Below are 144,179 nucleotides of genomic sequence, written 5' to 3'. Positions count from 1 at the left end.
TGCGCTCTTAGTGCAGTGCTCATATAATTTTTTCACCCTTTTTTTATTTCTACTCTTTTATTGCGCTCTTTAAATTTTAAATGAATTTCAATTTTCTCTTTAAATAAGTAGAAAGAAATTGTTGTATTTTGTACTTTTATTTATTTTATATAATAATTTTTTACATTACATTCAAAATTAAAAGTTTTAGAAGTAAATTATAAATTTTATTATAAATTATTATAAATTTTATTAAGATATTAAAAATAAACTAGTAAAAACTAGTAAACGTAATGAAAATTAATTTAAATAATTAACTTAATATAACTTAGCATATCTAAAATTAACTAAAACTAATATAAAATAATTTATAGCATTTCGCTATCATCAATTGTTGAAGTTTTATATGTTTTCAAAAGCGTTGAAGAGGATTTTGGTACAATTAAACCTTCTGATCTTAAGAGTTCTAAAATATCATTACCACAACGCCTGTTAATCCTGTGTTTTTTAAATATAACAGCTAATTTTTCACAAGTGTTTTTAGTTTTTTTATTTTCAACATCCTTTGTTTCGTTTCTTAAACAACTTTCACTGGAATTATTGTCTTCAATATTAATATCAATATATTTTCCAGGAACTAAGTCACTATTTAATTTGTTTTGATTTAATTTCTTTTTTTTTAATATTTCATAGTTTAATGATTTTGTTTCTTTATTCATTTTGATTTTTTTAATATTTATTTCACAATATGTTTATTTACTACACTTCAAAATTATTGCGTCACTTCATTTATAAAACATAGCGTCATCTGAGGCAAAATTCAAATACGTTGCTATGAACACTAAAAATGAGAGAGAAAGCAAAGAAAGAGTATTTACATTCATGTTTTGAGCAATTGTTTTGCAATTTGCTTGAAAATGCGGACGCGGTATCAAAGACCGTCTTGAAGACAATGTCTTCGAAGACCACTTTTTCTACTGGGTCCTTTATGCATATCATATGTCATGAAAAATCTATTCTGCATAATTAACTGTTGCAGTCACTTGAATTCATACACCAACATCATTATCATTATTTATTGTGGTTGTAGCTGTTGTTGTTGATGTTGTTGTTGTTGTTATTGTTTTTATTGTAATAATTAATATTCATTGGTTTGGCTTGAAAAATAATTATAAATTCATATTGCCGCTTTCTATGATTACTGAGGGAATGGTTAAAGAATTGCAACAGTGAGGTTAAGAGTCAAGGCAGTAGTGAAAATTACTCGCTATGTGCATCACGGCTTCAAGTAGAGAAGTGGAATGAGTACCAATTCATTTAGTGTAAAAAGTCATCCAAAATTCTAATCGGAAGGGATTAAATTCATTTAACACAGTTTTTAGTTAAGGTACCAACACATACTAAAACCGTAAGTAGTGCATATAGAAACAAATGGATTACTGATAATGTAATTCATACAGTGCCAACCATAAAGTAGTAAATAATACTTAAACTGTTTAATACTTTAAAATACTGCTATTCATATGGTACTTACGGTATAATTTCGAGATTAACAAAAAATTCGAATATTTTTTTTAATGAAAGAAACAGATTCTAAATAATAAAATAGGTAAACACTTAAGACTATGCCGTGGATCAATAAATAATGTATTTTCAAACATTTTACACAATACTATAGATTTAGTCGAAAAATAAATAGCAGATGAATTCATGAAAAATTCAACCTGTAAACTTTTTCTGTGAACTCCAAATAATTCCGTGTGTTATGTTCTTCAAGCCTCCGCAAATTCAAATCCAATTTAAATCAGTTCAGAGATACTTGCTACTTCATCTACATTTTTTTCTCCATCTTGTTATATGAATTTAGTGCAGTAATACAGCTGTAAGGTGTTACAATCTTGCACATTTTTAAAATGTGTTTATGACTTTATTATCTAAACTTCTCAGATATAATTAAAAATGTGTGGCCATCACGAAATCTGGTCTATTTTGGAGTTTTTGTTGTTGTATTAATTTTTTTCAATACAAAAACTTCATTCAAAACTGCTAAAGTCAAAACTAAAGTTATGGACTTAGCTAAAAAATGGAACTGAACTTGAAATAAAAGTTAAAACCGTTGGATGGCGGCACTCTTCTATAGGCTTATTTGCTAAAGGACTTGCAAAAAGCCATTTCTCAGGCATAAAATGAAAACACCTTGCTTGCAATGGGCTAAACTCCATCAGGATTAAAGCAGATTGGAGACAGATTACCTGGTGAGATGAAAGCAAATTTAACCTGTTCGATTCCGATGAGGGCAGTGGACCTCCGTCGAATAAGCAACGAACTTTTTAATTAGAATTACACAAAGAAAACTGTGTCAATTACATATGAGCCCTTTTCGTAAATAGGGCAGTTACATTTTGTAGATGGAATGGTTAAGCTTAAAAAATATAACATATCAACAAAAAAAAATTTTTTTTTATTAAAGGCAAATAATTTCATTTAAAAGAGGGAATTCGAGTGCTTCTGTGGTCAGGAAACAGCCCTGATTTAAATCCGATTGGAAATTTGTGCCACTAAGTTGTGAAAAAATAAAACAATGTACACCATTAAACTGCAGAATCAATGCGGGAATTAAGGTGAGAGGTGGTTCTACCAAATATTAATTCCTTTTACTTGTTGATTTTATGTTTTGTGAATATAGCTTTAAGTTGGAAAAAATTGTTTCCCTAGTTGTAATAGATTTTTCAGAAAGTGTTCAGAAAAATGGACATGGGTCATTTTTTTACAAATCGGCATCTTTTTGACCTAATCATCTTCGATTTGTCTGAAATTTTTTTATAATGAGCTTCTTTCAAGAAATAAGAGGATCCGTATCTCGGAACAAATTTTGAAATTTTTCTCCTAGGAGATATGAACCCATCGCGTTTTGAGCATTAGCATTGTAGACACATTTTTATAACACCATATCCCAAGATCTATAAATGATAGAAACTTTAATTTTATTATGTTTTACAGTTAATTGATTGAACTTTTAAGAAATAGTTTAAACAATTAAGATTATTTATATTAAAGTTGTGATTTTAACTGTGAAGCAAAAAAAAAATTTTTCTTTAAATGTATTCCGAGAATTTTCATTTTTTGTATTTTATTTATATTTAGTATTAAAACATTTATAGGTATTGAGATATGGCCGCTTAAAAATGAGTCTGCGATGCCAATTCTCAAAACTACATGAGTCCATATCTCCTTGAAAAAAATTTCAAAATTTTTCCCGGGTCTTCTTATTTTATGAAAGGAACTCGTAAAAAAATTATAGCCAAGTCGGAGGTGATAAAGTCGTTTTTTACCAAAATCTGTCCGAATGCATTAATTTACCTTATATTTTCAAAAAAATCTCAAGTCGAAGATCAGCATTTTATAAAGTTGTTGGAAATGCATACAAAAGTCAAATTAAAATATATTTCCCAAAAATAGTTCTTAATTTTTTGAAATATTTTACAAAAATGTGTTATTTGATAGGTGATGCGGATTCTATAACCGCTACGGCACTCGCAATAATTTCGGTTGTATTAAACAATCTAGTTTGGTTTGTCCATTATCTTAGAGATTTGAAAAACCAAATATAAAAATATTTCAAGTGTTAAATACTGACATTAGTTCATTACATTTTAAAACTTTTAATTCTCATTTCCTTAAAAACTTCAATGCTATATAAATTATTGAACATAATATTAAAGAATTGTCTTATGTTTAATATAGTTACATACTTTAGAGTTGTTTCCAGGATGGATATAGGTAATATGAAGGGCTTCTTATAAACTCTGCACTCTATTTTTGTTGGTGTCAGTGTGTTTAATATTGCAGTTGCATTTCTCTACCCTATATAATTCCTTACATATAGTTAGCTAAATTTAATAACTTTACATTTAAATTAGCCATAATGGCTTAAAGTGTTTCGATATGTAGAAGTGATTAAAGGTGATATCCCCTTAAGTAGGGATGGAATGCTACAATATTTTTATATCATCTTCATATAAATAATATAAAATTAGTTTCATAAATACTGAGAAATAAATAAATACTGAGAAAATTAGTTTCATAAAAAATTATTTGAGTAGAAACTCTTGTGCTGCGAATGTTTTTGATACAATAATTACACATATAATCTCTGATACTGCAGAGTTTATCAGTATTAATTGACTGACAAATGGACTTATCTATCAGTAGGGAACTAAAATCGCCAGCTATAAGCTATAACAATATCTCACAGAAATTTTGTGCCGTAATTAAGTTTATTCTACAAAATTCTTTTCAATAGCATTAATATGGAATACATGCTAGAAATTTCACAAAGCCTGGCTCTAAGAAGACTTTTCAAAGTTCCATGGTAAATTAGGACGAATGGCGTCCTCAGACACATAAAGATTGATCCCATCAAAAAATACCTAAAGCATAGAGCCCTAAAATTATTTGAGAAAACTGACAGACTTACCAACACCGCGTGATCAAATCTCAAAATGGTTACAGGCACGGTTGCCACTTGAAAATTTTTTTCTGTACCAAAATTGGTTTAAAAAGGTACCATTTCTGTAAAAAACCTTTTTGTTTTCTCGTTCTGTGTTTTTCATAGTGTTATAAATGAACAAAATATAAAATAGTGCAAAGTTGCATTTATAAAAAAAATTAATTGGAAATATCCACAATAAAGTTGGGTCGTCAAAAATGTACCATTTTTTGAACGTGAGTACCAAACGAAAAAAAAAAAAATACCAATTTTGGTACTAAAGTACCATAAGTGGCAACCGTGGTTACGGGTTCCTCAGGGAGGTATGCAGATCTGAGGTCAATTATTGTTTAGTCTGATGAAGTGATAAACAATAATCAGTCAAGGTGTAAAGGGGGGTTTTGAAAATACCTCGAGTTAAAAAAGAGTATAATTGCTTAAGTACACTAGCTCAAAACAGCTTCAACATAATAATGATTTACCTCAGTTTGGTTACAAGTAAACCGACGATTTATTTTAGTACTGTGCATTTTATTTGATGTTAATTTTCTTAATGAAAAATCTCAATATAAAATGTTATTTAATAAGTTCATAGAATGAAACTAAATAATTATAGTTTCCGCACTTACTCTAACGATCCTCCAATTTATAGATTTCATCTCTGTAATGGTTTTCGATAGGTTTGAAAAAAATATCCCTCTTGACAGCAATCACCTCTTCGGTGGCTAAAAATCGTTTTTCATGAATAAAACTTTTGAGATGTGCTCGAATTCTCTTGATGTCTTCAAACATCGATAAAGATCTATAATCTATGTATTGCTGAAAGCTAAGCATACCGATTTTCTTATTAAATTTATATTGCACGAGTATATAAACTTAAATTGAATTAAAATTGTCCTTCAACAGTTTCTGTAGCTCAACATTGGCTGCGAACTCGGAATCAATTAATATGAAATGAGCTCGTGGGCGTGTGCTGTGTTGCTTAGTTCGCATCATTATTTTCCCAATTGCCATTGATTGTGCCAGGTGAGACATGTACAGCCTTCAAAGTTAATTACTTAACTATCTTTAATTGAAACTCCTGTAAGTACATTAATTCCGTGTAATAAAATGACTCTTCGACATCCAAAACATATGCAAGCAAATGTCATCAGAAACACAACTTACATACACTCCCGCACACAAGTGTACATAGTATACGTTTATGCATATATATTGTTGTGGTATGTGCTTACCAGATGGAACATTTATAACCGCATTACCTATATATGAATTGATGACCATCGACATACGTTTAATTTACTAATTGGACATTGTGTTTTAAGTGAACGCACAAAGGTGTGCCATGACCACAGCGTTGCCACCTGTCTGCTCTTCCAAACGCACTTATTGTACGAACTTTCCGACTGGTTGATGGCTAATTACCGCGTTTCGTTTTAATTTTTTATAACAACTTCAGCTTCAATTCATTTTTATAATCAGTATTTTCCAACAGTTTTTAAAAGGATGACATATCATCAGTTCCTTTGTGAGGCTGTTGCGGTTTGTGATGTGCTGCACCTCGCTGCGGCCCAATGCCAAAAATCACACATTTCGTGACGCAAATGTGAAAATGTGGAAGAATCAAAAATGGTTTTGAGCTGCTTAAGTAGCATGAATTTTATTGGAATTTGTAGGACAACATCTGATATGGCTTTTGCCTAGCATCCTCCGTTGACACTGCGGCACATTCATGATGATGCATCGCCGCACACAATGACTTGTGCATTGCCCGTAATGATTAGATGTCCACGTACAAATATTTTACGAAATCGATTCCGAATGCAAATGGGAACACTGCATGATGTCACTTCGACATCATTCAAATGTCCATTGCATTCTGTGCTTATGTGATGTCACCATTATTGGAGGCAGTTTGTCATATTGGTTGCTACTTGGTTGGTATGCACTATCATTATTGCATTTTATTGCTGGCTTTGGAAAAATTTTTACTCAAATTTGAGCAAATTTGCTGGTTTGCTTTTGCGTTTTAAGTTCTTCTATTGGAATATCGAATTGGAATGCTTTCATTTTGAGGAAGAAAAAATCTACTATAAGAATAATAGGGAAGAGGATAAATTTAGTCAATGGATTAAACAGTGGATAGGCGCTGACAACATCAAAGTGTGTTATTTATGAGACTTATGTGTCGTGAGGGCTTAACACCACGTTGTTCTCAACATGTTTATTAAGACAATGCTCCGATAAATGCTCCATTGAATAGAATTTCGTAGGGATCAATTAAAATTATATGTTGGAATGCAACTTCCTACTAACTACAACACCCCACTATGAAGTCAACCCAGTGTTCAGAACAATCGAAGTTGTCAGCACCTGTACCCCGTGGTACTTAATTTCACCTCCAGTGAAGTAATAAACATATAATCAATTTGATAATATTCTGCTTTGTAGAACCTGACTGTTAAAAAGTTCAGCAAATGCTTGAAGACAGATTATAGTCATTTCTCTTGTTTGATTTATTAATATAGTAAAAATTTTAGCTTACAACTCTCACAAATATTATTGTATTTGTATTAATACAACAGGAGTCATATGAAATGACAATTGCCAGAGATAGCGAAGGCAGATTTATCAGATCTTCTTAATTTTATTTGGAAGCCCAAACGGCTTATCAAGGATAACACACTGTGTTATAATAGATACGCTGACTTTATTTAGCTAAATGTATGCTAATTGAATCTCTTTATATTTATATAAATGGTGAAATAGTTTATTAAAGATAGCAACCGAAGTGGCTATCTTTGCTAGAAACAAAGGTTATTCCAGCTCGATCCCCCTGGCAACATTAAAGGTATCACAATGAGGAATGATATCTCCGAGTAAAAGCGTTGATATTTATATTAACTTAAACTCTTTCAACGAAACTTAATCTAACCTAACTAAATTTATTGATGACATGAGGATTTATCAATAATTTCTTGATTATACGACATGTGTTACTCATTGACTGGTTCTTCATTGCTTATCTGTAAGGCTGCTCCAGATTCGTACTCCTGTTTTGTGTCGTAAAGTAAGTTTTTTTTTGCAATCATTTTATTTTTCTCAAGTCGTTTTAAAAATTCTTATTTAATTTTAGTGCGAAATAAATACTTGTCTAATTATGTTAAATTATAAATATTCGTCCTCCATTTGAAAATAGTTCTCTTCTTCAAGTTCACAATTTCAATGAAACAAGTATTTAAGTCAAGTTGTTGGAAGCTCAGAAGCTCAGCCGTCACTATTCTCAAATGAAACGACTAATCTGTGCCTAAAAGGTGCAAGGCATATGTGCTAAGAAAATCTTATGAAGATTACCACTTCAAATCAAAGCTGAAAGGACATTCATAGGATCAAACAACAAATTTCCACGACATTTACTGGCAATAATAGATAAGGACACTTAATCGTGCACTCATTAGGGTGATGCGACATATTACATGCCAAATTGGAATTTGTATATGTAGTGGTTGCTATGGCAGGTTATGTCAGGCGAACTATTGCGGTGCGGTGTGGTTGGGTGTCCTATGGTGTCCTTTGGTGTCTTATGGCGCGAAGTGCGAAGTGAGAAGTGGAAAGCGAAAGTTGAGAAGTGAATTTGTTGTGATGAGACGTGAGACGTGCAGGCCATTGTATGGCATTGGTATTATTGCTAAATGATATTGTTTTGTTGTCTGTCAAATTTTCTTATAAGAATTCTAGCAATCGAATGGAGCGTAGGAGTACGCAAAGAATTTCAATTCGGATTTCAATGAAATGCAATACATTTTATGTTACGTTGCTCACAAATCGAACAAGAAAGAAACCTAAGTCCAACAAGGATAATAACTAGAAATATGACAGCAATATTAAAGCAAACCAAATCATTCGATAAAATTACAATTTCGCACTGATTCGTTAACATAAATTTCATATTGGCCAAATAGTATCCTTGCTGTTGTGGAGAGCGCAAAAAAAGTATTAAGTAAAGGAATTCTAAATAAACAAAAACACATGCTCAAGTATGAGTGGAGCGTGCTTAAGTCCATGGCATAACATTTTATATCTTCTTATGGAGCTTAGGCGAGCCACGACATAAAAGCACTTCGCAGGATTTGGTGACCCAAGAGACTCATTGCATTAGACTTGAACAGTGCAAGTAAGCACTTTTCGACCAACTCAGCAGCGCCAGAAAACCAATCATCGCTGAATTTATTATGAATGAGGGTGAAGGAAGTTCATTCTGTCTCGGCTCCTTTGCAAATTTCAAATTGACGTCGTTCAGTTTGCCAAAATTGCCGCATTAGTTGGCTAAATACATGTAGTCCTGCTACGAGTAAAGGATAAGTTTGTTTTATTTGAAATGCTCAGAGGACGATGTCTTGGAACTGAAAGCAGAAGTATTTCGATAAAGATGGAAGTTCGTTGAGTTGGTTATGCACGTCTTCTGTTGTTGCTGGCGCAGCTTATGTTCCTGCAATGGATGAGCCCAGGAAGGAAAATACTGCCAATTATTTACAGGATTTTATGATGCAACAGTTTGCAAGAAATCACTTTTAATTGTTGCATAAATGGGTATGTGTCCAATTAATAAAAAACTGAAACAAATGAGATGATTTTGTTCTCGTGCCAAATGTCAATTTAGGATACATAAGCATGAGTACAGTGATTATTTAATGAGAATATATAGATTATTCGATTAAATCGCAAATATAATCTCAGACTGTGATAGCAGTTTTATACATAAATTTATTAAAGTAATAGAACTTTCAAATGAGTTGAGACGCTCTGTTTTAAAAGAGAACTGACCTGCTTCACTGCGGAGCATCAATCTAATTATGACAATAATAATAAAATAACTTCTTGACTACTATATTCAAGCTTTTTAATTATTTAAAACACTTGACGTTAAGAAGTTAAGAGAGAACTAAGAGAGAAACTGCACTCAGCATCCCGATAGGAGGGATCTTTATTCTTGATAAATTAACTTTTTTATTATCTTTTTATTCGTTTTCCTTTTACATAACTTAACACCCGCGTCTTCTAGAATCCAGCTCTCTGTTTCATTTCATTAACGGAGTAATCATACAATATTATTCGATCGCATGATTGCTGCCAAACGGGACATCAACTTGTTTGTTTCGAAAAGTCCCGTTTGGCTCCGGTAGTTCTCAAAACTGTGAGAACTAGTCGTTCGCGACTACTTGGGCTACTAATCGAACCATAAGTTCGTAATCAAAATTATTTGCAAATCCTTTGAATAAATAAAATGTGGTAGAAATATAGACACGAATATTAGTAAACTATACTAATAATGTAAGAAAATAATTTTGGATGCGGATTATGGATTTAAAAAACATATTTCGTTGAAATCAATATACTCAGATATTTCTGCTCCTCGTTTGACTACTTTGTCTGCAGTTGAATTTTCTTGTATTCCCTGGGAACACAGCTTAATGATATTTAGAACTACTTACTTACTGATATCATTTAAGCCTCGCACTGTTTTATTCGATGTAATCATAGACCGTAACAGTTATCATATAAAAAACAATCAATTAATAACTCGTATCATTTATATTTAAAAATTAAACCCAAAAAATAATAAATAAATTTGCTTTACATTATATTCTTGAAAAATAATTATTAATATCCATCTTTGACTTTTCCACGCACAAATAACTCATACATTCATGATCTCTGGCAGTACTTTTACTCTTTGTTTGGAAGACAGACGTTCACGGGCTCCATTACCGGAGAAGATATGCAGTCTTCTTAGTATTTTAAAGAAACCAAATCTATTTATTTGCGTGTACAAGGGTTACACAAGGATTTATAACCTGCTCTTTATATATATGTAATACTAAGCAATAAGTGCGGCAATACTAAGCAGCACTAAGAAGTGGCAACCCGGGTAAACCTCAGTAAGTTAAGAAGAGTCAGTGTGTTGCGAGGAGTCAGACTGGTTGCACTAAATTTTACTTGAGAAAACAACTTTTTCATCCTAATTCATAATATGCTTTATACTTTGGATGAAATAAACATATAATGGTATATCAATAGGCACCTTTATTCAATGTTAAGACCGCCTTGATGAACAAACCAATGTATTTTTATAGCTTATGGCATGAGTCAGAAAACCATACTCCTGTCACATATAATTTACCGCTATAATTTGCATTAAGAGCTCATGTGGTTTCAAATATATCGAGATTATATATATTGGAACACAGGTGAACATGAGACCCATTAGAAGCAAATGCACAAAAAGCATTTACTATGCATTACATGTCTGGGTAATGTGTCATTAATGAATATGAAATATGTTAAATATTTATAAATATATAGAGTTAACCAATTAGAATTAAAAAAAGATTGTGTTATTTAAGTAATTAATGTAGACAAGCCTTATATTGTATATTCTAGAAAACAATTATTTCAATAAAAATTAAAGAGTATGAGAAATACTCAAAAAATGTGTTACTAATTTTTCCAAGGATAATACAGATCCTATCACAACATACATAATCACATTAACAATCTGACATATATATAGCTTCTTTATGTATGATATGTTATGTCAACATTGGTGTTAAGTTTGTGTCTTCAGATACCCTCCATGGCACGATGGCAAGCCCGGAATTCTCACCGGTTTTGGGGTGGGTCTTAGCATCAGTATTACTCAGTCGACATCAACAGAAAAATCTCGTGCCATGTATTTGAATCTTATCGATTATATTGGCAACTGTGGCATCGCTACAAACAACAGCAGTCAGACACAACAGACATGCATGTTTTTATAAGTTTTTTTGTCAATATTGCAGATTCTTCATCTATGGATTGGTACTGCTCATAGCATGAACACCAGAAAGGTATGCTTCACTCATCAGTTTATTTGAGATTTTGGTCATAAATGACTTTTGATGTGACTTTTTTGTCAATACTTGTTTTTGTGTATTTATTAAACAATAAAAGCAACTTTTCCACGGCACTTTGTATGTACTCATTTGATCTGAAAATAAATCAGTGTACGCAAAGGAAATAAACGACGAAACACAATGAAAACGTGAATGCGAAAAGTATCTGTATCTGTGAAAATAAGACAAAAAATTGTAGTAAAAATGTTTCAAAAACAATTCACATAAAAGTTCAATATTTGAATTGCAGCTGAAGCAACAATTTGGCGAAAAACTCTCCTCGCATTCGTGCCACATGAACGGAATCACGTTGCATGACTTCCGGGTTTGCCAAAATCAATATGAAATGAAGTAGAATTCGACTGGAGTGGAGCTGCGTGGAGAGGAGTCGAGTCAAGTGGAGTAGAATGGAGGGGAGTGGAATGGAGTGGAGTGAAGCAGAGGCAATATAATACTGCAGTTGAGTTCGATGATTAAAAAAATTTAACTCAAATAAATATATTCAACTGATAAGCAGAATAAATAAAGTAATTTAACTTAACACAATCGTTTACATATAATTTGTTTTTGGCATATTGGCATAAATTTATGGGTCGCCAGTGTACGCCTCCAACACTGAACGCTAGAGGGCGTTCAGAATAATGCAGTTTTATCAATACCCCAGAGTATTCATTTGCTGTATTTTAAATATAAAATCTGTACGGATATACAAGTATAACAATAATCAAACTGAACGGATCAAAATTTATAGTTTGTGTCCTCTTACAAGTCGAAAGTTAAATATTTATTATCTCTACTAGTGTTATTGTGAAGTGATTAAAATGTAAATCTTCAGAAAACATTTTAATCTGCATGAGAAACTGCAGTAAATGAGAATGCAATTTAATTACTGCAATATCCTTGTAAATGTAAGCTCATACTTGAAATCCTTGGGAAGAGTGATTCAAATTTCTCAGTTTCAGTAATTACAAAAGACCTTCCACCGATACCTAATCCGTAGAAAATGTTCCGAACTCATCAGTTGCAATGCTGAACTGTGCAAGCACTTGCCTTGCCATTATCCTGGAATGTTTCACAAATGTAATTACAATATTACAAAACTGCTTGAAATACTCGTAGTTCTTTGCCTAGAAAAGCTGATTATAACGAACGATAAGTGCAATTGAAGGCGGCCAAAAATTAAAGCCACTCATGCCAACAATTCGAGCCGGTAACTAAGCTCCATGCCGTTGGAAACATGGGAGGAATAGGAGCAATGCTCAGCTGATTAATAACAAAATCCTAATTATTTTCGTTATTATTAATTTTTCCCACTCCTAACGTTGCACTTAAACGTTGATACATGATGCTCCTTATTCTCAATTATTTCAGTTCCTGAAGACTGTTCAAATTTTTTTCAAACTGTCGACGCCTAGTATATGGGAACGATGTGATGCGATGAGTGGAAAAATGCATGGAAACGTTGCAACGTTTGTTAGCTTTTCGATTCGTGCTCAACTAAGAAACTCATCTTAGTTTAAACGACGGTATGACAAGGCACAGATAGGTGAGATGGGCAGTAAGTGCAGTAATTACAAATTAATTGGAATTCGTTGCAAGCCATTGTACTCTCTGAGATGTTTCCATACAACCGTACACCGTACACCGTACTTACCCGCAAGGCATATACGAGTTAAAGTGCTTCGAGGAATAGAGGAAATATGCAGAAAATGAGGAAATTCGATTCAGTTTGTGCTGCATAAGTGAGTTTACCCATGGAGGATAACTTATGCATTTTCAAGGATTTGTTTTCGCTGCAAGAACTGATTCAAGTGCTGTGAGTGGCGTAGAATGGTGAAGAGTGCGGTTAAGTGCTCTGAAGTGGAGTAAAGTGAAGTTAAGATAAGTGAAGTGATAAACATACACAACATATTTGAAAACAATTCTAGTCACACAAGGGAAATGAAGGACTTGAGTTTATCATCAAAATGGTTTGTGCAGTTGAACAGTTTGCACTGTGAAATTCGTCATCCAAACAAATACGAGTAACTCGAGTAAGCGATGTGAAATGAAAAATAGGTTGATTTTTTCGATTAAATTTTTTTGCGAGTATTTTAAGTTTATTATTCGTTTTTAATTTCATGTAAATACTGCATATTCGTATATGCTGGATTGTTGAAAACTTAACGACAAGGTTGGAGCACCTCATGCAAACGCAAAACGAGTCCATAATTAAGTTCGACTTGTGATGCATTATGATGAACAACACATTGTTAGACAGATATTTGAGATTGATATGGAATGGGCCATAAAGTATTACACAAACCTGAAAAATAAACAAAAAAGCAAGGAACCCTTAGTTGTTTAATCAAGTAGTAGTAACGTCTTCAAGTTTTAGAATAAAGAAAACTAAATGGCTTGAATTAAACAATCAAAATCAGCTCTTTGAAAATGTACGAGTATATTTGTAGTTTTTTAGGCTCTGCGATATTCCAACATAAATCCTGTAATACTAGTTCGATAAAAGTTTTTCATCGCAGCGACATCTAGGAGTGAATAGTGGTAGATAAATAGATCACACTTCATACTTAGTTGGCCATTACAGAGGTGAATTGTCCTTAATTATCCATTTATTTATAGATGTATAATTGTACTTTATGTAATAAGCGGATTCTGTTGCATTTTAATAGAAGATTTGAATAAATAGAAAGTCTGTATGAATTTCGGGAAATACAGTCTGATAGATTACCAAAAAGACTGAAGTGGTCGCATTGCAAAAATCACGGAATTCATTAAGTATCTGAAATATAGCGGCTGATCATGAAACGTAGTGTTTCCAATGCTAGCCGAATATAAAATAAAATATCCAAATTAAGAATGGAAGTTATGAGAAGTCCCACTGAGTATAAAATTTCATTTTCAGAATAGCAAAGTCACGAAAGTGCTGATTCTTCTCTGTGATTCAAAAGAAATTCTTAGCAGTGGATTCGTCGCGGTAGATCAAATGGTAAAAGCCAAACTTTCTGTGTGTTTGCTATTATAGCACTTGAATTCTCTGTTAAAACTCACATCATTCTTATCGTTCAACTACTTTATTCACCTGATTTACTATTGTGTGATTTGTGACTATTTCTCAAATTGAAATTGATGAATACAAATCTTTTCGCTGCAACAGCAGTCATCTGAAAGCCTTCGACTGACATATGAAAAGCAAGTCCTACCAATAAATCTAAAAAATGTTTCGAAAAATTTATTGAGGGATTTCAGATCTGTGTCCACTTGCAAGAAGACTATTTTGTATAATCAAGAATTAATATTAAAATGTTCCATTGGTTTTTTTAGACTTGACTTATCTGGGATATGTTTATGTAGCTTAGTCTTCTCAGACTAAGATTACACTTTTTAACTAGAAATGTTTCAATTGAACAGAAAATAATAGAACCATTTAGCGACCTTTATAATAATACATACATTTTTTAATTGATTACACAAACAAACGCTAGAGGGTGTGGCTAATTTTTATTTGTATAATTAATGTAAACATTACGTACACTAATGTTAGCCGCTAGATGGTGTTATGACTTCTTGGGTATCCGATTATAAAAATGTGCAAATTTAAGTCTTAATACGGTAAAGATTTTCCGAGTATTAAGAATAACGTACTCTGTATTGTTCAGTTTAACAAAATCTATCGCCAAATAGGGGTACTTAAGAAAGTGAAATCATGTCGTTAAATATGTTCATTATACAACCCATTTGTTTGCACGCTATGTTCCGATTCAGAGGAGTACAGTAAATTATATTTTTATTATTCTGTACTAAGGTATATATAAACGAACTAATAATAACATTTATCGTTAATTTGTCATTTCTTATCATGGACATTGCCATTAAGTGGGACCAGTGACACTGTTGTATCAATATTTTAATGAAATAAAAGAAAAGTCTATTGAAATCAGGTTTTGGTTGCCGTCCCCACCGATGTGTCAGGTTTCGGGGGTGACGTTATCCTATGAACTCTTTCTCAATTATGAAATATCACTTTGAACACATTCTCTGTAGGCCACGTCCATTCTATTGGTATTATTTGTTTGTTTTTTTTTTTTTTGAATACTTCATTTTCATATACTTTACATATAATGGATTGACTATCTCAGTGGACTGTTGTTTGTGATTCACTTTTCTCGATGAAGTCATCATTGAACAAATTTGGAAGAAATTCCCTGTTTGTTTAAAATATATTTACTTTCTTATCAGCCTTGCAAATAATAAAGATTTTTAGTATTACATACATACTAAACTAACTTCTCTAGATGTGAGGATTTTGAGGATTTCAGAACACTTCTTTATTGTTTTTCGATTATTCCTCTTAGTTCTCAATTGCAGTTGCGATGTGGAACTCTTTTTTTGATTCGTAGTACTTTGTTTACGTTTGGATTTTATGTTCTTGGAATTGGTTCGAATCGAATTTCGCTTGCGGTGGTTTGCAGTATCAAGGAAAGAGCTGCGCTAGGCAGCGTTGAGCGGTGGTAAGAGTGGCTACATTACTTTCAAGTTGCAGCTTATTTGATTGATTGAGTGCAATGCCCGGCACTTCTTTGCAACAAAAGCATTTGTCGATGATTCCAGCTGTCTTCCTACATTTTTTGCGATTTGCGATTACGATTGCGATTTGCCATTGCGATTTGATTTTGATTTGAATTCCGATTTCGATTTGCTTTCCTTTGCATTGTGAATGTACAAAACGAAACGAAAAATGTTCACAATTGATTGACAGCTTACGGCGGTGCATTCACATTTCAAATTTGGGATATCACAAAAAACAAAAACAAAAGCAAAAACAAGAGAAAAAAATATGAAACAATTCGAAATTTTGTAGCGATTATATACCAATGTACCAGACTCGAGTGCCTGATTATAGGCTGCACAACAACTCCATTTCGCTGGCCCACTTAACAGTCGTTCTGGTACCTTCACCTGCGCCGGCAAATATGGAAATATGTTTTTATTGTTTAAATTTTTGTTTGCAATTTGTTTCGTTTGTTTTTCTTTCTGGTTTTTTTTTTGTTGAGTTTGGATTTTACTCATAAAAACGCTTTTATCGATGAGCTGCGAGTATTGAAAATAATTTTATTATCCGTTTCAATGGAACATAAAACGAAAATTACAGAACGAGCGAGTGCGCGGGCCTTTGGGCAAAATCCAGTTCAGTTCAGGCGACTTGTTCGCATTATTCCAACTGCACTGGATTCAGAAATTCTTGATTCTATGTTTCGAATTCTGCACTCTGCATTCTGCTTTCTGCTTTCTGCACTCTGGATTCTGGATTCTGCGAAGCGAACCTAGGCCATGTGAAGTAGCGCCGTAATTTTGGGAATTTAATAAAATTTTACTGCACCAACAGTAAAGTTCACTTTTGTTTTTCTGAAATGTTTGCGAAAATATGAGACTTAAATTTTTATTAAATAAAAATTGTTTGGGCCGAGATGGAGAATTTATTGCCCTGTTACGCTTTTATTAATAACAACTTCCGTGCACATCAAACTTATTTACAAGTTCTCATTCCGCCTGCAGAAATAGTGAAATATTTTTGTGCGCAAATGAAAGAAAATATTTGCTCCTTTTTGATGAATTAAGCACACGAATTCTGGTCAAAAATCAAACTTAACCCGAATCTGAGCAGAAGCGAACTCTTTCTGTTTTACTTGAAAATAGGCCGAAAGTTCAAATAAAGCTAGTAGTGATTAATATTTCATATATTAGTAATCAATTCAATCATTATACTCGTTTATATGGCAGCTGGACACAATAGTGGCCAATACCAGCTGAATATAATGACGTCCGATTGTCGCAATATGCGCTCTCAAGCCAGTGTGTTTGCAGTAGATTAAAATGAAATATTGAAGCTATTACGAATTATTTTAGATGCAAAAAATTTAATCTATAAAAACAGAACAGTTTCTTTAGCTATATTATAAAGCCATCAATATATGAACCACTTTTTATAGTTCTTTTCTGATTAGAATGTATCGTTCGGGACCTTGGTATTAGCAGGTCATAAAAAACAAATATTCACAGAGATAACCCCGTTCCTATTACCGAAGATTGGTATGTTCTTAATGAATTGCAGCAGTCTTTTAACTTCTTTTTGGAAATGCAATGCGAGATAATTGCTTTAATAGCGATTGTCCTTAAGTGTATACTAAGTAGACTTATTACTCCATTCGTGAGAACGTCAGTCTTCCATGTAATGGTGACCAGAGCCTTACTAATGCATGCAGATGAAACTATCTAATTTAGAACTCTTCTAAAGCTTTTAACCGCTGAGCCGTTTTTAAGGTTATGTTCCTGGTTGCTAAAATCAAAGACTGTAAAAAAGCACTTTATGCAACTGTTGATGTTATCCCCAAAGCTCCTGTAAAGTAAAAAAATGAATAAAATATATTTTGTTCTAACTGATTCTCTCTAACATTAGTACATCTTTAAAATGTTAATATGAAAACAACTTCGGCGAAGAGAATGTATGCTTTCAAAATAATTCAAGCAAACGGCTTTACCTCAGCATTAAATCAGATCTCCGTAGAGAACATATCGAACCAGTACAAGGAGTTGTGTTTTTTATGATTTGAGCATGTTTTACTTATCAACCAGTGAAGCTTATTTTAGTAAGCTAGATAGGTCTACACAGAAAACACACATAATCTGTTGAAAAAAACGCACTTCTTAAGACTATTAGCTCAAGAGCTATACTTCACAATCAGACAAGCAGTTTGAATTGAAAAAATTTCACCGAATTTTAGAATTTCATAAAAAATAAGACAAAAGAGGTGATATTAACCAAACAGAAAAAACAGGAGCACAGTCTAGAAGCAAAAGCTTGAGGATGGCTGAGGTGGCTGAACTTAGCACACATCTCTGTATTTATTACAGCGTAGCCCAATTTATCGGGAAAAAGGATTTATCAAAACAAAGGAGACAGATTTGCCAGATAGCTACAGAAGCCTATGAAATAGAACTTAAATATACCCTTAGATAAATTAATTAGTAGGTGCAACAGTTAATCACTTAACATATAGATATTAATATAAAGTTTGGTCCTTCATAATCTGAACCTGTTCCTTCATAATTGCTCTAATTAAAAGATGAATTGCTCTGTTTAGTACTTGAACATTATTCCATTATTCTAAAGAATATGAAAGCATAACAATCTTCTTATCTGAAAAACTTGGTTGTGACATATCATTCTTCGATTTGTATGTCGTAAAAGCATTCCAGAATCTAGCTTAGTGGTGATACTTAAACTCTGGAAGTGTTTAATTTGCGTAATATTTAGTTCAAGAAGTAATAAGTTTATATATAGAAAATCAGAAACCCAAATATTCAAAAGGACATGAGAATGAACAGTTTCAATTTGAATTAGTTTTAGATATCAATTTAATCCCAGTCCTGTTTAAACCCGTAATATGTGTTTTCGCTGATTTTTTAATAGTGCGACCTTTATACCGAATAACAAGGAAGAAAATAAAATTGTAATAAACATAGCGGATGTAGTCCTAATGAGCTAATGACGTTCATGCAAGAAACTACATGGACGTCATGGTTTTAAAATGTGAAGCAAACTATCGTTAAGCGATATGTGAATAGGTATATACATATATTAGTTTGAAATTGGTTGTAATTCAGTTGAAGCACCCAGTGTATAAATACATTAACTATGGGACTGCTTTATCGAAGAAATATTAATTTAAATTTGTTGGAAATTCTATTTGCTTTAATAGTATTTTATCTGTATTAAAATTTTTCAGAACTCTAGTACTCGTTTATATGTCGTTCTTATTATTTTTGACTATAAGGAATTGGTTTTTTTTTAATTAAAAGTGGAGTCAAGTCATATAATCGACATTTTCAATTCATATCATAAATTGTTGGTTGTAATTTTGTCCAATAAACAACAGCAATTCAATAAAATTGAACTATTCCTTTACATCGGTTTAATATTTCAGATTAAATTGCAATTATAAATCAAAAGAAATTTTTATTAAACTGTATCTCTCAGTTGACACCAGCTGCCCGGTGAAATGAAAAAAATCTATTTTATTTGTTGCCAATTAAAATAAAATTTCCATGATATTTGTAAACGATATCTACTCGTGCATTGTGTTCTGTGTAGCACACATGTTGAGGGAGGAGGAGGAGGAGGAGGACTGGCAGAATAGTGACAGTGAATTTAATATTTCGCTACCGGAAGATTTATTGGAACACGAAAGGTTAGGGTTGCACTGCAGTCACAGCGGTCGCAGCGCTTGCCTGTTTAGTGGCCGTGTCCATTGTAGGGATTGTCTTTAAGATACTGTTTGCGATGTTAATTGGGTCTGTCAGAGTAGACATTCCCTGTCACGTAATTCTCTTTTTAGTACAACACTAAAAATATTCAGCGTAGTATAGCAAAGCCAGTCGCACTATAACGAAACACGAAGTATAATATCATTGGTTTGTCTTAAAGGTCACACCAAGCCACGGCAACAACACTACTATTTGTCGCCTCTGTCCATATCTAGTTGTGCATCGAACTTGGCAGGACACACGCCAGCAAAGTCACGTTTGTGGCACAATTGTTGCATTAGTTAAGGTTTTTCTACCAGCAGGAAAAACGTAACATTACTATCTGTTGGGTCTGTTGGGTATTCAGCTTGAAATGGTGTGAGACTCACACACTTTCTTAAACGAAAAAGAATTTATGCATTTTTTCCAAATTCTCAGTTTGTGGTTGCTTTCCACATCATCATCAGATGCTGGCTAGGCAATATTTTTCTGCAACGATGTTCTATCTTAAAACATACTTTTTATTTTTTCTTTTGTTTTTTTTTGTTTTTTACGGCATTTAATTAAGTTAAAAAATATGTGAGAACTTCGTGGAAGTTTATTGGGCACATATGGTTATGTGAAATGTGAGGTTCCAGAAGCAAAGCATAGATAAGATGTTGTAAGTCTCGAGCATATTAAAGAGACAGCAATGAAAACTGTGCTATACGTTGTTGGTGGTAATGTAACTAGCTACAAATCTTCACATACAAGCAGGTTGGCTAATTCCATTTCCATCACAAACCCGCTACTGTTCCAATGGATTGCTCGCTCCAGTGGGTTGCTTAAGTGTTCTTCACACTTCTTGACAGGTACAACAAAAAAATATTAAAAAGAAATATTACTAATTTGTTTCAAGTTTCCAAGTGTCTCTCTCTCTCTATCTCGCTGTCCGTCTGTGTGTCTGTCTGTCTGTCTGTCTATCTGTCTGTCATAATGCCTTCACGCTCTACACCGTTTTCTTCGTCATATTTATGTATGACATCCCTAACGTGTTCGTATTTATGTTCGTGTAAATGTTCGTGTTCGTATTTGTGTTCGTGTGAATGTTAGTGTTCCTGTTCGTGTTCAGTTTCGTTTTCGCTTTCGCTCCACTTCATCAGAAACAACTTTGCCTTGTCATAAAAAATTTAATTGCATTAACGAAGTTCACACACAAGTAAAATTGTTAAATTTGCAATTTATGTCTTCTTGGCATTAAAATGAAAACGAAAACGAAAACGAAAATGTAACGAGCAAAAATATGGAAAGAGCAGAAATCATCCAAGGAGGAGCATAAAAAGTGCAAAAATGAAAATTCATAAAAATTATGTGAAAAAAGTGCATAAAATGCAAAAAACCAACAACACACAAAAAATTACGAAAAATAAAGACGATTTTTTTAACATAAAACGCCGTGCTCAAGCTGCAGCGTAAGTCATAATCATAAAGAACATGAAAGGTGATTCTTCAACAAGAAACACACCAACAACACCACAAAACACCAACAAAAACAACAACAAATGGCATTACCATCAGTATCAGCAACAGCAACAACAACAGCAATAAAAACACTAGCAACAGCGAAGTGTACATTTTTATAATAGTAATCATAATTTTGTCGGAATATAAAAATGGATATAGCGAGTCTGCAGCAGATTACTTGCAACTTTTTTCGCAGTGTAAACTGCAGCCCGAATAGAGTTTTCACAGTTTCACATTTGCACATTTGTTTTCCTTTTTCCTTTTTCTTTTTTTCTTTTTTGCTTGTTTTTTATTTTTTTATGTTCGCATTTTTAACGTCTTATTGGCCAAAAAAAAAAAATAATTAAAAAATAAAAAAGAAAAAAGAAAAAAGTGCGGAGAGGGTATCGCGTTTTATATTGGCGTTTGCAAGATAAGTTTTTACTGGCTTTTATGGTGTCTTGAGCAACAGTCAACATTGTGACTTTCCGTTAACGAATATTGCGAACAATGTTGCAGATGAACAAAGTCCTGCGGAAGTTGCATCATGTAAAAATTAACAAACACAATTAATACAAATATAACAGATCCTAATAGACGTATATGAAGTAATATACCATACTAGAGCCCTTCTGGAGATCCACCTATGAAATGGATTTTAAAATGTCTGAACACCATCTCTGTGAGTGCCCAGAATTGAGCAACATTAAACTTTTCTGCTTAGCGACAGACTAAGACTGCGGCGACATTGCATGCGAATTTTGTCTTGCGTGTTCGTACATATGTTCTCTCATGCGAACACATCGCATGATGCAAATGTATTGCTTGCAAATTGACAGATCTGCTTTGTTTGTTTGGAAAACAAAATGAATAGTAAAGATGAACTGTAATCACTCACATTGGATTACATACATTTGATATGTTCGTACGACATATCACTGCCATCGATTTCAGTTATTAAAATTAGTAATAATTATCTCTTATTATTATTGTTATTATTAGCATGTTCACTTCAATTAATATATAGATCTTCGCCTTTACATAATATTCACATAGTAACAAAGTTTTTTCAAAGTTGACGATTTCGTACCAAAAATCTCAGTTCACAATAATCGAACATAAACCAGTGGTCTTGCAAAATTAAAATTAAGCGTTTACACTACTACATTAAAAATACCGAAACAAAGAAATAAAACGAATAGTTAATAGCACATTTAACACAAACAATTGAAAATTAAAACTTCTATTCAATATAATCAACATATAAAAAGAAAAATTAAAAATTAATTAATATATAAAAAAGAATTAAATTCCACACCAGAGAGTCCATGCCTATCATTTCTGTTAAAAATTCTCGCACATTTGTTGTTTGGTTTTGTTTAAAATGATTCTTAATATCATTTTGCGTCGCAATCTCCTTTAGTCATATTAATACCAGATTGAAAATTTGAGTTAATATTCCCTCATAACATTAAAAAAAAAAAACAATTTTCGTTAATAACTCGCCGATTTTCGTATAGATCTTGTGTGGTTTTTGTGTTACAAAAATAAATAAATAATAAACCTGGAAAGCACCTAAAGGCACTATCGTGGTCTTTAAGAACGCCACTGCCGATGTTACACGCGAAATGTTGTAGAAAGCAATATCCTCATTCAATACTGGTAAATTTGAGGTTGCTTATATCAGCTTTTCAATGGGCGAAAAGGAAGGATATATAAGTTTCAAACAACAAAATGAAGCCTACTAATTCGTCTCACAACTCGTAAATAACCAGGTAAAGATTTAAAATAATCTTTTAGAAATAACTATACTAATAATATGTTATTATAATATTTAGTTGACCCTAAAAAATGGGAACAAGCTTTTGATAAAACTAGCCAGCGAGGAAGAGGAAACCCAATATGTGAAGAAAGTTATAAGTTTTTGAAGTGAACTAATTAATTATGATTTAATACAAAAAAAATTTATGTAATTATGTTTTGCAATGCTAAATGTATTTATTGAATTATAACTTTAACTTTTCTTTAATTATAAACAAAAGAAAATTTGTGATTCGAATGTTTTCAAAATAAATATATAAATATTTATGAATGTCTTTCAAATGTGTTATCACAATTCTACACATACAGCTATGCTTATGTATGTATGGTATATACATATGTATCATATATAAATGAATGCTTTTCGAACTTGCAGTTTTAAATGCATTTCTCTACAAATGCTTGAGTTATGCATTATTTTAAGAGATTTGTAAGACAGGGACACTTTAGATGTCTTACTTAAGACGGATTTCGGAAATACTTATATTTATGGCATCGAGAAAACTAAGTTCAACATTAATTTTAAGAAACTGTACAACCTGGATGGAAATCATTTGTAGGTCATCTTTAAAGTGTTTTCAGTCCAACAAATTAAACCTTACGCAAGTCTTTTATCATATTTTTTTGCAGATACAATTGTATTGAGAAACTGTTTCGAAGGAATCTATCAACAAGTTATCAACTCATCCGCTTGACTGCAGGAAACATATTCCGACTGCAGAAAACGAGTTTCGACAAAATATTCCCATTTCAATACAACAAAAACGCCAACAAATTCCAATTTGTTGAACTGCGAAATCTGAAAGCGAACAGAACGCAAAAGCAGACAGCAGAGAAGTGGAGAAGCGGAAAAGTGGGAAAATTGTACAACTGGGATTCGGAATTCTTGACTTTGGAGGGGAGGAGAGTAGAGAGTGAATGCAGCTCGCATGCGATTAATTGAAGATTTCGCTTTCTGCTTGCATTGAAGTATAATTACATGAACTTCTGAGAACTTTTTAATGCTTTAAAAGCATTTAAGACTGCAGAGTTTGAGCAAAGTTGCTTTAAGCCGATTAAATTAAATTTACGCATAAATCTGGCTTAAAAATTGTATCAGTTAAATAAGTTAGTGCTGGAGTGGGAGAAGGCGCAAGGACAAGATGCGACGCCTGCCAGCTGTGCTTACTCATATGTGGAATCCACTTTACAGGCTAATACAAATGGAAATCAAATTAAATATGAGTGATGTAGCAGAGTTTTAGGAATATTATTTGCAACAGTTTACAACAGTTTGTAACAGTTTATTTCTCTTAATTTTAGGAAGATTGTGGGTTTTTCTTAAATTCAAGAAGAACACTACAAACTACTACAAGAAAATCCGCAATCATCAGAGCAGAAATTATAAGTGCGCAATGGAAATGGAGTTCTGAAAAGTCCTTCGAAATTCTCTTCAATAATAATTGGATCCTATTGATGAGGAAACTTGTTGATGTAAATGTGATTAATGTACATATTGAGTTAATGAGCTTAAACAATGTAGAGGAATGCTGTGATCTATTGCAACTAACAATGCAATAACCTAATGCATGCCAAAAATCTTAGCTAAACGACCAATTGTTAATTACAGTTGTGCATTATCATTGGCTTGACTTGTCTGCACAGGGACATTTCAACTTTATATATAATGCTGTATTTAGATTATTGTACTCGACAAATGTAAAGGAATATTTAGCATTTTTCATACAAAGACTATACAAAATTTATATAAAAATATGCTAAAAAACTGAGAAAACTTTAAGTACAAATATTGTCTTACAACTAATTGTAAACCTTTTTTTCCTTACTCTATGCAGCAGTGAATACTGGCCCTACAGTAACACAGCAGAATTTTCTAGACTTCACTTTGATAATTTTTCGTAATTATAGCATTGAGTCTGATTCTTTTGTCTCGTATCTGCATACTGTGGATCAAGCCGTAAATTAAATCAAGAATTTATTATATAGATGTAAATGACATATATATTTTGTGGTGTAATTCATAACACTTAAGTATTTTTCGGTTTTTTTTAGTCCATGCTAGATATTATAGTATATACCTAGCATATGTACTACATACTATATATTCAAATAAGAAGAATAAGATACAATACAACATATACAAATTAATTTTATTTCTAACTATCAGCATTTAAACTGGTACGTAAACTATCTTTGAAATATATAACATCCATCTACTTGGTATCTAACAAGGGCTATTTATACTCCTCATGCAGTTCAGGTATCGTCAACTTTTCTTTATCTTTGATTTGCGTGTCATCAATGTTTTCATCAGTTCTGTTTGTCATACCACATAAGCAAAACTTCGCGACATGAACACTGGCTTCAGAGGCGAGAACAGTAGGAGCAACAACTGCAATGACAGCAACAGTAGCTACAATACTGGCAGCAACAAATGCCGCACAAGTTTCCAACTTTTGCGACATGAGGCATGTAACAGACGTACGCGCTTCCAGAACCGAAACCAAAATGTAAATTTCAAGATTTTTTCCACAACTTTTTGCCGTAATTTTGACTCATTTTCCAGTTTTGTCCTTTCCTTTTCCCATCTCATTTCTGTATTATTTAACATTTTCTGCTTTTTGGTTAAATTTTCTTTGGTGCGGTTTTTCTCAAGTGTTTCGAGTTTTTTTCACAAGCTGTTTTTTGTCGATTATGGAACCCAACCACCCGCTCGACCTCGTCGACCACCGTTATTAGTCTCTTGCGGTCTTATACAATTTCAACAACTCACCCAAAACCAAAAAGTTCAGACGGTGTTTTGCGCCATCCGCAATGACTTGATGATGTGCTGCTGCTACTGCAGTTGTTGGGGGAGTTCATATCGGCTCCGATGTTGACAATGTTGGTGGTAGTAGAGTTGGTGATGGTGATGGCGTTTGCGTTGGCGTTGGCGGTGTCAGTGTCGGCGGCGTTGGTGTTGGTTGACATGACCGTGGACAAGTAGCATTTTCGCTTTCACTAATGACTTTTGTTTGCTGCTTTGGTATTTATAGTTTCCTGCTCAACTTGCACATTGGCCGCGTCTCCTGTTTAGATTTCTTCAACAGCAGCTGCTCTAAGTGTTGTCTTTTGGTACTTCTGCACGCTGCACTGACTGCATCTGTTGTTGCTGTTGATCTAAGAAAAATTATGTTTAACATGACTGGCACTGACTCCACTGCGCAAAAAGTTTCCAACATAAAATTCATAAAATTCGCAGTTGTTACTTTTATTATTTTTCAAATTTGATTATTAATTCTGTTTGCGATACAAGGCTGTCAAGATAAAATTTCGTGGTAAATTGTAGTCAACGGAGAGAGGTGGAAAAGGCGAACCGCCTTCAATTCTAATTTAAAATAATATTTATAATTTTTTATGATGATCTTATAGGATATGGTATTGAATTCGAACACTTACTTTAAGTGGACTGTCGTGTCTTCCAACAGTCCGTTATCCGTACTTGAGTGCCTTCAGCTGGCTGTCACTAAATGAAAAAGTGATAAAAAATCAAACCCAAGGATATTATGATAGGATTCGGTGAATTATACAATAGCATACAATCCTTTTTCATGTACTAAAATTGTCTTTCTTTGGGGGATATGAACACATTTTAATATAAAAAAAAGCTCTTCTCTTCTATTCTATTACAAAACTTGTTAGGTCGATTCTGAAACAAAGCTTAAAGCAATTATATAAGTAGTAGGTTGCAAAACATCATTACATACATTTTTTTTTAATTAAATCACAATTAATTAGTTTACTTCAAAAACTTAATAAAAATGCCATTTGATTATTTCTTGTTCAGCTTTCTTCACATATTGGGTTTCCTCTTCCTCGCTGGCTAGTTTTATCAAAAGCTTGTTCCCATTTTTTAGGGTCAACTAAATATTATAATAACATATTATTAGTATAGTTATTTCTAAAAGATTGAAAATATATTTACCTGGTTATTTATGAGTTGTGAGACGAATTGGTAGGCTTCATTTTGTTGTCGGAAACGTATATATCCTTCCTTTTCGCCCATTGAAAAGCTGATATAAGCAACCTTAAATTTACCAGTAATGAATGAGGCTACTGCTTTCCACAACATTTCGCGTGTAACATCAGCAGTGGCACCTTTAGGTGCTTTCCAGGTCTTTCTTTTCAAATACTCAGACTCCCATAAACGCTTTAATACATTATTTTCATACAACACCTAAGGATATGATATGTATTTTACAAATGTAAATAGACTTACTTTTACTTTATATATTACCTTTTCTTCTTCAATAAATTTTTTAGCTTGTGAATACGTGTGGAAAGTTACAAAGCCATTCACCAAGGCATTTTGAAAACACTTTTTCTTGAAGATACGCACGACACCTTCGTAACGATCGAAAAACGTGATGAGATTTGATATTTTAGCGGTGGAAGGAAAGCCTTCAATGCATACCGTGCGCGCCGCGAGATCGTTGCGAGTTTTCGTCAAATTCTGGTATTGGATTATCTGGGTGACGTCGTATTTAAGTTTTACATAAACCTACTTCAATCAAATACTTCTCCATCTTCATTAGCGCATTAGCAATTATATTCGGATCCTTTGTTAAATTTGCTAAACCTTTATACTTAATAAGAACGGAGAATGGCACCCAGCCATACACATTTTTCTCTATTTCTTCAGAAAGGACTTTGTCACGATATATATTCTCATTTGAGAAAATAAATTCAACTTGGCGTATAATGTCTTCTTCTAGTTTTGATAATGAAGTGCCTGCTATTACAACCAAGCTATCAGCATTGACAGCTTTTTCAGGAAATCCAATAACTGCACCCACCAGAAGTTTTTCTACAAAAGAAGCTCGCTCGCGTATTTCAATCTGTTTATAAACCTATTTATAAGATAGATCATTTTCAAGTTATCAGATAAATAAAAGAACTGAAAATTAGGGTTAATATATTTTATTTTTGTAAGGTAACCGCCTTGCTTTTAACAGCAGTGTTGTTAAATTTTCATCCTTGCTACTTTAGCCAAATCAAATAAAGAAATGTATTAAAAATGTAACATGTATGACTAATTATTAAATTAAGATATATAAGAATTTGAAAAATTTGAAGTTCTGGCGAAAATGATAGTAGAGTATAGACTTTCGAAAACACTGGTTTATGGAAGAATTACTATAATACTAGAAAAGTCTGTTTTGAATGTAGTTTATTAAAATGTTTCGGTACCAAAATTACTTTTCATGGATTTTAATCGTTACTGATTATGGTCTGTATAACTGTCAAATAGCAAAAATAGTTCCAATCTGAAGCAGTGATTAGATATCCTACTTAGATAGTTTAATAGCATATATAATCGTTATTTATTATCGCTAAGGTGTTTAATATTAGTTTAGTAAATTAAATAAATAATTAAAAATTATATCAAAAGTTTTTTTTAGTATTATAATAATTCATGCTTAATTTACTTTACAATCCTCAAAAATGCAACTGTAATTAATCACTGTTAATTACTTTTCAGTGAATTTTTAATATTTTCTATTCCTTCCAATTTAAGTTCACACATCCTTCAAAATTAAACTGCTTTAGTATTTATTTAGTCCTTAATAATTGCCACATTCAGAAGAATATGAAATCATTTGATTAAGTTACTTAGCAACGCAAGTGCCGAGGAGCTCCGAACTGAATGTGAAAGTGATATGGTAAATGCTAAATGGTGAATGGTAAATGGTGAATGGTGAATGGCAGAAGTGCAAAACCGAAAACCCAGCAATGCTTGTTAAGCGAAAGTTTATTAAAAGTAGTTACATTCTATGCCACACAGGAGAGCAGTGCTTATGTCTATAAATATTTATGAAAATTTTAGTACATAAATGCGATTATGTTGACTTTAAGCAAAGACACAAAAAGAAAAAATCACACATATACACACACACACACACACATACGTACAGAACACAAAAAGCAAAAAACCATCACCAACTAAAACAACAACAACAGCAGCAGCAGGAATGTTGAGAGAACAACAGCAACAGCAACAGCAACTATTATATAGACTTAGTAGTGCACACATATATATATGTATTTATGTTTATGAGAAAAAACTTACTAACTTGTTCCTAAACCACTAATACCTCACACACACACACACACACATTCATACCCATATGAAAGCTCAAGCTGAAGCTCACAAACATGCAGTTGCACTTACAGGAGCAGAAGCAGAAGAACATGAATATTTGCACTCATCCCATTCTTGTGTGATTGCGTGTAAGTTAACACATTTAAATGCGCAATTTCAACAATGCACACACAATTCTGCTAACAAACACACACACACACCACACACACGTAAAGACACATTAAAAAATTAAAAACAAACAGTAATGCGAATAAGACTACCATAGTTACGAACTAGTAAGTGTGAACTGTTAACAGTAACTTTGAGGTGTACTACAGTACTACATACCTATTGGGTGACTTTGTGTTTAGTGTGACCCAACATTATTGGATTATAATGATATATAGGGAGGATCATAATAAATCAATTAAAAAGCTTTAAAGCGTTCCCTCAACTCTAAGTCATTGATTTTTTTTATTAAGTTACTAACCCAAATATCGATAACGAAAATGTGCACAACCAAAAGGAATTCAAAGTCCCAGGTAAAATGTTGGCTGCAAAGACTGAGGTCAATCATTCCTACTTTTTTATTTGCATATTTAAAAGGCCATAACAATCTCTCTCTGGGTCCTTGCCGGACACAGCATGTCCCCCGAAATACCTCTGGTACGTGTGTAACTTCTCTAATCTCGTACAACTAGGACGGTTAGTGCTTTATCAATTTGTTCACTCTATCGGGGACACGATTTACCTTCAACTAACATTTCAAATACCTTTTTCGCTGAAGCGAAAAACTTCTCTAGTATTATACATTAAGAGCGGTTAGTGTTCTCTCAGTTTGATCACTCCACCCAAGACAAGACATTTTAAACACCTTTTTCGCTGGAGCATTGCTATTCATTCTCTCCATATGACTAAGCCAGCGAAGCTAGTGGATATTAATTTGGTAAATTATATCAATATTGTGATACGAGTAAACCTCGAACAGTTCCTCTTTAATTCGGATGCGATAGTCATCGCTAACTCGTAGGGGATTAAAGTTATTAGCGCAGTGCTTAAGTAAGACTCTGATATGATTTTGAAATGTTGAAAATAATTAATTTATTTTTTCCATTTATTTCTTATTTTGCATTTCACAGCGAATATTTTTCTTTACTTGTCCTTTCTGGTTCTAGATTTATGATATTGAGCATATCAATATTTCAAGTTAGTTTGTGATCCAAATGTTGATTGGTCTTAACTTCTTTTGAGAATTGAAGAAGTAACTTTTGTCAGAGAGGAGTAGTCATTTTTTGGTGGTGTTAAAGTCACTTGAGCTGAATTGGATAAGTTCACTAAATGTCTTTCTTTTTGAAGCCCTTCATCCATTAAATTTTGCTAATCTTGAGCTTTTCTTCTTAGATTTCTATTGCAGACATAATTAATGTAAGGGTACAGACATCTGCAAATTTTGATTGAAAAGGTTTCTTCTTGTTATTGACAAAACTAATGTCTTGCACATTAGGATGTGAAAAAATTATAATATGAAACCAATGAGAATGTCTTGCGATATTCAGAAATAACAGATATATGATCGTTGATATCAAGAAATCTCTTAATTCTATTAATAATTATAATATTTTCTTTATTTAATGGGTTCTCAGTTTGCGTTTAGGTATCTATAGAAAGATATATTAAGAAATATTCGAAAAATATTGAAACATGAAAATAGTTCTAAATTATGGAGATGGTCTATGTCACAATATACATAAGTAAAAATATATATTGATAATAACAGGAAAAATACTGGAACTGAAAATTGTTTCTAAAAAATGGAGACATAGACCATACAATGTATATAGAAATATATATTTGTACTACTATAAAAGTACTGGAACTGAAAATTATTTCTAAAAAATAGAGACATAGATAATACAATGTATACATAAATAATTATTTATACTACTATAAGAGTACTGGAACTGAAAATTTTTTCTGAATAATGGAGACATAGACCATAAAATGTATACAGAAATATATATTTATACTATTATAAAAAGTACTGGAACTGAAAATTATTTCTAAAAAATGGAGACATAGACCATACAATGTATATAGAAATATATATTTATACTATTATAAAAAGTACTGGAATTAAAAATTTATTCTGAATAATGGAGACATATACTACAAATCGCAATTAAGTACTTCCAAGTGCCTCATCGAAGAGTGAATAAGCGAACATACAACAAAATTATTCTTTCCTATAGGATATAAGACACAAACAGGATGGAAAATAATAAATAAAAAAATCACACAAATAAAAGAATTGCAAAATCGTGTGGAATAAAAGTGAGCAGAGGGAGGAAGTCTAAACGTTATTTACATGCGTACGGATTTGCATAACTAATGATAAACACTAAGAAGTAAAGTACTTAAGCGCTACTGCATTTAAAACTACACAGCAACAAACACCGCGACAGTGGCACAAACAAAAACAAAAACAAAAACAAAAGCAAAAGCAAAAGCAACAACAACAACAGCAACAGTAATAGAAAAATAGCAACAATTCAAGTTAAGCAGCATTTATAAAAGCAGTACAAATATGTTGATGTGCGCTTGTGTGGTGCGGGTTTGTTCATAAGTGTGGATGAGAGTGCGGTTCTGAATGGGAATTGAGTGCAAGTGCGAAAGTGAACGAAAGTGCGATTGTGTGTGTTGTGTTAAGCTGTAGAAGGTAACCCAGTAGAAAAAGTGGTCTTCGAAGACATTGTCTTCAAGACGGTCTTTGATACCGCGTCCGCATTTTCAAGCAAATTTGTAAAACAATTGCTCAAAACATGAATGTAAATACTCTTTCTTTGCTTTCTCTCTCATTTTTAGTGTTCATAGCAACGTATTTGAATTTTGCCTCAGATGACGCTATGTTTTATAAATGAAGTGACGCAATAATTTTGAAGTGTAGTGAAATAAATATTAAAAAAATCAAAATAAATAAAGAAACAAAATCATTAAACTACGAAATATTAAAAAAAAAGAAATTAAATCAAAACAAATTAAATAGTGACTTAGTTCCTGGAAAATATATTGATATTAATATTGAAGACAATAATTCCAGTGAAAGTTGTTTTAGAAACGAAACAAAGGATGTTGAAAATAAAAAAACTGAAAACACTTGTGAAAAATTAGCTGTTATATTTAAAAGACACAGGATTAACAGGCGTTGTGGTAATGATATTTTAGAACTCTTAAGATCAGATGGTTTAATTGTACCAAAATCCTCTTCAACGCTTTTGAAAACATATAAAACTTCCACAATTGATGATAGCGAAATGCTATAAATTATTTTATATTAGTTTTAGTTAATTTTAGATATGTTAAGTTATATTAAGTTAATTATTTAAATTAATTTTCATTATGTTTACTAGTTTTTACTAGTTTATTTTTAATATCTTAATAAAATTTATAATAATTTATAATAAAATTTATAATTTACTTTTAAAACTTTTAATTTTGAATGTAATGTTAGAAATTATTATATAAAATAAATAAAAGTACAAAATACAACAATTTCTTTCTACTTATTTAAAGAGAAAATTGAAATTTATTTAAAATTTAAAGAGCGCAATAAAAGAGTAGAAATAAAAAAAAGGGTGAAAAAATTATATGAGCACTGCACTAAGAGCGCACAACTTTCTGTCGAATGCGTCCGTTATGCAAGACATGGTCTTCGAGACGGTCTTCGAGACATGTACGCAAAAATTCATTGAAGACATTTGGCTAATTTGTATGAAAGTGTCTTCGAAGACCGTCATACTTGGATCGATCGGTCTTCATGTATGTATCCATGTCTTGAAGACGTCTTCGATGACGGATCGATCCGTTTTCTACTGGGAAGAAAAGTGAAGCAAGTTATTGTGGTTATTACGAGTTTAAGTAAAAGTTGCATCTGTAAATTCGGTTGCTGTAAGCTGTGCGCTGTGCGCTGTGCACTGTGCATTGTGTCAATGTGGTGGGTGGTGAGTGGTGAGTGGTGAGTATGGGGGAGGCATATTTGTAGTATGAAAGTATTTGTGATTGTGATTGTAAGAGTGTGCAAATACAGAAAGCACTTGACACTTGAGTTAATTTTAAAATGTGTTACACCAGCTAACAACTCTTGCGCCCGACCGCAACTGCTGATGGTGCACTGCAGCTGCAGCTGACGTTGGAAGCGTTGCTCTTGTTCTAGGTAGTTTCAACTTCTGCTGTTTGCATTGTATTTGGATTTGTTCGAAAAGTTCAAAGATGCACTGCACATTGCACATTCGTTTTGGTGTTGTGTCGTTGTGTTGTGTTCCTGTTCGTTTCGGTAGCACTGCAGGTGGCTCCACGGCTTGTGTGGATGGTTGTTTCTCTGTACTCGCAATTTCGGAGAATCCACAGATTTCGATTCAAATTTAGCTCCTAAATCTAGTTGTGCTTGTATTTCATTTCACTTCATTTAGAAAAGAAACGAACTTTGCTTGTTTTCCCTTATTTCATTTCATTTCATTTCATTTTAATTTATTTTATTTCTTTTGTGCGAAAATTATTTGTACACGCAAAGTAATGCAATTTTCATTTACGAGTTTCTGGGTGAAAGATTACGATAACTGGCAGAAGTCAATGTTATCCCTATTCAGATGCTCAAAGACGGGAACGCAGCTCACATTCTCGGATTGCCGTAGTGCCGTATTGTCGAATTGTCGAAGTGTCGAAGTGTGTATTATGTGTAATTAACACAATATTTCACTTTAGTTGCTTGCACTTCACATTAGAATATTTGACTACAAATTTGTTAAAATTTATTTCCCTCACTTCACTTCAACTTCATTTTAAATCTCAAAGATGTGATAGTTAGCGTCGCTAATAGAGAGGGTGAAAGTAAGAAATATATTAATAATTATTATTAAATATAATAAAGAAAGAAAATACATATATATATAATATATAATAAAACCCTAGATAACATGAGAAAGTTAGTTTAGGTTAATCTTAGCAGAATAAAATAAACCTTCCTGTAAATATTTACTGAAGGGTTTTGTGATCAATGTTCATGAGAAGAAGCTATTAAGCATTTTTTCAATATTATTAAAAAGAGTTTTTACATCAAACTTTAGTGAGACTTGAACCCCAGACCAGACTAGACCAGCCCATGCACACAGTACCATCAGCATGACCCATGAAATAGTGAAAAGTAAATTTATTCTTTATTTGATTCTTAGACATATGTTGCTATATAGAGATATATATAGATCTTAGAGGGACTTAAGTTCATAAAAAAGTAGAAAGGATCATATTTTTTTAATTGAATCCAAGTAAGTTGGTTATTAATGAAAGTGTTTTCTTTTGGAGGTTGTTTTTTATAAAGGAATAAAGCATTGAGTCTAGGAAAAGGTGAGACTTAAACTAGCTAAAATTTCACGCCATGATGGTAATTCCGTTGGGACGGTTAGGAGTCGTGATTACTGAGATGTTGAGATATGTTAATAATATTGGCGTTTGTCATTCGAATTTATTGTGTACTCTTCGAGCACGTGTCTTTTTAGTTCTTTCTCTACTTTAGTTTATGTTATATGCGTTCCATTTTTTAAGCAAGTCACACATTTCTTGTATCCAACTTGAAACACCTATTAGCGGTCTAAAACTAAGCGTTATCTTCACTCTTTTCACCTAAGAGCTAGGGTTATAAAATTAGATATTTTTCGTGTTTTCCAGTTTTTTGTTCAGTGCGAGCAGAAAAGGTTGTTTTCTTACTAATATTTGAAAGGGTGCTCCTTGAAACATTTATATCCACTTAACAATGGAGAGCAATTATTAATATGAGTGTTAAGATATACAGATTTATATATATAATGGAGAAATATATTATCTAAATATATGTAACAATAAAAATACATACATACTATTTCTGTATTTCTAGGTGTGGTAGATAGTGGTGAAAGGAAGAATTTGAAAACCTTGTTGTTACTTCGGTAACTTTGTACTTCGGTACTTTTGTTTTGACTTCTACATGTGGTATAATACTTTAGTAAGTCGATATGAGGCCTAGGACTGAAGGTAAATTTAATTCAAAATGAAGAACAACCTAGATATTTTTAGAGTGTCATCTCATTTATGCGGTCACTTACTGAGTTTCATACATTCTTTCAAAGTGAGTTTACGGACTTTATTGATATTATGAGGAGTACTTTGCATATTCGGGTGTATAGAGCACTGAGCATTATCAATACCTGTATATTGCTACTTATACAATGAAGCTGATTTCAACAGTGCTTATACCATTATAAGACTAGTATGAGTTTTTCTTCTGTTATGAATCAATATTTTATCAATATATAAATTTTATATTTTTTCATAGCTTTGAAAATTACAAAAGTTGTCCCACTAAAAGAATTGTTATACCTTTATCAATTGCACGTCAGATTATCTAGAATTTTGATATATACCATTTCAAGGTTGTCATTTATTGTATAGGTTAGCACTATTAGTATGTCAACTTACGAGGTAATTCACTAGCTATATAGAAATAACTGCCAGTTTCTAAAAAAGAACATATTTAAAAAAAAAAACGAAGAAACGAAAGCATATCTTTAAAATAATGAATAGAATGCTTTCTTATTTAAAATTTCTATACAATCCAACATAATTGCAGAATAGCAGAAATACCTGCGAATGAAGCAGTAATAGTCACACTTCTTTCAAAAAGCACAATAATTAAAAGTTGACAGTACTTGGCCTTACTAAAAATATCATCCTTTTCTTTAGAATTTTTGCTTCTCTAAACGCGATGCCTTCCTAAGTGGAACTTACTTTATAAAGAATAGATAATTCGTCTGCTTATGTAAGGTTAAGTTTATGTTGTTGAATTCTTATCTTCTGGATAGCAGTTTGCAGCTAATTTTAAAGAGATTAACAGAACAGAGCGCAAAATTCACATTCATTTACTTTTCGGGAGTAAGCATCCAACATCGTCTTCTTTGTTTTATTAAGTTAAATTTAAATTTTATGGATTTCGCACTCTTTTCCGAGGAAAAATTAGGTCAGAGTGCAAATATTCAACCTGTAAATCCATGCTAAAAATATTTTATATCGCTAACTACTTGCTAAAGCAATTATGTACAGCTTACCTAATTTTCCACTAAAAATGAATCTGTTTGAGTTGACTCCAAAGAAATGTCATTGCTTCACATTTAAGTTATATTATTATATTACACCTTCAAGGAAAAAATGTTATGATTATTTTTTTAACCTTATTATTTCAGCTAATAACATAATCTAAGATTGAAATATTTTTCTATCCCAGAGAAAAGTTGATGGAACACCATTTTTTAAAATTGAAGTGCTTTTCACTAATTCACTAAAATACGGATTCTTAGGGTGACCATAAAGTATAATTCAATGCTCGTAGCATAAATAAATAAAATCCGGGTATATGAATGTCGTCGCAATATTTTTCTGATCATAAACAGTGATGCTTCCATTATTATTCTTATTCTTTTCTTTGCATCAGATACTCTTTCATCAAATTTACTCTTCAGAACTAATGGATGGTTTTTTCAAAGGCGTTGTTTTTAGAATGACTTCGTGAATTCTGGTGTGCCATAGTTCTGATATATATCGTTGAGAATTTAGTTGAGGTTAATCGATTATTAGTTGTACGAATTCCTGTTTTTGTTTAACACCAGCAGTAGAAATAAAACGGAAGATACGGTATACTGATGCGATACTGGACTTTAGAGTAGACATGCACTATTTGATTTCTGGTAGTACATGCTTATCGGTGCTCATAAATACGGAAACATTTGTTGTATTTATCTTCAGGCTTATCCAGAAGCAGGCTTAAGTTTTTAGACACCTCATGTTTTAATCAACTCTGCACTACTTTCAACATAGGTTTTGGTCAGATATTTGTATTTTTCAATACATGCAGCATGCATGAGTGTGAAAGAGAAAGAGAATCTTTAGTAGAAGAGGAAGTAAACAATGTGCTAAATGGGGGAAATGAACATGATTGGAAAAGTTTGATTAACTATATTGCTAGTACAGAAAACTAATTATAAACGAATTCGGTACTTTTCAATTGAATTTTAAAAGAAGCGATTAATTTGAACTCTTTATACTTTCATTTATGAATTGTGAATAGTTTTAAGCTAGAAGGCAAATGTAAATAAATCCAACACCTCCGACAGACGACTGTCAAGTCAGTGTCGTATTCTTAATTTTTTTCAATATATTTTTAAGTAAGTCCAACCGATGTTTTAGATTTAAGGCATAACACTTACTTATATTAAAATATTTTGAAATAAATATATCTATCTATCTATCATTATTCCAATTTTACGTTTTGAATTTTACAATTGACTTCTTTTGTTAAAACAGTAAGAATTAAAGATTTTAGTCTGCCATTAGAATGTTTCAAACATCTCTAAATCTATTCCAATCCCTGCATCTATTTGCTTCTATGACGGTTTAATGACACTTAATGTTGTTGAGCTGATGTTATTCCGTTATTATGGATTCTATAACTGGTTGGACTATATCTTACCGTTGGTAAATACTAGGTTTATAAGAGGAAGATAAGCGTCTTACTCTTTAGATATTTGTTTCAAATATTTCTTAGTTATAAATACTATTTTCGTCGTTGCAACCCTAAAATAGTTTGTATTTTTACAATACACTGTCAACCAGTTCTTTAATTTTTGGGCCGACCATGGACAAATAACTCACGAGTTTCTTACAATGATGAGTTTTCTTTTTTATGTAATGACACACTAATATCCTTTTTCTAATCCGGTGGTTTTTTTTTGGTCTGCAAAATTCTTCTGAAGCACCTCTTTTGGCTTGATACCTCTATTAAATTTGTCATATTTAGGTGCATTGTTATACCATGTTGCAGCTTTCCTAGCATTATTATTTAAATTATATAAAAATCAAAGATTTTGATTTTTTGTATGAAATCTTTACACAAAGAGCTGCAAAAACCTTATAAAAAACTGGAAGAACTGGAAAGGCAATCGCGACTTCGGTAATTATTAAGAATACAGATGTTAAGCTTCCTCAATACATATCACAGTACAGACATAATTTGCAGTAAAGCTTAAGACAATATATTTTCCTCTAAAATATGAGAGGAAAGAATATAATATTACAGAAATATGTAGATAGACTACCTTAGCATAGGTAGACTAATACAGTTTATATGGTAGCTTAAATCAAATCACTTCATAGAATATTATGTTCTGACTGTAGATTAAAGAATTTGTGAGTCTGTAGTTTAATGAAAAATTCAAAATTTATATTTATTTCTTTTACTCTATAGCACTCAGAGTCTCCACTCAGTTTATATATACAATTGAAATCTGTTGCATGAGATACTTAGCTTATCAAAGTTTTTTAAATTTCTTTGTGCGCACCTGCAATACAATATTCTACGAGTTCTGTTAAAGATATACTTCAAATAAATAAAATATTTTATTGCGAAAAATTTAATAAATTTTTAACTCAAACATTGAAAATAAATGAAAATAAAAAGCATCCTCCCGCTATCATGTTCCATGTTGAAAAGCATTGTTGCAGAAAATCTCTTTAAAGGAAATCGTTTGTTTGATTGAATACTCTTTACAAAGCGCAGTTGGTTCCAGAAATCCTTTGCTATTTAAAGTGAAAAGTGGAATCGCAAGTAAAACGATACTAAATTGTATTTTCCCTGCTCGCTTTTTGCTCCTTTTTGCTCCTTTTTGCTCCTTTTTCGTTTTAATTTTCATTTGAAGCGCAAAATGATTCCCACAGTTGCAGACGCTCCACTTTTATTATAAATATGATATCATTCCACGCAGTCACATACAAAATCTCATCAAATAATATAAACTGCATCATCAACAATAACAATAACAATAACAATAACAGGAGCAATAGCTGTAGCAGTAGCAGTAGTAGCAGCAGCAGCAGCAGCAACAGCAAGAGAAACATGAACAATAGTAGGATTCATTGGTGAATGCAGTTGCAGTGGCAATGGCAATAGGAGCAATTGTTGCTGCAAGTATAGGATAACTTCCGCTGTAAGTACCACACTATGCGTAGCATATTTCCGTTGGCAACTTGAGCGGAAACGCATATAAATTTCAATCTAAACATTGCACAATATCGCAGTCAGCCCACAGCAAAAGCAACAAATCATGACAACTACGTGCATTTCACTTTGCATTTGTGTACACAACAACACAATACAACAACAATACATTAATACAACAACATAACAACGGAACCTAAACGTGAAACGATGCAACAATGATGCCAACAACACCATCAACAACATCAACAACACCAACAACACCAACAATTCAAGCAATTGCAACAACAAATGCATTAACAACAAGTTACAAAATTGCAACAGTGATACTCTCACCTGCATTAGATCCATCATCAACATCGTATCAGATCCATCAATGAATATTAAAACATCAAAACATGAAAATGCCAGTTCATCAATATGTCAGACTCTGGTTGCAACAGTCTAGCAATGAGTCAATCTAGCGAATGTAATCTCAATAGCCCAGTGGCAAATTTTAAATCAAATAAATTTTGTGTCTAATCGCATGGTTTATAATCTAACGGATATAAAAAATATAACTATAGAAAGGACAGTAAAAAGACTTTTTCCATTTAACTTACAAACACTGGTGTAGTGATAAGAAAAAAAAGAACATTTCCTTAACACATCAGTACTGTTTGATGGTAACATATGTAGAGTTAAGTAGTCCATGGAGAATATTATGCTTCATGGAGTATAAAGTTATTTTCCTTATACGTTTTTACCACACATTAAAAAGGGCATTTTAAAATCGAATCATAAGACCAACATAAACTAGCGTCCAATGACACTTAAGAGAGTACCAAATGCAAATTTTCTCGAGTAAGGCGCCACTCGCTATGCAACGACAATCTTATATCTCTTAGAAATTAAGGAAATATTATTGAAAAAGCACGACAAATGCAACGATGAAAGAACAACGGAAGAAAGATGTAGAGGATATCATGGATTGTTCTTGTTAATATTCAAAAGCAATTGCTTACCTCGAACTTTAGCTGCTATAATGATGATGAAGGTAATAACCACCGCAGACAGATGTAGAAGACGACATATGGAAATTAAAAGCAGTGCCTGAATCGATCCAGAGAAGTTCGCCATTCATGAACGTCCATTCATGTTGGGCTATTGGTATGAGGATAGTGATTAATATTTATGATTACATAGAGTTTTTGAATCGAAATCAACATTTTTGTGAAATGTTAAATCAATGTATAGTAGGTTTGCTAGCTTGGATATATCGTGAGGATGTTAAAAGCTGTAGTGAACTTCGACAAGATTAGATCTATTATGTATAAGAATGTAAAAAAATTCTTTAGCAAAATAGGCATTCACAACGGTAATCAAAGAAATGGAATGTAGTGGAGAAGGAACTGAGTATCTAATATTATTAGAAGGTTAAGTCAGCATTAATGCACTATGTGTACAAACTGGAGAGGGTGTGAAGACAAAATAAGCATAAAGCGAAGTAACAAGTCAAAGCAAAAATTGGCAGTAAACTATTAATTCTATTATAATTCATAATACTTCTTGCAAACAATTGTATTGAAATGTGTAAAAACAATTATTTATAATGATTAAGTTAAGTCATATAGCTGTGGTTTATGCGTTAGTTGTTATTAATAACACAGAAAGTGCAATGATTATATATGAATAAATAAACAAAATGGTAAAAATTGTGGGTTAATACGAGAGTCAACGGTTCGAATTTGACAGGGATCAATTCCTAACATTTGCTGTCCAAAATACACATATGCAGAAACAAAGTGAAAGATTTTCGGAAACTCTAGTTTAGGTTTTCTGGCATTCTAATATGAGTTAATAACGAACTCTAGTTTAGGTTTTCTGGCATTCTAATATGAGCTAATAACGAGCTTGCTAAACTGGGCGCCTTTTCTACGGACACCTCAATTTTAATCTATTCCAAATGTAGAACCTCTGACTTGATGAAGTACAGAAGCAAATCAGAGGTATCTAGGTTAATATCTGTTTAAAAAGGGTGCTGGATAATAGGCTGGCATGGAGTTAGGCTTGGTCTACCCTGTGATATCTCCTGCAATGCGTTTCTACCAGCTCTCGAAGAAAGAACACCCGAACACCTGCTGTGTCTATCTCCAGCCTTGGTCAGAACTAGGCTTAAGTTTTTGGTGGCACCCTTCTTTCAGATACTTGGCGACATCTTTAGCATTGACATTGACCAGACTCTTGCCGTTATAAATAGTTCTAGCCAGTTCGAGTTTGATTTTTTCTTTTCTATCCATTATTACAAGAATTTGTAGTTTTAAAATGGATTTCTTAGCTAATTGAGGAGGATTCGTTCCTCCCTCTACCACAACCAACTAACTAACTATGTCCTCGAGACAAGTCTTAATATTTTTCAATTCAAAGTACACAAACTTGGATTTCCTGCTGGGTGCTTGAAATTTACATGCGAAATGAAAGCCAATTTACTGTAGATTGCTTGTGCATTTGAAATCTGGCAGCATAAATTGCAGTTGCCATTTGAAAAATTATAGAAACGCAGATTTACATTCACGTACTGATTAAGTACATGCTGAGACAAGCGAAGCTACACTCTCCCGCCCGAATGCCCACATTCTTCAGATAATTCAGGCGTTGAATCTCAATTGAATGCAACTTTAGCAAGGCTATTGTTTACACATGTATCGCAAATATTTAAATTAGAATAACTGCAATCCAGCACAGCAATTCCCATTCCGCCCAGCTTCAAACAAAGTAACAGTACTCGTGCATACGATGCAGGAGAGTTACACAAACAAAAACACAAACACAAACACAAACAAAAACAATAACAATTGCAATTAAACTGGTTGAAAAAACAATGCGTCTATTCCTCATGTCAGCTCATTCAAAACAAACTAATTTGCATACACACGCACAATTGCACACAATATACGCCAGGCCCAGGCACTTGTGGATGGATAATGCACGGTCGACACTTAACTCAGTTGCCTGAAAGGATTTGAAACAGGGTTGGACTCACCTGAAGCGGAGACGTATGCAAATAACTTTCTTCAAAGTTGGCATACAAATATAATAACTTGGCTCGAAGTGGGTGGGTACTAAGTACATATTCTTTATTCTCACCCAACGGATGATTTTTGAGGTGTTGATGAAGTACAGTCTCAATGTTGAGTTTACGTAAAAACCGCACTTGCAGTTAATGTCTGTAAGTGTGGAAAAGTAGATTAATAAAGGTTTTTTTGACATTCAAGACTCTCTTTTCACAGATACAGCTATTCAAAGAAACTTTTTTGCAATAATTGTCTCATTTAATAAGAACTCTTCTTCCCCATGGTTTTTGCAGCAATTAGATAAAAAATAGCATCTTAATAGATTCAGTTACATTTTTATTTATATTTTTTCAACCATATTTTCAATTGAATCGGATCAATATGTTATACTCACATTGTTTACCATTTAAATAGTTTCTGCTTTAAAAGCATTGGAAAAAAGTTTAGTATCATCGGATCCACATTTGTTTAGATTTCAAATTTTATCTGTTGTACTTTTCGGATGGACGCGTTTTCTACAAACTTTCCCTTCATCTAATACCACTAGTCTCAGACAGCAGTCGCTTGTCCCGAACACCATTTCCACAAACAAAATTGAAGGATGAAATAAAAACATACTAAATCACTGATTGCTCTGCTTGGGGTCAGAATATTTTGAGGACCAGATTGGAAGGGGTCGGAATAACAAAACAAATCACAACAAGAACAAAAACAACAATAAAAAACAAAAATAAAACAACTTTGGCCACATTAAAAAGTTATAAATTGATTTTATTGAAAAGTGATGAAGTGACGATTTCCTCACGCATAAGTGACGAACAAATTTTGCACTGTTTGGGCAAACTAATTTGCATAAAATGTACATTCATTTGACATTTGTGCTCCTTAATAGGGTTGCCACAGTCGCACGCAAAATATGTTTCGCATAAATATGTGCCCAGAGTCGGTTAGGTCATTAGTTCCAGCTTTTTCCCTTTTGCAATGAATTTGTATTTTAATACCTTCCCATTGAGTTTCGAACTATCTTAACTCTTATTTATATTTTTTTATATTTTCTATGCGCAATTTCTGAAATATATAATTTATATATTTTGGTTCTGTATTAAAATTAACGTAACTCTTGAAATCAAATCGAAAAAAAGAAACCAGAATTAAACTTTAATTTTTGAAACAAGAGCTGTAATGAAAGAGAACACCTAGTCAGTCTCCAAGCTCTCTTGTTGGACTTTTATAAATCTCTTTATCAAATGCAGTACTTTCTATTAAGTAAAATAGTCACTTCTGTCATAACAGACGTGAAATTACAACATATCAAAAAATATATAATCTCGTTTGTACGAATCTTGGAGTAACATTAACATGACTTTCTCTTATTAATATTAGAATTTTTCCTGATGACGACAAAGAGAATTTGCCGAAATGCATATAGAAATATAAAATTAAAAAAATAAAACCGATTTTAAAATAATTTCGACGTAACAACTTAAGAATATATTAGAACGAAATCATGGTTTATGATTTCACTGACTCTGAGCTTCAAATATGGCAGGGCACAGGTTCAACCCTTATAGTTTAAATAATTATTTACTAATAATTAAATATAAGAAATAATTCCAAGTCCACTGGTGATGGGTATTCGGATATATGCGAAACAGCTGTATGACCAGCCTAAAATTAAATGAATAAAAAAAATATAAAAGGAATTTTTGTTGTTGTAGTTCAAAACTTTTTCAAAACTCTTGAAAAAAGAAATTAATGTAATCAGGTTGAGTTAAATCAAATTTCATATTTAAACCTTGACTGTATTTACTTATGAAATCATGACAAGCCTTTAAATCATTCTATAGAAAAAAACCGCTATAGAAAATATTCGAAAAATCCCTGCCTTCGACTGTAAGAAGTAAAGTTTTCGAAACGATGCCAAGGTTAAAAATAATAATCAATTTTTTGTGTAAGTTTGTTGATAATACGAAATTCGTACCACTTACAAAAAATAAGTATTTTTTTAACCCTTTTCTGAATCTCAATTTCCGAAATTTAATCGATTATCGCCAAAGACGAGGATGTGTATGGGGCAAACGAGTTGGAATATTTACTGCTGCAGATTAAACTAAAACTGTTGTAAAACCAAAAAAGATAATTACGTATTATTAATTAAATACCCTACTGTCACTCTTGTTCTTAATGGTACGTTACGTACATAACCGATAATAGTTTTCAGCTGCTGCAATCATATGTGTTCGATTAGTATATTAACCGGTAATTATGCCAAAACTTTACTTATTCCTGCTAATACTGAAAGAAAAATTTCAAGAAACTCCATATGATTCATGTGATAACTCAATTAAGCTAAATATTTACGAAGAATATGCGTATCTATTATCGTGTCTATATCTCTATTACAGTATCTATTAAATACTTAAATAATTTAGAAGAAAGTAGTTGTTCACTGTTTTTATTTTATTTTATTCATATTTTATTCATATTTTATTCATATATAATTTATAATAACATTGTAAGAATTTATAATTCTCATGTAATTCGATTGCGCGTTCATATATAAATCGTTTACAAGCCTCCGCTTGGAATTATGACAGTTTAATATAATAAGGATTTTTGATAAATTGCAAGAAATTTTTATAAAATTATGAAAGCTTTTGAATAATGTATGCTGTTTTGCAGACGTAGTTATATAAAATATATTTATTTATTTTATTTAATTTTACTACATTTAAGTGTGGAAATGTGGAAAAATTAATTTTAATCAAATTTAATTAATTTTAAAAATTTAAAAGTAAATTTATTTTAAATAATACTATTTTAATTATAATTATAATTTTATTAATATATATATATTTAATCCATTAATTCCTAGGTGTAGCATAGGGCCACAATTTTATTAATAAAGAGTTTAATTTACCTTTTCATATTAAGATTAGATATTTTTTATTATAAATAAATTCAAAACCTTCTGTACTTCTGTAGAAAATCAAGCAAACAGCCTTATAGTCTTAAAGCAGTTTTTTAAAAAACGACTTAAGACTAAGATGAATGATATTATGTTGCACTAATTTTCTAAGGTAAACAAAAGGAAATAATTGAGGTTAGAATAAAATTAGTATTTTTACCAGTTAGAAATAAAACAGAACCGAGTCAGATATTCAGATTAGCAAATTATCTCTTATAGTATAAATAAATAAAAACCCTTTTCTTCTCGAACTGATAACATTTGTTCCGAAAATTGGTATAAATAACATGGGGCCATGTAAGTTGAGAATGGAATTTGCTTGTTGATCTCTTACACTACAATGGCTTCATGCCATCACAGAACACTTACTAGTATAATTGTAAAAACACAATTGATGTAAAATTAAATTATTAAAAATGACAATGACACACTACAAGAACTCCTTTGCAATCCCTGAACAGAATGTTTTAAGTACACTTGGATATTTTTAGGCTATTGACAAACGTAATAATGTTGCTTAGACTTAGAACCCAGACCTAGTTCAATGCAATGAAAGCCGAATAAAAGTATTAGACTCATTTCTCTGCAATCGTAGGACACGAACAGAAGAGACAGGTGGTAGTTTCACTCTGCATTTCATAGAATCTGCAGGTGTTCGTGTCCTGTGGTTCCAACTTTGAGAGTTGTTAATTAATAGTAGTAGTCTCAGATAATGAAATCAATGATTAATCTAAATTAAGATATTATAACATTAAGAAACCAGTTATCGTTATTCACTCGAATGAGCTGTTTAGACTGCTTTATGTCTTTATAGTCGCCCATTCATTTTCGAACAGTTTATATTCCACTTTGCTAAGTACTAATTCAATTTGATAAGAGGATATTCCGCAAAAGGGTTCTAGTCGTATAGAGAAAGTTTATGCGCCCACCGTTGCTAACTTGTCAGCTGTTCTGTTAGTATCTAATTATCTTATGTAAAGAGACTGGGTACCGGATTGCGAGTTCACTGACACTTCTGATAAGTTGCATTCTTTGCTCAATTTTTGTTTTCCGACTATAAATGCACAGTACTTGCTACAGTAATTGTGTTCTTGATTAAATCTCTAACTCTGCTCTGTTAAACTTAATAGATTAAAGGTGAATTATGTACTTTACAAGTATTATAAAATTGTCTTTATTGATGACATCAATCACTTTTTAAACTAATTATTTTAAGGAAAGTAATTTTGTCTTTCAAATGACAAGACATTAATTGGTGGTCTTATCTGTAAGGAATTTTTCAGCTACTTGACATTATATATCATACCCCAGTACTGTATATACGTGTAAGGCTTGCTCTTTATTATATGTAATAGTACGATACGATTTCGTTTAAAGTATGGTTTCCGGCTATTTACCTCACATAAAAGCCAGCAATATTTTTAATTGAAAATCGCATAATTCGCTGATTTGGACTCGAAGTAATAGGCAGTGGCAGCAATTTTAGCTGGCAATTTGCATTATTTTCTTGTTTTCGAATTTGTAAATCACAGTGAAATGCTGCTAACATAAATGTGTCTAATAGCAGTTGGCCAACATCAAAAGGTAAACGTCCAGTGTGGCCATTCCATTTTGATGGGCTTCATTGCAGCGCTTCCATTTCAATTTGTTTTGCGAACATGGCTTTTATTTGCTTTTCAGCTTCAGTGGCTCACACATTCATGGATTCATGAAATTGGAGTGAATGGTAGTCCATACGCTGCTGTAATCGAGTATTTGTTTGTCTGGCCATTTTGTATCTAAATTGGTTGCGAACTGGGAATTCGGCAAACAAATTCAGTAATCAACAATGGCTCTCAAATTCATAAAATTGCAAAATTAATACAATGAACGTGATATCTGAATTCAAAATTGTCAGTGTTTATGAAATTATTACGAAAAGATTGACCAAAGTAGGAATGAGCAATTATTGATGTCACATCACTGTCAGGCTCCAACACAGATTAACCTAATTTCTTTATGCAGTTGTGCTTAGGATATGGAAACATGTAATCTCGTTACTTCGATTTGCTACTGAAGTTTTATTTAGAATGCCTTTTGCTACTTTAAATCGTTAGATACTAAAGTTAAAGGCAGTGATTTTGATTAGGCATCAAAACTTTACAAACAAAATATTTTCAGGAACGAATTTCTCTCACAGTTGCATAAAATTTTGCCTGAATACAAAATCAGATTACCAGAAAAGTAAGTTAAAGACAGGAAGGGATAAATACGTTGAATGATGGGTTCTCTTTAAAGCTCCCGTGACATGTTTGGATTAGTAGAACTGTTCCTACTACTTAATCATATCAGATCTTTTAACATTGAAGAAGTGTTGAAAAAACTTCACATATGTATGCATATATAACGTCACACTGAGACCCTAAATATTATGATGAATACGATCTTAAAACGTCTAACATGGGTTATACAATACCGATTATTAGAAACTATTAGCATGTGCACACGGACATGTATTACCAAACCTAACACAATTCTTACAAAATTAATACAACGTCCTTAAAGTAACCATCAAGAAAAATTTTACTTTAATTGCATTACTTAAGAATGCAACAAATTATTACATTATTGTGTCAGCCTGGATGGTGTTGATGTGGTACTAGATGCCTAGCATGGCACGATGGCAGGACACATATGCTCGCCAGTTTTGGTGTGGTGTTATTGGCAGCTATTTTTCACAGCTGAGACCAAACAAAAAAAAAATTAAAAATCGTGTCATTAATTATTCATCTATATCCTATCCCTCCTAGGGGGAGGACTCGGTTTGAGCCTACCCTCCCTAAAACTATCTATGAATCGTGATGTGACTCAAGAACTTATTTTTATCACGACTCCCTACTGCATCCGATTCTGGTGTTGGGGCTGCTAACTGTTGCCTCCAGACCGACAGAAAATATTGTGACAATACTTCTTTTGAAGGTATAAGACCGCCGCCATTGACCACTCAAGGTTCCTCTATCACCATCTCTTTTACAGACTCTTGTCTAACTCTCTATCCGCAACCTACAACCTCAAAATATCTAAAAAATTGTTTCCCGACGATATTTTTAATTGTTTTTTTTTATTTTGGTTTCAATTATAACGAAATAATTTATACAATATACAAATATAAAAATGTTTCACGACGATATTTTGAATTGTTTAGCGATTCGCTAATAAAAAAGAAAAAAATCAATCACAGAAGTAAAAAACCAAGATATCTCCTTCTATATAAACTGCGAACTGCCTTCTTATATGTCTCATCTTCAAGCCGCTATTCCTTGTCCTGCAACAATTCTAAGAAACTTTGGCGGGCAGTCGAAATAAACAAACGAGAAACACGGAGGGCCTGTGGACACCGGACTAGGGTGACTATATGGAATCACATTACTTTTATTTTAATATTTATTGTTGTATTTTTTTAACATATAGGCCTACACAACACCTAGTAAGATATATAATCAGAAGAGGGAAAGAAATGCACAACATAATACGATTCCAAAATGTATAGAAAACTGAAGATTGAACTAACAATATCAATAACAGTAATGATAATCATAACCTTAACATTGGAAGCAACACCCTTTCGGATAGAAAAGACGTAATCCAAGCTACTTTAGTTTCTTTAAGCTGTGTCTCGGGATATTAGAAAATTGAGAGGAACAAAATATCGATGAAGTGGCAAGAAGGAGATATACCAGGTAGAAGTAATGCTAGCAGAGCCACTCTTTACGCCATTGAATACAGTTAAAAAAAATATTCACATCAGGTATTTTCGAACAGTGGATTGCATGTAGTGCTATGACATATCAGACTTGTAGCTGATTATGGCCAAGATACTATATATAGCAAATGCTATCGGTAAAATTCAAAAAGAGAATGATATCGCTAAACTGAAGGTAGTAATAACAGACTATGCAGAGCAGGCAGCCAAAATAGTGACATAATATTTCAAGTTCTATTTAATGAAAAATTGTCTTAGGCCCTGATCTGTAGAAGCAGATTTTGGGTAATCCGCAGTTTACTTATTTTAGAAGCCTATCAAACTATAGAGGTTCTAGAACCTATATAAGTTGAAATTAAAATTGAAATTAAAGTTTAAATAAATGGAAAGTAAACAGTACGAAGAAGACAATTGGGCTCAAAAATTGAGTCCAACTTGAATCAATCAACCAACAGAGGGTATATAATGGGTTGTCGCTGCATACTTAATGAAACTCTAGATTAGTGGAGGATTGTTTTGTTTACATAGTATTGATCTACTTCGTACTTCAGACTTACTTTTCGAAGTCACATACGAATCATTCCTATGCCCTATGTGTACCAACCCTTGCATGAGTTAATATTATGATTGAAGGAGTAATAGTATTTTTATTCAATTTAGTTTATCAATGTCGTCATTGCCGTCAGAGTAAAATCGTGAATTGATGCGGTGAGTGACATTCACGTACTACGTCGGCAAAACTACTCAGTACATCCTTCCCTACTCGCGACTCAAAGCGAAATGATTTTTGAATTGTGAGTAGTGTTTGTGGATATGTGTGTGTGGAAGTTCCGTTCCATTCGATTTTTTCCGTCAATATTTTTTGACTTTCAAAAGGATTTCCAAGTTTGATTTGAATGTAAATTGATTTTTGACAACTTCAGCTTTCAATATTAGATGACAATAACACTTCAGAACCAAAGTGGAAGGAGACATGTGTGATTTTTATATTTTCTTGGAATTTAATAAAGGAAAATTAGCACAGTGCATATTATTTGATTTTTTCTATCCGCTATTTTGATATTTTAAAGAGTTTGAATTAAGACTATTCTTCTCTTCAGCAGCAACGCTAACTCCACTTTAATGCATACGAAAACTCCTAAATGATTCGTTAAAGTCAAATTTGTGTCACGCTCCTTTAAATATGCAAGTGTCTTCATATGTGTGCTCAATTTTATTTATTCCAACTTACAATAATCGATTTGCATATGATTCCGCATATGAGTACTTCTTGTGTGTCTGTTTTTGCACAATTGAATACTATCACATCGTCACACCTGAGGACCCAAACTCAATAAAATTGGTACACTTCATGCTCCATTCACCATCACATACGTTATAATACACATTTCAGCTTCCTCTTCGCCCAACTCTCACTCCAATTACAATATTCCACAAATACTCGAATAGTCATGGCACTCGCACATATTCATTTAGAGATGCGAATGCTAGTATTGATGCTAAAATTGATAACATTTTTTGCTAAAAATTATTACCACACCCGATTGCGTTGCTGCTTTTTCCTGGAGCACCTGAAGGATGCAAAACAAGGCGAGACCTTATCATTGCGAACTCAAGCATGAAATATTCTTATTTAATACACTACAAGGACCTCTTCACCGCCGTGAATGAGCACTTACATACATGAAAAAACGAGACCAATACCGAATGGAATACAAAATGAGCTCAAATGTATCTACAAATTCCTATATTTGTATCTATTTTTTACGGAAAATTCGATTACGTGTGGAATAGAAGAAAAACTTGGAAAATATGTTGGCGTGAGGAAAACTTCAACGACATAAATATTTTTTATCTAAAAATTATGTCGAATTTATTTATGGTCAGTACAGATTATTTAGTTAACCTGTTATGATGCGATTGCCAAATGAATATTGGAAAAACGAGCTTACAAGTCAAGATTAGTGAATAATTGAGTTATATTATTTTCTTAATTATATGAAAATAAACTCAAGAGGAGAAATTCATCATTACAAGTTTTAAAATCATGCGTAAAAACTCATACTTTGCCATCAACAATTCCCATTAATAAATGGAAGATGCACGGTAACTACGAGTATTACAATTACAATTCATTCCAGTCATCAAAACATATTAAAGAGACCTATTCTTGTGGAGATCTATACTATATATGTTATTAATCTCATAAATTTTAGATGTTTAGTATCTCTTAAATATTATTCAGCAAAAATTAAATGAAATAATGAGTTAGAATCGAATTAATTGCAAACTAACAGGGTTCTAACGAATCAAAGCGTAGCGACTATGGTAGATATTTTGTGGTATCTTTCCGAACCTAATCGAAAAGAACGCACTCAGCTCTTCGAATGAAGATAAGAATATCTTTCGTTGAAAATTTCCTATTACTGGATAAAGGAAAGAAACTAATAACAATAGATTGTTATATTGCAAGGGCATAAATAACGTTTCTGCTTGCCATTCGACTATATCAGAGATGCAGTCGTTGCAAAATCTACCTATAATAAAACAATACTGTTTCCTACTGTTTACCTCTCTTAATACAATCTTACTAATAACTTAGTCTTAAAAGAATGTAATCGTACAGATAAATTTCTTTAGAATTTAAATCAAATTTTTAGGTATGTGGTTTTAAGATATATCATATCAGCTATTTGTCCTTAACAAATACTTTTTGTTATTTGAAAAGCAGTAAAAACTTTTCTCAATAGAATGGAACTACCAACAGTAAGAATTTGAATAGTTCAAGTGCCTTAAGTATTCTTTAACATAATTGTGTAATAATGCTTTCATTGGATTAAACTTTCATTAATGCATTCATGGATTTGCATGCAGATATACCTAAAGACAGGCAATTGGATATAGCTAAATAAGTTAATTCTGGTATGCTAATCAGAAATATATTTAGTTTAAATTGTCCTATTTATACTCTCTTCGTAACAAACATCATAAATAGTATAAAACCGATGTTGATCCTATATTAAATAGATGTACATATCATACGACATGAGAAGATAGGTATTGTACTATCGAATTAATTGTCATACCTTTCCTGATTAACGACCCTATTAAAATCAAAGTGAATACAAATATCACATAAGCCTTCTATACATAGTAAAAACAAATCAGCAGTAGGGTTTATTTATGGAATCTGTCACGAACTTGCTTTAAAACCAAACGTAATATATTTTTGACTGAGTTTCTCTTCAGAGCAGAACACAGCGGAGAGAATATTACTATTTTGACTGACTTTCTGTCTATGCACTGTAATCTGAAGTTCCATATTTCTGATCGAGCTTATCTTCAAAGCAGAACACAGCAGAGAGAATATCTCTATTTTGACTGACTTTCTGTCTGTGCACTGTAAGCTGCAGTTCCATTTTCACAAAGGCACCCCCTGCAGAGACCAGTGTTTGCCGCTGGATGTTTCAACGTCCAAACATATTTGTTGAGACCATCGTTAACTGAGTTCTCACGCAGCTGGAAAGAACACAACAGACCACATATAATGCGGTATATAGCTATAATTCTTTGATTAATAACATTAGTTTCTCCCGAAATGTTCCTTATTAACAGCAATGTTTTTCACACTCTCTCGTTAACTGCAATGTCGATCCATATTATTATCTCTTTTAATTGAGATATTGAGATCACTGAGTTTCTTTTTGTGACTTAGTTAATCCTGACTTATGTGAAAATTAACTCCACTGCAGTCTGTATTCATCACTTGGCAATTTCAGTGAACTTACCTAGTATGTGGCTCATTGAAAACTGAATTAAAACTTAATCTGAGACTTTGTTTTTTTTTTTTTTTTGGTTTGTTATTCAGTGACTTCAACTTCAATTTTGCGGATTGATGAACAATGAGTGCAGCAGATTCGGATTTAATTATTTCCATTTAATTTCGGTCGGTAAACTACACTTGTGCTGCTTTTATACGCTAATTTGACGATTTCTCAGTCGGGCGCATTCAAACCACTTTCACAAAAAGGAATCAGAATCTTGCATCGTCAGGACTTTTGGTAATGTTCCTCCTAATGACAATCCAATTAGATTCTTCTTTTGTTATCGCATCAACCGAAACCTCGGTGATGAATTCAATTTAATTTTTTCAAGACTTTTCCTCTCTTCCTGTTCCAAATTATGGTCGTTTGTTGTATGTGTGTGTGTGTATTTGTTGCCCACCAAAAAATAAAAAAAAAAACGAAGGGTGGCCCCAATTTTTGAGGTTGTTAGGATATTTTGACTTTCTTAAGATGTTTGCAAATTAGATACAAAATAAAAAATTTTATAAAACCTAATTAAATTACTTTGATTTGTATTTTTGTGGTTTTGTTCGGATTTTTCGGAAGGTAACTTTTGGTGCAAAATAAAAGTTGCCATACCATATATTTCATAAACTTCTACATGGTTCCATATTTTCCATATTTTGCAGTTCCTCTTTATTTTGTGTAATTTTTAAATTTTTGCTGGCCACACGGCACGGCCTTTGGGCCACAGTTCTGCTTTTGATTATTGCTGTGGTCATGGCTACTTTTGGGAATTGTTTTTTGTGTGCGCTTCCGTTATCATTTTTTATTTTCAGCTCTGCTAAAGCACCCCGCCACTCGGTTGCTCCTACCAACGTACCCAAGCCGCCATATTTGGTTAATTTGAAGTTCTACTGTTTCCGTTTCGTCGGTGCGAATGAATTAACTTTGTGGTCGGTTTGCTGTTTCGCTTTATTTTCATGCTCTCTATTAAGTTTTTCCCTCCCCACCACATACTTTACTTTCTATCAAATATTTATTTTCGTATGCAGTTTACAGCACCAGAAACAAAAATAGTAAAAAATAAAAAAAAATCCAAAAAAAAAAACAAAAAAAAAAACCAACATGAATAAGAAGAAAAATTAATTCAATTTTGTGTTTCAGCTCATATTTTACACGAACGGCCAACGACGAACGACGAACGACGAACAGCGAACAGCGAACAGCGAACGGCAATAGCAGACGGCAACGGTGAACGGTGAACGGCTATTGCCGCACATTTGTTGTAAAATTGTGTTACCCTTGGGAAATTTTCACAATATGTATTAAATTCCTGCCGTTGCTTACCGTTGTAGCCTCTTTTGTTACCATTTTCTACTTCCCACCTCTCAGAGCTCCAATAGTCCCGCTTGTTGTTGCTTTTGTTGTTGTAGTTTTTGCTGGTAGTGCGTGGTCGCTGTCGTGTGCTCGCAACTCTGTTTCTGTTGCTAGCTTAGCTAATTAAACCATAATTTTTTGTCTTAATTTTGGTCAACTAATTCCCTTAAGTCCATTAGAGCCCAAATATTTTTCCATTTTTTATTTGGGAAAAATGAAAATTTATGTTGCATTTAATGTGGCGCAATTAAGGCGAGAGCCTTCAGAAACTCGAAGTTAAAAGTTAAGTGAAGAACATTAAATTCAATGACGGAAGGAGAGCAGATCTAAGGATGTACACTCTTCACCTAAAATGCATAAAACTGCAGATTGATTGATGGTGAACTAAAAGGTTTTGACACAGAAAAAACTGAATGGGAATAATATTTTTTTGTATTTCATCAGTTCTCAGATTCTATCAGTCATAACATATAGACTCATTTTAATAGAATATTTTGATACTTTATAAGTAACATTTGATGAAATACTGCATTAACAGCTAGACTAGTCCATCAAATAACAATCCCCCATTAGCTAAACTTTATACTAAAACACCAATAGATGCGTCTCTATATTTAAACTTGGAAAAAATGTAAAGACAATCCATCTATTAACAATTTCAAAATTAAATGAGATCTTTAATCCCCAAAATTTTAATTAGTGTTATGAGATAAAATTTTTTGGTTTGTTTCAAACCCATATAATTTATACATATTTTACATATAAATATTTATGGTATACATTAGCGCTAGCTATAACTGAAGTAAATCCACGAAGCAGTAAGAGTGTGCTGAGTTGTCATAGAGTTTTGAAAATCTGCTAGTACTATTGCGGTGTAGTTATGAATCAAAAAAATCAAATTTAATGATCCTATCAGTTCAAATAGGATAACAGACACCTTCGGTTGCAACTCAATTGAATCAGTCACATATATATTTATTAACTTGACTTCTGGTCCAACTAATACTATACATCTCTGTCGAAAGAACTATTAAATTATTTTTTTTTTCACTATTTCTATTTTTTACAAATTTTTATCTACATTATATATTATATGTATATTTTATATATTATTTCACTTGACTTCTGTTGCAACACAGAGATATACCTTTGATGAAAAAACTATAAATTCATTTTATTGTCACCGTCTCTCTTTCCCAAAACTGATCTAAAGAATATCAAGCCGTTTACTAATAAATAAATTACTTTAAATTTTACTTTTATTTTCAAATTTAGTATTCTTTCTTTTTTATATATTTCCTCTGTCTTCTTCTTATTAAACCTATGTTCTATTTAGTATTCAATCGGAGTCAATATAAATTTATTTCCGGAAATTTTGAAGCACCGCTCAGCTTCTAAACAGAAAAAAAAATAAAAAAACTACATTGAAGAGGAATTAGTGAGAAAGGAAATATAAGTTAGCAAAAAAGAAGATGAAAACACTCTAAAACCTTGATTTGAATTAAAAATAAGCAAATCTTTCCTTTTTCTCTTGAAGCTTGTGATGACAAACTTAAAAACACGAATATAATGTCTTGTCCATTTCAAATTTAAATATTGTAGATTCTGTCGAGAAATGGTTTTCAAATATTTCATACAAAAATATTGTACTTTCTGTAATTAATCACAAAAACCACTTGTAACACAATAGATGTTGATATGTGAAGTATTTTGTGTGCTCTACAATTTGTGTCTTAACGCAATATGGACTAATGTGAACTAACTATAAGGTTATTTTACTTCCAATAATATTACGAAATGATCCAAACATATCAGAAAAAAGTTCTGAGATGTGCTCTCATTGTGCCTTTGTGTTCCCACAAAAACGATTTTAAACACAATCCTAAGACTCAGTTGCCACCTCAATAAAAAAAACTTGAAAACTCCTTCATGAAAGGGTTATCTATCCACATGTGTAGTGAGTCATCAGCTGTAACTGATTGAAGTGAAAGGAGGAGTGGCTTATATGCAATATGCCACACTTAATGATAAACCAATCCATTTTTCTGCAAATACTGTTCAAAATGCCAATAAATTTGAATCCACAATTCGGAATCTAACAAAAACTGATTGCTGGTTGTTAAACGTTATAGCTAGTGACATTGAAATATGAAAAGTATATCATCTGCCATTCAAAGTGGAAGATCCCAAAAAACTAATTAATCAAAAAATTATAAATCAAATATTTTTATTGTATTTTTATTTAGTGTGGTAACAAAATGGGAATTATGTACTGTTTGGAGGCAGAAAAAGATCGGCGATCATCAAAACTAATCAAAACTCAGTCTCAGGGATTCTAAGTTAAGAAATACTTTTATGGAAATCAAATAAAAAAAAAATTGTTTACTTATTACGTTATTAAGTACCATTCTCATTTCAGAAGTAGAAATTGCTTAACTTTGGGTTATACGTTTCCAGTGCCTTTCGCTTCAATATCAACACTTAACATCTGATATTGAATTTGGGACCATAAAGTGTAAGCACAGTTCCAGAAGCGCAAATAAACTGATCCAAGTTTTGTTGATTTTTTAAACCAAACATAAAATTCCAGCTCTGAGCAAATTTTATTCGTGGTACACAATTGGCAAGTTGGGTCAAATTCTTTACGAGCTCAAATATTCCATTTCTAATTTATGACGATGCCCACTGGACACATGTCATTGGCTTCAGATTAAAATTTAGATGGCGAATACGAGCACATAGTTGGATGAACATGAACGGTTTGAAGTGTAAGTCGCATTTATTGCCATTTGCCCAGGCAGAGAAATCCACGTCACATTCACTTGATCCTATTTGATGTCCCTGCGATGCCTTTCCTTCAACCCTTTCGCCCGGTACTTCAGCACTCTTTTTCATTGGTGTTGTTTATGCTAAGCCAGGCGAACATAAATTTTGTCATTGACACGATTTATTGGCGTGTTTCATAGTAAATATCTTTGATTTTACATTTTCACTTAGGGCCTCGGCTTTAGCTTCAGCTTCGACTTTGGTTTCTCGTTTTTGTTGTATTTGCATAAATATTTTGGCATTTGCCTACATCGGCCATTCGTAGTGAATGTGTGAGAGTGCATGTCCTTACATGCATGCACATGTTTGTGCTCGTTTATACATGTTTGTGCATGTTTGTTTGCTCTTTTTGTGTAAGTGTGTGCTACTCCAATTGCCGATTTTGAAACAAAATTAAAATGGGCATAAATTTTGTTACGATTTTGATTGTTGCGATACTAAATTTGTGCTTAAAATTTGTCACCAAATAGCAAAAAAGCACTCATTTTTTAGCTCATACTAAGAATTTTATGCAATGTATAAATTACCACATCAATTGGGTTATCGTCGACTAAACAAAAGGCATTTGTAGGGTGGAATTTGAAATCTCTGGAAGTTTGATATGATATTCTTCATTGCAAAATCTTGCAAAACTGAATGAAATTCCAAGAAGAATACACGTGGACAGACCATTCAGTGGCTCACAGATGAAAGTTATAAATTTAGTATCGGTAAGCAAACACTCTTATACACAGGTGCACTAATTTGTAGAAGAAAATGTGGGCTATGAATATAAATGTTAATACAGAAATCATCAGAGAACCGAATATGATGTGAATGGAAATCGCATCATCGAAAGTTGTTTTGATTTCACGTTTCTTGTGATTGTAGATAGAAAGTGGGGTAGGCACAACAGATATTGTGGTTCCTTTTTGGCGCGAAATATCAACTGGATCCATAAATGACCCAATGTGTTCTGTTTTGAGTTAAAAGTTTCATGGAGGTATGATTTCGCGTTTTAGGTATGCAGATTTGTCTCCAATCCAAGCGATTTGTGGGGTTATGCAAAGGATTCTTTACATTTTGATAACGAATATCTGACAAAATATAAACATTTGTCGACAACTCATCAAAAGTGATTTCAAAAAGGAGCAGTATAAGGTGTCTCGTCAATGACATTTAAATGACGCTGTATTTCAGACCTACTGTTAAAGTCAAAGATAAATAATTTTAATATTCGAATAGTATGAATAATATACCATTACAATGTAATATATAATAAAATATATTAAAGTATGATAAAATATATTTAAAAATAATATTTCAAAAAAAAAGTTTATTGGAGTCTCAATCCCGAATGCGTTTTATTCACATTTAAGAGACACTAAATATTAGACCCTGTATTATCAATGTAGTGGAAACTCAGTTACTTGCTTCGGACACAATAAAGTGTTAAAGGGGGTTTAAGTTTTTAAGAAGAGGAAATATTCAATTGACTTTAATACAGAATATTCTATGAAATCACGAAAGACAAGTAGTTTGTTATAATATGAGGATCTCATCAAATTTAAACAAAGAAATTGGGGCCATCGAAATTCAATTTCGGTTACTGCTAGAGTCATAAAGGAAGTAAAAATCACCTAAGATATTAACTAACATTTTCAATAACAAATGGCAATTACATATAATCCATGTTTATAAATAAGAGTCGGCACTCAAAGGACTCTTTCATGCAAATATTTTATAATGTACATAATATATTGTAACATTTTCCTTTAAATGACATTTATTATTAATCGTTAGTAAATGTTTTCCAAAACAGTGTCCATAAATTCATATTGCTGATCTCATCTACTGCTGTTGTCTTCTTAACATATGATTGGTATTCTGAATGTATAATCTCTGTAAGGCAATTGATTTAGAAAGGGGAGAGTAAAGCAAGCACATCAATCATAAAGGTATATAAATACCATCTGTATAATATAATAATGCTTTTAGTGGTTCAAATATGTTCTTCATAAATTAATAAATTAACCAATGCGAGGCCGAATACACCTTTCTCAGCAACTAGTCTCTGTATTCATATCGGCAATAGTGTCGAAGCCTTTGAGTCGACTTATTCACTAAAAGCCCACATTTACGTTTGTCTTTGCAAGCAATGAAGTCACGTCATATATGTGCTTATGTCTTATTTCTATTAAAATCAGAGTACAATAGAAGCTGCATTCGAACATACTCTCATCGGTGAAACAGCAGGTGTGTGGTAGTATCTAAAACGGTATCCATGCTGTTATTTACATAATCGTAAACATTAGATGTTGCAAACACCCGTACAAGTGGGAATATGTGTCATGTCGCTCATGGATTGCAGTGTTAATAAAGCACAACCAGAACACCTCCGTACATCACTGCACCCTGGCATACACCAGCGAGCAACCGTGAATGGCATAATAGAGCAGCATGTATATGGGAATGGTGGCGAACGTTGAGGCAATATTATTGTTACGCTGACAATGGCTCGTCGTAATCAGCATTTACGAGTATACCGCAAACAATAATTATCATTAGCACATATTCTCGTCCATATATAATATTAGAATAACGTCCGGACATGATTCCACTCGTCTCCTCATCTACTGAATTCGATTTTGATTCGACGTTGCACAATTCCACTGCTACATCTATTTCCATACTCCAATACACACCCATCACTTCCTTGGGATGATATCTGCTACACTGTCTGCTACTGCTGCTCGTCCATTATATTTTCAGTTTTGTTTAGAAGCTGCCAACCGAGCTTTATTGTGAATTTATTGCCTTTAAGAATATTTAATTCGAATAATAGTGCGAGCATCTGTATCCGAGCTGAGTAACTGAGTATCTATGTAGCAGTAGCTAAGCTATAATTGTAACAATGTTGGCTAATTTAAGGATCAAAATCGCGGCATTTGAGGCATTGTTCATGGCAGACGTGCAATGATAATGACAAATCGCATCGAGCTCGTGAAATGCAATAATATTTTCATTTCATTTCCGAGATTGGCATTTAAGACTTATGAGTTTGTCATTTCATTCCGGAAAATCCATAACAAATTATATGCATTCAAATCAAAATTTTTTTAAATAAAAATTTGAGCATTCTAGGATAACATATGCTAAGGATATGCTGAAGCATTATAATACACTTGTAGTTACGAATTTGTATAATAAGACTTACAATTTCACAATTTTAATACTGATACAAATATTGATCAAATTTAGCAGATAAAGGATTTGATAATATAGCTTAGGTTAACTTGCAAATATAAGCAAATGACAATAAACCGGTGCCATAATAGACTATAGCAATACTATAGTCTAGTATAGCAATACTACAATCGAATAAGCATACAGAACTGTTTTACTCCAGATAGAATAGGAAATCTTCATACAAACTTAACTATGTTTCTAGTTCTTAGTAGAAGTAAATTGACCGACTTTTGTTCTTTCATACAAGATTCCTTAAAGTGTGAAATCGGAAGACACATAGAAATGCCGCATTATCAGATTTGATTCGCGTATTTGCGGCATTAAACGCAATCAAAGTTAAGCAATTCCAAGTCAGCGGAGTGAGCGAAGTGAATCGCAAGTATACGAACGCTTGTAAGTCGTGCAGGCAATGGAAAAATCATTTGAAAATCCTTGCATGTAATTTATAACCATAAACAAGCCTTTAATTACTTTCAAGTCGGTTGTGTTGACAACAAAATGGCATCAAGATTTGTGCAAATCATATGCACATACCCGCACCACCCGCCGCACACATCCATGTGCATTTATGCACTCACATCCTAACGCATTCATACATACATGCCTGTCCTCCGAAACGATATGAGTAAGACGTCGCATAAAATTAGCATAAAATACTAAAATTCTCGCATTTCAAATTTACTGCAGCACAAAAACAGAGATGCTATATGCAAGCACATGCACGCATTCCTACACCCAACAACACTCACGCATATAGCACATAAGGAGTTGTGGAATCGGAGTGGCATGGATACGAAAGTGTTGACGTTGTCGCTCGCATTTATGCATTCCAGACTTTTACTCCATATAGTAAGTAGGAAGTCTTAGCTTTGGTTCACTTCTTGGTTTGAAAATTTCACGTCTTCCACTACTTCACGCAGATTGCAGTGCAGCTGTGAAACAGACACACACATTTAGGAGGCTATTAACTGATGATTTAGAGTTTATAGGAGTATAACTTAAGCAAAATAATTTTTTTTCATGTTGAATTAGAATACCTTTTTTATTCCCTGGTAATGAAAATGCAAATATGTTATTAATATAGTTAAGCGATTACCGAATTCTATTCTGATCTTAATATAATGTCATTTTTACCGTTTTAAATTTTTGACTTATTGATTTAATTTTCTTTTACAAGGTTTTCCTAAAGCTAGGATTACATGGTTTCAGATAATTCTTAACATATCTTGATATTTTCCTAAGAGTACTTATCTTTTTGTATTGTTAGTTTTTTATTTTCGATTACAATTTATAGCCGTGTACTACATCTTGTTTAATATTTTCCTCGAACAAATTTTTAGTAAAAAAACGGGAATTTCATCTTGTTGCTTACTTTACCTTAAGCACTACCATAATATATCTTAGCCTAACCTACAGCTACTATTTAGAATATTTACGTGGAGTAGCACCTACTGCTTCTACTAGAAATTGGTGTCTCTTACCACTGCAACATCCAAGCAACACGATTCCACACGAGTCAGAAGGCGATTCATTACCCCAGCCTGACGCTCCACCAACGATCTCGCTCACCTGTGAGACAACGAGCGTTGCAGTGAATCCATTACCTCGTTTGTTTGCCGGAGCACTCAATGGCACCAAAAGAGATTCTCTATATTGAAAATATTTGCTGGCTACCCCTGGCCAACATCGAATACTATTGCACCTTACGTACACAAATGCATGATCGACTAGGCATAAGCACAGGAGTCCACGCCCCGCACCCTGATCAACATATCCGCACTCGACGACGACTATGCTTATATAATTAAAACAGGTCATCACAGGTATGACCTTAGCTTACTAAAGCTAGTCATACCTTAGATTTACGATCCTCTATGCAAGTTTTTTGAGTTCTTTCCCTCATTTAATTACGAAAACTTTTAGAGTATCTCCATAAGAAGTAGTTAAGGTTAGTAGTTAGATTGGAATGAAAAACTACATCTGGCTGTATCAACTCTCAACCTTCTCCTTTTTCTTGCATCAGAAATGATAGTAAAAATCATTAGAACCAAATGTTTCTTTCTTCGCTATTATAGTTAAATAAAAACAACCTCGTAGCGCGATGGAAGAATTTTCGAAATCATCTTTTATAGGAAACTTTTCTGTTTTTAATGTTATTCGAAAAATAATATATGTAGTATCCATTTATAACAGTTAAAAAAACTTCAACTTTAACCTAACCCTAACTCTTTCCACTTGGGGCTATAGATTTGAAATCCTCATAGATATCTAGTATAAGTTACGTACAAATTTTTCTTAAAGAAAATTAAATTAGTCTTTTATTTATTTTAACCAAAAACTTTACTTTAGGATGTATTTTCTTGTATATTTAAGTTTAATTTTCTTCTTTGAAACACCAATCGAGGTCCAAAGTCAAAATAACTCGAACAAGTTGAGCATAAGAATTCTAGTTTGGCAGCGCATATCATCTTGCAAATGAGAATGTGAATTGAATGGGATTGCAAATATTACGTTTTGATATTATAACATGGACCATGAAGGATGTCCTTAGTTGCGAGGGGAATATACAAGGAAGCATATGTAAAGCTTTAGTGTCTTGGAAAGAAACATAGTTTAAATAAAATGCGTATTTTCGGATTTAAGAACCAAGATTGCGTTAGTTATAATATTCTATATGTCATGCAGCTTGCGTAGCGTACCCTGTATACTACGTACTTCGCAGAATGGAGTTTAACTTATACGGCAGAAGGCATATGTCAAAGGACAAAAGTTGAAATGGACTCACTTTCTCCTGCTTGGGTTTGACTTTGAGAATCTCACTTTCATTTTTCTACGATGTTGATTGCGTGCGGCAAAAAAGAAGAAGTAGGATGTCTTATGCGGATTATGAGCACATAATGGAATACTAGAGTAATTCAATTTTCCGTATTAGCTTATGAAATTCTAAGCAAAAAGTCTAATACATTACCGCCCCTTCTGCGGTTGAGAAATTGAAGCTTATACATTCTCAAAGCTTCATGCTTATAACTAGAATGCTCCTGGCTTTATCGAAATGTTTGCAAATCATTTTTTTTTCGTCATACAGATGAGCTCGCAAATAGAAAAAATGTAGGGAAATGAGATATAAAATAAATGGAACAAAAGTGAATATGAAGAAGGTTATTTTGTGTTATGATGTACGAGTACTCATGCAGTACACATTCGCTCCGGCACAAACAAAAAGAGATACATTCGAACAAACAGTCATTGGCATATTAATACTCACTGTTACTCCCACGCCACTAGTTCCCATTCCAATGCAACAATGCCGCATATGCCGAAAAATATATAAAATTGCTTTCTGAAAACATTTAAATTCAAATTTTAGGCATTTCCACTTACTTACACAAAGGATATGAACAACTTCCGGTTGCTTTCGGAAAAACACAGTCATAGTTGTCAGAATTATACCAACACATAAACATATGTATGGTCATAGGCATCGGCATAGGAATAGGAATAGGCATAGACATAGCCATAAGCATAGGCTTAGGTACACGAGCAGAGGAAAATGTGGGCGCAGTTGTTGGCATGGCGTCAGTAAGTTAGTACGTTTCCACTTGGCATGTGCACTTCATTTTGTATAAAACACATGGCTGGATACATCACATCCTATAAGCTTCAATATTTTTACGCTCCGTCACGCTTAACAATTGAATTGACCACAAAAGTCAAACGTTTGCGGGTTTATGGGAGGGACTGCGGGTTATATACAATAGACGGTGGGCTACTATCTGCAGGACTGCTTAAACCAAATTCCAATTAGACTTTCAGTTGGCTTATTTCCTCAAATGTTTATGTTTTCTTATTTTATTGGCAAAAATTCTGAATTGCAGTTTTTTTAAATTTTCCAGCCTTCGGATTAGCTGCCCAGACCATACACATACATATGTGAGTACACAGTATTCTGTTAGCCATGACAGGAATCTGTCTATGCAAAATACCATAGTGGTTACAGTTTTCACAATTTCCGTTGAACAGAAACCGCAGAACATTAAATGGGATTTCTGATAAGGTTAACCATTTACATTTGAGTAGCGACGTAATTGTGAAGTATGAAATAAATAATGGAAGGCAGAGAAGGATACTCAAAATGGGATTTTACTATGATAAATGAGTGTGAAGAAATATTTATACATCTTTGAATGCTACCAGAAAATGTGATTGTGTAATTAAAACAGGCTTTTTTCTTAACCATATGCTATGGTTTTGTGCATGTGGAGAACATTTGCTGTGGTGTTCATCATAAATAACCATTGCCCTATAGAACTTATCATAATGTAAAAAGCTAGCTTTTAAAGCACATCCTGCGGACTGAATGTGGGGATTCCTGCAGATATTTTAACTGTCTTTCGAGATCTTCAATATATTTGGAAACATCCACAAATCACATTGAGTTTATTGTGGGCAATATGGTTCTTATGGACAAAATTCTTCATATCATTAGAAGACTAAGAAGATGTACCAGTTTAGGATCAAATGACACATACATCATCAGTGTTTGGGCTGTATTTGGAATGAGCGAAAAGTGTTTAGCTTGAAATTATCGAAATCGCTTCGCGACGGTCAAATATAACGTTGAATGTGGATTCTCCATATCCTATTTGTTACTCATTAAATAGTTACACAGGCTTAAGGCAATCTGAAATCCATAATGAATGGTTAACTCTTGCAGCAATGGTGACGGAACTTATACAGACTCTGTCTTTAAGTTTGCATTTTCTTGTTAACATTTAGACTAGAACAAGTCAAAGATATAATTTGGATATAATGTACTTAAAATAAAATTCTTCTTTTTTTTCTTTTTTAGAATAATCTTTCGGAGAGCATTAGTGCTTTCTCAACCACATTTCTCCATCGCTCTCTTTCTTCTATCTTCTTTATCCGTTGGCTCTCTTTCTAGTTAGAATTAAAAGAAAAAAATAATTAAAATTAACGTACTCAGAGCAGAATATGGACATATTTGTATTTACTTTTGGTATCAAGCTGTGATGATTTATTTATGATATAAGGGTCATGACATATGTTAAGGGCAAGCCATACGTTTTGTTTATTTAAAGTAATTTGTAGTGATTTTTATAAATGCAACAACTCTCACAGCCACAAAGGCAATTTCTATATTATCTCTCTGATAATAACTCACATTTTATAGTGGTCACAGTAGCAACATTTGACATGGAATTTTTACCTTTAAAAGTGGTGCTTAATAATTTTATCCCATAGTTTGCATAATAAAATCGCAATAACTTCCTTTATACCAATTACTTCACATAATTCAAATAATGTATGGATTTTTAACTATACAAAAATATTTATAAAACCGATTGACTAAAATCAAAACGGGAAGGGGTTGTAGTTTGAAGGTTTAAGGGAGCTCATATGTTCCTCAACATTTCATTCGTCAAAGCTACATCGGTCGATATGCTGTTGTGAGCGCTTTCATTATTTCATTTCCGTTTTAGAGTTTTATATCCTTCGACTTCACTTACCCATTTTTGACTTCCTTTCTAAAGTGGGCTGCAACATTTTCCTTCACAAAATTTTCGTCAATTCCATTGACATTTTTAATGTGATTACTTGCTGTGCTTTGTATGGATTATGATTTCATTTCCATTGAAATTAAATGGCAGCTCAACAAATCCATAATAAAATCTGAAAAAGATTTTGCTTAATATCAAATTAATTTAAAAAAGCAAAGTAAATAGAAATGGATGTAAATAACTGAAAAAAGGAATAACGTAAGATTTGGATTTTCCCCCGGGGGATCAATATTAACAGTACTTGAAAGTACGTATATGATTTCAGATCAGAATAAAAACAGTTTTTTTGGTGTGATTATTGGACACTGCCTTTTGAATAAACATGAAGTACAGTTAAAACTATCAAAAAATGACAAATGCAAGCTATGTATGAAAGATAGCGAAGAAGTCCTAAGGAATGTTCATAAGTGTTTTAGAAGAGTATTCAGTAAAACTTCGATCAAAAGAGATTGAGAATATGTTGGACACAGCTAAAGTGAAAAAATCCTAGGAAGACAGAGAAGCAGGTTTGGAGAATGGTTAGGTCTTACACATTTCACACAATTATTTCACAATTGAACACAAAAATCAAACATAGATCTTTTCTGCATGCAAATGAAGTTAAAAAAATCCTGAAGTGACTGTAGAGAGTGCAAAATACAATAGCCCAATGATGGATGTAGTGTCACGGAGAGTTAATGTTTGAGCATTATTATGTTATTATTATAGTTATATGGCTAGAATAATAACATAATAATGCTAGCTACTGCAAATTGTTCAAAATTTATAGTAAATTCATCTTTTGTGCTTATATTTTGCTATTGCAAGAGTATGCATCGACTAATACCTTAAATAGGTTTTGAAATTTGAGCCAAAGACAGTGTTTAACAATAACATTAATTTCTGTTCGGCTTTGATTCAAAGAATATCTTCAGGTATAAGGAATATATTAATAAATTTTGTTATATTCAAAGGAATTAAAAACATTTATATTTCTTACCTTAGCTTCTAACTCATGTTGCTTTATTGGAGTATACACATTAGCACTTAAGTATAGAGATGTCCTTTTATAATGATTACAGAAATTATTATACAGAAAATGACAATGACTTAATCCCTTTTTGAGTAATACAGGCAGTAAAGCATTGTTGTTTCGTACATATTTCTCACTATTACTCATTACTAAATACGTTATGATATACAAATCACAGTAGCAGATATAATTAAGCTCTTATTATATTATACGGAACAGGATATGTCTGTTTTAGTAAGTAGAACATTATGTCGACTCTTCTTGTTATCTTTCCATTCATGAGCACAGATTTGCTGCACAGTTTTGCTTTTATCAAAAACTACTCTTAATCGAACATATCCTTTCATTAACCATCTTCATCAACTGGAAAATTAACAGCCATTTCGAAGCAAATCGCCCTATTATAACTTTAAACTACAATTTAAATTTTATTAATGGAATAATTTATTGAGTGACCAGTGATAGGATACTCTGTAGGAATATATGAAGCATTAAATTGCTTTAACAAATTCCATAATTCAAATTGCACAAAAATCAGTATAACACATTTCGATTTCATAATTTAATAATTTGTAAACACACATTGCAACCCCCGCCTCCGTGCGGAAATCAGGTGTAGCAGTTCGAATTAGGCTCTCATATGGGCTTCCACTCGTATTTGCACATTTATTAAACTCTTGATTGCTTGATAATGCAAATCTTTTGTACATATTCCTCTTTCCTGGCAGCGCACAGATTATATGCGACGGGACAGAAACAAAAATTCAGTTAATTGTGCTTTCATCCTGGCTTAAATGGACACAATTAAAGGAGGTGAAAAGCACACTCTCATTTTAAGTGAACAACAAAATTCATAAATAAACATATCAGAAGGTAAACTAAATTTACAGGGTGATTTTATTTGAAGACCTTTAGTTGATTTGCAGTCTTATGTCATCAAAAGAGTTCTTCCAAGGATATTAAGAACAACCATAGTTACAGTATGCACCACTACTACCAGTCGTTGCCATCATCAAGAAATAACTGGTGCAACAAACTTTTAGTTCCATAGTGGCGGGAATACCTCAAGAAAGATGTGTTCATGCAATTCAAAGTGCCCTTAAAACGATATATGTATAAGAAACTAGTGATGAATAATCGATTATCGACGTATCTGCAAATAAACATTAATGGAAGATCTGGCCCACTTAATGTTGTTATGATGAAGATATATTTAAATGAGTGTACTTACTTTCTAATACATAAAATAGTGTTTATCTCATTCCTTTTAGATTTCCCGCTTAAGTGTACTCTTTTATCTATTTGAATTTTTTGCTTTTTTCGTATGAACGATCCGCTTTCCCCTTTTTCTCATCGACTATTTTTTATTGTTGTTTCATTTTTATTGATTCCTCTATATACATATATCTTTTAATAAATCTCTCCTATTTTCTCGCACTCTTCTAGTACTTTTGTTATACTATACTTCCTTTCTCTACTTGCCTTCACTTTTTCTTCTATTGATATCAGTCAATTAATTGAGAAAACTATGTAACGAGTTGTCAATCTGGAATCAGATCTCTCTTTTACTTGTAGAAAGGTTCGTAGAGAAATGATTGTTAATAAACTTGATATAGGTATGTGGAATTAAAACTAATTTCTTACTAATTAAAAAAGATTTAGCCTCTTTTCACTTCAACTATCTGCTATATATATAGGAATGGAAAATCTCCAATTTAAGTTAGGATAAAAGTGCCTTCTAAGGTACTGTGCTACTGCATTTTTGTTTTAATGGTAGATATTCCGAAGAGCGAAGTGTTCAGGAGTTGTTGTGATTAAAAACATAAAATTCATCAATCAATTTCTGTGTTTTTGTCTAATACTAGAGACAAAGTGTTTACAACATAGACATATCATTTCTTCACTAAATTGGCGTCGATAACGTCGATATCTGGGAATCAGTGTCATCTGGGAATCGAAATAGTTTAGTAGGGAGAGCAATCAAAGTAAGGTGGGCTTAGAGAACCTCATGTAGAGACTCAAATAGGTTAGTAGGGAGAGCAAACTAAAACGGTGGACTTAGAGATCCTTCTAAACTTCATGTAGAAACTCAAATGGTTTAGTGGGAATAGCAAACAGAGCAAAAATTTAAGCAATGATCTAAGTATGCCGTGACCCCATTGCTATTTGAAGCGTATCTTAATAAACAATAAACATCACCTAATAGAAGTCTAGCTGTACGTTTTACTGTACATATTCGCAACCAAACTCAACGTAAAGTGTCTTTTAAGAGAATATTTGTGATCTCTGAGTTAAAGTTGTTTATTGAAAATTCTTATAGTGAACTATGTTTGATGTTCTAAAGATTTATTAAAATTGTTTAATTTACTTTTTCAAGACATCTCATACAAGACATCTCAAATGACCTTGCAGGTATGACAAGTGAATGTTATAGATGCTTGGATCACAATACTCGAGCTTAACAATCACTAAACTATAGATATGTAATATAATACAAGTAGTGGAACCCGTTACAGTGAAAATCAATTTTAATTTTTTATGTAAAGTACAACATCATAGGCCTGGAGTGCATATGTCTATGTCCGGAGACAACAGCTTGAAGTTGGTAAACATTCAGTTAGGCTAAAATAATCGAATAATTAAAGATTTTCCAAAAGTTTTCCCAAATGGAAGAGGAAGTGTGCGTGTGACAGTGTGTACAAAATATTTGTGATGCTTTGAAATATTTATGTGCCAGGCACGAAGTGCTAGTGCCAGTGTGCCGGTGCATGCACTTTTGTGCAATTGTGCTGCGCTAAGTGTGTGCGTGTGCTCCATGTAATGTGTGTGTAAATGCAAAATGTACTTGACCAGGGCACTCCTTCTGCATAAATGGCAATTAATCAAATCTTATTGTCACCAAAGTGTACAAAATCATTTCGGCTATTTAATTTTCGATATTCCAAATATTCGAAACGTCTGTGATTGGCTTATTTACTCGTACCTTTTGTTTCAATTCATTAAAAAGCTGAAATTACATCGTAAATGATTTATTACAGTTTATAATTTATTTGCTCGAAATATGAAAATTGATTAATGTTACTAGCGTGCATATGCAGTTATGAATTTGTGGGCAATGAGAGATGCATTTTGAACACCTCGCCATGGAGACAAGTGAATAATATGACATATGCCGCAGGGCTGTGGCCATCGCACCTCTGCGGTAATGAATGCTGCATTTGATGGCTTTGTCGATATGAGAATGAAGTTAATTAAAGGAGGTGAAATGGTCTTCTGAAATGGTGACTTTAGTAAAATCAACTGAGGTCTGCATTATACAATTTCATCAATTATTGCATTGAAATGCGTAATCAGACAGAATCCCAACTAATGCAGAGCTGCGGCTTCCAACGGATCCAAATAATTAAACTAATGAAGGCGGTAAATTTCTTGAATAGATAAAACCACTAAAATGACAACCGTCTGAATATATGAATGTGCTTATTAAGCAACCGTAGTCAACACCTATTATTTAAGGTACAAAAAGGATAACTTTGCTTTACAACACTTTAATATGATAAAAATACTAAACATTCATAAGATTATTAAAAGTTACGAACGTTTTATTGGAATTCTGAAAAGTCATGATGAAAATTATTATTATCACTTGATTCAAATACCTTCGAGTCATAATTGTAAGTGCTGTCCAGACAGCAAATGAACAGAGTACTATAAGATTTTTTTCGACACAAAACTGTGTAGTTTCCATCTTCGAAACCTCTTATAAATCTTAAAACTATATTCAAAAATATCTTTGTTCAACTTCTTGTTGAAAACATCATTAAAAATGTTCAATACTTTCAAAATTATAATCGTCGTACTTAATTGTGTCAATAGATCAAATTTCTCGGAGAGATTGCTCGTACCGGCAACAAGTAAACTTAGTTTAATTTCATTAGTAGCATGACGAAGAAGGCAAAATAGGAGAAAATACAAAACCGTTAAACTAAAGTCTCATGAATTGTTAAAAAATATATCATATAAAATGTTTGAGTAGGTATACCATAGATATTTTTATGATCTTAAGTCAGTTTTCATGACTTACAGCACTTGATGAATCCACTTACGAGTACGCTGTAGGTAAGGTTTAAGATCTTTTCCATCCAACTATATACAATAAAGATAACACTTTAAATATGATACGCTCTTGGAGTACGAAACAGCGATATTGCTTGGCTGACATTGAACTAAAACCCAGTAATATTGATGCACCGGATATGCTTACCACTAACTGTAGGACTGCAGAAACTTTCTGCAGAAAGACACAAAAATGTGAATTCAGAGATTCAAACTTCACTAATCAAGTGACATTCTATAATAGAGTTTGACCTCATTAAATAACAGAGGCTCTATAATCCATTTTGGAAGAACACTATAATCAAAAATATGAGGTTTTTATAACTTTCAAAATTTTTAATTATTATTTCAAATCTATTTTATGGATTTTAAGTCATTTCACTCTCAACAGAATACACATACTTATGTTAATATTTTTCTAATACTAAAAACAATTGTTCAAATCGATTTTTGAGCTGATCTTTAATGCAAGTAGAGATTCAGTTTCCATCTTTCCGAACTTGAATTTTGTAAGGCATTCACTTAATTGGTTTGTTGCTTTTGGGTCATGTATATAGGTTCACATCTGCTGTTATCATGCATTTCATCTGCTCCAGACATTCACAAAGCACTTCTTGACAAATTTTATCCATACGATATATTTACAAAATATTTTGTAATTCTGACATCGAAGAAGATTGAGTTTCAGGAAAAAAAAAGATACTTTTAAATGGTCTGGGCTGATCCGAATAAAATGTTAACAGTACCAGCAAAGTCTTTAGTTGTGAATCAACAACTTTTTTGCAGCAGTTCATCATATTGATGGGCTTTCTGAGTGATTTTAGTTGTTCGGGTCACTACTGGTCACATGTAAATATTAACATGAAATTTTGACTTTAATGTTGGCAATACTAAAAGAAATCGATCTCTCAGAGAAAAGCGAGAGAGTGTTGTAGTTTTTAGTTCATAAGAAACTCACTTTTAAAATCAGTCTTCCACTAATCGTTAAAATTAGGATAAACCTTTGGAATTAATGCAAATCTTTAAAGACTACACATAAAAATAACTTATCCTATATATCAATATGTTATGAAATGTCCTGATCAAGACATGAAAAAAGAAAATGTGGTCATGTCATATACATTTATGGCAAAAACTAAATTCTTTTCCTGCATTTTTACGAATTTCGTAATCAACTTCCTTACGAAGTTAACTGCATCTAATGGCCTTTGATGACTGACAACATTTCATTTGTATTGCTTTGGAGAATTTATACTCGTATCTGCACTTGCCTTTATTTAGAAGTTCCAAATTAAACATTAATTTCCCTTAGGTCATTTACATGACGCAGAATAGATCACGTATGCCTTGCAGAATCAAGGAAAGGCAAATTCGTATTTATTACTTCTGCACCAGCCACTGCACTCGGCATCATTGTACCAATGCAAGCGCAGCACTATTTTTATGCTAAATGCTGTATTCCAACATCAAATGTCGCCATCCTCAACAGTGACAACAGCAGAGCCAGTGAAGGCAGTGGAAGCAGTGAAAGCAGCGATGTATTTAGCTATGCCCGAGCTGTGCTGACACACATGTGAGCGTAGATTCCCTCAAACAAGGTTACTTCGCACAGTTAATGTCCTTTTAAGTGCGTTTTGCATATGGAGAACGGAAGTAGCAGCAAACAGCAACGGTTATGGTAACAGTCAGAGCACGCGGTTGACGTGATTTTTCTCAAATTCTCGTTCGCCATCCGTGCGAGTGCCTGATGTGAACGTGTTTCCAGGTGCGGCCAGTTTTGTTGATTGTCTTCCATACAGCGTACAGCATACAGGATGCAGCATGCAGTGTGCAGTAGGAGGAAATGCAGCAATGGAAAATTGTCATACCAAATATTCATTGCAAGGACATGCAACCAGCAATATTAAGTAATGACAATTAAGGGTAACAGACAATTGTGTTTGCTGAGAAGATACATTCACAACAAGCATCAGTAATGGCCAAGATTCAGTGGTGTTGATTTTGGAATTAAAAGGAAAATATCAAATTTAATCTGAACACATAACATTATTAAGATTGATACTGATTGAGTGAGATATAACAGTTCAATGGGTTAAATTAATTTGTAGTCATAATTGCTTAAAACTGTATCAGAAAATGCAGTCGATACATCTAGGATGACTCAACAGTTCGAAGTGAAATAAGATATTTTGGAATTATTTAAACATAAGTGCATATCATTTCTGTTCTCGTAACTGTTAACATCTTGAATAGCCATGATATGTAAAAATCATACTGTAATTATAAATATGATAGAGAACAATAATTTATATCATTAACATCACAACTAAACTGAAACTGACTTTAAATCATTTTTTAATTTCATTTCAAATGTTCAGTCGACATTTCTCTTCTATTATCTTTCGAATGCTCAACTAAACACTTACCAAGTACTTCGTTTTTAAATACGATTTTAGCTTAAAAGCAAGACGATGTACTTTGAAATATTCTCACCTTAATTATTTTTGCATTTAAGGATGTCTTCATTAAGACTTTTAAAATCTGCTTAATCACATGCTCCAACTACACTACGTTGACGGTGTACACAGAGCAATATTTAAGAGCAAATGTTTCCATTACTAGAAAACTTCTTGTTGTACTTACACGGAAAATCGAAAATCATTACTCACTTCGTTCACAGATTTTGGCAGAGTCGAGAATATTATTTAAACAAGTGGTCTCAGGTGCCAAGTCGAGAAACTTCATCAGCGAACATAATCATTATGCTTACCAATTGGAATTGAAATGCTAATTTGGCAAAACTAATTGTACTGCTTGAAGGGAATTATCGGAACAGTTTAACAAGACTTTAACAGATGTGATAATCCTTCTAGATGTGCTCATAAGTACACCAAGAATGGATGAAGTTTAGCAAAAAGTAAATACCTATAAATATAACCTTTTCCATTATACTTAAATTGAACTAAGATGAATACAGCAGAGTGGTTATTATAGTCTAGAAACAAACATAACCTATATGGAGCAAGATCTGTTTAATAGAGCAATTAATCGATGAAAATGGTTGCGACTTTCAATTTATATTTGGTAAGAACTAATCCTCTGTTTCATATAACCTTATTGTCGTTATGTACATTGTAAAATTTTTCAAGTAAATGAATGTTAGGATCAACCTTTTCTCACAGAAAAAAGCGTCCCCATTTTTAAGTAAACTTTTATGGTTTAAAGATAAGCATCAGATACTTAGGTGCACTTCAGACAAAGACATATATGTCTTTTCAGGCAATTAACCAGTTTTTAATTCTTAAATGACAGTTTTTTAGCACTAAAAGTTTCACTTGAACTATTGCGACTTGAATGGCCCGAACTATTTAAGCTTTGTAGAAAAATGACTGCGTAATTTAACAATAACTCTATAGCTATAATTTGGATACTTGGTTATGAGGAACATGTACTCTAATCTAAACAAAACTACCCAAAAGCGAAGCAAGCAAGCCCCAGCCACTTCGTAAAGGAAAAAAAAATAGCCTAACAGAATTGAAAATAGAGAAAAGAAATCGAGTAAAGAGAATAATAAAACGATATAGATAGAATAGGTTTAGATAACAACCTTTCCAGAGAGCTCGCACTGTGAGGGTCAAAAATTATCAAACACTTGCTATACACATATATTACCCTGGGTGTAAGTGAAAGTTTGTTGATTAAATAGTCTTAATAGAAGACTAACTTGAATAAAGGTATATATATATTGCAGTGTAGACATAACCTAACCATAACCTTTTCGTGTGGCTAAAAGATCTTATGCTTCTATATTTGATCATTTAGGATTTTGAAATTTTTGCTATCGCCTACCACTCACTTCATATTTGAGTGAAGTAACTACGTTAAGATTTTCAGACCTACCCGGACCATAATTTATGGTGGCTTACATTACTATTAAAAGCAGACAACAAATTCTTGAAAATAACTTTAGTTCCTTGTAATTTTGTAAAGGAATACTAAATGATGTAGCAGCGTTGCCAGACTTTTTCCTGGACTCAAAGCGATGCTTAAGGTAATGTGAATAACGTTGCTGAAAAGCTTATTGTATTCACCTGTTTCAATGTTACTTTGCAAGACCATATTGAGTTCATGATGAGCTTCAGCAATCCGGTAAAGTTCAATTTCATTCCATTCATTTTGCATATCCATTGCTATGGAAAAGTTCTGTGCCCTTGAACGCGGACAATACTGAAGTGAATTTACGAATTATTATTTCAGTTCATTGTTGTTGCCATATTAACTGAAATTACTTAACCGGATTATATGAACTGGAAAAAAATTCAAACTTATTTTCTGTACTGGCACGAAATAAGTTGAAGTGAAGAAGCAACAAGTGCGGCTGGCTGCGCTCGAGTCCTTCATTTAACGTGTCTTTGGTTATTGGAAGGAAACCAAAAACACACTTTTTTTATCAAAGCTACTTGTGCCATTAGTTGAAAAGCACCGTATTCGATAATGACAATATATGGCAGCACTGTCACACGATTAGATGCACACACGTACACTTGCATGTGTATGTGAACTGGGAGATAGATGACTACTTGGTTTTAGTTTCCATTTCGTACTTGCATTTGCTGTGGTCGGAATGTGCAGTGGTGACGACGTTGAAACCAATTTGGACTTCATCCAAGCGATTTTTTTTGGTTATTAAAACCGCAAAATATTAAAAAAGCATCTAATGTGAAGATGTGCTGAAAGTATGGCAAAAGGGAAGTATATATTTGGTGGAAAAATTAACCCGACAATTGAAATTATGTTTTAATGGAACTCAGTAGCCAACAAGAAACGCGTCAGGGATGCGGATGTGTGCTGATTCATAAGCTGATCTTCGCAGACAAATGCGAGTGTGGCATGAAATTTATTATAGCAAGGACATATTTTTACGCTCTCAATTGAGTCGAAGGCATTATTTTCAGTTAATTTTTAAGATGATTTATTTCATGTGTTGACATGACTTGGAGACTGCATTGTACTGTAAATAGCGGCCTTCCACTGAATAAAAAATTGTTTTCTCAAAGAGTGGCAACACTTGAGATAAGATAAGTTTGTGAAATAAGGTATGTTAGTTATTGAAGTTACAGAAAATTGTAGACTTATTGAGATATATATAACATTATTAGTGATTATCTGTATGACTTCATGTACCAATCCACATTAAAAATCCTGATTTTAAGTCTGCTTATTGCTTATTTCGGGTACACATTTCGTATTGAGTATGGACATTCTGCACGTATGGACATGTGTTGTTATTAATCTTCTTCGTAATGAAGGATATTTAAACTCAATTGGTAAGAATACAAAATATAATTTCCAATTGTCCTTTTACTCACATAAGCCAAAAAGAAAAACAATTTTAGATTCACAGTATCGGTTTTTCTGGTGTTAATTGCTGAAATTATTTTTTCATTCCTTCTTTGATTCTATTTAGGCAATCCATTAGGACTTGTGGTGATAAAGGCCCATCGGGAAGAAGGATAATAAAACATTTTTGGTTGTCGTGTGTTAAGCTACTGTCATTTTTTGTTTCTTATTGTTTTCTGGTACTCGTTCGAGTATTGTAATTACGTGTTCATGTCCTTGCTTATGGGAGTGTAGGCACTTGCAGAGCTACAGAAGAAGATATCTCAATTTTGAATTCACAAATGTTATCCACCTTGTTCACATGTTCACAGGTTGTTAATTTTTTTTCGTTTTTTATTTTTTTTTTGTGTTTTTTTGGTATTTATTTTCATTTGTCAGGATAATTCGCTTTTTGACTTCAGCAACAGCAACCACAAGGAATTTGGATTCTTCGGTAATGACAATGTAGATGTCACCCATACATGAGTAATTTATGTCAGTAAGGATTTGAGAAGAGAAGTGACAAGAAATTAAGTAGTACTTGATTGGATATAAGCAAGCATAATTAGTACTTAATATTTAAACTGCAAATAAAAGATGAGAATACATGAGGGATTATGTTGGGAATGTGTCGAAAGACAATTTTGTTTGTTTTTTGTTAATATTTAAAAAATAATTAATTATTTCACACTTCAAAGTTTTCTCACAACAGGATGAACTGCAATTATATGTGTAGGTATGTGATTATTTTGAAATTAATTTAAGACTAATTGTACATTATGTCAAACATATATATATAGTCCATATACCTGAAAGTGGAAAGTTACTTTTTTATTTTAATGCAGGTTCACTCTACGGTGAGTTCCCATCTCCTGCCCTAATGAATATCACCCATTAATGTTGTATATAGGATAACTGCATCTACACAGTTTTGGAATGTGCTATTATGGCAATAACGAAAGTTCCTCTAATCGACTAAATGATTTCTAATGGTAATATGATGCTAAGCGAACTATTGTGAATTTATTTCTTTGATGTTGATTTATGAGCTGGCAAAAGGTATATAAAGTAACATTCAATAATGGCAAAAAATTCTGGAAAGAAATACCTATTAAAAATAAAATCAAAAAAGGTTTATTTTCGCCAGCAGAAAAGAACAAATAAACTTTGTTAGTGATCTTCTAGTGAAGCAAAGCACTTTCCAAAATTCGTCAAAATATATTTAAAATCTCTTCGAATAGCGGTAAGCGGCTTTGCAAAATAAGCAGTTCACTCAGCAAAATTGAAACTGTAAAGCTCCTCCATTAAGGATAATAAGTCACATCAAACATGATCTCAACATGTGATCTTGTTTTGCAACATGCCCTAGGAAGAAAATTTGATCGATGTATTTCATAATTTAATGTAGAGTGCAAAGAATTTATTAAAATAAATATCGGATCAACGTCTCAATTTATTTAAATTTACCCTTGGAATCACTAAATGGATAGATAACTATGTTTATTCTTATATTTTCTGATGGAGTCCTTATTTCTAATGTGCTCAAGAGCCTCATTTCCAAACTATCCATTCTGTATTACTTAAAATATGATCTCAGTTTCATTCTAAATATTCTAATCGAGCCTTTAATGAAAAATTGTGCTAGATGTGATAAGCGGTCATAACTAAAGAAGCGCTTATCGAATATATCCATTTTGTATTACTTAATATCTGGGTTCATACTTGAATAACATGAGATGGATATTCGCACAGTGTAAATGATTTTCATTAAATTATTTTTATGATTTGATTTTATCGATAATCAAGTTCTCCTGTTCTATAAAATGAGTAAATGAAAGCAAATCTATCATAAGTGTCTCAAGATATTCACAAAAAGGATAATCATCATTCACATATCAATGGTGTTGTTGATATCATTGGTATTGTTGATTTTGCATTGTGAACAGAATCATTGCTGTTGGTATATACATCATTGCTATATAGTATCCAAATTATATCTTGGTTGTTTTGTTTCTTTGAATCGCCTTAAACTTGAAGCTTAAATTTAAACGATAAATTATTGTATAGCACAGCATTTCAAATAGAATGTCGTAGAAGCCTTAACTTTTAAGTACTCGTAGTATGAAAACAATGATAAATATTTAACTTCTTCCTTTTCTTCTCAATTGAACGGTATTAATTGACACCGAAATAGCTTCAAAAATATTTATAATAAAATTGTTTCTTACTCGTAATTAAAGTGGAATCTTCGCTTGAAGCATCCTTTATTCCTCATTTGTTGCAGTTGCTTTCCGATTTTTTAAGCTGCAACGCGTCAATCGTAAAAGCAATTAAATTCCGGGTTTTTTCCGTGCTATAAGAGTAATTTCTTTGCTTCCCGCCTCAAGCCAAATACCACAAAATACTTGAAATTGTTCTGCTCATTACTACAAGAACAACAAACAACAAACAACAAACAAATAAAGAGCGAACAATAAAAATCGTCCATCGGTGGCAAGTACAAAGTAAGAAATTTGTTAAAGGATTCGAACTGAAGCATAAAATTGAAATCGATTGTTAAGAATTTGCCCCAAAGCAAAGTTAAGTAGACGATGAATTTGTGGTGGAGTCCATGGACTGCAGCAAGGATAACGAATAAAGCACAATATTTAAGTGACCAACAACAACAGAAGGACAGGCAGTGGCAGGAGTTTCAAGCAACAAGGATATTGTAATTGCAACAATCGACGAAGATCGAAAATTTACGATTAACGCGCACAATAATTCTAATTTCTGTAGTAATTGAAAATGTTGCTAATGCTCTTCCTCGAGTACTTCATCCTCTGTATATTCTCGTTTAGTGTGGCTGGAATTATTTCACACTAAGAACATGGGAAGCTAGCGCAATCCTTGGATTTGAATCGCGAAAATGCATTCCACAGTAAGCCAAACACGTGTCTACATCACTGGCAGTGATTGATTGTGTATTTGTTGGTCTTCTGCGCAAGGAAGCGTGCTATGGACTTCTTTGCGCCTCATTTTCTACCGCAGATTGCATTTCTAAATTGCAGACGATTGCAAATAAATTGTTTGCCTAATTAAGCGCAATTTTTCTATTTCGTTGTATTTTCCGGAATTGCTAGAGTGTCTTTAAAAATCACTTCAAAGGATTATAGATTATTTTAAATTTTCGTCTATTAAATTAAACTAGACCTGCCGGAAAGAGGAATAGTGTACGAAGTATGATCTGACATTTAGATCGATGCCACATACTTCACTTAAGAATGGAGGATGGGGGCAGGAAAAGATGTTCATTATACATTACTCTTGAATTTGAACCTTCCATATTATAGAGTATTTTATCAATATCAGACCCCATTTGAGCACGAAAGTTATATTAAATCCCTATTACACATAAAAAATGTATCGAATGGATCATTTAGTATATCTCTCCATTATAGAAACTAAATAACAGACCTAAAACTAGTTTAATACGAAACAAAAAAAATGGACGGAGTTATATTATCAGTCTTATCATGTTATTTAAAAAAACACAGATGAAGAATATCGTCTATAATATTAATACAGTGAATATATTGTGCTAGCAATTTTAACCTCGGAAATAACTACGCAGAGATAACGTAGTAGAAAACAACTAAGTATTTGAGGGGAGAAAGAGCTGCAAAAAGTGCTGTACATGAGCACAATTACAAATTAATTAATATCTATAATGTAAGTTTATAGCGTGATTATTTTATTGGTGATTATTTTAATGTTATTCTCTCCCAAAGGAAATCTCATCACTAATGCCTCATTTTCACTATGTCATTTTCAATTTCAAATATTGTTAGTATAATGAAATCGGATAGTCGTATGATGTAATATGCACTTGACAAGTGATTTATGCATCAATTATGACAATGCATATATTCAGACGTGAGGTTAACAAAAGGGTTGTTAATCTATGTTAACATTCAAAACGCAGATAAGCCGATCATAGTCATCGAAATTCTGAATTTTTCAAAGAGAGCGAATATTTTTCGTTAAGAAAAAACTATTATAACTTATTATGAACCATTCTTTGGTATAACTAGTCGTTGGCGTAGGCGGGTAGCATAGTTTGTGGCGCCATTGTTAGTATTTGTTGGAACATAACTTCTTAATCAGATACAAAATATTGTACATTGCTATAAGGCACCATTCTTAAAATATCATAAAAGTGAAAAATTTTGGAGTGTGTTTGCATTTAAAGAAACTTCTTTTTATTATGCAAGATATATCATTCAGCAATATCAGTTCACTAATAAAATCAAGGTGCTATGCAAATTGCAATTTATTCAAGTCAGTATTTAGTTTCGACCACATGGAAATAATCAATTTTTTGAAAACAGAGAGTAGCAATCACAAAACGCTGTATTCGTATTGCCGATTACACAAGTTTTTTTTTTGGAGATTCCTAATTCGGTGTCATCAACCTCTTTCAAAGTTCTTTAAAGTGATCTACAATCGCTTGAGTTATTCTAAATCATAAATCGTTAGTCATCTTAATCTTTTTCCACTTACCTCAATGCAGCTGAAGCTATTCACTCTATGATTCAATTCTATTATCGGGACTATCACGACTCTTATTTAGTTCACGTACACTTATATATTTATTATTAACTTTCTATCTAAAAACTTTTAAATTTACGCAGACCATAATTCATAAATTAGAATTTGAAAGCTATTTAATCATTTTGAAAATTTTTTTACATCATTTAAAAATTCCAAATCATATAGTTCGCCTAAGCAAACCGCTGATTAACGAATATGGAGACTATACTATGTGCCAAAATTCATTTCCATTAAATTACTTTGACTAAGTGCAGAGGAGCTAAGATACGGCGGTGAAAGTTATTAAAAAAGGGCTGAGAATATTAAATTTTTATTGTATGAGCTGACCATGGATAAACATTTTTGTAACATAAACATCAGAAATCGTAAAAATCTTAATTAAATTTTTTTTATTTACCTCCTCACCCACTAGTACACCCACAGATACGAGAAATAAATTTAATTCTATTAAAAACATTGATGGCAATCTTTGTTGTGTTTCCCTCGTTTTTCCTGAATAATTTCAGAAAAAGTTCTAAGCACAATAAAACGTAATGGAAAACAGAATTACACGGAACTTGTTCATTTCAAAGAAGCTTCTTTCTGGAATCAAACACAGACAGCGTTCTAATCTTTCAAAGAAATCTTTCAATAACCGCTTCACTTAAGTTAATATAATTGGATTCCTGCGGCCACTCGGCACAGTTGTTGCGGCTGCGAGTCGAGTGAAGCGACAGCGGAATCCTTTCCGCGATTTGCGCGGTGCTGTTATTTGCAGACCGGAGTGGAAAAGACTGTCAGAATGAAATTGGTAATGCAATTCGCTTTATTTTTTCTGTAAACATTGACTTTTGTTTGAGAAATTAAATGTTGAAAAATTTATTGCAGATTGATTGATTAGAGCAGTCCTAAGACGAAACAATGGTGATGATGAAGAGAGATTACTTAAGCCTTACAAAGTCAAATGCAGGGTTGTGAAAACTTCAGTGACTTGATTTCTTCTGTCTTGCACTTAATAGTCTTTGTTTTATTTTTCAGTTTTACATTATTAATAAAAGTAGAAAGCATTTTGTTTTATGTTCTCCATATTCAGTATTATTATAAAAAAAAAATTAACTTTAATAAAATTAAAAGAACTAATAAAAAATTTACTAGTACAAAAAAAATGTGAATAAAATATTTTATTATTTTGTGAGAATACATATGTCACAAAATATATGACATATGTTAATATAATATATAATAAATTTTATTTATAACAATAAAATAAAATTCTATACTTTCCGTAACCCTCCTTTTTGCAGGAAATGAAAAGAATTTTAATATCTATAACATACAAATAAAATCTAAGTTGATTAATGAAGTATATCAAATAACATAAAGTATATCAATAGGCGATATAGAAGAAAATGAAATCCTTCTCAGTTACATTAAAAGCTTCTTGGAACTTGGAACAGAGTTTCCTATTGCACAATCAGCTGGTTGCAATAATGAACGCATTTATATAACTAATTCTTATAGTGAGAAGTTGTGGAGTCAGTTAAGTAATATCGCCCCTATTTGTCTAAGAATAGATCTGCATAAGCATGCACGTTGGCGCTACTGATGTTTCACTAAGCTTCGGTGAATGGGTTTCGATAGGGAAGAATGCTTGAAAGCCCACGTTAATATCAATACTTCAAAACTGTGTTTATCAGTTAAATCACAAGTTCTAGCATACCAGTACTTTTACTGAAGAGTAGCACAAAGTGATCTTCAGCAGAAAGTAGCAGAAACCGAAATTAATACAGATTCATATGCATCTATCGTAACGACGGGCAGGCTTTGATATTCGAAGAAGAGAGAGCTTTGGAATATATTATTTTTTTAAGGGCAGCATCCGCAATAAATAGTCCACGATGATGATACTTCATTGGACGAAGTTCGAGAGATAGGGAAGAACAGTTTTTCTTCTATGATGGTAATACTCACAAGATGCTATCAAGTCGTTTAAATTCAATTGAAAGAGGACATGCTTTCTGACAGGCTTTTGCAAATACCAAGCTTTAGTTAAAAGTAAGGATAACTAGGTATTAAGAACTGTCTTCCGCTGAAAATATGACCTAGTCTTTATCTCTATATATATATATATATATATATGTTAGAATGGTGCCCAGACATAATAACGACAGACAACCCTTTGTCAGGGCAACACTGACATAAAGACGGCAAAGGGTAACACTGACAGAAAATGACACAACGAACGAAAGACAGAATGAACAGGAGGAGTAGTAAAGGTGCAGTGCGCAGAGTATGTCGTGTGCGCGAACGGTGTAAAAAATAGTTTTGTATAAATATATTTGATAAAGAATTTTGACTAAATAAAATACGTTGTAAATCGTGTTTGTATATAATATGAAGGCAATCGGTGGGAGAAACCACATATATATTCATTTGTTTATATATTCTTTCATTCATAGTTATCTGTACGCAATATCAGCCTTATACGTCTTGCTTCGCTTTACATTAACTGTAGTAATATTTGATATTATAGAAGAGTAGTTCTTCCCACTAAGTAAAGTGGTGAATTTTTTGGATAGTTGGTCCATTGACCATACTCGCTTTGGTTAGTCACTGATAACGGTGATAGATTACTTAGCAGATTTCATTAATATACGGTGCAATAAGAGTAATATCTAAAAGAACTAACGATACGGCACAAAAGCCATGGCTTACACAAAATTTGCTCAAAACGATAGGCTCAGTTATTCAGTATTATAGTATTATAGACTAATAATAATCGTGGCTTTCTCTCATTTGATCAATATTTTATATAATAACAATATTGGAGATGTATGTAATACATACATGGGTTCAAAAATAACGCTCACCATAATGATGGTGACTTATTACCTATAGTGAACTGTCTAGAAATCTTTAAAACATGTTTGAAATACATACATATATGTTAGTTATGGTGTGCAAGAGAATTCGTGTATTTATTTAATCACAGAGATTACCATGAGTATTTCTATTAAAAAATTTGGAATGGAAGTTGAGCATCTCTTATTCTCAAAATACTTACTAATTAAGTGATTCTACTGCAAGGGGTGAAGAGATCAAAAATGTCATGATTGTTTAGCTTTAAAGACTGTTTTGTGTTTTTCAGAATGTGATTACGCTTATCATCAAAATAAACAAAAAATCATCTAGCGCTACATACTCAAAATATCAACATACTAAGGTTTGGAAGAACCTTTGTCAATAGAAGCGGTCCGTTTTACTTTGGAATTGAAAAAGTGACAAGAATCTGAGACAAAAAAGCATAAAAGCTGGCGTTGATGATGGATGATGTTGTTAAAGTTAATGATAATGATATTGTCAACAATGTTATTATTAATGATAGCAGTTTTAATGACTACAATGATGATGATGATAATGATGATGTTGATAATGACAATTATGACGATTATAATGATGATGGTACTGATAATAATGATGATACCTCCTATAAAAATGAAGATAGTTGACGATGATAACGATGGGTGAAAATGATGTATAATGTTGATAATGATGGTGATGATATTGATAATTGTTATCACTATTCTAATGATAAATAGTGAAGATAATTATAATGATTTTCAGTTACTAAATATGATATTGGTGATTACGACGCTGAAAATGCTTGTATTATGATACTAATTTTAATAAAGCTGATGATGATTGTAAAACATGATGATAATAGTTTTATTGAAAAATAATATTATATTAATTAGAATAATAACAATGATGGCTTGGATAACAATTATAAAAATAATAATTTTGTTTCAAATAAAAATAATAAACATGATAATAAATAAAGTTATATTTATAATAAATGTTGAAATTGTCGAGTTAAAATAGACTCGCTGACATCGCAGTCAATTGGTACCCCGGTTATAGAAATATATAAAATTTTATAGTAAAGAGTTGAATCCACCCTGCCGTTTTGATTGATGTATTTTTAGGGTCACCAGTTAAAGATTCCGTGTGTATTACTAAGAGGGCTAATAATAGGTAGAAGTCACTTTAAACATGTAAAACCTCTCGGTTGACCTGAGCTAGTATAATAAAAGCAAGTCTTCAGAACTTATATACAGTGATAAAGTCAATATTACTATGCTATTATAGTTCTAGTAGACCATTTGTTTATAACGGGCATAAGAATTTTTCTAATAAATATGTACTTATATAATAAATTTGACAAAATTCTAAAGTAAATCAAATGGATTGTACTCTCTCAAATTGATGCTATATACTATATAATTACTGCAGTAAAATAATTATACTTGAAGAAGAAAATAGAACAATTTAGACAATTGCTAATAATAACAGATATAACAGATATCTTATCAATATATTTCCGAATATTAAGAGTATCATTCGGTATTACAAAGTCGTGGTTGATCAAGCATTTTTTATTTTCAAGACATGTGTGTCTCTTTAGAACTTGTTTTAATTTTTAATTTTTTTTTTTTGGTGTAGCAGTACGTACTTTCCATCAAAAAGGGTTCATTTAAGTCCATAAGAACTCATATAGCAAATAATATTTGAATTTAGTTCTAAGTTGTCATATTTAGAATTGATTTGAAGTAGAATAGAAATGCGACTGATATGAGTTTACATAAGTTTGAAAGTAACGATCATGATTATTACATGGATCAAAGAAAGTATTTATTGAACAAGTATAGTCATTCCTTTTTAGTTTTGTGATTTAAGTCCTCAATAAGTTCAAGACAAAAATAAATTTTAATAAAAGGAATATTTTGGTTATTTTTGTGGTTAAACGATGATCATCATACGAATATATGTGAGCACTCTGTAATGAAAACATCAATAAACTTTTTTCAGATGTAGATTTAATGATGATGGTGCAATCCTACCAATGCTTAGTGGATACTGAAAGTTATCACAGCTTCTGATCTGGGGAATACTCAATACAAATGTGTAGTGCTAGAAATTTTTACTGCTGCACTCATCAATGAACACTTATTATTACAATGCATATTATTTTTGCATGTACTTTAATTAAAATAAAATTAGCTCAATAATATGTATGGACAACCTATGTGTGAGTGAGACAAACCTAGTGACGAAAATATATAATGCACTCTTATCCAAACAAGCATATTGGCTGCTATACTGTGTATGACGTCGTGTGTGTGCTCAGCTCTGGAACCCTAATCAAGTCTCTTATCGAAAAAGCAGGCGTCGCATCTGTCGTTACTCGAATTTAAAAATAACATCAGCAGTTGAGTTGAAGAGTTCAGCTTAGTGAATATACGTCATTAGTTGCTCGAACTTCTAGCCGTACACAACGGAACGAATAGTTTTAATATTTTATTTATTACTATTTTTATTTAAATTTAATTTATAATATATTTGTGCTTCAAAGACATGTGGAGTATATTGAAAATATTCACCAACCTAATTTTGTTAGTGAGACTCTTGACAATGGTGGCTCAGGTTGACGGCAGCTATGTGGCTATACGAACCAAAGTGGAGCCATATGTGTCAACAGGAATTATAAGATTTAATTTAAATTTGCCATATGAGTCAAAGCCCACCAGGATGTTGGTTCAAGTGACTAAGCCCAGAAGGAGTGAGCCTATTGACTTTGAAGTTGTGGGTACGAAAAACCCACAAACAATAACTTTTCAAAATACTCAACCGCAAATTTTTTTTATCAATGATGTGCTAGAAGTCACCTTAGACAATGTGTACGGATCAAATAGAATAAAATTTAATTATACTATACAAAGTGAGGCTTTAAGTAACATCTTTGTCACGAAAATAAATTAAACTGCTTGATTATTTTTTGCAGATAAGCCCAGCACATTCTTGTATATAAAGAAATTGGATTTATATTCTTTAAAACCGATGCAATCAAATACCGATGTTGAAGTCGACTTTATTGTAGATCATGTTCCGTTATTAAGTAATAATAGTAATGAACTGAATCAGAATATTTCTAAATCTGCTGACCAAGTTTTCAATGGTAAGCACCAAAAATTTCTAAGAACTGCGCTGGACATTGCACTGACGGACGGTCATTTCAATAACAAATTGTTACTTAGTAAGATTTCGGAAGAAAAAGTATTGGTAGATGCCAAACAAAGCGCAATCGATATCGTACGTAAAGTGATCAGACAGGATCTAAAGATACCGACTTTGGAATATCAAATTTTGAATGTTGCTGTTATAGATGAAGGCATTGTTTTCGAAATGGCTTCAGCTAAAGATTCATTAGAAATTTTGACTCAGTTTCAGTTGCTGGGCAGCAACACTTTCAATATTTCGAGAACTGATTATGATTTTTATGCACCAAGACTAGATGTACGAAGTAATAGATAAAGCAATTTGCTCCAATTACCCACAAATTTGTGGGTAAAATATATTTTAAACATTTACTTATTTATTCCATGAACGTCAAATAGTCATTCAATAAATGCTTTCTCAATATATTCTCTATTGGAACAAATTAATTTGTTGATGTGCATTGCTACATCTCTATGCCAGAGTACGTTGCAGGTTGCATACGTCGTTGCCGAGATTTTTCCAACGCACCCGCAAACCGACAGAACCCACAGAACGCTGTGCTTATATTTACATTTGAAATTAAATTTTCGGATGCATTCGTTTCAAGTACAATTTCCAAGCAGAAGATAAACAAGCGAAAACCAAACGCAAACAGCACTCCAATCAAACCGTCAACAACGAAACCAAACATCAAATACGCCTAAATCCAAAAAAAATTTATAAAGCAAAATTAAATATCTCAGTACTTCAGTATTTTTATAACTAAACAAAAAAAGAGATGAAAAGAAGTCCTCAGAAGGCAAGTCAAACAAACAAATAAGGAAGTAAGTTGATTTCTTGAGTTCTGCAATGTTTGCGCTTGATTTTCCTTAATTTTTGATCTGCTTTGATCTACTCCAACCTCTCCACTGTTTCAGCATTAGCTACAGCTTCGCCAACATCAGCTTCATCTTCACCAGCATCAACTTCGACTTCGCCACCATCAGCTTCAGCTTCAGCATCAACCTCAGTTTCATCTTCGCCAGCAGCGGTATCGACGCTAAGCAAATGCAAGCAACTGCCGCAGCCACAAAAATGGCAGCAACCAAAATTCCAAATCCTTGAGGAAAATTTGTTAAATAAAAATAAAAATAAAAATAAAAATAAAAATACGAAAGTGATGAAGAAGCAAGACGCCCGAGGCGTGTTAATTTCTACTTAATTTAGTGGCCCGAAATGAAAAGAAAAAGATACAAAAAAATTTCAACTTTTTTTGCGTTGAAGTAAGTCAGGCAGGCAAGCCTGCAGATGGATGAGGTTTCATCATCGATGCCAGATGCAAATGAGATGGTCACTATACAAGAGTAGGGTAAATGACAAAATAGGTTTATAAAATAATTCAAAACATATACTATCTTCCGTCTTAGCATATAAACTTTAATAATTATTTGTTTTTGATTGCAATTTGCATAGAAATTGACTTCTAAAACGAATAGTGACTTGTCACTATTTTCATTATTAGAACGGAAAAAAAATAACTGCCCCATCACCACTCTATAAACTAATCTAAGAAAAATCGAAAAGAACCATCACAAACTCTGATGAATACTTATATCATAGTTGCTGCAGTGCAATGTAAAATCTATTTAAAAGTCTGTATCCGGAACTACAAAAACGCAGGACAGCTCGAATCCGCATCTATAAATTCATTATTGCACCTTGCCCTAAATTGTAAGGCACGTTTCTTCAAAATCAAACTTTTTAGTTTTTTATCTTATGATTTTACAGTTCTTAGATGATACTCATACGTCTCCCAACAGAGCGATACGAATGATAATTTTGTAAAATAAAATATTATTTAGTTTATGTAAGGAACAAATATATTTCGTTACAATTAAGATACTTAAAAACTTCAAAGAACTTGGAGATATATACAGTTTTCTACACAGATTCAAAGCATAAAATTCAATCTTTTCAATAAATTGTAATATCGAGCCTACTTTACCGAGTCTTATTACTTTAGCTGATATAACTACAGATAGTTCTACTATATCTTTACTATAGATATTACAATATAGCAACTTATCTTAGTGCTCATTTGTCAGAACTTTATCTGATATTACACGTAGCTAGTCACCTTTCTAAAAATTAATATGTCAGTGCAAGACATGCTAAGAGTTCACATTTCGCGGTCTCATCCAATTCCTCGTAAAACTTACTTATAGATATATTGCCAATGTAGTACAAGATAATATAAAATTAATATTATCATGTTTTATTAAAAAAATATTGTGTTTATAAAAAACCCTGCGTTATTTAGTTATTGATTTATTGTGGTGATAGATAATATTAATGAATCAGATTTCCGTTTAGTAGTAGTAGTAGACCAGATGAGGTGCTTCACGTAATCTCTCTCTCCGACCATATCGGGATATGATATACACTTTTGTTAAGTTAATTTTTTTTCTAAAATTTTTAATAAAAAAGAGACTCAACAATATGAAGGCTGTAACGACACAAATTTACAAAGTAAATTTCTGTGCTACATAAAACAAGAAGCAGAGAAAAACACAGTCTGTGTGTTAAATAACCGCCACCACTACACATAATATATCTAACAACTCACATGAAAATCACTGAAGGCGACTTAACTGGAAAATATAAAATTGAATTAAAATATTTATTTGAAATATCATGGACATTACCTGGGATCCTCGATGCCAATGTGCCGCGGGCATCGCTACATGAAATGTGCAAATTCTAAAAATATACGAAAAACAAAATCAACGTTTGGTTAAAACTTTTATGAATGGAACACTTATAAACGCAACAACAATGAACAATTATCGGCGAAACATGTATAAATTTTAAACAAATGTCTATTTTTCTACAATTATATAGAAATAAAACAAAACACAAAACAATGTAACACTTATCACAGAAAACACGTTTAATTATTGAACAAAGATCTATTTGAAATATATATAAATAAAATAATACACAAAACAATTTAACACTCATGTTTGTACAATTTTATTTTTATAAACAAAACACAACAAAACAAAACTAAGCACGCCAACATCAATTTTATTTCTTTTAATATTTCTTTTCTGTTCACATTTAGATAATATTAAATTCACAGAATATATATGTATATTTAATACCTTGTTTTGTAGTATTAAAACACTTTACTTTTAATGTAATAATATTTAATATAATATAAACTAAAAAGGAATAACACACGAAATAAAGAAACACGGCGCGTAGTAAAAGTACTAAAAAAATCACGGCGAAGCAGAAGAAGTGAGAAAACAGTAGAACACAAAGTTCAACTTCACGGCGAAGTCAAGTACAGCAAAGAATACCGGTACGCTACACCAAAAAGCTCCGGTATGCTCGATATAAAAGGAGGTACATTTTATATAATCAGGGACTTGGGTTGCGACAAGTGAAAGAGCAAGTACTCTGGCTCATTGGGCCTTCTGGTAAATTTTACCAAACTTGAAATTTTACTTTTCCTGAAACAAGTACACTGGCCTATTGGTCATCTGGCACATTGTGCCACAAATCTGGTTCTTTGAATCAAACGTAGTGTAAAATTCCTTTCCTGTCTTATATGTATATTTTTTAACCTGGCTTATTCGGTCAAATAGTTTTTTACAGCACGGAGGAAACGTTTTGTTTATTTTTTTAACAACAGAAGAGGGGCTTAAGAAGTCACACGGGTTTTGCTAAGATTCTTTTAACAAGGAATATATGGAGAAGTGGGAAATTTTGGCATCAACATAATTTTTTTTATTTATTATTAGAAATGTTTCCAATGAATTTTAATTAAACTTTGTTAATCATAAGTTTATGAAATAATAAAGTTATATACATAATTTATACATATAAATCACGTTCTGTTTTCTTCTAAAACCAACGTCTCGGCAAAATTATAAATATATTGTCACGACTCTGGACGACGGCTGAGGATACCCCAGCAAAAACTAAAAATTTTTGAACGTCACCAAAAGTGTCGTTACAATTGGCGCCCGAGCAGGGACCTGGTTTTAGAAAAGAACGAACGTTGAACAGGGACCAGGTTTTAGAAAAGAACGAACGTTGAACAGGGACGTTGTTTAGAAAAGAACGAACGTTGAACAGGGGACCGTGTTTTAGAAAAGAACGAACTAGGAACAGGACGAGTAAGTGTACAAACGTTTAACGCAAAGAGTCATTAGACGGTACACGAGGTAACATGGTCAAAACAGCATGGATTTCGATAGCGCGTAAAGAGGATTTGGTTCAAATTCTAGAAGAAATTAAGATCAGTACATCAGGAACCGTTGAGGAACTACGGAAACGTGTACGTGATCATCTAGCAACTGAGGAGTACACGGGAAAATTACTAGATATAATTATGGACATGGAAACTAAATACGATCGCAGTCTCTCACCCAAACCTCCAGGCATCGAAATCGACACGCCAAAAATACACATTTCAGAGCCAACCATGATGACTAGCAAATTTGAAGACATAGCGCGAATCGCCAATCAAGTGCGTAATTGGGAGGTACATTTTAATGGTGAAACAAGTCCATTACCATTTTTGGAAAATTTGGAAACACTCTCCGAAACTTATAACATTCCCCGAGACATTCTGCCAAGACTTATGCCAGAAATACTGAAAGGAAAAGCCCTAATGTGGTTCCGGAATAACAATCGGAAGTGGACACACTGGTCAAGTTTTGTTCAGGATGTTCGAGAGTTTTTCTTGCCTTCTAATTATTTAGAGCAATTAGAAGACACAATTCGGAACAAATACCAGAAGAAGACGGAGTCATTCCAAGACTATGCCCTAGCACTACAAGAGTTGATGCGATATGCTGAGTTAACAGAAAGACAACAGTTAAGTCGGATTTACCGGAATAGTAGACCAGAGTATCAGCTCCAGATCAAACCGCGTGAATTTAGCTCCTTGGGAGAATTAAGCAAACTAGCAGAAGAATTCGAACGTCTTACACAACTAAGTAGTAGAGAACGCCAATGCACTCTGGATTGGTCACCACCGATTGCCATTAATAGAACACAGAGCGAAAAGGTGGACGTGCGTAATGCTTGTCGTAGATGTGGGGAAAGAAATCATTTTGCACGAGAATGCACAAAGCCTAGGAGACTTTTTTGCTGGAGTTGTGGTACTATAGGCCGTCGAACGATCGAGTGCTGCAGGGAAAATCCAACATACAGAAATCATCAGAGGCCATCGGGAAACGCTTTGGGGGTTGTCACGCCAGGCGGAACGACAACCACCCAAACATTTTATCCGTCAAATTAGAACCCAGTCAACCAAAACTGATGCAAGAAAGTATAGTCCAAAATCAAAGCATTAAATCGAATCATCATATCCAACTGAGGAGTAACCAGCAACCGATTCCACCAGACGCAAAACAAGCAACAGCAATTAGTAGGCCAATAACAAATATACTACCAACGCTAAATATGCCACACCAAAGTAATTCACAATCACACTTAGTACCATTACAGGAAAAACCACACAAGGAGGCAGTTCATAAATGCATCGTAACTCCTCCACAGAGTTCAACGTCTCATAGGGAAAGTCCAGAAGTAGGTTATCAACAAGCATATGCACAACAGTCGCTAGTTAACTACAATCAGAATACGCAACCACGAGAGCAAAAGTATCAAACCGAAGAGCATGACTTATCATCACGTCCAGCACTGCCACAACGTTTAATGACAGTACCGGAGTCATCGCATGTCAATCATCCAGTACTACCAACTTCTACAAGTTCAGAATCATCATCGCAAAGGCCACAGGGGCATTCACAAGGTAATTTTAAATCATCATCGCAAACGCCACAGGGGCATTCACAAGGTAATTTTAAATCATCATCGCAAACGTCACAGGATCATTCACAAGGTAATTTTAAATCATCATCGCAAACGCCACAGGGGCATTCACAAGGTAATCTTAAATCATCATCGCAAACGTCACAGAGTCATTCGCAAGGTAATTTCAAATCATCGGTACAACCAAAAGAACTTGAGCCGCAGCCGCCATCTTCGGTTAATCAGCCACAGTCACCACGAGAAGCACCACCAAGAGATAATCACCAGTCCGGTCCACCATCATCTTCGTCATCAACCACATCGCCACAAAGGAATTCTACTACAGTATCGCCAATAGCGGACAATCGTCAAGTACAACCTACGAAGTCATTAGATCCATTAGATATCAATGTTTCAGATAGTAAACTTAACACGGAACTACCAAGCCAAGGAATTCAAGCAAAGGATAAAGTCAAGCATGACAGTCAACAAGAAACATGGTCACCACAAGAGGAATTGAACGTCAGTCAACCAAGCACAAAAGGAAACAAACCAAAGATTTTCGTACAACGTCTAGGTACATTTAAACGAAAGGATGACCATCATCATGTCAGCAACCAAGATGAGTATTACAAAATTTTCAAGTGTCCAAAGATTAGAAAGAGAAATCGAGCCTCGTTCTAAAAGGAATATTAGTAACACAAGTATTAGCATGTATCATATGGAAAATAAGGGATAAATGGAAAATCAGAAGTATCAAGTGCAAATTTGCCGACGAGGGGTCATCAACGTATCATTAAAATAAAGTTTTAGTTTAATTTCTGTTCTGAAGAAGGAGGGAAATGTAACGACACAAATTTACAAAGTAAATTTCTGTGCTACATAAAACAAGAAGCAGAGAAAAACACAGTCTGTGTGTTAAATAACCGCCACCACTACACATAATATATCTAACAACTCACATGAAAATCACTGAAGGCGACTTAACTGGAAAATATAAAATTGAATTAAAATATTTATTTGAAATATCATGGACATTACCTGGGATCCTCGATGCCAATGTGCCGCGGGCATCGCTACATGAAATGTGCAAATTCTAAAAATATACGAAAAAAACAAAATCAACGTTTGGTTAAAACTTTTATGAATGGAACACTTATAAACGCAACAACAATGAACAATTATCGGCGAAACATGTGTAAATTTTAAACAAATGTCTATTTTTCTACAATTATATAGAAATAAAACAAAACACAAAACAATGTAACACTTATCACAGAAAACACGTTTAATTATTGAACAAAGATCTATTTGAAATATATATAAATAAAATAATACACAAAACAATTTAACACTCATGTTTGTACAATTTTATTTTTATAAACAAAACACAACAAAACAAAACTAAGCACGCCAACATCAATTTTATTTCTTTTAATATTTCTTTTCTGTTCACATTTAGATAATATTAAATTCACAGAATATATATGTATATTTAATACCTTGTTTTGTAGTATTAAAACACTTTACTTTTAATATAATAATATTTAATATAATATAAACTAAAAAGGAATAACACACGAAATAAAGAAACACGGCGCGTAGTAAAAGTACTAAAAATCACGGCGAAGCAGAAGAAGTGAGAAAACAGTAGAACACAAAGTTCAACTTCACGGCGAAGTCAAGTACAGCAAAGAATACCGGTACGCTACACCAAAAAGCTCCGGTATGCTCGATATAAAAGGAGGTACATTTTATATAATCAGGGACTTGGTTTGCGACAAGTGAAAGAGCAAGTACTCTGGCTCATTGGGCCTTCTGGTAAATTTTACCAAACTTGAAATTTTACTTTTCCTGAAACAAGTACACTGGCCTATTGGTCATCTGGCACATTGTGCCACAAATCTGGTTCTTTGAATCAAACGTAGTGTAAAATTCCTTTCCTGTCTTATATGTATATTTTTTAACCTGGCTTATTCGGTCAAATAGTTTTTTACAGCACGGAGGAAACGTTTTGTTTATTTTTTTTTACAACAGAAGAGGGGCTTAAGAAGTCACACGGGTTTTGCTAAGATTCTTTTAACAAGGAGTATATGGAGAAGTGGGAAATTTTGGCATCAACATAATTTTTTTATTTATTATTAGAAATGTTTCCAATGAATTTTAATTAAACTTTGTTAATCATAAGTTTATGAAATAATAAAGTTATATATATAATTTATACATATAAATCACGTTCTGTTTTCTTCTAAAACCAACGTCTCGGCAAAATTATAAATATATTGTCACGACTCTGGACGACGGCTGAGGATACCCCAGCAAAAACTAAAAATTTTTGAACGTCACCAAAAGTGTCGTTACAAGGCATCGGCATTGAAAAAAAATCTAGTACTCCCATTGAGATATTCTGTTAAGAAATCAGTCTTGTGGTACGCTTGTTGACGAGTCATAGCCGATTAGAAAACCATGCTAAAAGATTGACTCTCTGTTATAATCATTCCTGTGGTAGCTGAGGACAGGATTATAAAAATGTGCAAATTGTTACTGTCAACTTACTATTTACTTTCACTTTTGAGGATAGGTTTAAACAAATGTTCAAGTTGATTTTTGAGCCTCTGAGCTTGTTATGAGGTAACACAATAAGCCAATAGGCCTAGATGGGTCCTCAGAATTGCCGGTATAATCTAATGTAACCTATATTTATAGCAAATTAGGTTAGGAGCCACTCGTCGCCAGAGACGACCATGTGCCGTTCAATACTCCCAAAGGGACTTCACAAGCAGTTCCTAGCGGGGTACAACAACAACAACAAGTTGTTCGTGTTATCAGCTGAGGAATAGCTTTTTCGAATGCCCGGTAGACATTTATTTGATGCACCTTATAACATAACTATATTTCTTTACTGTGCAGTCAAAAACAAGCCAAGTTGTTCACGCTCATTAATAGACAGACGAGTTATATATATTTTCTTCACATAAGGCTCCGTGATGGATCATACCAGAATAGATCTAATAAAGATTTTTCACATAACAATTATAATTATTAATAAAAATAATAATATTACTCTTACATATTCAGCACAAGTACAAAAAGTGAAAATATGTATTATGAAAAATAATAAGAAAATTTATGAAACCTGTTAGCAAGATAAAGAGAAAAATAATAAAATAATTTCGGGTAGATTTCTAATACCAATATTTTTAATAAAAGGATCCCCATTATACTCCTTTTTTCGGAGCCTAAATATGAAACTACAACGATTGCCTTACATATTCTTCAGCATATTCGCTTGTGATACATCATCTTAATAAGAAAATAAAAGTCAAGCTAAGTTGTGATAAATAGTCGCTGAGTTTAGCAGACAAACTTGTGGGTTATATGACCTACGAGGGGTGAGAAGTAAGGGGTGAGTATTAGTCACTAAAATACTTTGCACAATTATTTTTACTTACTGTGAACGTAAAACTTTTCTCACTTCCTACAAGAAAACTAATCAACCAACAAAGGTGAAGAGTAGAACACGATACGATTTTCAGGAATAAGAAAGATGAAAGGTGTGGTGAGTTCACAGCTTCTTCTTATGAACAAAATGTAAACACACAAATAAAATTCCGAACTTACGGCCAAACAATGCAATGCAAAAACAATACAAAACTTGTTTACCACATAATCATTTGTCCCCCCACACGAAAAGTTGGCCATAAATGAGAATTTGCGATTTACTGAATACGCATGAGGCAATACAAATGCATATACAATGGAACAAAACAACAACAATAACGGCAATAGTAATAGCAATAACAACAACAACAATTAAACAAATGAACCAACAAATCGAGCGCTAGGACAATTGTAATTGCGAGTGCCGCTTATTGCAGTGCCAAGTTAGCCAATAAATGCTATAAATACAATTCAAAGCAATCAAATGTAAAAACAAATGCAAAAACAAAAACAAAAATAAAAACAAAACAAATACGAATACGAAACACGCCAAGCTTAAGAAAATAAAAATATAAATATATAAATAAATTCAAGAAGACTTAGAGCAATTGAATTGATAGGAAAGAAAATGAAATGGAACGGGAGTGGGAGTGGGAGTGGGAGCGGAAGGCAAATGTGTCCTATTAAATACAATATAAGAAATTCATTCAACGCACTTACACTTACACACACACACATACATGCACTTATACATACATATATATTGTCAACGCAAACGTGCACAGCAAATACAAAGGCACAAATAAAAAAAGAAAAGACAAACAATGATTGGGAGACGTTTAAGTGTTCTTGTCTTCCACTCGTAATAAAAGTTTCAAATTACAATTTACAAATAAAAATTGAGACCTTTTTTAAGTTTGTTAAGAAATTTTGCACAAAATGGAAAAAGTTTTAACTTTTCAAATAAAACACACAATGTTAATGGGAGAAGTTGGTGTTTCGATTTGTGTTTCTGCCACTGCCACTGTTGCAGCTTCTGCTTCTGCCGCTGTTTCTGTCGCTGCTACTGCTACAGCTACAGCTACAGCTACTGTTACTGCCATTTGCTTGCTATCGATGTTTTGCTTGTAATATTGTTGGTGGTGTTGTTGGTGTTATTGTTTGTTAAGTTATAAATAAATTGTAGTTGTTGTTGCGCTTTAATTTGTGCTTTTGCACTCATAAATTGAAAGTTGTAAATTGAAAATTGTGAATTAATGGACTCGGTCCAGACTCGCACCCGAAACGAGAATTGTCGCTGTGGCAGTTGAGTTGGTAAGGCAGTGGCAGTGAAGGAATCGGAATGCGCATCACTTCACAAATGAAGCGCTTAATTTGTTGTTTTTAATTAGAAAATTGTTATTTGTAAATTGTAATTTGAAAATTGTAATTTTTAATTTTCAATGAAGATATGGAACCGCAAATTTATAAAGTGACATTTTTATTTGAATGAAAATTGACAAGATGATTGACAAACTTCCAAACACAAATAATTGAATTTTATAGGTTGTAGTAGCAACGGGACTTCCAATGGGTCTTGACAAAAAAATGTACAGGGGATGTAAGTTCAGCATTAGATTAATTCACGAGAGTTCACAAAATTAACTATAGTACTTAATAATTTATTTAGTTTATAAATACTTTAAAATATTAAGAAGGTTCACAGTTTTCTGTTAGTTTCAAACTCATAAGTTGAAAAGTGTTGGCTACCGTTTTACGGAAATTGTTTAATCTGTTTAATGTAATCTTTGTAGTTCAATGGTGGCTTTGTAGTTGTAATATACCATAAGCATTTGCCTTAATAATTCATCGACACCATCAAGGCCATTTCAGTTCCAAGGCTTTGCACATTATCGATACTTACTCACTTTAGCCATTACTAAATTACTTGAATGGCCTAACAACCCGTTGTAGGGTTTCGGGCTGACGTAGCACCAGTCTCCCTAAGCACCCCCTCTGCATACGTACGTACCTTTTCCATTCTCACACATCAAATGCTGTTAGTGTTCCCTTAACTTAATCACATGCTTTTAGAGACTTACCTAAAACGCTTCAAAGATTGCATAGCACAATCAAAAAATAATCTAAGAATTATTTTGAGATTATTGACCGATCACTGTAGATTGAATAATCACTTATCCAAGTTAGGAATTCAGTCCAACTCAGACTGCAGATACTATAGAGAATCTGCAGTTCTGGGAGGTAGTTTCAAGGAACATAAGGATTCAAGAGTAGGAAAGATAGGCTCTATCTTCATTAAAGAAATCAGACTTGGAGAAACACTCTATTCCGACTAAGTGGCACAACAAATCTGTCAGGTCGCAGAACACTATACCTTGTTTTCAATAATAACTAAATCACTCCATCAGAAGCACGGTCTTTTTCTAGGCCTTCTTCCACCAACTATCGATTTAAATATCTTTTTTGTTGAAGTATCATCATCCATTTTGACGATGTGACCAAACCAGCAAAGCTATTGAATATTCATTCGATGAATTATATCATAGTCGTAAGAAAGCTTGTATGGTTCGTGATATATTGGGATGCAGTAGTCGCCCCCAACTCGTAGAGGACCAAAGATCTCAAGAAGAAGTTTTCTCTCAAAAACTTCATTATTGTGTGGTAGCGTCCATGCTTCTACGCCATATAGAAGCACAGGTAGGTTTAGTGACGTACAGTATGTATATTTTGACAAAATAGCCGTTGCATTATGCAACTAACCAGTAAATACTCTAACGTCTCCGACACCGTCGAGAGCAATCGATATTGTGACTGATAACCGCAACAACAGTTCTATTGGTAATATTACTGATAGAGCTATATGCTTTATGAACTGTGCCGTTACATTAACGTAGTAATATAAATAAACATCCAGCGATTCTGCAGGCTGTATCATGCCAAGAAAACGGAGAATAACGTTCTAGCGCAAAAAAATAATTCGAAACTGTTGCTTTAATTGGAAACTTAATAGCGGGAGATATATATGCAGTTGAAAAGTTTATAATTTAGAATATTTTTTTAACCGGCTATGGATTGCAAAGAATAAACCTGAAAATTTTTACTCATTAAACAAATTATATGTAAAGAAGCTACTAATCAAAAAGTTTAAAGAATAAATACATAATAATAGCCATTGACCGGACTTAATTATACAAATTCTTGAATATAATTTTTTCAATAATGAACTAATTTTGTCTTTAGTAAAAGTTTTACTAATTTAGGGACAGTAAAAACTAAACAGTTTTCTTTTAAGGTAAAATCCTATCCTTTTCATTTCGAACATAGTAGATGTACATAAGTATCCCTTCCGAATGCTTGAAACACTCATAAATGTAAGAGATTGCTCTGTTTTGTATTTTGACAAGGGTCAACTTGCACTAGTACACCTCTTTCTTCTCATACTTTTGTTTTGTTTCTCTGCAGTCCCATGTGCTCCTTTTTGGAATCAAATGCTTAAGGATACCATTGACTTCTGCAACGTTGAAACGAATGACTTTTGTTTTTGACAGAATTTATCAGCCTAATATCTAAAATTTTTTCAAGTTTGTTTGGTTCTTGCATCTCTAGATAGTCTCTACTGTTTTATTTTTACTGTATTCACATTCAATTTCATATGATTTAAAAATGGTTTTTAAGCGTCGTATAGGGAGAAAATCCTTCAAGAATTTTTTAGCTAACTTATAGATTTCTTTTTTTTTGTTTATACACATACCTTTTTGAGAGGAATAATATGTAGCGAATCTAGTGGATCATATTCTAAATGTGTTAACCACTGCATTAACTACTAACATAACTTCCATTATATGACTTAAGAGCTACTTACTTGACTACTTTGGAAGAATCTTTGATTTTTTATGTGATAGAATAGCCCATGGCTAGTAATACTCATAGTTATTTTGTGAGACATACTTCAAGTTTAAGGAAACACGCAATACAATGCATTCCTGCTCAGACAAACTCACCAAGTTTTTTCACTACAGAGCGTAATTAATAAATCCTAACTACTTCTTGATACTGCTTACTGAATACGTGTAAGCAATTGAATACAGACAAACCCATCCATCGAAATGATTACATATATGCACATATATTAATATATATATGTATATGCGTTTGTGTGCATATTTATATATAATAATAGTTTTTTGTGTAGGCTTATGCTATATATACAATATATATGTATGAAGTGGATGTGTAAATCAATTTCAGTTTTTGTGTTTATTCCCTTCAATGATTTATCAAAACATTTGTATCAAGGATATCAATTTCATATTACTGCGCTTAGTAAAAACAGTCATCAACTATGAAATCATAATCAATGAGAGAAGAACCAAACGCTTCCATACCGACAAACCAGTATCAATCGTTGTCACTCCCATCAACACTGGAAGATGGGCAAGGAATGTAAGTAAAATTAAATCGAAAAGAAAGGAAAAGGAAGAAAACAAAAATGGATAAAAAGTAGAAGAAGAGTTCAATTCAGTGAGGCAGTGAGCTTCTCGCCGTAGTGGCATCTTACAAAAATTCTGGTAAACACAGCAAAAGATTATTTGAGGATTACCACATTACGTCCAATTATTTTGCTCCTTCATTGCCATTTAACAAGCTAAGCGCAAATTGGGGCTAAATCTCTTCCAAATAGCTCAGCTACCGCCTGTTAAACCTAATCAGTCGAGTGGGTTTGGGTGAGCTAACATAGGACACAAACCGACACACCGCGTTCAAAGCAATGTACGTACATGTCTCAGCTCTTTCATAATAAATGTGGCCATGATGGGCTTGTATATTTGCCCAAAAGTATTATATTTGCTCTTTTCCCTTAGCTTCCCTTTTCTCTTGGTGTCCTTACTGTCTTAGCCTTTCAGATTTCTTCTTTTTTTTTTCTTACTGTAAATGCTGCATTTGTTTTCATTCTCTTTTCTTTTCCTTTCTTTTGTTTTGTTTTGTTTTGTTTACTTTAGGTTTCTTTTTTTCATATCAAAATATGTATGAATTACTGATGGCACATCTAGTGGGTGTCAGTGCAGAATGAAATCACAGCATCACAGCATCACAGCGTCAGAGTATTAGAGCAGCAAGTGGCGGATTGAATTCGGCACCAGAGCCAGCATCCAAATCCGCAGAACAAACTTAAAATATCAAATACAAAATACAAAAAGGACAATGGCAGACCGCAAAGAAAACGAACTTGCACAAAGCAAAATTGAACGAGAAGAATGAAAACTTTTATTGCTTTCATCTTTCTTTACTTAATAAAGAACACAGAATGATTTTCTTCGGTGTTTGTTTAGGATTTGAAATTATTTTGGAGCGAGCAATGTTTGTTGTTAATCGAGTTTCGGCTTGAATGCATGGGCGAAATGCACACCTGCATGGGGGAGGGGTTTACTCCAAAGAACACAGAAGTATTTGATTTGGCAGTTTAAATGATGCGAGGGAAATCCTTACCGCTCATAAGTGCGGTCTTGGCAAAAACAAAAACAAATCTTCAAAACCCCTGAAGAAGCATTTAAGAAAGTGTTGTATACGTAACAGAATTAATAATAAAAGGATTAAATGATAAAATTATATTCACTTATGAATATAATTTTTTACGAAATTAAGGATTTCGCATAAATTTATTAATGATTTGACTAATAGATCCATCTCAACGATATCTCATAACTTTCTAATTTAATACATCAAATTCAAAAAAAACTTCGATTTTGTATTATTTGCTGATATCCTTTACTATTTAATGTGAAGTTGTTTTCCTCACTTTCAGCATATTATTTTTCTAACTCGCTTACAATATTCGTTGAGATCCCTTCTTTCTTCATTTAGAGTTCTCAGCGAATAATGTAATCGAATAGAATATTGTTAATACATAGTTTATTAATTCAGAAAGTAAAAATGTTTTCAATAGTTAGGCAGGTACATGTCACTAGCAAAGGAATATCTCGGAAAAACTTCCAAATGGCAGAGATCATAGTTATTTAAATCGCGTTGGTCACGTACATCGCAAGTCTGATTGACATAAGATCGACGTTGTTTTTTGGGAGGAGCTGGTGCTTCAATGACACTTTCGGATGGAAAATACATAGTTCGATCGAAGTTAGTATTTTTTTCTACGGTAAGACAGGAAAAATCAGACATTTTGAATTGAAGATGGTTTCCAACACATTCGTCCTTCTCGGTGTATGTTTTTTGACTATCGCAGGTGTATTCGCTTCCGCTTAATCCACAAGATAATTCTGATAGACGCTCGAAAAGTGCTTGATCGATACTATTATTGACAAACGAATTATGATTTAGCATTGCTTCAAACTCTGATCTGGTGCAACACATATCATTGTAGCCATGATGTCGCCCGAAATCAGAATCTGATGTGTTTTCATGCATGAGATGCATGGACAACTGTTTGATGGGTACACCATTTGTTTGCTTGTGTGGCCTGCGTTTTTCGTTTGTACGTCTCTCTGGCGGAGGTGGTTGCTTGGGAGCCATAGGCTTTTTAAATGCTTTTTTAGGTTTTTGTTGTTTCCCTATATTCTCTTTGTTCCCTTTATTCTCTTTTTTATCTTTTGCTTGCTTGACATCTTTTTTCGACTTTTTCGAATCATTACTACTTCCGCTGAAAAACTTTTCTATTTGCTCATGGGATTTACGAAAATAAGTGTTCAAATCTTTCTACAAGAAACAAATGAGAAAACCAAGTTATTGAAAGATATCTTCGAAATTGATTTAAAATTTAGGAATAAAACTAACTTCACTCTGCTCGAGTAGTGAGAAGTGTTCCAGGTCCTCAGCAGTTTTTCGATCCAGCACATTCTTCAAAACCTCATAGGCATTATCCAGATTAGAAATTATGGATATATACTCTCTAAATATTAAATAATTGAATGTATGGGTAGGCGCCGATACAAAAATCTACTTACTTTTCCGTGTTGAGTAGGTCGGAATACCATCCATCACTACGACACTTCCTAGGAGCGTCATCATACTGCTTTTGAAAAGAGTCTTCTACATATCCTATATCGGAGTCAAAGCTTATATCCGACATGTATGGCATATCTTTATTTATCCCAAAGTACTTCATTTTTAAAAAAAATTTCTTAAAATTGCGAATTTTGATAAAACAATTAAGACCACAATAAATATTAGTGAAATTTTGAAAAGCAAAGGAAATTTGAGGACAACATATAGAAATCAAGATATGTGTATAACAATTTATAATAATTAACATTAAAATTTAAAATCCATTTGTGACAGCAATCTCCTTTTAATAGATATTTAAATTCAGTTTTCAAAAAAAGGTTACTATGTTTTAGTAAATATTCAGTTCTGTCAATGTAGTCCACTTTATCATCAGTATTGATTTCACCTGACTTGAATTGAAAGCTCTAATTGCTGCCTGGATGATTTTTGTATAATTCTGATAATCATGTTCCAGGTTAAAGTAAACACACCTATCTATTACATAAATTTCTGCTGGAAAAATAGTTGTGTTCACCCAGCGCTTCTGGGTACTGCAGTCCCGGTCTATAAAGACGTGCTCTGACTTATTCTTTATGCGAGAAAACGCTTATTTAACATGCTTTCGGTAGTATGCTGTTACAGTAGTGACATTAAAACTTAGTGAATGAAATGGATATGTTAGCATGGCTTCTATTATACATATATTGTTATTATTGATTGCTTTGTGCAATTCTTCTATTACATTGCTCCATAGAAAACTATGTTGTCTTATAATTGTTGTCAAGTTTACCGCAGTAATTTTAGTGTGACTTCCTTGATATAAATAAACATATAGTCCATATAGAACTGTCACAAAAATTTTTGGTCATATGTGATAAGGAAATTCATTGTATATCTTTATATCATAATGATTATTCAATAATGATGATGGTAGCCATTATTATTTTTCCCCCAGTAAATAGAAAGCTTGAAAAATCATGTTCTGAGACTTTAAGAGATTAAGACCAGGTGACAGCCATCAGTTCGTGAAATTTCGAAGCTTTGAGCTCCATTGCAGTAAATAAAGAACGGAAAGGAAAATAATCTCCAGCCTTAGCTGAATGTAACTCAACCATTGACTATTTTTTGTTATCAAACATATATAACTTCGAAATGGTCAAGTGATATTTTATTATTTTCGCATATTGATCGATTACTTACAACCCGAAAACTATAAAATATTTATAAATTTTTGAACATTTTGTCTTCAAAATTATTTAAAATTACGACTCTGAAAACCTCGCAGCTCTCATTCGCATTTTCGAGGTAATGACATCTCAGCTTTAGGTATGCATCTTTGTCTTTTGAGTGCGTGATGGTAACGATTACGGCAGGTAATAGGCATATGAAAACTTGGACATCTCAAAATTTTAATAGAAATTTTCTTCAATTTGTTTGTCCTTTATGTGAAGCCATGTACTTTTAAATACTGCACTCTCCGCCCTTCTAGCGTTGGTCTTGCAATACAAATTACCGCACAAAAGTCATTTTTTATTAAATATGTTTTTGCCAGTACGTGAGCACACGTGTTCCTGCTTTTATCCTCTGCTAATGCGGGGTGTAAACTCCGAACTAAGACTGATTTATTTACGTGGAAGTAACTGAAAAGAAAGAAAAAAATGTTGTCCACATTTTATGCGGACGTGTTTCTAAAATTTCTACGTAAATTACCTTAAAAACTGTTGCACATAAATGACATGAGCATGCTGAGCCAGTGTAATCTGTTATATTCTTCAGAAGAAAAATTTAAGAAAAAAACTCTAATAATAAAGGAAACAAGTTAAATTTGTTCAGATAACAAACACCAATAAATTTGCAAAAGCTGTTAAAGAACGACTGTCGGATCACGTACGTCTTATCTAGGAATTCTAAATTTGTTTTCTTCAATTGACTTGGATAGTCATTGAGCGCGGTTGGCTATTAACTTTCTGCAATTTGACGTAACCTAATAGAGGAATTTCGATTTGGAAAGTCATTCTAAAGAAAGCATATTTAATTCAAAAATTTTCGAAATCGAAATGATCGAAATTCGAATTTTCGGATATTTTCAAAACGTGAACTCTTAGCCACCTAAGAATGGGTAACCTATCTAAACTTATCTATATTATACTATGTTATATTATACTATATTATAACTATGTTATACCATACTATATTTATTCGGCTGTGTTTTCAAGGCCCTCATAAAGAGAAATTGGTATTTTAAAATATGAAAACAAAAGATATATGCATTTGCCAGTGACAATCATGAAAACTTTTCAAAGCATTTAACATTGATTTTTCTGCATTTCTTTTGAACTATCTCGTCTAACTTAATAGGACTCGAAATACGTATAATTAGTGTATAGGAAACATCATGCATAAGACCTTAAGGGACCCAGCTAAAGACTTGATCAGGAGAGCCGCAATACTGTGTTCGTGTACTCAACGTGCGGGAGGTCACTAATTAATGTATATTTGTTGTGAAATCATCGCACTCTGCGTCTGGCTTAATGGATGTCGTCATTGTGTTTTTCAGAATGTCAAATATATTTTAATTCTGTATATATGGAAAACAAACTCAAAAAAAATCAGTTTCTATATAATATTATACTTATTTTAAATTCTTGAGTGTCTACCTTAATTAATAGTGGGAACATAGCTAACAAGAAACTATAGCGATTCTAGATAATGTACCTTTATGACGACATGGTCAGCAGAAAATGCTTTGGTATCCTCATCTAGGAAATAACCAAGAGGTAAATTACTAGATTAGGTAATAACGCGATAAGACTACCTTAGGGTAGCGATGCGGTAAAAAACCCGATGGATCACACTCACAAGGTGGACTCACAGCTATAACTATAAATCTTTCAACTAAGTCTATAATTGGTATGATATTATTATTATACACTAAAATAACTTAATAATTAAATCGAGTGATCGATTTAAAGAGACATCAACATCAACCAATGTTTGCGGCAGAGGAGACTACACATCGAAATCATGCACGTATGTAAACAAATGCGTCATGATATACTGAAATTTAAACTCATATATCAAGCTTAGCGAATCTAAATAAAATTAATTCCAGATAACATTTACAGGTCGTCGAACAACAAAAATTTTTATTTATTGAAAATTTTTAAAATCATCAAAATCCAAGTCATATATAATAAAAAACAAAACAATTTTATGTAGCATTAAGATATTTAAGATCCGTCCATAGTCATCGTCCGTCATGTGTCCAAAATACTTATTTGCGTTATTGGCAGATTGTTGGCTGGGAGTTAGTAATAAATTTTACCAAGAATATCAGATTCCTGGTAAAGTTCACAGTGGGCTTGACCTTCAACATCAATCTTGCGACCATTAAAACCAGGTAGAAGAACACGATCGCCGGCCTTTAGACAAGGTTCAAAGTGCTTACCAGTGTTGGGATTGCGCATACCTGGACCAACAGCGAGAACAACACCATGCTTTGGCTCACGGACTGGTCTTTGAACAAGCTTAATGCCGCTTTCTGTGACTGTTTTAGGAAAAGATGTACGCTGTACTAGCACCCAATCAAACATAGGACAAATCTTAGTCAAAATTTTCGCTGCCATGATTAACGATACCTTAAAGAAGAAAAGAATAATAAAATTAATAAGGAAATGTGATATATGAAATGAGCTTCAACATATTTCAAAAGAATAAATTCAATTGTGTGAATTATGATATAAGGGCAGGCAGGGCAGGGACGGCAGAGAGGGCAGGCAGGACATGGAAAAGGACGTAAAATATTTTAAAAATGATTACTTATATTTTGTCACTTCATGCAATTTATTGTAATTTTATTTCCGTGCAAGGATTACATTCAATTCAGTTTGTTACATTGAAACCGAACCAAAATACCAGGGTTCGCCTGCAGGACAGCGGGCGCTCGTGCGCTCCAAGAAAACAAATTGCCTGCTTTTAGTGCTTTCACGTCATTTTGTCTTAAGATTTTTGGTTTTTCCATTTTCTTTTTCGTTTTGTTTTTATTTCCATTTTCATTTTCATTTTCATTTTTTATTGCGTTAAACGGGAAACATAAACTTTCGCATAAATCAAAATTAGCCTGCGTTGTGGGTGTTTCATTTTAATTCTCATTAAAGTTGGACCATAAAATATGCACAAGGTGCACAGGACATTTGCTTTTCAGCCCTAAATTTTATTTTATAACATTTTGCTGCTGCTTCTCAAGATGTACGAGCGAGTGCAAATGTGTGTGTCTGTGTGTATGTGTTTGTATGAGTGCATGTTTATGTATATTAATGGAAGCTTCTCGCATTGGATCCCACAACTCTGTTGGTGTTCATGTTGTATACAGGGCTTAGTGCTCAGGATGAAGAATGCTGTATGTCGAATGCTGAGTCCTGAACGCTGAATGCTGAATGCTGAATGCAGGGTGTAGGGTCGTTTCGTTCGGAATCCTTTAAAACCCTTTTCATTTTTAGGTTATTAATATAGCAGGCGTAAGTTGTAGCCATCGCAGCTGCCATAAAAAGTCTGAATTAATGAAGCAAACGCAAGCTGAAAAGCAGAACGCTTTTCAACGGCTTAGCTACCTCTCCCTTCGCCCACAAATGCCATTCTCATAATGCTGTCGTATCGTTGTCGTATCTCAGTGTGCGCATTAATTTTTCAAAAATATTAATTCCTTAACGTGAGCCCCAAGTCAAACGGTGGGAAGTTTAAAAATTTAATGCTTTCATCTCAAAAGTATCGAATGAAGCAACGCTCTCGTCTTAATGGCACCGAGATGAAAGTGGACGCAGCATTTTAGTTGGAAAATATGCCGCACATCCTTTAGAGATAATAATATGAACATTAATTTGAATAAATTAGGCACAAACATTTTAAACTGCCAAAAGGACAAATATGTGAAGCAGAAAAAACATTAAGATGGGCTCACAAATAGTTCAGAGGTCGCACTAATTTTTCAATACTACAAATACATTTATTTAAAAAAATTTAGGGAAAGTGATCGTAACTTCAAAACTTTCCGAAAATTTTTCAAAAAGAACAAATAGTAGTCGCGGGATGAGTACATTTTCTTATGATCCGTCCGTTCCTTTTGGAGGCTAGTGAAGGATTAGTGTTTATATTGGTTTGCATACTGGTTTGCAGATGAAGCGTAGAGAAAAGACTCCACAATGTTTCAAAAGAAAATTTTCTTACTCATATACTAAAGTCATATACAATCTCTTCTATTTTTTATTACTCACGTCATGACTTATTTTATCTACTTTGCAATTCCCAGTTGTCGAAACCAATTCAAGAACTTTTAAAAATTCGCATATTCTCATACTAACTTTACCATCATATAGAGTAACGACTCTATTCTCAATGCAATATCTATGAAATCACCAAATATATTTTTACAAAAAATTTGTGATTGATTGACAAACGTTCATCACAGACGAACTGTCGTATTATATCTATTGTGTACTGGACTAAAAGTAATTATTTTACCCTGTATGTGTTAACCCTGTATATATTATGTTACCCTGTATATGTTTTTGTACAAAGATTACTTCATTTATAAATATCTTTACTCATTAATAATTGAAAGTTCAGTATACAGTTCTTTATATGAACTTAGATTTTAAAAAGTTACTTTAAACCTACTTTTCCATATTCCATATTGCTAAAATGATCTTAGAATACGTTTGGACACTTAAATTATATCCATGACTTAAGTAGACTTTGCGCTTTTTCTGTTGGAAGCTTCCATTTCAGTCCCTGCTGTTGCATGCCACACACAAAAGTTGATTTACCAACTTTCTTGCGATAGGTAATTAGGAATAGTGCTCATAGTTTCTAAGCCTCCAGGTTAAGAACCACGTGACTGTTTTACTCCAAATGCAGAACGTCTAACTTAATACATAAAAGTAAATTGGATATATCTAGGTAGAATGACATCGAATTAAAACCGGACACTCTTGTCGAATTTCCTGTAGTACATACCTAACAACCTTAGAAGAAGAAACACCGAAGCAGCTATTGCGATGGTTATTGGAAGCTACGCTTAAGCTAGATAATGCCGCATTCTTTAATGCACTGGGCGATATTTCCTACTTTAGTATTGGGCAGATACTTAAATTTGTCAATGAATCCAGCTGATTCTAATATGCTCATCCTTCTACCCACAATTAAGAGAAACAGGGAGTTAAAACACTTGTTTTCTTCATTCCACTTCACCTACCTATTTGGTCGCTTTTTGCGTATTCCTCTGGTACTTAACATTCGATTAGTATTTTGAGTATTTAATCAAGTTAATGCAGTTTTTCTACTTTTGTAATATACATTGTAATGTCACTTTTAATTAGACGATGATGTTTGTAATTAAAGCCATTCAAATTACTATTTTATATATCTATTGTCATTCTACTATATTCAGATGAAGATTTTAAGCATCAGTTTCTTTTGGAGAAATATAATTATCTATTTAATATTCCCGTCATACCAATAATATGTATACTAACATCCAACATTAGTAATAATGGAATAACCCAAAGTGTAGGCCACAAGAGCACTTCCATTGTAGTGAATTGGACTTTTAACTTTGGAAAATAACAGGAAATGTTGTCTTTCTGTTTCCGTCGTTTTAACGTATTTCCTTCAATCATTTTGTAAGCCATTGTGCTTCGGGAATAAAAGCTATACTTCTCGTCCTTCCAATTCGAAACAATTTACAAATTATCTTTTACTTAAACTTTACTTAAATAATCCATTTTCTTTTCGACAATGAGAAACAATAACCACACTTCACCCCAACAGGCAGGCCTAAGATGAAACCCGGCTGGCGGATGAGGAAGTGAGTATCGAGTGTGTGTGAATTTGCATAACAATTTGGAAAGCCATTTTTCCTAAATACACCAATTTGAATAGCCGAGAGCGGGGATAGATGATGTCTGAGGATGTGTGCAGCACTATATTGTATTCGTAAGGATGAGAATGTTTGTGTGCGTGTGTGTGTGTGAAAGTGAGTATATTAAATTTATTTCCTGTTATTTTATTTTGGTTGAGTTCCGTTCCGTTCCGTTCGGTTCGGCTCGGTTCGGTTTAGTTTAGTTTATTCTATATCCTTCAATTGTATTAAACGTTATTTATTTATTTATTTATTTATATTGAGTTTTTTCCCTTTGTTTTCTTTTCGTTTTCGTTTTCGTCCGTTTGTTGTTGTTGTTTTAAATTTTTGATGAAAACTTTATTTAAACGAAGTCTTAACTATGAAGATGGAGAAATGATGGTTTGTCCCTCATCAAAAGTGCGTTCTTATCAATGTTTTATAAATGTAAAGCAAATATTGTATTAACGATTGCACTGGGGATAAAAATAAGTTCAAGTTCGCCAGTGCCGAAGTTTCGGAGTCGAAGTTGGAGTTGGAGTTGAAGTTGAAGTTGAAACTGGTGGCAGAACTCATAGCAACCATTCAAATTATCTTATAAATGCCTCAGGATAAGCGACTGGCAATGATGCCATTCAGTTTACATGAAACTAAATTCGCATAAGATGGTCAGATTTGGTTGTTGAGCCGATCAACAATGAAGCCACATGCTTCCGACAATGTATTCATAAGCAAGATAGGCGGCCAAGCAGACTAGCAGGCTGGCAGGCTGGCAAGCTTATAGGCTGGCAAGTAAATATATTGGCATGAGCAGTGCATGGCAGTTACTCTTCAAGTTGAATAAATTTTATCATAAATATGAAATAAGTAAATACGACGAAGATGCTTAACAAAATCAAAATAAAAATAAAATGTAAATGGGAATGGAAAAACGATGATAAGAGAAAATTAAGTAAAATATCAGCATTTTAAGCGTTTCACTTATTTTTTCCGTTCATTTTCCAAAGCGCCTAAGTTACCAGCGAACCGAAAGGCAGTTTAAATAAATTAGTTAAGACCTTCGTGGTTGCGTTGCTCCATGGCCTGTGCGTTGCTCCATGTTGCCTCCGATTGCGCCATCTTTTCTATTCCTTGGCACCATTGTGATGTGTTGACAAAATGCATGGCGCAGAGCGCTGTGCGTTACAGGGTCGTACTCATATCCTTTAACCGCAACGCAGCTATTCTGTTTTCTTGTAAAACGACAATTTGGGTGGTTTTTTTTTCGGGTGTAAATCTTTTAAAATCAACTTTTAATGCAATGAATAAATTTATTTAATGTATGAATTTTAAAAAGTTCAACTAATGACTTGGATTGATATTGGATAACTGTGCAATGAATTAAGGACACTGACTGCCCAAGTGAATGGCACTTATTAGGGCTCAAAAAGTACTCAAAAATGAATTGTCATATTCCATGCGGTAACTTTAAATGAATTCAAACAAATTTATTTAATGAGCCATGGACAAAAGCCGAAGGATAAATTTTAATAAAGAAATTGGGCATAAATTGAACTATCCTTGTTACAAATTGCAATTGAAAGCTTCAGGCGATTGCTATGTTCTGTGATCCATTAGTGTATTCACTGTTGAGTGGATGGATTACTTTAGTGGCGATTGTCATCAAGATTTTATCACCAACCAGAGGCAATTTTATTTGTAATCAAGATATTGAAGTTTCCCTACCAGAGTACCGTCAGAAGCACTAATTGATTAATATTTCGATTACTGGGAAGTATATAAATTTGCATAGGTATGTACATCTTTCTCTCAATAAGATTTGCAGAGAAATAAAACTAATTTTTTTAATTATAATTATGAGAAATATGAAATTCACTTTATTGCTTTCAAACCCCTGCCTAATCTACAGGGCAGATGAGGTGAGGTGAGTTGTGCTGAATCTATAGTTACGGAAACTAAAGTACCGAGATATATATCATTTAAACATAACGGATTTCTTCAAATACTATGCGATAATATTCAAGGTAGCAGTATTACTAGTTACATTATTATACTGATTTAGCTTTAATTGAAAAGAAATGTTTTATCGTTCAATTTCTTGATATACATTGTGACCGAAAAGTTTTCGGGAAATTTTAAATAAAACGCAAAATTCTTAACCTTCATCAATATTTATTTTATCTCCTTCAAAATATGCTCCATTAGAAGCGATACATAAATGCCAACGTTTCTTCCAATCATCAAAACATTTTTTATAGGCGCTTTCCGGTATGGCTTTGAGTTCCCTCTGCGAATTCTGTTTTACGTCTTCTATGGATTCAAAACGCGTTCCTCTGAGTGGTAATTTGAGGTTGGGAAACAGGAAAAAGTCACACGGTGCAAGATCAGGTGAATACGGTGGCTGTTCGATGGTATTTATTGAATGTTTGGCCTTAAAATCGTTGATAATGTTGAACAAATTGAGGTGAATCGGAACAAGCCGGGCGTTGACACGTCGCATACACAAATTGTCCACCAAAATCAAACGAGCCATCTCACGACCGATGCCTAGCTCTCGTGCTATCTCTCTAACACTCACATGAGGATTTTTGAACACGATTTCCTTTGCCTTTTCAATGTTTTCGTCGGTGGTAGAGGTCGAAGGTCGTCCAGAACGCGGCATGTCTTCGACGGTCGTACGACAGTCCTGAAAGGCTTTGTACCACTCATAAACTTGAGTTTTCGATAAAACTGATTCCCCATAAGCCTTTTGTAGCATTCGCAACGATTCTGCACACGAAATTTCGTTCGAAAAACAAAATTTGATGCAAACTCTTTGTTCAATATTTTTTTCCATTGTTTTTTTCGCAACGCACTACTGAGGTGAACTGGTTTCAACAGCTGCCGTAAACGAACTGTCCGACAGATCGCGCTCATTTTTGGCATAGTAATTTAGGACAGTGCTGCCAAACTACATAAACTTAAAATATCGAAAAATATACAGCGCGCGAATTTTAAATGAGAATTTCCGAAAACTTTTCGGTCACAATGTAATTATTTCACATTTTATAATATAAAAGGATATAGTTCTAGTTGTTGCTGTGGTGACAAAGAAGCCACATATGTATATTTAAAGAGGGTTCTCGAATAGCAAAGAAAGAAAGGACAAACACAAGAAATTTATTTAATGTTATTGAAATTTGGCTGACCGCATTATTGAAATTTGTCAAGTACTCATCATCAGTGGTCCTAGGAAATAATCGAATTTTAATTAGTTTATAGTCCATATATAATTTGTTTGCACAAACTTCTAATGCTCTAGTTCCAGGTTTTTTGTTATTTTTTTATTTAATTAATGACATTAACCAAAGCACTTACCGTGTTTTTAAATTAGAACGAGTTTATAAACTACAGCTTAATTTGGAAACACAAATTTCTAACGACCCAATTTTCCCGCACGAAAATTAGGGTTACAGCATACTACGCGGCCCTGCCTTATTTGTGGAATTAACAAGCATGAGCACACCAATAAGCAGTCAAAAACAATTTTTTTTTTTTTAAATAAAAATTTTGCACAAGCCGTAAACAGGCAAAAACAATGTTTCAAATAAAATCTGCACAAGCAATACACAGCCAAAAACAATGTTACAAATAAAATTCGCACAAGCAGTAAACAACCGAAAATAATGTTTGCACAAAAAAAAGAAGTGCATCACTACAGCAAGCATGGCGATAACGGGACTAAAAGCGTCACCAAGTTCAGATAAAAGGACATGTCTTCGTAAAATCGTTCTCTTTTTTACTAGCAATATCGGAGGATCAACAAGGTAAGGTTACCAATCTAGGAGCTTTAATACTTACTAGATGGAGACAACACGGCATGGTAGGCTTTAACAGTACACAATGTTAATGCTCTCTAGGTAACCAAAATTTGCATCTTTACAGTTGTACTTCGTTCCGAAGGACGAAGTTCGCGTCATATGAGCTGACAATGTTTTAATATCGCTCAGCGGGAAAAATAAAATAAATTATAATTGTGTCTCTTTATAACGAAAATTGTGTTTATATAACGAAAATGTGTTCGCGTAATCGCTGTAAAACTTTATAAACTCATCGTACTTAATACTGCCGCGCAAAAATATATAAATAATAAGACTAATGATCGTGTTAAATGATTAGACGATGTTAAATGTAGCCCAGGGGAAATACTGTGAAGAAAGCTACTTCGCGTGTAAACATATTATTAGTTAGTTCTTTATTTTTACCACTCATCTCTTTATTATTTATATGTTAAATCTAAGATTGTAATGTGAAAAACTGAAAAGCCCAAATATATCCAAACATAAGAATTAAATTGAACAAGATGTGCTTCTAAATTAATTTGACCTAACAAGAAAAGCAACAGTCACTGATTCGGAGAACCAACCTCACATTGTAAGTATAAATTTCCTTGTAAGAATCTTGGCTGCGGCTGAACTGTCCCAGCTTTGAAATTATATAGGTCCGGCTGACATCTAGGCTGTGTTAAACATATACTACTGTTTTGAAATTACATCTTGTGCTTTGAAATTATATAGCTCCGTGTGAAAACAATGCTGTGGTGAAAATATACTACTGTTCTGAAAGTACATCTTGTGCTTTGAAATTATATAGCTCCGGCTGAAGTCCAAGCTGTGTTAAACATATACTACTGTTTTGAAATTACATCTTGTGCTTTGAAATTATATTGCTCCGGCTGAAATCCATGCTGTGTTAAACATATACTACTGTTTTGAAATTAAATCTTGTGCTTTGAAATTATATAGTTCCGGCTACTGTTTTGAAATTACATCTTGTGCTTTGAAATTATATAGCTCCGCCTGAAAACCATGCTGTGGTGAAAATATGCTACAGTTTTGAATTTACATCTTGTGCTTTGAAATTATATAGCTCCGGCTGAAAAACCTGCTTTATTAAAAATATACTACTGTGTTAAAATTACATCTGGTGCTTTGAAATTATACAGCTCCAGCCGAAAACCATGCTGTGTAGAAAATATACTACTGTTTTGAAATTACATCTTGCGCTTTGAAATTATACAATGCTGTGTAGAAAATATACTACTGTTTTGAAACTAAATCTTGTGCTTTAAAATTATTCAGTTCTGTGTAGAAAATTTACAACTGTTTTGAAATTCCATCTTGTGCTTTGAAATTATATAGCTCCGCCTGAAAACCACGCTGTGGTGAAAATATGTTACTGTTTTGAATTTACATCTTGTGCTTTGATATTATATAGCTCCGGCTTAAAAACCTGCTGTGTTAAACATATACTACTGTGTTAAAATTACATCTGGTGCTTTGAAATTATGCAGCTTCGGCCGAAAACCATGCTGTGTAGAAAGAATACTACTGCTTTGAAATTACATCTTGCGCTTTGAAATTATACAATGCTGTGTAGAAAATATACTACTGTTTTGAAATTAAATCTTGTGCTTTAAAATTATATAATGCTGTGTAGAAAATTTACTACTGTTTTGAAATTCCATCTTGTGCTTTGAAATTATATAGCTCCGCCTGAAAACCATGCTGTTGTGAAAATATGCTACTGTTCTGAAATTACATCTTGTGCTTTGCAATTATATAGCTCCGGCTGAAATCCATGCTGTGTTAGACATATACTACTGTGTTAAAATTCCATTTCGTGCTTTGAAATTATATAGCTTCGGCTGAAAACAGGCAGTGTAGAAAATATACTACCGTTATGAAGTTACATCTTGTGCTTTGAAATTATATAGCTCCGGCTGTAAACCATGCTGTGTTGAAAATATACTACTGGTTTGAAATTACATCTTTTGCTTTGAAATTATATAGCTCTGGCTGAAAACGGGCTGTGTAGAAAATATACTACTGTTTTGAAATTCCATCTTGTGCTTTGGAATTTTATAGCTACGGCTGAAATCCAGGCAGTGTAGAAAATATGCTACTGTCTTGAAATTACATCTTGTACTTTGAAATTATGTAGCTCCAGCTTACAACCATGCTGTGTTAAACATATACTACTGTTTTGAAATTCCATCTTGTGCTTTGAAATTATATAGCTCCGGCAAAATTCACGCTGTGTAGAAAATGTAGTACTGTTTTGAGATTCCATCTTGTGCTTTGAAATTATATAGCTCCGGCTGAAACACAAGCTGTGTTAAACATATACATCTGTTTTGAAATTACATTTTGTGCTTTGAAGTTAGGTATATAGATCCGACTGAAAACCAGGTTGTGTTAAACATATACTACTGTTTTAAAATTCAATTTCGTGCTTTGAAATTATATAGCTCCGGCTGAAAACAGGCAGTGTAGAAAATATACTACCGCTATGAAGTTACATCTTGTGCTTTGAAATTATATAGCTCCGCCTGAAAGCCATGCTGTGGTGAAAATATGCCACTGTTCTGAAATTACATCTTGTGCTTTGCAATTATATAGCTCCGGCTGAAATCCATGCTGTGTTAAACATATACATCTGTTTTAATATTCCATTTCGTGCTTTGAAATTATACAGTTCCGGCTGAAAACAGGCAGTGTAGAAAATTGCTACCGTGATGAAGTTACATCTTGTGCTTTGAAATTATATAGCTCCGGCTGTAAACCCTGCTGTGTAGAAAATATACTACTGTTTTGAAATTCCATCTCGTGCTGTGGAATTACATAGCTCCGGCTGAAATCCATGCTGTGTTAAACATATACTACTGTTTTGAAATTATATCTTGAGCTTTGAAATTATATAGTTCTGGGTGAAAATAATGCTGTGTTAAATATATTTCACTGTTTTGAAATTCCATCTTCTGCATTGAAATTATATAGATCCGGCGAAAAACCGTGCTAAGTAGAAAATATACTACTGTTTTGAAATTCCATCTCATGCTTTGAAATTATATAGTTCCGTCTGAAATCCACGATGTGTTGAAAATATACCACTGTTCTGAAATTCTTTCTTGCGCATTGAAGTTATGTAGCTCCGGCTGAAATCCATGCAATGCTATACATATAATACTGGTTTGAAATCACATCTTGTACGTTGAAATTATATAGCTCCGTCTGAAAACAATGCTGTGTTGAAAATGAACTACTGTTCTGCAATTACATATTGTGTTTTGAAATTATATAGCTCCGGCTGTAAACCATGATGTGTTGAAAATATAGTACAGTTCTGAAATTACATCTAGTGCTTTGGAATTATATAGCTCCGGCTGAAATCCATGCTGTGCTAAACATATACTATTGGTTCGAAATTCCGTCTTGTGTTTTGAAATTATATAGCTCTGGCTGAAACACAAGCTGTGTTAAACATATACATCTGTTTTGAAATTCCATCTTGTGCTTTGAAATTATATAGCTCCGGCAAAATTCATGCTGTGTTGAAAATATACCACTGTTCTGAAATTCCATCTTGGGCATTAAAATTATGTAGCTCCGGCTCAAAAATATGCAGTGTTATACATATTCACTGTTTTGAAATTACATCTTGTGCTTTGAAATTATATAGCTCCGTCTGAAAACAGGCTGTGTAGAAAATATACTACTGTTTTGAAATTACATCTTGTGCTTTGAAATTATATAGCTCTGGCTGAAAACAATGCTGTGTTGAAAATGAACTACTGTTCTGAAATTACATATTGTGTTTTGAAATTATATAGCTCCGTCTGAAAACAGGCTGTGTAGAAAATATACTACTGTTCTGAAATTACATCTTGTGCTTTGAAATTATGTAGCTCTGGCTGAAAACAATGCTGTGTTGAAAATGAACTACTGTTCTGAAATTACATATTGTGTTTTGAAATTATATAGCTCCGGCTGTAAACCATGATGTGTTGAAAATATAGTACAGTTCTGAAATTACATCTAGTGCTTTGGAATTATATAGCTCCGGCTGAAATCCATGCTGTGCTAAACATATACTATTGGTTCGAAATTCCGTCTTGTGTTTTGAAATTATATAGCTCCGGCTGAAACACAAGCTGTGTTAAACATATACATCTGTTTTGAAATTACATCTTGTGCTTTGAAGTTAGGTATATAGATCCGGCTGAAAACCAGGTTGTGTTAAACATACCCTACGGTTTTGAAATTCCATCTTGTGCTTTGAAATTATATGTATAGCTCCGGCAAAATTCATGCTATGTTGAAATTATACCACTGTTCTGAAATTCCATCTTGCGCATTAAAATTATGTAGCTCCGGCTGAAAAACATGCAGTGTTATCAGTGACGACTGCTCTAAGGTGCGGAGGTGTGCGGTGAACACCCTAATATAATTTGCAAAATGTTAAATAACATAGGTATATAAATTTATTAAGTATCTTCACATCAAGAATTATTATTATTTATTACATTTCCATATAAATATATATTTTTAAAGTTTTAGCAAAAACAATTAAATATAATTGTCTATGAAAACTCAATCAATTTGCTTCTGTAAGCTGCTACACTTGTTAGGTGTGCTCATATATTTGCAGCTCAAATCACAGAACATTTCTATTTTATTTCGTCTCTCCCCTTTGTGTGCAAAGAAGTTGGCCGCACATTCATACGTTGCATATGAACAAAATAATGTGCGTGTGCTCATGGTTTGTAATATCAGAGATAGAGATTTATATAGTGGGAATTGTATGAGAGTAATTTTCTGTTCTATTCGAATATCAACTGCATGCATACGAATCCAACATGATGATTTGCCAAAGCGGTTGCATGAGCGGCTGAAGTTTGCAGCTCATCTCACCATACATTTCTATCACATTTCGTCTCTCCCCTTTTAACAGCAGCACCCACGAATTTCTGTTCTTATTGTGCGGGGTACTTGTGCGCACATTGCAAGTGGTTTCGATTTTGTTTGATCACTGCACAAACATGTATGCTTCTAAGTACAAACTCTTTTGTTTGAAAAAATTTGGTTTGATGTTACGAGAATTATGTGAAAAGTTTTGTTTCTTCCATATTGATATAATACTAAATTTATATATAAATTATTAATTTAATTTGTTTAATATGTTATTTTGTTAATGAATTGTTAATATAATATTGCGAATATATTGTTGCCTTATATAATATAGTTATTATTAATAAAAGATCTCATATATTTTAATATAAGTGGTACATGTAAAAACAACATTAAAGAAGGGCCGCACACCCTTCCAGATAGGGCACGCGTCGTCACTGAGTGTTATACATATTCACTGTTTTGAAATTCCTTCTTGCGCATTGTAATTATGTAGCTCCGGCTGAAATCCATGCTATGTTATACATTTACTACTGTTTTGAAATTACACCTTGTACGTTGAAATTATATAGCTCCGTCTGAAAACAGGCTGTGTAGAAAATATACTACTGTTCTGAAATTACATCTTGTGCTTTGAAATTATATGGCTCTGGCTGAAAACAATGCTGTGTTGAAAATGAACTACTGTTCTGAAATTACATATTGTGTTTTGAAATTATATAGCTCCGGCTGAAAACCGTGCTATGTAGAAAATATACTGCTGTTTTGATATTCCATCTCGTGCTTTGAAATTATATAGTTCCGGCTGAAGTCCAGGATGTGTTGAAAATATACCACTGTTTTGAAATTCCTTCTTGCGCATTGTAATTATGTAGCTCCGGCTGAAATCCATGCTATGTTATACATTTACTACTATTTTGAAATTACATCTTGTACGTTGAAATTATATAGCTCCGTCTGAAAACAGGCTATGTAGAAAATATACTGCTGTTTTGATATTCCATCTCGTGCTTTGAAATTATATAGCTCTGGCTGAAAACAATGCTGTGTTGAAAATGAACTACTGTTCTGAAATTACATATTGTGTTTTGAAATTATATAGCTCCGTCTGAAAACAGGCTGTGTAGAAAATATACTACTGTTTTGAAATTACATCTTGTGCTTTGAAATTATATAGCTCTGGCTGAAAGCAATGCTGTGTTGAAAATGAACTACTGTTCTGAAATTACATATTGTGTTTTGAAATTATATAACTCCGGCTGTAAACCACGATGTGTTGAAAATATATCACTGTTTTGAAATTCCTTCTTGCGCATTGTAATTATGTAGCTCCGGCTGAAATCCATGCTATGTTATACATTTACTACTGTTTTGAAATTACATCTTGTACGTTGAAATTATATAGCTCCATCTGAAAACAGGCTGTGTAGAAAATATACTACTGTTCTGAAATTACATCTTGTGCTTTGAAATTATATGGCTCTGGCTGAAAACAATGTTGTGTTGAAAATGAACTACTGTTCTGAAATTACATATTGTGTTTTGAAATTATATACCTCCGGCTGTAAACCATGATGTTTTGAAAATATAGTACAGTTCTGAAATTACATCTAGTGCTTTGGAATTATATAGCTCCGGCTGAAATCCATGCTGTGTTAAACATATATGTTGAAAATATACCACTGTTTTGAAATTCCATCTTGCGCATTAAAATTATGTAGCTCCGGCTCAAAAACATGCAGTGTTATACATATTCACTGTTTTGAAATTACATCTTGTGCTTTAAAATTATATAGCTCTGGCTGAAAACAGTGCTATGTAGAAAATATACTGCTGGTTTGATATTCCACCTCGTGCTTTGAAATTATATAGTTCCGGCTGAAATCAACGATGTGTTCAAAATATATCACTGTTTTGAAATTCCTTCTTGCGCATTGTAATTATGTAGCTCCGGCTGAAATCCATGCTATGTTATACATTTACTACTGTTTTGAAATTACATCTTGTACGTTGAAATTATATAGCTCCGTCTGAAAACAGGCTGTGTAGAAAATATACTACTGTTCTGAAATTACATCTTGTGCTTTGAAATTATATGGCTCTGGCTGAAAACAATGCTGTGTTGAAAATGAACTACTGTTCTGAAATTACATATTGTGTTTTGAAATTATATAGCTCCGGCTGAAAACCGTGCTATGTAGAAAATATACTGCTGTTTTGATATTCCATCTCGTGCTTTGAAATTATATAGTTCCGGCTGAAGTCCAGGATGTGTTGAAAATATACCACTGTTTTGAAATTCCTTCTTGCGCATTGTAATTATGTAGCTCCGGCTGAAATCCATGCTATGTTATACATTTACTACTGTTTTGAAATTACATCTTGTACGTTGAAATTATATAGCTCCGTCTGAAAACAGGCTATGTAGAAAATATACTGCTGTTTTGATATTCCATCTCGTGCTTTGAAATTATATAGCTCTGGCTGAAAACAATGCTGTGGTGAAAATGAACTACTGTTCTGAAATTACATCTTGTGCTTTGAAATTATATAGCTCTGGCTGAAAGCAATGCTGTGTTGAAAATGAACTACTGTTCTGAAATTACATATTGTGTTTTGAAATTATATAACTCCGGCTGTAAACCACGATGTGTTGAAAATATATCACTGTTTTGAAATTCCTTCTTGCGCATTGTAATTATGTAGCTCCGGCTGAAATCCATGCTATGTTATACATTTACTACTGTTTTGAAATTACATCTTGTACGTTGAAATTATATAGCTCCGTCTGAAAACAGGCTATGTAGAAAATATACTGCTGTTTTGATATTCCATCTCGTGCTTTGAAATTATATAGCTCTGGCTGAAAACAATGCTGTGTTGAAAATGAACTACTGTTCTGAAATTACATATTGTGTTTTGAAATTATATAACTCCGGCTGTAAACCACGATGTGTTGAAAATATATCACTGTTTTGAAATTCCTTCTTGCGCATTGTAATTATGTAGCTCCGGCTGAAATCCATGCTATGTTATACATTTACTACTGTTTTGAAATTACATCTTGTACGTTGAAATTATATAGCTCCGTCTGAAAACAGGCTGTGTAGAAAATATACTACTGTTTTGAAATTACATCTTGTGCTTTGAAATTATATGGCTCTGGCTGAAAACAATGTTGTGTTGAAAATGAACTACTGTTCTGAAATTACATATTGTGTTTTGAAATTATATAGCTCCGGCTGTAAACCATGATGTTTTGAAAATATAGTACAGTTCTGAAATTACATCTAGTGCTTTGGAATTATATAGCTCCGGCTGAAATCCATGCTGTGTTAAACATATATGTTGAAAATATACCACTGTTTTGAAATTCCATCTTGCGCATTAAAATTATGTAGCTCCGGCTCAAAAACATGCAGTCAGTGACGACTGCTCTATGGTGCGGAGGTGTGCGGTGAACACCCTAATATAATTTGCAAAATGTTAAATAACATAGGTATATAAATTTATTAAGTATCTTTACATCAAGAATTATTATTATTTATTACATTTCCATATAAATATATATTTTTAAAGTTTTAGCAAAAACAATTAAATATAATTGTCTATGAAAACTCAATTAATTTGCTTCTGTTAGCCGCTATACTTGTTAGTTGTGCTCATATATTTGCAGCTCAAATCACAGAACATTTCTATTATATTTCGTCTCTCCCCTTTGTGTGCAAAGAAGTTGGCCGCACATTCATACGTTACATATGAACAAAATAATGTGCGTGTGCTCCCGTTCGTAATATCAGAAATAGAGATTTATATAGTGGGAATTGTATGAGAATAATTTTCTGTTCTATTCGAATATCAACTGTATGCATACGAATCCAACATGATGATTTGCCAAAGTGGTTGCATGAGCGGCTGAAGTTTGCAGCTCATCTCACCATACATTTCTATCACATTTCGTCTCTCCCCTTTTAACAGCAGCACCCACGAATTTCTGTTCTTATTGTGCGGGGTACTTGTGCGCACATTTATACGTTGCAAGTGGTTTCGATTTTGTTTGATCACTGCACAAACATGTATGTTTCCAAGTACAAACTCTTTTGTTTGAAAAAATTTGGTTTGATGTTACGAGAATTATGTGAAAAGTTTTGTTTCTTCCATATGGATATAATATTAAATTTATATATAAATTATTAATTTAATTTGTTTAATATGTTATTTTGTTAATGAATTGTTAATATAATATTGCGAATATATTGTTGCCTTATAGAATATAGTTATTATTAATAAAAGATCTCATATATTTTAATATAAGTGGTACATGTAAAAACAACATTAAAGAAGGGCCGCACACCCTTCCAGATAGGGCACGCGTCGTCACTGCATGCAGTGTTATACATATTCACTGTTTTGAAATTACATCTTGTGCTTTAAAATTATATAGCTCTGGCTGAAAACAGTGCTATGTAGAAAATATACTGCTGGTTTGATATTCCACCTCGTGCTTTGAAATTATATAGTTCTGGCTGAAATCAACGATGTGTTGAAAATATATCACTGTTTTGAAATTCCTTCTTGCGCATTGTAATTATGTAGCTCCGGCTGAAATCCATGCTATGTTATACATTTACTACTGTTTTGAAATTACATCTTGTACGTTGAAATTATATAGCTCCGTCTGAAAACAGGCTGTGTAGAAAATATACTACTGTTCTGAAATTACATCTTGTGCTTTGAAATTATATAACTCTGGCTGAAAACAATGCTGTGTTGAAAATGAACTACTGTTCTGAAATTACATTTTGAAATTATATACCTCCGTCTGAAAACAGGCTGTGTAGAAAATATACTACTGTTTTGAAATTACATCTTGTCCTTTGAAATTATATAGCTCTGGCTGAAAGCAATGCTGTGTTGAAAATGAACTACTGTTCTGAAATTACATATTGTGTTTTGAAATTATATAACTCCGGCTGCAAACCACGATGTGTTGAAAATATATCACTGTTTTGAAATTCCTTCTTGCGCATTGTAATTATGTAGCTTCGGCTGATATCCATGCTATGTTGTACATTTACTACTATTTTGAAATTACATCTTGTACGTTGAAATTATATAGCTCCGTCTGAAAACAGGCTGTGTAGGAAATATACTACTGTTTTGAAATTACATCTTGTGCTTTAAAATTATATAGCTCTGGCTGAAAACAATGCTGTGTTGAAAATGAACTACTGTTCTGAAATTACATATTGTGTTTTGAAATTATATAGCTCCGTCTGAAAACAGGCTGTGTAGAAAATATACTACTGTTCTGAAATTACATCTCGTGGTTTGAAATTATATAGTTCCGGCTGAAGTCCAGGATGTGTTGAAAATATACCACTGTTTTGAAATTCCATCTTGCGCATTAAAATTATGTAGCTCCGGCTCAAAAACATGCAGTGTTATACATATTCACTGTTTTGAAATTACATCTTGTGCTTTGAAATTATATAGCTCTGGCTGAAAACAGTGCTATGTAGAAAATATACTGCTGGTTTGATATTCCACCTCGTGCTTTGAAATTATATAGTTCCGGCTGAAATCAACGATGTGTTCAAAATATATCACTGTTTTGAAATTCCTTTTTGCGCATTGTAATTATGTAGCTCCGGCTGAAATCCATGCTATGTTATACATTTACTACTGTTTTGAAATTACATCTTGTACGTTGAAATTATATAGCTCCGTCTGAAAACAGGCTGTGTAGAAAATATACTACTGTTCTGAAATTACATCTAGTGCTTTGGAATTATATAGCTCCGGCTGAAATCCATGCTGTGTTAAACATATACTATTGGTTCGAAATTCCGTCTTGTGTTTTGAAATTATATAGCTCCGGCTGAAACCCAAGCTGTGGTAAACATATACATCTGTTTTGAAATTACATCTGGTGCTTTGAAGTTAGGTATATAGATCCGGCTGAAAACCATGTTGTGTTAAACATACTCTACTGTTTTGAAATTCCATCTTGTGCTTTGAAATTATATAGCTCCGGCAAAATTCATGCTGTGTTGAAAATATACCACTGTTCTGAAATTCCATCTTGCGCATTAAAATTATGTAGCTCCGGCTGAAAAACATGCAGTGTTATACATATTCACTGTTTTGAATTTACATCTTGTGCTTTGAAATTATATAGCTCTGGCTGAAAACCGTGCTATGTAGAAAATATACTACTGTTCTGAAATTACATCTCGTGCTTTGAAATTATATAGTTCCGGCTGAAGTCCAGGATGTGTTGAAAATATACCACTGTTTTGAAATTCCTTCTTGCGCATTGTAATTATGTAGCTCCGGCTGAAATCCATGCTATGTTATACATATACTACTGTTTTGAAATTACATCTTGTACGTTGAAATTATATAGCTCCGTCTGAAAACAGGCTGTGTAGGAAATATACTACTGTTTTGAAATTACATCTTGTGCTTTAAAATTATATAGCTCTGGCTGAAAACAATGCTGTGTTGAAAATGAACTACTGTTCTGAAATTACATATTGTGTTTTGAAATTATATAGCTCCGGCTGTAAACCATGATGTGTTGAAAATATAGTACAGTTCTGAAATTACATCTTGTGCTTTGAAATTATATGGCTCTGGCTGAAAACAATGCTGTGTTGAAAATGAACTACTGTTCTGAAATTACATATTGTGTTTTGAAATTATATAGCTCCGGCTGTAAACCATGATGTGTTGAAAATATAGTACAGTTCTGAAATTACATCTAGTGCTTTGAAATTATGTAGCTCAGGCTGTAAGCCATGATGTGGTGAAAATATACTAATGTTTTGAAATTCCATCTTGTGCTTTGGAATTGTATAGCTCCGGCTGTAAACCATGATGTGTTGAAAATATAGTACAGATCTGAAATTACATCTTGTGCTTTAAAATTATATGGCTCTGACTGAAAACAATGCTGTGTTGAAAATGAACTACTGTTCTGAAATTACATATTGTGTTTTGAAATTTTATAGCTCCGTCTGAAAACGGGCTGTGTAGAAAATATACTACTGTTCTGAAATTACATCTTGTGCTTTAAAGTTATATAGCTCTGGCTGAAAACAATGCCGTGTTGAAAATGAACTACTGTTCTGAAATTACATATTGTGTTTTGAAATTATATAGTTCCGGCTGTAAACCATGATGTGTTGAAAATATAGTACAGTTCTGAAATTACATCTAGTGCTTTGAAATTATGTCGCTCCGGCTGTAAGCCATGATGTGGTGAAAATATACTAATGTTTTGAAATTCCATCTTGTGCTTTGGAATTATATAGCTCCGGCTGTAAACCATGATGTGTTGAAAATATAGTACAGTTCTGAAATTACATCTAGTGCTTTGGAATTATATAGTTCCGGCTGAAGTCCAGGATGTGTTGAAAATATACCACTGTTTTGAAATTCCTTCTTGCGCATTAAAATTATGTAGCTCCGGCTGAAATCCATGCTATGTTATACATATACTACTGTTTTGAAATTACATCTTGTACGTTGAAATTATATAGCTCCGTCTGAAAACAGGCTGTGTAGGAAATATACTACTGTTTTGAAATTACATCTTGTGCTTTAAAATTATATAGCTCTGGCTGAAAACAATGCTGTGTTGAAAATGAACTACTGTTCTGAAATTACATATTGTGTTTTGAAATTATATAGCTCCGTCTGAAAACGGGCTGTGTAGAAAATATACTACTGTTCTGAAATTACATCTTGTGCTTTGAAATTATATAGCTCTGGCTGAAAACAATGCTGTGTTGAAAATGAACTACTGTTCTGAAATTACATATTGTGTTTTGAAATTATATAGCTCCGGCTGTAAACCATGACGTGTTGAAAATATAGTACAGTTCTGAAATTACATCTAGTGCTTTGAAATTATGTAGCTCCGGCTGTAAGCCATGATGTGGTGAAAATATACTAATGTTTTGAAATTCCATCTTGTGCTTTGGAATTATATAGCTCCGGCTGAAATCCATGTGGTGTTAAACACATACTACAGTTCTGATATTACATATTGTGTTTTGAAATTATATAGCTCCGCCTGTAAACCATGATGTGTTAAACATATGCTACTGTTCTGAAATTAAATCTTTTGTTTTGAAATTATATAGCTCCGGCTGCAAACAGTCTGTGTAGAAAATATACTACTGTTTTGAAATTCCATCTTGTGCTTTGAAATTATATAGCCCCGGTTGAATACAGGCAGTGAAGAAAATATACTACCGTTATGAAATTACATCTAGTGCTTTGGAATTATATAGCTCCGGCTGAAATCCATGCTGTGCTAAACATATACTATTGGTTCGAAATTCCGTCTTGTGTTTTGAAATTATATAGCTCCGGCTGAAACACAAGCTGTGTTTAACATATACATCTGTTTTAAAATTACATCTTGTGCTTTGAAATTAGGTATATAGATCCGGCTGGAAACCAGGTTGTGTTAAACATACTCTACTGTTTTAAATTCCGTCTTGTGTCTCGAAATTATATAGCTCTGGGTGAAAATAATGCTGTGTTAAATATATTTCACTGTTTTGAAATTCCATCTTGTGCTTTGAAATTATATAGCTCTGGCTGAAAACAATGCTGTGTTGAAAATGAACTACTGTTCTGAAATTACATCTTGTGTTTTGAAATTATATGGCTCCGGCTGTAAACCATGATGTGTTGAAAATATAGTACAGTTCTGATATTACATCTTGTGCTTTGAAATTATATAGCTCCGGCTGTAAACCATGATGTGTTGAAAATATACCACTGTTTTGAAATTCCATCTTGTGTTTTGGAATTATATAGCTCCGGCTGAAATCCATGCTGTGTTAAACATATACTATTGGTTCGAAATTTCGTCTTGTGTTTTGAAATTATATAGCTCCGGCTGAAACACAAGCTGTGTTAAACATATACATCTGTTTTGAAATTACATCTTGTGCTTTGAAGTTAGGTATATAGATCCGGCTGAAAACCAGGTTGTGTTAAACATACACTACTATTTTGAAATTCCATCTTGTGCTTTGAAATTATATAGCTCCGGCAAAATTCATGCTGTGTTGAAATTATACCACTGTTCTGAAATTCCATCTCGCGCATTAAAATTATGTAGCTCCGGCTGAAAAACATGCAGTGTTATACATATTCACTGTTTTGAAATAACATCTTGTGCTTTGAAATTATATAGCTCTGGCTGAAAACCGTGCTATGTAGAAAATATACTGCTGTTTTGATATTCCATCTCGTGCTTTGAAATTATATAGCTCTGGCTGAAAACAATGCTGTGTTGAAAATGAACTACTGTTCTGAAATTACATCTTGTGCTTTGAAGTTAGGTATATAGATCCGGCTGAAAACCAGGTTGTGTTAAACATACACTACTATTTTGAAATTCCATCTTGTGCTTTGAAATTATGTAGCTCCGGCAAAATTCATGCTGTGTTGAAATTATACCACTGTTCTGAAATTCCATCTCGCGCATTAAAATTATGTAGCTCCGGCTGAAAAACATGCAGTGTTATACATATTCACTGTTTTGAAATAACATCTTGTGCTTTGAAATTATATAGCTCTGGCTGAAAACCGTGCTATGTAGAAAATATACTGCTGTTTTGATATTCCATCTCGTGCTTTGAAATTATATAGCTCTGGCTGAAAACAATGCTGTGTTGAAAATGAACTACTGTTCTGAAATTACATATTGTGTTTTGAAATTATATAGCTCCGTCTCAAAACAGGCTGTGTAGAAAATATACTACTGTTCTGAAATTACATCTTGTGCTTTGAAATTATATAACTCTGGCTGAAAACAATGCTGTGTTGAAAATGAACTACTGTTCTGAAATTACATTTTGAAATTATATACCTCCGTCTGAAAACAGGCTGTGTAGAAAATATACTACTGTTTTGAAATTACATCTTGTCCTTTGAAATTATATAGCTCTGGCTGAAAGCAATGCTGTGTTGAAAATGAACTACTGTTCTGAAATTACATATTGTGTTTTGAAATTATATAACTCCGGCTGTAAACCATGATGTGTTGAAAATATAGTACAGTTCTGAAATTACATCTAGTGCTTTGAAATTATGTAGCTCCGGCTGTAAACCATGATGTGGTGAAAGTATACTAATGTTTTGAAATTCCATCTTGTGTTTTGGAATTATTTAGCTCCGGCTGAAATCCATGCTGTGTTAAACACATACTATTGTTTTGAAATTCCGTCTTGTGTTTTGAAATTATATAACTCCGGCTGAAAAACATGGTGTGTAAAACATATACTACTGTTCTGAAATTACATATTGTGTTTTGAAATTATATAGCTCCGGCTGCAGACTGTCTGTGTGGAAAATATACTACTGTTTTTAAATTCCATCTTGTGCTTTGAAATTATATAGCTCCGGCTGAAAACCATGCTGTGTTGAAAATATACAACTGTTCTGAAATTCAATATTTTGTGCTGAAATTATATAGCTCGGGTGAAATCCATGCTGTGTTGAACATATACTACTGTTTTGAAATCACATCTTGTGTTTTGAAATTATATAGCTCTGGGTGAAAATAATGCTGTGTTAATTATATTTTACTGTTTTGAAATTCCATCTAGTGCTTTGAAATTATATAGCTCTGGCTGAAAACAATGCTGTGTTGAAAATGAACTACTGTTCTGAAATTACATCTTGTGTTTTGAAATTATACATATAGCTCCGGCTGTAAACTATGATGTGTTGAAAATATAGTACAGTTCTGAAATTACATCTAGTGCTTTGAAATTATGTAGCTCCGGCTGTAAACCATGATGTGGTGAAAATATACTAATGTTTTGAAATTCCATCTTGTGCTTTGGAATTATATAGCTCCGGCTGAAATCCATGTGGTGTTAAACACATACTACTGTTCTGAAATTACATATTGTGTTTTGAAATTATATAGCTCCGGCTGTAAACCATGATGGGTTAAACATATGCTACTGTTCTGAAATTAAATCTTTTGTTTTGAAATTATATAGCTCCGGCTGCAAACAGTCTGTGTAGAAAATATACTACTGTTTTGAAATTCCATCTTGTGCTTTGAAATTATATAGCCCCGGTTGAATACAGGCAGTGAAGAAAATATACTACAGTTATGAAATTACATCTAGTGCTTTGGAATTATATAGCTTCGGCTGAAATCCATGCTGTGCTAAACATATACTATTGGTTCGAAATTCCGTCTTGTGTTTTGAAATTATATAGCTCCGGCTGAATCCCAAGCTGTGGTAAACATATACATCTGTTTTGAAATTACATCTTGTGCTTTGAAGTTAGGTATATAGATCCGGCTGAAAACCAGGTTGTGTTAAACATACTCTGTTTTGAAATTCCATCTTGTGCTTTGAAATTATATAGCTCTGGCTGAAAACAATGCTGTGTTGAAAATGAACTACTGTTCTGAAATTACATATTGTGTTTTGAAATTATATAGCTCCGGCTGTAAACCATGATGTATTGAAAATATAGTACAGTTCTGAAATTACATCTAGTGTTTTGGAATTATATAGTTCCGGCTGAAGTCCAGGATGTGTTGAAAATATACCACTGTTTTGAAATTCCTTCTTGGGCATTGTAATTATGTAGCTCCGGCTGAAATCCATGCTGTGTTAAACATATACTACTGTTTTGAAATTACATCTTGTACGTTGAAATTATATAGCTCCGTCTGAAAACAGGCTGTGTAGGAAATATACTACTGTTTTGAAATTACATCTTGTGCTTTAAAATTATATAGCTCTGGCTGAAAACAATGCTGTGTTGAAAATGAACTACTGTTCTGAAATTACATATTGTGTTTTGAAATTATATAGCTCCGGCTGTAAACCATGACGTGTTGAAAATATAGTACAGTTCTGAAATTACATCTAGTGCTTTGAAATTATGTAGCTCCGGCTGTAAGCCATGATGTGGTGAAAATATACTAATGTTTTGAAATTCCATCTTGTGCTTTGGAATTTTATAGCTCCGGCTGAAACACAAGCTGTGTTAAACATATACATCTGTTTTGAAATTACATCTTGTGCTTTGAAGTTAGGTATATAGATCCGGCTGAAAACCAGGTTGTGTTAAACATACACTACTGTTTTGAAATTCCACCTTGTGCTTTGAAATTATATAGCTCCGGCAAAATTCATGCTGTGTTGAAATTATACCACTGTTCTGAAATTCCATCTCGCGCACTAAAATTATGTAGCTCCGGCTGAAAAACATGCAGTGTTATACATATTCACTGTTTTGAAATAACATCTTGTGCTTTGAAATTATATAGCTCTGGCTGAAAACCGTGCTATGTAGAAAATATACTGCTGTTTTGATATTTCATCTCGTGCTTTGAAATTATATAACTCCGGCTGTAAACCACGATGTGTTGAAAATATATCACTGTTTTGAAATTCCTTCTTGCGCATTGTAATTATGTAGCTCCGGCTGAAATCCATGCTATGTTGTACATTTACTACTATTTTGAAATTACGTCTTGTACGTTGAAATTATATAGCTCCGTCTGAAAAAAGGCTGTGTAGGAAATATGCTACTGTTTTGAAATTACATCTTGTGCTTTAAAATTATATAGCTCTGGCTGAAAACAATGCTGTGTTGAAAATGAACTACTGTTCTGAAATTACATATTGTGTTTTGAAATTATATAGCTCCGTCTGAAAACAGGCTGTGTAGAAAATATACTACTGTTTTGAAATTACATCTTGTGCTTTGAAATTATATAGCTCTGGCTGAAAACAATGCTGTGTTGAAAATGAACTACTGTTCTGAAATTACATATTGTGTTTTGAAATTATATAACTCCGGCTGTAAACCATGATGTGTTGAAAATATAGTACAGTTCTGAAATTACATCTAGTGCTTTGAAATTATGTAGCTCCGGCTGTAAACCATGATGTGGTGAAAATATACTAATGTTTTGAAATTCCATCTTGTGCTTTGGAATTATATAGCTCCGGCTGAAATCCATGTGGTGTCAAACACATACTACTGTTCTGAAATTACATATTGTGTTTTGAAATTATATAGCTCCGGCTGTAAACCATGATGTGTTAAACATATGCTACTGTTCTGAAATTAAATCTTTTGTTTTGAAATTATATAGCTCCGGCTGCAAACAGTCTGTGTAGAAAATATACTACTGTTTTGAAATTCCATCTTGTGCTTTGAAATTATATAGCCCCGGTTGAATACAGGCAGTGAAGAAAATATACTACCGTTATGAAATTACATCTTGTGCTTTGGAATTATATAGCTTCGGCTGAAATCCATACTGTGCTAAACATATACTATTATTTCGAAATTCCGTCTTGTGTTTTGAAATTATATAGCTCCGGCTGTAAACCATGATGTGTTGAAAATATAGTACAGTTCTGATATTACATCTTGTGCTTTGAAATTATATAGCTCCGGCTGTAAACCATGATGTGTTGAAAATATAGTACAGTTCTGATATTACATCTTGTGCTTTAAAATTATATAGCTCCGGCTGTAAACCATGATGTGTTGAAAATATACTACTGTTTTGAAATTCCATCTTGTGCTTTGGAATTATATAGCTCCGGCTGAAATCCATGCTGTGTTAAACATATACTATTGGTTCGAAATTCCGTCTTGTGTTTTGAAATTATATAGCTCCGGCTGAAACACATGCTGTGTTAAACATATACATCTGTTTTGAAATTACATCTTGTGCTTTGAAATTAGGTATATAGATCCGGCTGAAAACCATGTTGTGTTAAACATACACTACTGTTTTGAAATTCCATCTTGTGCTTTGAAATTATATAGCTCCCGCAAAATTCATGCTGTGTTGAAAATATACAACTGTTCTGAAATTCCATCTTGCGCATTAAAACTATATAGCTCCTGCTGAAAAACATGCTGTGTAGAAAAAATACTACTGTTTTGAAATTACATCTTGCGCTTTGAAATTATACAATGTTGTGTAGAATATATACTACTGTTTTGAAATTAAATCGTGTGCTTTAAAACTATACAATGCTGTGTAGATAATTTACTACTGTTTTGAAATTCCATCTTGTGCTTTGAAATTATATAGCCCCGGCAAAATTCATGCTGTGTTGAAAATATACCACTGTTCTGAAATTCCATCTTGCGCATTAAAATTATGTAGCTCCGGCTGAAAAACATGCAGTGTTATACATATTCCCTGTTTTGAAATTACATCTTGTGCTTTGAAATTATATAGCTCTGGCTGAAAACCGTGCAATGTAGAAAATATACTGCAGTTTTGATATTCCATCGCGTTCTTTGAAATTATATAGTTCCGGCTGAAATCCACGATGTGTTGAAAATATACCACTGTTTTGAAATTCCATCTTGCGCATTGTAATTATGTAGCTCCGGCTGAAATCCATGCTGTGTTATACATTTACTACTGTTTTGAAATTATATCTTGTACGTTGATATTATATAGCTCCGTCTGAAAACAGGCTGTGTAGAAAATATACTACTGATTTGAAACTACATCTTGTGCTTTGAAATTATAAAGCTCTGGCTGAAAACAATGCTGTGTTGAAAACCATGCTGTGTAGAAAAAATACTACTGTTTTGAAATCTCATCATGCGCTTTGAAATTATACAATGCTGTGTAGAAAATATACTACTGTTTTGAAATTAAATCTTGTGCTTTAAAACTATACAATGCTGTGTAGATAATTTACTACTGTTTTGAAATTCCATCTTGTGCTTTGAAATTATATATCTTCGGCAAAATCCATGCTGTGTTGAAAATATACTACTGTTTTGAAATTCCATCTTATTCTTTGAAATTATATAGCTCCGGCTGTAAACCATGATGTGTTGAAAATATAGTACAGTTCTGATATTACATCTTGTGCTTTGAAATTATATAGTTCCGGCTGTAAACCATGATGTGTTGAAAATATACTACTGTTTTGAAATTCCATCTTGTGCTTTGGAATTATATAGCTCCGGCTGAAATCCATGCTGTGTTAAACATATACCATTGGTTCGAAATTCCGTCTTGTGTTTTGAAATTATATAGCTCCGGCTGAAACACATGCTGTGTTAAACATATACATCTGTTTTGAAATTACATCTTGTGCCTTGAAATTAGGTATATAGATCCGGCTGAAAACCAGGTTGTGTTAAACATACACTACTGTTTTGAAATTCCATCTTGTGCTTTGAAATTATATAGCTCCGGCAAAATTCATGCAGTGTTAAGAATATACAACTGTTCTGAAATTCAATATTGTGCGCTAAAATTATATAGCTCGGGTGAAATCCATGCTGTGTTAAACATATACTACTGTTTTAAATTCCGTCTTGTGTTTTGAAATTATATAGCTCTGGGTGAAAATAATGCTGTGTTAAATATATTTCACTGTTTTGAAATTCCATCTTGTGCTTTGAAATTATATAGCTCTGGCTGAAAACAATGCTGTGTTGAAAATGAACTACTGTTCTGAAATTACATCATGTGTTTTGAAATTATATAGCTCCGGCTGTAAACCATGATATGTTGAAAATATAGTACAGTTCTGATATTACATCTTGTGCTTTGAAATTATATAGCTCCGGCTGTAAACCATGATGTGTTGAAAATATACTACTATTTTGAAACTCCATCTTGTGCTTTGGAATTATATAGCTCCGGCTGAAATCCATGCCGTGCTAAACATATACTATTGGTTCGAAATTCCGTCTTGTGTTTTGAAATTATATAGCTCCGGCTGAAACACATGCTGTGTTAAACATATACATCTGTTTTGAAATTACATCTTGTGCGTTGAAATTATATAGTTCCGGCAAAATCCATGCTGTGTCAAACATATACTATTGGTTTGAAATTGCATCTTGTGTTTTGAAATTATATAGCTCCGGCTGAAATCCATGCTGTGTTAAACATATACCACTGTTTTGAAATTACGTGTTGTGCTTTGAAGTTACATAGCTCCAGTTGAAATCCAGTCTGTGCTAAACACATATACTTCTGTTTTGAAATTATATCTTGTGCTTCGAAATTATATAGTTCCGGCTGATATCCAAGCTGTTTTAAACATATACTACTGTTTTGAAATTACATCTTGTGCTTTGAAATTACATAGCTCCAGTTGAAATCCAATCTGTGCTAAACAAATATACTACTGTTTTGAAATTCCATCTTGTGCTTTGAAATTATATAGTTCTGGCTGAAATCCATGCTGTGTTAAACATATACTACTGTTTTGAGATTCCATCTTGTGTTTTGAAGTTATATAGCTCCGGCTGATATCCAAGCTGTTTTAAACATATACTACTGTTTTGAAATTACATCTTGTGCTTTGAAATTACATAGCTCCAGTTGAAATCCAGTCTGTGCTAAACACATATACTACTGTTTTGAAATTCCATCTTGTGCTTTTAAAGTATATAGTTCTGGCTGAAATCCATGCTGTATTAAACATATACTACTGTTTTGAAATTACATCTTGTGCTTTGAAAGTATGTAGCTCCGGCTGAAATCCATGCTGTGTTTAACATATACCACTGTTTTGAAATTGCATCTTGTGCTTTGAAAGTATGTAGCTACGGCTGAAATCCAGGCAGTGTTAAACATATACTACTGTTTTGAAATTCCATCTTGTGCTTTGAAAGTATGTAGCTCCAGTTGCAATCCAGGCAGTGTTAAACATATACTACTGTTTTCAAATTAAGTCTTTTGCTTTGAAATTATATAGCTTCGGCTGAAAAACGCTGTTTTGAAAATAAACTACTGTGCTGAAATTACATCTTGTGCTTTGAAATTATATAGATCTGGCTGAAAGCCATGCTGTGGTGAAAATATATTACTGTTCTGAAATTACATCTTGTGCTTTGAAATTATATAGCTCCGGCTGAAATCCAGGCTGTGTTCAATATATTTCACTATTTTGAAATTACATCTTGTGTTTTGAAATTATATAGCTCCGGCTGAAAACCATGCAGTGTTAAAAATATACTACTGTTTTGAAATTACATCTTGTGCTTTGAAATTATATAGTTCCGGCTGAAATCCATGCTGTGTTAAACATATACTTCTGTTTTGAAATTACATCTTTTGCTTTGAAATTATATAGCTCCGGCTGAAATCCAGGCTGTGTTTAATATATTTCACTGTTTTGAAATTCCATCTTGTGCGTTGAAATTATATAGTTGCGGCAAAATCCATGCTGTGTCAAACATATACTATTGGTTTGAAATTATATCTTTTACTTTGAAGTTATATAGCTCCGGCTGAAATCCAGGCTGTTTTCAACATATACTACAGTTTTGAAATTCCATCTTGTGCTTTGAAATATGTAATTTCTGGTTGAAATCCAGTCTGTGCTAAACACATATACTACTGTTTTGAAATTCCATCTTGTGCTTTGAAATTATATAGTTCTGGCTGAAATCCATGCTGTGTTAAACATATACTACTGTTATGAAATTATATCTTTTACTTTGAAGTTATATAGATCCGGCTTAAAACCATGCTGTGTTAAACATATACTACTGTTTTGAAATTACATCTTGTGCTTTGAAAGTAAATAGCTCTGGCTGAAATCCAGGCTGTGTTAAATATATTTCACTGTTTTGAAATTACATCTTGTGCTTTAATTATATAGTTCCGGTGGAAAACCGTGCTGTGAAGAAAAAATGCTACTGTTTTGTAATTTCATCTTGTGCTTTGAAGTTATATAGTTCTGGCTGAAATCCAGGTTGTGTTAAACATATACCACTGTTTTGAAATAACGTCTTGTGCTTTGAAAGTAAATAGCTCCGGCTGAAATCCAAGCTGTGTAGAAAATATAGTACTGTTTTGAGATTTCATCTTGTGTTTTGAAGTTATATAGCTCCGGCTGATATCCAAGCTGTTTTAAACATATACTACTGTTTTGAAATTACATCTTGTGCTTTGAAATTACATAGCACCAGTTGAAATCCAGTCTGTGCTAAACACATATACTACTGTTTTGAAATTCCATCTTGTGCTTTGAAATTATATAGTTCTGGCTGAAATCCATGCTGTCTTAAACATATACTACTGTTTTGAAATTCCATCTTGTGCTTTGAAATTATATAGTTCTGGCTGAAATCCATGCTGTGTTAAACATATACTACTGTTTTGAAATTACATCTTGTGCTTTGAAATTACATAGCTCCAGTTGAAATCCATGCTGTGTTTAACATATACCACTGTTTTGAAATTACATCTTGTGCTTTGAAAGTATGTAGCTCCGGCTGAAATCCAGGCAGTGTTAAACATATACTACTGTTTTGAAATTACATCTTGTGCTTTGAAAGTATGTAGCTCCAGTTGAAATGCAAGCAGTGTTAAACATATACTACTGTTTTGAAATTAAGTCTTTTGCTTTGAAATTATATAGCTCCGGCTGAAAAACGCTGTTTTGAAAATAAACTGCTGTGCTGAAATTACATCTTGTGCTTTGAAATTATATAGATCTGGCTGAAAACCATGCTGTGGTGAAAATATATTACTGTTCTGAAATTACATCTTGTGCTTTGAAATTATATAGCTTCGGCTGAAATCCAGGCTGTGTTCAATATATTTCACTATTTTGAAATTACATCTTGTGTTTTGAAATTATATAGCTCCGGCTGAAAACCATGCTGTGTTAAAAATATACTACTGTTTTGAAATTACATCTTGTGCTTTGAAATTATATAGTTCCGGCTGAAATCCATGCTCTGTTAAACATATACTTCTGTTTTGAAATTCCATCTTGTGTTTTGAAATTATATAGTTCCGGCTGATATCCAAGCTGTTTTAGACATATACTACTGTTTTGAAATTCCATCTTGTGCTTTGAAATTATATAGTTCTGGCTGAAATCCATGCTGTGTTAAACATATACCACTGTTTTGAAATAACGTCTTGTGCTTTGAAAGTAAATAGCTCCGGCTGAAATCCAGGCTGTGTAGAAAATATAGTACTGTTTTGAGATTCCATCTTGTGTTTTGAAATTATATAGCTCCGGCTTATATCCAAGCTGTTTTAAACATATACTACTGTTTTGAAATCACATCTTGTGCTTTGAAATTAAATAGCTCCGGCTGAAATCCATGCTGTGTCAAACATGTACTATTGGTTTGAAATTACATCTTGTGTTTTGAAATTATATAGCTCCGGCTGAAAACCATGCAGTGTTAAAAATATACTACTGTTTTGAAATTCCATCTTGTGCTTTGAAAGTAAATAGCTCCGGCTGAAAACCAGGCTGTGTTGAAAATATACTACTGTTTTTAAATTCCATCTTGTGCTTTGAAATTATATAGTTCCGGCTGAAATCCATGCCGTGTTAAGCATATACTACTGTTTTGAGATTCCATCTTGTGTTTTGAAGTTATATAGCTCCGGCTGATATCCAAGCTGTTTTAAACATATACTACTGTTTTGAAATTACATCTTGTGCTTTGAAATTACATAGCTCCAGTTGAAATCCAGTCTGTGCTAAACACATATACTACTGTTTTGAAATTCCATCTTGTGCTTTGAAATTATATAGTTCTGGCTGAAATCCATGCTGTCTTAAACATATACTACTGTTTTGAAATTCCATCTTGTGCTTTGAAATTATATAGTTCTGGCTGAAATCCAGGCAGTGTTAAACATATACTACTGTTTTGAAATTACATCTTGTGCGTTGAAATTATATAGTTCCGGCAAAATCCATGCTGTGTCAAACATATACTATTGGTTTGAAATTGCATCTTGTGTTTTGAAATTATATAGCTCCGGCTGAAATCCATGCTGTGTTAAACATATACTACTGTTTTGAAATTACGTCTTGTGCTTTGAAGTTACATAGCTCCAATTGAAATCCAGTCTGTGCTAAACACATATACTTCTGTTTTGAAATTATATCTTGTGCTTTGAAATTATATAGTTCCGGCTGATATCCAAGCTGTTTTAAACATATACTACTGTTTTGAAATTACATCTTGTGCTTTGAAATTACATAGCTCCAGTTGAAATCCAATCTATGCTAAACAAATATACTACTGTTTTGAAATTCCATCTTGTGCTTTGAAATTACATAGTTCTGGCTGAAATCCATGCTGTGTTAAACATATACTACTGTTTTGAGATTCCATCTTGTGTTTTGAAGTTATATGGCTCCGGCTGATATCCAAGCTGTTTTAAACATATACTACTGTTTTGAAATTACATCTTGTGCTTTGAAATTACATAGCTCCAGTTGAAATCCAGTCTGTGCTAAACACATATACTACTCTTTTGAAATTCCATCTTGTGCTTTTAAAGTATATAGTTCTGGCTGAAATCCATGCTGTGTTAAACATATACTACTGTTTTGAAATTACATCTTTTGCTTTGAAAGTATGTAACTCCGGCTGAAATCCATGCTGTGTTTAACATATACCACTGTTTTGAAATTACATCTTGTGCTTTGAAAGTATGTAGCTACGGCTGAAATCCAGGCAGTGTTAAACATATACTACTGTTTTGAAATTACATCTTGTGCTTTGAAAGTATGTAGCTCCAGTTGCAATCCAGGCAGTGTTAAACATATACTACTGTTTTCAAATTAAGTCTTTTGCTTTGAAATTATATAGCTTCGGCTGAAAAACGCTGTTTTGAAAATAAACTACTGTGCTGAAATTACATCTTGTGCTTTGAAATTATATAGATCTGGCTGAAAGCCATGCTGTGGTGAAAATATATTACTGTTCTGAAATTACATCTTGTGCTTTGAAATTATGTATATAGCTCCGGCTGAAATCCAGGCTGTGTTCAATATATTTCACTATTTTGAAATTACATCTTGTGTTTTGAAATTATATAGCTCCGGCTGAAAACCATGCAGTGTTAAAAATATACTACTGTTTTGAAATTACATCTTGTGCTTTGAAATTATATAGTTCCGGTTGAAATCCATGCTGTGTTAAACATATACTACTGTTTTGAAATTACATCTTTTGCTTTGAAATTATATAGCTCCGGCTGAAATCCAGGCTGTGTTTAATATATTTCACTGTTTTGAAATTACATCTTGTGCGTTGAAATTATATAGTTCCGGCAAAATCCATGCTGTGTCAAACATATACTATTGGTTTGAAATTGCATGTTGTGTTTTGAAATTATATAGCTCCGGCTGAAATCCAGGCTGTTTTCAACATATACTACTGTTTTGAAATTCCATCTTGTGCTTTGAAATATGTAATTTCTGGTTGAAATCTAGTCTGTGCTAAACACATATACTACTGTTTTGAAATTCCATCTTGTGCTTTGAAATTATATAGTTCTGGCTGAAATCCATGCTGTGTTAAACATATACTACTGTTTTGAAATTACATCTTGTGCTTTGAAAGTAAATAGCTCTGGCTGAAATCCAGGCTGTGTTAAATATATTTCACTGTTTTGAAATTACATCTTGTGCTTTGAAATTATATAGCTCCGGCTGAAAGCCGTCTGTGAAAAACATATACTACTGTTTTGAAATTCCATCTTGTGCTTTGAAATTATATAGATCCGACTGAAAACCAGGTTGTGTTAAACATACACTACTGTTTTGAAATTACAGCTTCTGCTTTGAAATTATATAGCTCCGGCTGAGATACAGCTTGTGTTAAACATATACTACTGTTTTGAAATTCCATCTTGTGCTTTGAAAGTATATAGCTCCGGCTGAAATCCATGCTGTGTTAAACATATACCACTGTTTTGAAATTACATCTTGTGCTTTGAAATTATATAGCTCCGTCTGAAAACCATGCTGTGTTAAACATATACTATTGGTTTGAAATTCCATCTTGTGCTTTGAAATTATGTAGTTCCGGCTGAAATCCAGGCAGTGTTAAACATATACTACTGTTTTGAAATTAACTCTTGTGCTTTCAAATTATATAGCTCCGGCTGAAAACCATCTGTGTTGAACATATACCACTGTTTTGAAATTACATCTTGTGCTTTGAAAGTAAATAGCTCTGGCTGAAATCCAGGCTGTGTTAAATATATTTCACAGTTTTGAAATTCCATCTTGTGCTTTGAAATTATATAGTTCCGGCTGAAATCCAGTCTGTGCTAAACACATATACTATTGTTTTGAAATTCCATCTTGTGCTTTGAAATTATATAGTTCTGGCTGAAATCCATGCTGTGTTAAACATATACTACTGTTTTGAAATTACATCTTGTGCTTTGAAGTTATATAGTTCTGGCTGAAATCCATGCTGTGTTAAACATATACTACTGTTTTGAAATTACATCTTGTGCTTTGAAATTATATAGTTCTGGCTGAAAACCATGCAGTGTTAAACATATACTACTGTTTTGAAATTACATCTTGTGCTTTGAAAGTATGTAGCTCCAGTTGAAATCCAGGCAGTGTTAAACATATACCACTGTTTTGAAATTAAGTCTTTTGCTTTGAAATTATATAGCTCCGGCTGAAAAACGCTGTTTTGAAAATAAACTGCTGTGCTGAAATTACATCTTGTGCTTTGAAATTATGTAGATCTGGCTGAAAACCATGCTGTGGTGAAAATATATTACTGTTCTGAAATTACATCTTGTGCTTTGAAATTATATAGCTCCTGCTGAAATCCAGGCTGTGTTCAATATATTTCACTATTTTGAAATTACATCTTATGTTTTGAAATTATATAGCTCCGGCTGAAAACCATGCAGTGTTAAAAATATACTACTGTTGTAACGACACGGATTTTCCCGTTTCGTTATAATTTATGCTGGGGTATCCTCAGTCTTTTCCAGGGGGTCGCTACAATAAATTTATATTCGCGGAGACAGGACTTCTCAAAATAAAAGTAATGTGTGTTAAATTTTAAATGTAGATTTATTTAAAATATTATTAATTCATGAAAATAGTATTTATAAAAAAGGAATTTAGTTAAACGTAATTATGTAAACTTGAGATTACTAATGTGTACAATTCAATGACATAGTATTTTTTAAAAAAAAAAAAACAAAGTAAATTCATTAAACGTGATTAAACTTGAGAAACTTGAGATTATTTCCTGGTATTCTGCTGTATCTGGAGATTGTTCCTTTGGAGCTCGGTGATCTCTAATCTGGTTCCGTGGTTTGTATCTTCGTATGATTACTTGCTCAATGCGTACCTGTGTGGGACAGAAGGGTTAGTGTATATATAAAAAAATATATTTCCTTGTTCGGTTATAGAATATCTATACAATAGTGTCCAAGTGTCTTGACTTAAAACCGCCCATGCACTTGTACACAATTATATATATATTTTAGTAATTTATACAACTAGGCTTAAAACCGCCACTGTGTCAGACAATATTTTTATATTTATTTATTTTATATTTTGACATACAATGCCACCGAGTGATCATACAAGACTCACTAAATTCTTAGAAAATTGCGCCGTCTTTTATACGCATTTCTCTTGAACTTTTTGTGTAAAGTACACAAAGCTTAGAGTTGATCTTAGTTGAACTTACTGCATTTAACACTTTTGCACAAAAGCTCCCTTGTGCATCTTTTTGCAGCGAATTGCATTCTGACATTTTTGACGTTTGTAAATGTTTGTTTACATTTTTATAAAAAGCGGCGGTGCTCGTGGTTTTATTTTATAGTCGAATTATTTATAAATAAAATAATAAATAATTTATAAATAAATTATTATTTATTAATTTAAATAAATTTATGTGGAAAAATAATGAAGGTATGTTATATGGTTATTTTTATTTATATACCTTTTGTATTTATTATTGAAATGTTTTCTCCTAATTACAGATTACTTCACGTATTTTGTTCAAAGTGGTGGTGTTACTAAATTTATGTAGGTTGGAAATTATTACAAAATTTCCATCCTTACATTTCCCTCCTTCTCCGAGGAAAATTAATTTTCCACTATCTGCCTGCATGATTTCTGTGCCGTTTCTTTGGGCTCTTGAATATTTTGAAAAATTTATCTTGGTGTATGCTAACAAGATCATAGTCCTTCTGCTGAAGTACACCTAAGTTATTCATCGGCTTCTGCAGTTTTTGGGTGCTGAATAGTTTTGGAATTCCTAGACTTATTTCCTGTACTTGTATCAGAGGATTGTCTATCTTATCCTTTGGACTTGTGGAATCATCTTTTCCTTCTTGTGACTCTTGCTTTCGTTGACTATCGTGTTTAATTGAAACTTGTTGCAATGATTGTGTCGGACTTGGGGTTTCTTGAGTCAATCGAACTCGTTTGTTATGATTTTCGCTGACTGTAACCTTTTGTTGACCTTGTTGTGTTTCAATATCTTGAACTTTCTGTGGTTTTACGTGCCCTTTTGTATCCTGAATTTGTACTTGTGTTATATGGTGATTTTTCGTTGCATTGATTCTTTGTAGATTTTCTTCGATAAGTCTTGGTTTTATCTGGCTTTGTAGTTTTTGTATTTCAACTGGTACTATTTCACGGTTTGGTGTGACTTGCTGTTGAATAGATACTTTGGGATTTTGTTTAATGGGTCTTGAATTTTGTTCTGCTTTGCATGCTTGGATTTGGAACTGATTTGGACGTTTAACTTTTGTAACTTGATCCTGATTGAACGATTTTCGGTTTTCTTTGATTGACGTGACACGTTGCAGTGTTTGGTGTACTGATACTTGCTTCGTTTGACTTTGAAATATTTTCTGATCTGGTGTAACTCGTGCTGGCTTAAATACTTCGGGATTCTTCTTTGTAAGTTTTGGGTTTACTTGTCGTTGTGTTTCTTGCATCTGTGAATTTCCTCTGATGGGCCTAATATTTTGTGATTCTTGCTTTGGTTCGCATGGTTGGACTTGGAACATTTGTTGACCTTGCGTGTCTAGCTGTTGATTACATACTTCTGTAATTTTTCTGTCAGGCCTTGGATCTTGCGGCGGGGTTATGCGGCATTTACATAACGCTTGTTCTTGTGAATTTCCGTGTAGTGGTACTGGGTGTTGTTCTAAATAACTTCGACGTTGCGTGGTTTGTGTCAACATGCTTAGCTTGGGTAGTGTTGATGTTACTGGATTTACAATTTTAGCTTTTGCTGTTGTTACTTGCTTCGGTTGGTTCTGTTGCTGATTACTTCGCTGCTGGATGAGTATAGGCGACTCGGAATTTGAGCTGGAAATAACTTTGTCCTGTATCGGCGTGGTAGGTACGTGTCTCACTGTATTTTTTAATAGCAGCGTTTGTGGATATTCAACTTCTATGCGACCAACTATCACTTCCTGTCGAACACCGCCTCGACTCACTTTATCCTGTTCTGCGCGAAGTTCTTCGAAGTCATCAGCTAGTATTGTTAATTCTGTTAAGCTCGAAAACTCTCGACGTTTGATGTACATTTGGTACTCTGTGCGCATATTTCGGTATATTCGCTCCA

The 144,179-nt window shown here is 33.0% G+C and overlaps 3 protein-coding genes and 1 pseudogene across 4 annotated transcripts in view; 1 reads left to right on the top strand and 3 right to left on the bottom strand.

Moving 5' to 3' along the window:
- Positions 1-26,795: 26,795 nt before the first annotated feature.
- On the bottom strand, positions 26,796-54,119 carry LOC119688177 (annotated as a pseudogene).
- Positions 54,120-86,216: 32,097 nt separating this feature from the next.
- On the top strand, positions 86,217-89,383 carry LOC119662427. Of its 2 annotated transcripts, XR_005250775.1 has the most exons (3): positions 86,217-86,616; positions 86,680-87,718; positions 87,812-89,383. XR_005250775.1 is itself a non-coding variant. In XM_038072040.1 (2 exons), exons 1-2 carry the CDS (start codon positions 86,253-86,255, stop codon positions 87,207-87,209), a joined length of 894 nt encoding a protein of 297 aa, XP_037927968.1. In that variant the 5' UTR covers positions 86,217-86,252; the 3' UTR covers positions 87,210-89,383. The 2 variants fall into 2 exon arrangements, 1 of the variants encoding a protein (XP_037927968.1); XM_038072040.1 differs by having other exon boundaries at positions 86,680-89,383.
- Positions 89,384-101,888: 12,505 nt separating this feature from the next.
- On the bottom strand, positions 101,889-103,397 carry LOC119689135. The gene is made up of 3 exons (XM_038103885.1): positions 103,103-103,397; positions 102,933-103,047; positions 101,889-102,854 (listed from the first exon to the last, which is right to left on the bottom strand). Exons 1-3 carry the CDS (start codon positions 103,261-103,263, stop codon positions 102,084-102,086), a joined length of 1,047 nt encoding a protein of 348 aa, XP_037959813.1. The 5' UTR covers positions 103,264-103,397; the 3' UTR covers positions 101,889-102,083.
- A 2,896-nt stretch (positions 103,398-106,293) lies between these two features.
- Positions 106,294-144,179, bottom strand: part of LOC119687813 (10 kDa heat shock protein, mitochondrial-like) — a 55,730-nt gene continuing 17,844 nt past the window's right edge. The window contains exon 2 of the mRNA XM_038102316.1: positions 106,294-106,780. Within this exon, the coding sequence (XP_037958244.1) occupies positions 106,451-106,768 (318 nt within the window). The 5' untranslated portion in view covers positions 106,769-106,780 and the 3' untranslated portion in view covers positions 106,294-106,450. The remainder of the gene's footprint in view (positions 106,781-144,179) is intronic.

The sequence above is a fragment of the Teleopsis dalmanni genome, chromosome X (assembly GCF_002237135.1).
Source record: "Teleopsis dalmanni isolate 2A chromosome X, ASM223713v2, whole genome shotgun sequence".
Lineage (NCBI taxonomy): Eukaryota > Metazoa > Arthropoda > Insecta > Diptera > Diopsidae > Teleopsis > Teleopsis dalmanni.
Note: the sequence above shows the minus strand (reverse complement) of the source record. Positions and strands in the feature narration are given on the sequence as shown.

Coding starts and splice junctions, on each gene's coding strand:
- LOC119689135 (XM_038103885.1), bottom strand. CDS start 103,263: ATGAAGTACTTTGGGATAAATAAAGATATGCCATACATGTCGGATATA. Junction 103,048..103,102: donor GACCTACTCAACACGGAAAA/GTAAGTAGATTT, acceptor TTTAATATTTAG/AGAGTATATATCCATAATTT. Junction 102,855..102,932: donor CACTACTCGAGCAGAGTGAA/GTTAGTTTTATT, acceptor TGTTTCTTGTAG/AAAGATTTGAACACTTATTT.
- LOC119662427 (XM_038072040.1), top strand. CDS start 86,253: ATGTGGAGTATATTGAAAATATTCACCAACCTAATTTTGTTAGTGAGA. Junction 86,617..86,679: donor ATTTAATTATACTATACAAA/GTGAGGCTTTAA, acceptor TATTTTTTGCAG/ATAAGCCCAGCACATTCTTG.